This window comes from Hydra viridissima, unplaced genomic scaffold (genome assembly GCF_058129835.1).
Source record: "Hydra viridissima isolate aposymbiotic clone 2 unplaced genomic scaffold, HvirCarnegie_v1 scaffold_3, whole genome shotgun sequence".
Classification (NCBI taxonomy): Eukaryota; Metazoa; Cnidaria; class Hydrozoa; order Anthoathecata; family Hydridae; genus Hydra; species Hydra viridissima.
Genome location: NW_028324302.1, coordinates 15593886 through 15722434, shown reverse-complemented (window position 1 = coordinate 15722434; position 128549 = coordinate 15593886). Strand labels below are relative to the sequence as shown.

The 128549-nt window shown below is 30.0% G+C and overlaps 11 protein-coding genes, 1 long non-coding RNA gene and 1 pseudogene across 21 annotated transcripts; 5 read left to right on the top strand and 8 right to left on the bottom strand.

The window, feature by feature from the left end:
• Positions 1 to 10083: 10083 nt before the first annotated feature.
• LOC145200103 (uncharacterized) lies at positions 10084 to 22040 on the top strand. 5 transcript variants are annotated; one of them, XM_090080892.1, is made up of 12 exons: positions 10118 to 10162; positions 11451 to 11509; positions 12008 to 12766; positions 12939 to 13091; positions 13337 to 14644; positions 17977 to 18030; positions 18169 to 18315; positions 18531 to 18824; positions 18993 to 19121; positions 19327 to 19569; positions 20132 to 20428; positions 20543 to 22040. In XM_090080892.1, the coding sequence occupies exons 2-12, from the start codon at positions 11452 to 11454 to the stop codon at positions 21634 to 21636; spliced, it is 4536 nt and encodes a 1511-aa protein (XP_089937018.1). In that variant the 5' UTR covers positions 10118 to 10162; position 11451; the 3' UTR covers positions 21637 to 22040. The 5 variants fall into 5 exon arrangements, with proteins under 5 accessions (XP_089937021.1, XP_089937018.1, XP_089937020.1 ...); XM_090080891.1 differs by lacking the exon at positions 10118 to 10162 and adding an exon at positions 10980 to 11203; XM_090080895.1 differs by lacking the exon at positions 12008 to 12766 and having other exon boundaries at positions 10084 to 10162.
• Positions 21853 to 27228, bottom strand: LOC145200127 (catalase-like). Its single transcript, XM_090080896.1, has 11 exons — positions 26161 to 27228; positions 25639 to 25918; positions 25343 to 25524; positions 25065 to 25244; positions 24393 to 24503; positions 24233 to 24313; positions 23984 to 24136; positions 23683 to 23892; positions 22842 to 23003; positions 22404 to 22475; positions 21853 to 22294 (listed from the first exon to the last, which is right to left on the bottom strand). The coding sequence occupies exons 1-11, from the start codon at positions 26215 to 26217 to the stop codon at positions 22265 to 22267; spliced, it is 1518 nt and encodes a 505-aa protein (XP_089937022.1). The 5' UTR covers positions 26218 to 27228; the 3' UTR covers positions 21853 to 22264.
• A 6618-nt stretch (positions 27229 to 33846) lies between these two features.
• LOC149891179 (uncharacterized) lies at positions 33847 to 35521 on the bottom strand. The gene is made up of 2 exons (XM_090080890.1): positions 35333 to 35521; positions 33847 to 35207 (listed from the first exon to the last, which is right to left on the bottom strand). Exon 2 carries the CDS (start codon positions 35195 to 35197, stop codon positions 33893 to 33895), a length of 1305 nt encoding a protein of 434 aa, XP_089937016.1. The 5' UTR covers positions 35198 to 35207; positions 35333 to 35521; the 3' UTR covers positions 33847 to 33892.
• A 5306-nt stretch (positions 35522 to 40827) lies between these two features.
• On the bottom strand, positions 40828 to 43068 carry LOC145180350 (fibroblast growth factor 1-like). The gene is made up of 3 exons (XM_080055222.2): positions 42066 to 43068; positions 41835 to 41938; positions 40828 to 41383 (listed from the first exon to the last, which is right to left on the bottom strand). The coding sequence occupies exons 1-3, from the start codon at positions 42475 to 42477 to the stop codon at positions 41183 to 41185; spliced, it is 717 nt and encodes a 238-aa protein (XP_079911348.2). The 5' UTR covers positions 42478 to 43068; the 3' UTR covers positions 40828 to 41182.
• A 4045-nt stretch (positions 43069 to 47113) lies between these two features.
• LOC145202261 (focadhesin-like) lies at positions 47114 to 65798 on the bottom strand. 5 transcript variants are annotated; one of them, XR_016450632.1, is made up of 32 exons: positions 65628 to 65798; positions 65245 to 65315; positions 64700 to 64774; positions 64413 to 64570; positions 64284 to 64340; positions 64006 to 64140; positions 63693 to 63858; positions 63416 to 63500; positions 60804 to 60946; positions 60619 to 60715; positions 60333 to 60529; positions 60117 to 60211; positions 59815 to 59998; positions 59628 to 59732; positions 57837 to 57938; positions 57602 to 57729; positions 57375 to 57525; positions 55642 to 55767; positions 55489 to 55542; positions 54909 to 54992; positions 54308 to 54446; positions 54060 to 54233; positions 53732 to 53946; positions 53157 to 53504; positions 52398 to 52557; positions 51454 to 51894; positions 50268 to 51206; positions 50054 to 50137; positions 49770 to 49869; positions 49471 to 49577; positions 47942 to 48094; positions 47114 to 47833 (listed from the first exon to the last, which is right to left on the bottom strand). XR_016450632.1 is itself a non-coding variant. In XM_090081479.1 (32 exons), exons 2-31 carry the CDS (start codon positions 65302 to 65304, stop codon positions 47951 to 47953), a joined length of 5058 nt encoding a protein of 1685 aa, XP_089937605.1. In that variant the 5' UTR covers positions 65305 to 65315; positions 65628 to 65798; the 3' UTR covers positions 47114 to 47833; positions 47942 to 47950. The 5 variants fall into 5 exon arrangements, 3 of the variants coding, with proteins under 3 accessions (XP_089937605.1, XP_089937606.1, XP_089937607.1); XM_090081479.1 differs by having other exon boundaries at positions 51449 to 51894; XR_016450633.1 differs by lacking the exon at positions 53732 to 53946 and having other exon boundaries at positions 47230 to 47833; positions 51449 to 51894.
• A 1816-nt stretch (positions 65799 to 67614) lies between these two features.
• LOC145202196 (gamma-glutamyl hydrolase-like) lies at positions 67615 to 69142 on the bottom strand. The gene is made up of 2 exons (XM_090082395.1): positions 68284 to 69142; positions 67615 to 67975 (listed from the first exon to the last, which is right to left on the bottom strand). The coding sequence occupies exons 1-2, from the start codon at positions 68954 to 68956 to the stop codon at positions 67704 to 67706; spliced, it is 945 nt and encodes a 314-aa protein (XP_089938521.1). The 5' UTR covers positions 68957 to 69142; the 3' UTR covers positions 67615 to 67703.
• Positions 69143 to 70692: 1550 nt separating this feature from the next.
• LOC145180351 (rab-like protein 3) lies at positions 70693 to 75451 on the bottom strand. Its single transcript, XM_090082768.1, has 10 exons — positions 75316 to 75451; positions 75047 to 75138; positions 74562 to 74679; positions 74204 to 74302; positions 73144 to 73180; positions 72328 to 72394; positions 72091 to 72171; positions 71339 to 71410; positions 71094 to 71138; positions 70693 to 71005 (listed from the first exon to the last, which is right to left on the bottom strand). The coding sequence occupies exons 1-10, from the start codon at positions 75362 to 75364 to the stop codon at positions 70967 to 70969; spliced, it is 699 nt and encodes a 232-aa protein (XP_089938894.1). The 5' UTR covers positions 75365 to 75451; the 3' UTR covers positions 70693 to 70966.
• LOC145186793 (uncharacterized) lies at positions 74579 to 90481 on the top strand. The gene is made up of 3 exons (XM_090082769.1): positions 74579 to 74699; positions 89889 to 90113; positions 90254 to 90481. Exons 2-3 carry the CDS (start codon positions 89897 to 89899, stop codon positions 90409 to 90411), a joined length of 375 nt encoding a protein of 124 aa, XP_089938895.1. The 5' UTR covers positions 74579 to 74699; positions 89889 to 89896; the 3' UTR covers positions 90412 to 90481.
• On the bottom strand, positions 82484 to 95594 carry LOC149891176 (uncharacterized). Its single transcript, XM_090082767.1, has 2 exons — positions 94670 to 95594; positions 82484 to 83379 (listed from the first exon to the last, which is right to left on the bottom strand). Exon 2 carries the CDS (start codon positions 83367 to 83369, stop codon positions 82485 to 82487), a length of 885 nt encoding a protein of 294 aa, XP_089938893.1. The 5' UTR covers positions 83370 to 83379; positions 94670 to 95594; the 3' UTR covers position 82484.
• LOC149891178 (uncharacterized) lies at positions 87755 to 89025 on the top strand. The gene has a single exon (XM_090082045.1). The coding sequence runs from the start codon at positions 87766 to 87768 to the stop codon at positions 89023 to 89025; it is 1260 nt and encodes a 419-aa protein (XP_089938171.1). The 5' UTR covers positions 87755 to 87765.
• On the top strand, positions 90341 to 93916 carry LOC149891177 (uncharacterized; annotated as a pseudogene). Its single transcript, XR_016451031.1, has 8 exons — positions 90341 to 90497; positions 90954 to 91001; positions 91285 to 91356; positions 91945 to 92037; positions 92736 to 92929; positions 93133 to 93196; positions 93577 to 93674; positions 93758 to 93916. The product of XR_016451031.1 is annotated as an uncharacterized LOC149891177 (transcript).
• A 15982-nt stretch (positions 95595 to 111576) lies between the features above and the next one.
• LOC149891175 (uncharacterized) lies at positions 111577 to 113449 on the bottom strand. Its single transcript, XR_016450999.1, has 2 exons — positions 113373 to 113449; positions 111577 to 113212 (listed from the first exon to the last, which is right to left on the bottom strand). It is a non-coding gene; the product is annotated as an uncharacterized LOC149891175 (long non-coding RNA).
• Positions 113450 to 124601: 11152 nt separating this feature from the next.
• LOC149891174 (uncharacterized) lies at positions 124602 to 126853 on the top strand. Its single transcript, XM_090082642.1, has 2 exons — positions 124602 to 125692; positions 125775 to 126853. The coding sequence occupies exons 1-2, from the start codon at positions 125626 to 125628 to the stop codon at positions 126512 to 126514; spliced, it is 807 nt and encodes a 268-aa protein (XP_089938768.1). The 5' UTR covers positions 124602 to 125625; the 3' UTR covers positions 126515 to 126853.
• The last annotated feature ends 1696 nt before the right edge of the window (positions 126854 to 128549 follow it).

The window sequence follows — 128549 nt, the reverse complement described above, 5'->3', positions numbered from 1 at the left end:
ACATTTAAATCAATTGAAGTAAAGAAGTTTTGTTTGAATAATAAGATTAATCAAAGAAACATCCAAAATATGTTTCCAGCCTGTCCAAAAATTAATTCCTCTGGAGATCGATGTTGAACAAGAAAACAAAGATAAAGATGATAATTCGAAAAAAAATGTCTGTGCAGTTGAAACCAGGATTGAGCAGAATGATGCGGCGCTCAGGTTAACTGATAAACGTCTAACTCGACAAGCAGCCCTTGATGGACAATATCTAAGAAATTAGAAGACAAATATTGTTGACAAGTCAACAGGGGGAGTGTGTTAAAAGTGACAGTAATAATTTGATTATTGTAAAGGAGCATATTGAAAGTGACCTTTATTATTTAACTATTGTAACTTAATTATTGTTATTATTGTTAATGGTTAGTTTATTGGTGCGTGCTCTCCACAGACCTCTTTTTTATTATATATTCTGTTGGTGGAGTAGCTTAGACTCTTCTATTTTGCCCTTGTTTAAATACATAGTCTCTCCGAAGCAAAAGGAGCAGTTTTCAATGCTAGAGATTTTACAACCATAATGCAACTAATACACTTTTATTGCATTCATGGGTTTATCTAACTCTCCTCTTTTAGTGTTATGCGATAAACTCAATCGTATAAGATATCAAACTAAAAATACAATCACCTGTTAAATTTATTTTTACAGAGAAGCACGATTTACAATAATATCGATGTAAAAGCGTTTTACTTTTACACCGGAATCACACCGTTAAACCGAATTTTGCCATCACTGCTTTACTTATCAACTGCGGTTTTTCTCCAGTTTTTTCCTCAATAACGCAGTTTCACCGAGGTATAACATAACACCAAAGTAAATTCATCTAAAAGCTTAAGACTGTTCGACAAACTACTTCTCCTCAAACCAGAATAACAGATGTATGTTGATAAAACAAGCTGTAATTAGTTATGGTCAAACCAAATCTCATCGAAGTATATAAAAGCTTGCCTTTCTACATTCTTCTTTTAAATATTTCTATCGAAGCTCAGTGCGCGTATATAATTTTTCAAAATTTTCTTTAAATAAGAAGCTAATAAAATACCTAAAATGTTTTCACTGATGCTTGGGATATCTGTTATTACGTTGTTTTTTTTTTTTTTTCGGTTGTTTGTGAGAACTCAGCATTGAGATTGATTGAAATAAACTTGTTGCATCACTCAAAAATGTTGACAATTATTCAGAATTATCATTAAAACTTATATAGGACAACATCGAACAAACCAATTGTGAACAGAGGCTGTAGGGCCTATATCAAGCTAATTCCTGGAAAAAAACCAAGAGCTACCTACTTTGAAGCAGCAACAGCCTCTTCTCCAGTTCTTCAAACTCTACCAACTTTTTCAGATTTTGGCTTCAAACATTTTCCAATAGAATCTAAAATACTGCAACATGAAGATAAAATAAAACTTTTAAGTCGAAATAGTTCACTGAAAGTCCATAGTAATTGTGCTATATTGAAGTCTCCAAACACCGGGTTTCATAGATTGCGATTATTATAAATGTATTGCTCTTAAACATTCGAATGTAAAACTCTTAAAATAATTTTTTTTGAAATAATTTTGTAATTAATAACTTAATTATATATAACTGTAATAATTATGAAACTGAAAAATATTTTTTTGATAAACTTCAGCTTTCTCTATCAAATGCTCTTGATAACAGCCGGGTCGGATCAAAGGTTTTTTGGGTTTTGTGCTGTATCTATTGTGGGGCCTAACAGACAGCGAGCAAAAACGTAATTATACCAGGAAGGCTGAAAGCTCCACCTGCTTTTAGGAGATTTGTAAATAATCTTTTGTTGTACTTGTCCTAACCTAGAACACAATGTTGGTATGTTTTTCATAATTTTTATGTATTTCAATTAAAATTTTGTTTACCAAACCTGGTTGGAAAAGGGGCGAGTTTTCTCCATGTATCTTTTGGGTATGAATATTGCAACTTAATTGGAAATTTTGCAATTTTTTGTTTAGTTTACCATAAGAAATGCAGCATAGAATTATTCATGAAATTATTTGGATGCTCCTGATAAAAAAAATTAACAACAATATTCTTCCATCGTAATGTTTAATACAAACAAAACAAGCATTTTAAAAAAATCATTATCTTGTTGAAAATTTTATGAAGACCTGAGAAGTTTTCCTGAGAAGTCAATTGACGGCACGGGGGGCTTCCAAGGATATCGTTGTAGCATTATTGTTTGCGTACATTGCCAAAACTATTAAAACATTCGTTTAAGTTTTTGACACTAATTCGTGGACCCCCATTTGTCAAATGCTAAGAGTCCATGCTTATTAATTTACAAAATAAAATCAGCGGAAAACTACACCGATAGGTTTGTTTTTTTTTTTCATGTGGCATTATTTAAAAGCTTACACTTGCGCAATCATATATGATGTTTTGCGCAATCATATAATATATTTTATGGAATGAAAAACTTAGTTCGCACAACGCTGTTTGCTCGAGACAGATCTTAAGTTGAATCGATTGCACGTGATATCATTTTTAAAACATATTGAAAATACTTGGCTATAAGTTTCTAAACCACAAACAATTGCTTTTATGAAAGAGCTACTACATAAAAGTTTTCGCTAAAACCAAGAGAGTTAAAAGTTTTTCACCGGGTTTCCTAAAACTTTGAAATTTAACAAAATATTTCCGTGTCTTGACTTGAATACTGAATACAATGAGTAACCTCATAGTAATTTAAATGAAATACGATTGAAAATTAGCAAGAATGTAATGTATAACACAGAATTATATTTAAAAGAGAACTTTATATAACAAGATTTTAGTTAAATTAATGTTCAATCCATGACAGTTAGTTTGTACGCTTGCTACAATTTAAAAACGAAATTTCTTAACATCTTGTCTCCCATTCGAGCTTACATAATGCTGTCATATAAACTATCCACTATGACTAAAAACTTATTGAATTGGAACTGAGTGTGTGAAAAATCAATTGTCTCTCACACCATTTAATGGATCAGCCGGTAATTTGTAAGACGCCTAATGCAACCACGTAAGTTTTGGTTTTTGTTAAACGACATCACCGCGAATTCTTTTCGAAACAAACTTACACAGAGTATATGAGGTAATGCGTATTTTTAAATGAAACTCTTCAACTTTATTTGTCTGAATACATAGTTTAAATACATAGGTTATAAGTCCAATTTATTTCAACTGATTTGGAATGCTTGAATTTTATTCGCTGATGGAAAAACCAAATACCAATACAGAGGTTCCTTATTCTAAATCATTGTTTGTAAATTCTTTGATATATCTGCTGATATTTACAAGCGTACAAATATCAAAGATGTGAATTTGTAGATAAAAATATTTTTTCTGAAGCTTTTCTGTCTCTTTTAAAACTCTTGTCAACGGGGAATTTAATTAGCTATTTTGTTAAAGGATGTTCGGTCTTTTTTAAAGCCAAAAAGTCTGTCATTTTAAAAATCAATTGTTACATCAGATTTGATTTATATTACTGCAAAAGTTTGAATAAATATTCAATCATTTTGTTATAACATTTGAATTGTGTTTTTGATATTTGGTATGGCCATATTCCCAGTACATACGACGCTATTAGTTAAAGAAAAAAGTTCCTGAAAGTTGCAAGTGAGATATCGATTAATAAAATATTTCTGTTTAGGCGGGACAGGATAAAATTCTCATCCAATCAAAAATAAGTTTTTCTAAGGGCTTAAACATCATCCAGCAGACTTTCCTCATGTAATCGACCTCTTAACCTTTTATTTACTTCTTTGTGAAGAGTATAACATAGAGAAAGTCTTAATCATAACGAAAATAAAAATTGACCACATTTGGATTAAAACTTAATTTATAAAATTTTATTTTAAAAAGGGGTTTACTTTCATGTAAACTAAACTTTTTTTAAAATTCGCTTAACAGTTTTAGTCTCGGTAAAATTAATACTTAACTCAATTTCAATTCAATTTTTTAGGAAATTTTTTTCATCATAGAGGTTCTTTGTCCTAACTTTTGATACGTATTTCTATACATACGAATATACGGAAGCCGAAGATTGAAATAAGTAGGATTAATTGTAACTAAAGTTTTGCACTTCTTTAAGCACCTTTTTTTTTTTTTTTTGTTAAAAAAAGCTGCTTAAGGAAGCTTTATAATCTCGCGCCTGAAATTTTTTTGGCTTTAGTCTTAACGTCCTTGGCCTTGACCTCGGCGTTAAATGGCTTTGAGATTAGGCTTAGTTACAAAATCAAGGGTTGAAACTCAAAGGGTCTTTTGAAATTACTTGCACATAATTTGTAAAAGTAAGATTTTCCAATTTCGAAAAAAGTTGCTAAAAGTAAAGTATCTGAAAATTTTCTTTTTGGACACCACTTTCGCTTTTAGCACAGAACCTTCAACTACCTAAGACCAGACCAGACCTGATTCTTACTTGAAAATATATTCTATTAATAAAAATTTCATCAACCAAACGGCAGTTCAATATGAAAAGATGCAGCTGTTGAAGATTTAAAAAAAGGAAGCCATCAGCTAATACTTTTTGAGGTTTCGGAACAAAGTCTATGAAATAAATTATTATATATATATATATATATATATATATATATATATATATATATAAATGATAAGATATATTTATATATATATAAATGATAAGATATATTTATATATATATAAATGATAAGATATATATATATATATATATATATATATATATATATATATATATATATATATATATATATATATATATATATATATATATATATATATATATATATATATATATATATATAAAAGATAAGATATATATATATATATATATATATATATATATATATATATATATATATATATATAAAAGATAAGATAGCAGGTCTAATTTAAATAATGTTAAACTAAAAAAAGTTACATTTTATTTTATTTTATCAAATAAATAAAAAGTTGCAACTGTTTTGAATGTTTTTTTACTGAAAGCATCAAAAAAAAACTGTGAGCCACTGAATTTTATCATCAGAGCTTCAAGTTCCAATAATGTTATATCGAAATTTAAAAAATTTGATTTTTTTAAAAATGATGTACCGCTTGTTCACATGAAATTAATAACAATATAAAATGTAGTAGAAAAAACGAATTTGACAGTGAATGAAGGTGTTATGTTCAATGTTTATTGTTTTTTAGATGGTTACTTCTGACGATTATAGGGACAAAATAAAAAAAAATTTTTTTTACGAACTTCTGCACCACAAAATAGACTAGATAAATCACAAAATACCATGGCTAAATATAATTACATGACGATAAACGTTATATAGCCCCATTTTAAGTAGATGCGGTTTTTTATTCACATCAGAGAGGAAGCTTATGAACGTTATAATGCAACGGTGTAGAAAGTGGTTTTTTTTTACCCAATTTTTTTTAAAAAAAATAAAAAGAACATAAAAATTTTGGTCGTGCTTTTTTTTGTTTAAAAATGTTAGAAAGCAAAAAATGGTCGGCGGCCGGCGACATTTTTATGGTTGCGTGAAATGCAAGTTGGATTAATGTAAGATTGCAGTCGCTTGAAGAGCGAACAGTAATGAAATAGTGTCGCAACACCCAGGAAGTTACTTTAATTTGAGTAGGAAGTTGTTGTTTTTGAACTTTCTTTTTTTGGTCAAATTGGTGCTTCCTTTACGATTATTTACCATCGTAAGTCATCTTAGATAGTCAAATCTTGTTAAAATAATACCATTAGTAATATTGTAATTGTTAATAATATTATAACCTAAGAATCCTCAATATTTGTGTAAAGTTTTCTTAAGTAAGAAAAAGTTACGATTTTCGATAGATTTTTCTTTTTTTTTTAATAAGAATTTTGGAATTCACATATCCGCGTTTTCTTTATTAAATTCTCGTCCCTGAAGGAAGCAACTTTCTTGGTTTTTTAGAAATTTATTTTTTTAAATATTTTTTAAAAAAATAAATTTAAAACACACTTTCAGTCATTTTATGGCTATTTATTTACACGGTTTCAATTAACTGAAAACATAGGATATAAGAATTTAAAGGCAAAATAGGCACGAATATTTAAGGAAAACAGTTTGCAATCTAAGTTTTTTATTTTATATGCAACCATAATTGCATTACAAAAGAAATTCATGTCTTTTTAGACAAAATTGACCAAACATAAATTGGCCACAGTTAAAATTGCTGACTCAGTTGTACCTTTCTCACATAATTATGCTTGACGGAAAGTTTTCAAATAACATAAAATCAATAATGAAAAATGAAGAAACAGTAGCAATCGAGACAAGAATTGACCAAATTCAAACATTCAAAATTACAAAAAATCTACAGGATTGAAACTTTTCTGTACTCACCTCCAGCTGATTTGCTTTTTCAAACAATTACATAAATGTTTTCTCGCTCACCTTAAACACAAAAAGAGTTACCTCTTAAAATTAGACTCATATCCTCTTCCCTTAAGTGATCTAATAGAAATAAATGAGAGAATGTTTAAAGGTTATATTTCATTGGTTCCTAATAACACATTAAAAAACCTTTAAAATATTAAATGGTAAACTTTAAAAAACCTCTTAAAAATTAAATTACTGTTTGTTTCAAGCAGTTGCAAGATTTGTTTGTTTACATTACAATCCGCAACATTCTAAAACATAACTTTGAACCCTGTGGATGTTCATAAAAAAAGGAGTGTCAAAAAATTACGAAAAAGTTTCGATCACAGAATGACAGACTTACGCAAGAGTTTAGCAAAAGTTAAAAAGAAATTTTTGGGTACCAAATTTAGAGAACCCCTCTCGGCCTGAAAATGTCATACGAGTGTAATTGAATAATATGTGATATGTTTGTAATCTTAGAGCTAAAAAAAATACAAAAAAATTCTTAAAAACCTTTGAAAAAGCCATAAACCTTAAAGAACCTTTTTTTCCTTTTTTTCTTCATTCTGATACTTGTTCAATAAAATAACTGATATTTCCAGTTTTGTTCAAAATGGTTAAAAAAAACTAAAACTAAAAAAAAAAACATTTCAATACAATTTCGAATTAACACTCAAGGTTAACGCCTTAAAATCAAGCTTAAGGCCAGAGACTTTTAGTCCCAGACCAGCACCCGCTAAGTCAAGCCAAAAGCCTGCAAAAATTAACCTCGAACGCTCCATATCTGATTAAAACTAGATCGAAATTTTTTTTAAACATTTTTACGATGCACTAAGTAAACATTGTAATCCAAGGTCCACTATATCTGAATATATGAAAACTTCGCTAACTTTTATAGGGCCCAGCAATTAGCAGCAGGTGTAAAAGTATACTGCAAGTTACATCAGATAAAAGAAAAATAAAGCAGTGAGAGCTATTGAAAGAAATAGCAGCTGCTCCGATTAAGATTAGTCTGCAGAAACAAGACCAGAATTCACCGGAATAATGTGCACAATACTCAAAAGTATAATTTGCTCTCCGATTTAAAGTCACGAAAGTTTCATCCAAAATAAGCTGACTCATCAAAGAAGTAAAAAAACTTCAAATGGTGAATGCAAGAAAAAAATTTAAAAAATTTTTGATTTTGTGAACAACAAATTTATTTACTGAAATTCCTGTTTAATCATAAACTTATTATGCTTACTATAATGGACTTATATTTTGGATCATGTTTACATTAGATTTTGTTCTATAGTCTTTAATTTATTTAAGATATAACAACAAACAATATGAGATATGCTTGCAAAAATGAATGTAACTCTTGTAACCATATTGAAGGCATAAATGTTTCTAAAAATAGTTGCGGTAACGCCGGTAGAGAAAAAAATTTTCATTGGAAAACTTTCATATGAACAGATGCCGGTATTTTACTCTGCGAAATACGGATTATAATAAATACCGCTATTTCACAGCAAAAACAGGGCGATTGTGAATACTAAAAAAAAAATATCTTCCGTTGACCGGTAGCGGGACGTTGATAAAAAAAGTTCTTTGGTATATATTATGCGTGGTTCGAGAGAGCGGTTTGGAAAAGCGTTCGAGAAAGCGGCTCGCTAGTATGAGTTGATTGTGGAGTCAGAGTCCTTATCAAACTTAACTGTAAAAATTCTTAACATATATCTTTTAAAGTCTTCTTTTCAGACAAACCAAATTATAGAATATTTCTCTTGGTGTTTGGATTGAATAAAATACCAATTCTTGTAAAGATTTTATATCTTAAAAATTTAGCGAAAAAAAAAAAGGACCTTAAAAGGAGTTTAAAAATTTTTTTGTAATTTAAAAAAATTGACCGCTTGTTTAACGTTTATGATAAAAAGATAATTAAAATTTTTGAGATATCCTGGAACTAATATTTTTAAAACGAGTAATAGGAACTTGACTAAAAGTCCGTTGACATCAATCGAGCTTGCAATAGTAAAACGAAAGATTTTCAAACAAAACTGATTTTGTTCAAAACCAGCAAGACTTAAAAAAAAAAGCAAGACTTAAAAAAAAAAAAGATTTTAAATTGATTTAAGAACAAAAATAAGTTTTTGCTTCTTTTAAAAAGCTCAAATAATAAATGGGGACTCAATCATCATTTATTATTAGAAATTTTTGAAAGAGGTTATCATGGCAAACCCAATGCATTTTTTACATGTACGAAGTTGTCAGAAATAAAGGAAAAGAAAATAATATCCATTCAAAAACTAAAAATAACTTTTATTCCTGTATCTACAACATTCTCCTAACGGTGAATATTTCTATTAATAAATAATACATCTGTGGAATGTTACATCAATTTTTAAGCAATTGTGGTAAAATAGATTCCATCGTTGTGGATGTAAAAAACGAAATTATCCTTAAAATCATCATTAGAAACAAATTACGAAGAGAATAAATTTAAAAACGAATTTGTTAAAAACTTCTCGAAAATCCAACGTAATTCAACAAATTACAGCAATTTCCAAACATCGTTAGATTAAACGAGCCGGAAAGTACACGTTTGATGCTGTCACTTGTGAAAAATTCAAGAGTATATATGTTGATATGAAAAGCTTTGTTCGTAAATCTTAGTTTTCAGGGACATTTTTCGTTGGTTTATTTTTCGATATGACTTCTGAGCTCATCAAGTCTGAATCACAACTTTACTTTGACATGGATTGCATTGATGATGATATTTTGGAACTTTTCATCATTAAACTTGGTATGAGACAAAACCATTTAGTGACAGATCCTAAATGTTTTATTTGCCGTCACTATAACAACAGCAGATATGACAATCTTCTTTACCCAAACTCAAGGACAGCGCATACAATACATTATAAAGGTTCACAAGCACCGGAAAATTTGAGTTAACAAAGTCAAATTAAAGTTGCATTTGGCATAATTTTAAGTTATTTTTGAAATTAATTTGCGTACCCGAATTGTTTCTCCCAGTTTTCCAGAACTTTATTTTGGATTTTTCAAGGTACCAAGCACTAAAAGACTTTTTTTTTTTTTTTAGAGATTTTTTTTAGAGATTAGTAAGCTTCTCAGACTTTTGTTCTGATTATTTGTATATTAATATATATTCTTGTCTGTAATATTTATTTGTTGATGTGTTAAAAGATGTTTAAAGTTTTATTAATGTTTTTTAAAAAGATGTTTTCTGTTTTATGAGCCTTAAATCTTTTAAACCCACCCTTCCTGTCTTGCACCCTTTGAATAAAATGATTGACTCATTCAAAATAACTCAAAAACTCGAGTGACTAAAAATCTTCCAGAAATTGGTTATTTTTCTCTCACTTAAATTTGTTTGGTTGAAATGCAAAAAAAAATTGGTAACTATATAAACCTTTTAAAATGGTTTTGTTTTGTAATTTTATCAGATAGCAAAAATTAAATTTAATGTGATTTCCATAGATATCTTAGTTTTTTAAATTAAAACTAAATTTGTTTTTAACCTAAAGTCTGAAAAAAATGTGAAAAAATAAAATATGCATGTATGAGAAAATTCTCATTAACGAATGCATAAATTTATCTTGTGTGGTTTTACATGACGTCTTTCGTGACGGAAATTACAAATTTTGTTTGTCTATCAACGAAAGAAATATGCTTCAATTCTCTTGAAATTTTCATATCTTGAATATCGCTGAAGACCACACGGGAAAACGGCAGTCACTTTTTTAGTTTCGAGGTAATCAATTTTTAAAAAATGGGCAGTTTTTACTTTCAACGTATTTTTTTCTTAAAGCTTGGTTCACAACAAACTTTATTGGACCTTTGAAAAAAATTTCCCTGTGGTCGCATCTCACTTCATTGACTGAAAAAAAACCATTGTAAGGGTTTATTATTGACAGGTTTTCAAAAAAATGATTTATTTTCTTAGAAAAAAAAAGATTTCAAAAGAGAATTGCCGACCCTTAAGTGCTCAACCCGATTGATTTGCAATATTTCGTTACAACTTAGTTTTTAGAGACAAATTGATATATATATATAGAGTGTGTAAATCTTAACCATCTCAGTTATAACTTTTCCTTCCAATTTCTAAGCTAAACACTTTATAAAACTTTCATGATTATTTTTAGTAACAACTTGGTTTTAAATAATCGAAAATCTTTTTGAAAGTTGATTAAAACGGTGATGAATGAAATTTTAAAATTGTAAAGTACACGTTTAGAAAATCCAAATAAAAAACTCCTGCTTTACAATTTTCTCCAGGCTTTAATTCTGCGTCTCCTTCAACCTAATCGTCTGCTGACATTGTTGTAAAAGGCAATCGTTTAAGCGATTTTATTGGTCAGCAAACACTTCTGGACATCAGAAAATGTAACCTTTATTACACAATCTACCTAATATATTTGACAAAAATTCATTTTGAGACGTTTAAACTGTTTTTACCGCGTTAACAAAGATTTCTTAACTAATATTACGAGCGAAGAGTTTCGTTAAAAATCGCTCAAGCGAAACGCTTAACTAAAATCGGCATAGAAGTTTAAGCGAGCGTTTGGAACAAAAATCGGGACTCTGGTTTTCAAATGCAACCGAAGTTTGTGCTTCACCAACGCTTAACTTGGGTAAAATTAAAGAAATCTAAAACTATTGTTTTTAGCAATATCAGATTTTTGTGTGAAATTCCGTATAATTGTTAAAAGCTGGGTATCTTTGGGTAATGGATTCCAATAGTGAATCGGGACTTTGACGATGGTATTTACCCTATCGGTATTTCTCACCTAAAGTAAGTAAGACGCAGTCTAAACTGGTCTTAAGTAAAAAAAATCTACCATTTTTGTAAAAATATGAGAACATCAATATAAATTTTAGTTATTTTTAGTTACGTTTTATTACTTAGTGAGGTAAGGACTGGATGATTATGCGTTACAGTATGCCAGAGTGTTTTTTTTTTATGTCTTATGCCAATAAAAATTTTCAAAGTTGATGCGTAACAATGGTCAACTAAAGTTCACAAAAATGATCTTCTTTAGAATGGCAAGTTGCAAACTTTTGGTCGTATTTTCACTACTTTTAGTTGCTCAAGTTTCAGGTAAGATTGTTGTAACTTGTAAAATGTAACTGAGAGATGTAAACATTAAACAAAAACACTTTATAAATACACAAAAAAAAAACAATTCGAATTTGCATAAAGTTTGTTCGAATTTCAGAAGAGTTATCATCACAAATTGTAAATGTAAAAATCGACGCACAAAAAAAGACCTGTCAAACTGGTTAAACTGGCCCTAGAATGATCTACTCCTCAAACTTTATTCAATAGAAAATTAGGGTAGGGTCATCGCAACCCAACTTTGGAAAATGATGGGCGAATAAACTGCACACAAATGCATGGTCTTTTGTTTCAAAGTTTAATATTCGATAATGAACGTTTAAAAAACGATCCGCAAATAACTCGTTAAAGAAAAAAAAAATCTACAAAATAATTTGCATGAAAAATATCCTTCATTATCGTTAAGCATTAAAAATGTTAAAAAACGGTTTTTTAATTTTGCAAACGAATTTATGAAAAATACCTTTCTTTAAATTTTAGCGATTTCAGTAGAAACAAGACAAAAAGACAGGCAACAACAGTTGCTAGACGAGGTACAGAACAGACAAGCAATACCTTTGGCAGTCGTGCAAGTAAGCACTCTTAGGATATTCCCACCTCAAAATAAGCAAACAGAAAGCCAAAAAACCACTGCACCGATAACCAGTTTGGACAAACGTCTCCAAAACTATAGCCCGTTTATAAAGAACCAAGCAGAACAAGACATCAGGTTAAGAAAGATAGGTGGAAGGTTAAATATAACAGAATCAATATATAACGGATCAATAGCTTTCGCCATCGACAATAACAAAACAACTGCCATTCTCAATAACACAATACATCTATTACAAAACGCAACGCCGTCAGGTTATGACGTTTCAAATAGAAAAATGACGGTTTCGTTAAGCGAAGTGACCAATAAGACTCTTGAAAAGAGAAATAAAACAATAACTATTCCCATTATGGACTTTTCGATTCCTGATCATAAAAATGTTTATACTCAAATGAATTTACCTTTCTTTGGTCAACTGCCACAAAATAAATCAAGTGCCGTTATATTCGACCTAAAAAATAAAAAAGAATATGTTTTCAAGAACTCTTCTAATATAGAAAAAATAAATATGACGGAGAATATAGAAAACCTCCAAAAAACAGTTAAAGTACAGGAGAGTAAAGTACATACACAACACAGTTTGCCATCTCACGTCACTCATATTTATTACTTGAATAAATTTGCGTACAAGAATTCATCGAATAATAGTGAGATATTACTGTTTTTAAGTCAATATCCATAGCATCTTTTGAGTTGGCTCCGTTTTAAGGTTGTCACACACAAGACATATTTTCTGTCAATCAAAATCTTAAAATTATTTAAAAAATTTTATTGCTCAGACTCAAAAGTTTGACAAGAAATTTATTTTGCAATATTTAGGTAAAGTTCCAGAAGAAGCCAGAATTAAAGACTTAACAGAAGAACAAGGTGTACTAGTAGGTCCGCTTGACACCTTACCTAATCATCCTAATGGTAATGGACCTCAGGATAAAAAATTGAAAGATCTTGGGACACCAGGGAAAGTCGGCTCAGGTATTTACTGAACATTCCATTGATATAAAATGGCGTTCATATAGTTTTAAAAATTTCTAACTGAAAATAAAACTACATAATTATAATTAAAAATACATTTAGAAAAAGCATTTATAATAATATTTACAATAACGTTTGTAATAATGTTTATTAACATTTATACTAATATTTATAACAATGCTTGTAATAAAACTTATCTACAATATATATTTTTCTTAGGTAAAAAGAATATTTATTTTTCTTAGGTAAAAATAATTCACGAAAAGGAAAAAAAGTCATAAAAGAAGCAAAGCAACGAAGGAAAAGGCAGCTTTTCAGCTTTCGCGGGCCAGGGATGCGAATGCCTTGGGACTATGCAATTGACTCTGAACAGTTTGAACACAACGGCAATATAAACGAGCAGAACAGAAATTTTTTTATTCCTCAAAAGTCTAGTCAAAACTTGTTCTTAAAAAATCTGTATGAAACAAGCACGGATGCTAATACTAATTTAGCGCGCGAGAGCGTAGCAAGAGCCCGATTATGGTTACCCTCTATAAATAGCTTTACAAACCTCAATAGAAAATATGAAGATGAGCAGAAACAAAACTATAACAAATTTTTAGAACATGAAGCAAACGAGGCTGAGGTCTATTCGTCACCAATAATAGGAAGTAATTATAATATCGAAAGTCTGATGCATCATACAAATCAACCAACATTTCATTCGCCATTAATTGTTGATGAAGATGCAGAAGATCGAAATGAACTTCAAAGAGGCTATCAAAAAGCATATATACCAATTAATAAACTCAGTGCAAACTTTGACTCGAGTTTTATTTCCAACGAGTTTGATGCAAACACAAACGGTTTGCCTCCTACAGCCCGTGGTTTATCGTATTTTGAGAGGTACAATACCAGAAAAAACCCTCGAGATCAAATTATAGAAAACTTTTTAAACAACTACGACGAACAAACAAAAAAAATGTCTAGCTATTACAATCAGCAGAATACCAGAAGAAATTTGGATTTTGGGCTGATTAACCCAGAGCAACTAACGGATCCCGAATTTTCTTTAGATAGTTACCGTTCAAGAGAGTTTCATAATTCACATCTCAACAGTCCTGTAACTTATAATGGAAATTACTTCACTGCTCCAACCTATCAGGATCAGCGAAGAGATATACTACTACGGCATTCTGACGAACCTTTTGAGCTGGACATTCGCGCTAAAGTTCATCCGAGTTATATACCGCTAAATAATTTCCCTCATCACCATGCTCTTAACTCGATTGTTGAGGATTTTTTACAAAATCCTTACTCTTATAAAAGAACAATCGAGTCAAGCAGCCTACTTTCAAACTTAAACGATTTTTCACCTGTGAACTTGTTGACTCCTCAGCAAGCTGCGCAGTTGAATATGGGCATTCCTGAAAATTATGGTATGAATTTTTTTCCGGCTGGTGACCAGCAGCGCGACGATGTTACAAAACAGCAAGGTGTTGTTATGCTAATGGTAACGACACCACTGCAAGTGGACGAAGGAGATGAAAAAGTGCCTATCGAACACAGAGGTATTTTCGTACGTAATTTTTTTTCAGGTTTTTATGAAAGCATTTGTTCGACATTTACTTTTTGTGTTCTCATTCAAGAAATAATGAAGCATAGCAAGTGAGAAAAGGGAGAAATAATGAAGCATAGCAAGTGAGAAAAGGGAGAAATAATGAAGCATAGCAAGTGAGAAAAGGGAGAAATAATGAAGCATAGCAAGTGAGAAAAGGGAGAAATAATGAAGCATAGCAAGTGAGAAAACTCGAATTGCATTATCTCTTAATTAAATCAGAAAAAGGTTTTTTTTTTAACTGAATTTAAGTTAAAATCATTTTTAACTTCTTTTTGTTTGAAAATCTTTTTACATTTCTCAACAATTTTTTAAAATTTTTTCTTTACAAAAAACTTAGCTCTAATTTGCTCGAAAGATTTTATCGATTTTAAGAATGAAATTATATATATATATATATATATATATATATATATATATATATATATATATATATATATATATATATATATATATATATATATATATATATATCAGGGATGGCCAGACTTTTTGGCACGAGAGCCGCATTCAAATACTTACGTGAACCGAAGAGCCGCATTAAATAATTCGTTAAGAAGATTTTTCTGCATTCTTTTTTTAAAGACATTTTGCCTTACAAAAAAATTAGTAACTGGTGGCAAGAAAGTGCTGTAAAATACTCCATAAAGTTAAACTTAAATTTTTATGAAAAGAAATAAATCTTTGTAAAGAACTTTTTCTAAAAAACTTTTTGTGTACAAATTTTATGTTTACAACTAGTTTTTATGTTTAAATTAAAAAAAAAATTTTTCAAAGTCAAAAACTATACTTTAAATGTAAGCTTGTTTAGAATTTCAAATTATCTTGAGTGTTTTGAAAAACTCATTTCAATGAAGTTAAATAAAAATCTGATTCTCTTTTACTCTCACACAAGAAAAACTAGTTATAGAATTGTTTTAAGAAGCATATTCACGTCATAATTTTTTAAAAAAGTAACAAAATTACAAAGTTATGAATTTTCCAATCAGGCACTAAGATTCTGAACTTTACTGGTAAGTCTCTTAAAATCTGGCTTCAAGCTTGTAGTTGCTGTTCTAAGTAATTCTGACAAATGCTCAGTGGTTAGATTTGCACGATACTTTGATTTGACAAATTTCATAGTGGAAAATAAAGATTCACATGTGTATGTTGAACCAAAAATTGAAATAAATTTTATGCTAATCTTTTTCAGTAGGGGATACTTAACCTCAGGCACTATCTTCCAAAATTCCAATAAAGTTAGTGTTTTATGCAGCATCAGAAGATTTTGATCTTCTTGGAGATCTAATAGTTCTGTTTCAAATTGAGATACTTCTTCAATTATGTTTGATGGAATTGGACAACCATCACCAATAATATCAATTAAAAAAGGATTTATTACAAATCCTAAAGATGATTTAAGTGCATGCAAATCTATAAACATTTTTTGAAAGTCTTCTAGTAACTTCTGTAATTTTTCCCTGTATGATTCAATCTTATGGTCATCATACTGAATTAAAGGATTAGAAATAATCATCTTCTTCATTTGAGGAAAATGGTTAAAGGTTTTTAAAGTAAGATCTCTCTGAAAAAGGGTAATTTTTTTTTGAAAACTAAAAATAGTCTGAGCAAGATCAGATATAATTTTTTCTTTTCCCTGAAGAGATAAATTCAGACTTTGTAAATGTTGCATTATATCAGTCAAAAACAAAAGATCTTGCAAAAAGTTCATATCATCAAGAATTTCAAAAGTCTTTTTCTTTTCAATCAAAAAAGATTTAATTGGTTCTAATAATTCTACAAACTTATATAAAGCATCACTACTTGAAAGCCACCATACAGCACAGTAAAATGATAGGTCATTTGGTTTGTCAGCAAGGTCCAATTCATCAATAAAGTTTTTAAACTGTCTGTAATTTTTAGCATTTGATCGAATGTAATTTACAATTTCTGTCACTGATTTTAGAACGATTGAAAAATTAAAATGTTTTGCTACTAAATGTTCTCGATGAATCAAACAATGAACTGGAATGAACTCTGGATACTTAGGATCATTTTTTAACAAACCAATAAGTCCAACATGTTTGCCAACCATTGCTGGTGCTGTAGCAACACTAACAAGTTTATTGATAGGTGCATTGGCTTTAAGTAGAACTGTTTCAAGAGCTTCCTTTATATCAACTCCACGAGTTGTATCTTTTAGCTCAACCAAATCTAGTAATTCTTCTTTCACAATTACATCTGATGTTACATACCTAACAAATACTGCCATTTGAGATTTATCTTGAACATCTGTTGATTCATCCAGAGCTAAACTAAATGCTTTACAGTTTTTTAAGTCATTCAACAATTGCTGCTCAATATCAGCACTTATCTCAGATATTCTTCTTTCAATTGAATGTCGAGAAATAGGAATCTGTGAAATTAACCTTTGGATTTTGCTATTTTTAGGATCTAAAACTAAGAGGACATCTGAAATATTTTGCTTTACAAATTCTCCATCAGAGTAAGAATGTTTTACTCTTGCAATGTTCCATGCTATAACAAAACTTGCTTCTGTAGAAATAGTTGATTCTTTACTGAAAGATGAAGCATTCATTTGATTGTTAATTATTGTTTTGAGTAATTCAATATTATTTTTCCTGTAATCTGAATTTAATGGATATTCCTTGGAAAAATTTATGTTTAGTTTCATAGTAGCGTTTAATATTCTCTGACTTGCTGTGAGCAAGTTCTTTATTACAAATTAAACACATCGGTTTATTTTCTTTTTCAATAAATGCAAATTTTTCTGTCCAATCTTCATTAAATATTCTTTTCTCGTCATCAATTTTTCTTTTCTTACTGTTGTAGCGAAGTGGATTATTGTTAGTATTTACTTTGTCCATTTCAAAAAAATAAGTTTTGCGATTAAGTAAAGTTAATACGAAAAGAGTCGAAATTAAATTCCAAGAGCCGCATGCGGCTCGCGAGCCACGTTTTGGCCATCCCTGATATATATATATATCGAATTTTGATAAAAAATCTTTAATCGGGGAAAACAAAGAAACCTTCGAGAGTTTCACTTAGACAGTTTTGCTTTGCTTTTGATTTGCTTTGCTTTACTTTTGCTTTGCTTTCGGAAAAATCATCTCCTGTGCCATATTTCTAGTTCAGTGCCACAAAGGTTTTTTTAAATTTAAACCGCCAAAAAACTTTGCTAATTTGGTAAAATGTTTTTTTAACTTAATTTATCAAATAACTTTACTAAGTTGACAGCTATTAAGTTTTAGTATCATAGAAATTGTTATTTTATCTTAACTATAGAGTTAACTCACGATGGCATAACAAGAGTGAGTAGCAACGTGACAAACGATGACGGTGAATATATTTTTACATTCTACGTACAATTTGATATTTGTACACGCTGTAACTTGAAAAATTCAATTCAATTTTTTTAAACATCTATATAAAGTAGTTAACAATGTCCAGCTAGTTAAAGCAAAACTTTTACTTTAGGCGATTTTTCGATTAATTTGAAAAAAGCAGCTGATTTTGTATTAACGAACGCAGTATCACAAGGTAACATTACCGTGATGCAACGCGATGCTATTGAACAAAAGCTAAATACCATTCTTGAAAAACACTACAAAAACAAAACTAGAGGTATTTATTATAGGGCTATTCATATAATACCTTAATATAGAGGAACGAATGTAATATCTTAATATAGTGATAACTATTATGGAAATCAACTTCAAAGAATAGATCTTTCTTATCATTTCTATTGGGTCGATGATGACGTGCGCACGGAACTGACCTGACTACTTCTAAATTATTAAGTTCTGTGTGCACTGTAGATTGTATGGTTGTTCTTTTAGGTGAAATGGGTGTAATGACTCGTGAAAACATTCCACGTGTTTGTCAAGACACAATATCTGATTGCGAGCAACTTAAAACCGGGGGTGTGTGTCCCTTTATGACAACGTTTATGAAAGATACCTGCACCAAAACATGCAATGACTGCTCTAATAATCCGAATTTAGCAACTGAAAATGTCAAGAGCTTTATTCAACGACCAGAAAACCTCGCTTCTTTTCATTTTGCCAAGGGAAGCCAACGATCTTTAATAGAAACTACCTCGCCACGAAAATTCATCATGAAATCTCTGAAAAGTATGGCTCAATTTTTTTTTCACTTGTTGACTTTTATTTTTCTGTGTTTAAATCTTTAATCACGAAGAAACATTTGGATTGTTCATTTCTCTTACACAATCCTTCAGAACTTGATAACTTGATGTAGAAAGTGTGCATCTTTCCTTCAAAATATATTATTTCTTTAAGTACCTGACGATCCTGTTATGTACTTAACATTTGAATATGCCAATCAAGATGGTGTAGTTGAAGATAGCTCAACAAACAAAAATAATGCATTACTAGAAAAAGGGGCTGCTCTGTCACCGAGAGTTTTGGGTATGGTCTATTTTGTTTTACCTTTAAGAATAAAAAAATTACCAAAATATTTATTATTAATAGTAAAAATATTATCTGTTTTTTCAAATTTTTTTTGATTATGAATAATTCCTTTGAAACATTCTTGCGATAAAAATTAATTACAACAACTTAAATTTAACTTTATCATCGTAAGGAAATAACATAGTATTGGTAATTAATACAGGTACTTGTGGAAAAGCAGTTGAATTGAATGAGGGAAGTGTGACCTGGAGTGGAGAAGAGTTTAAACGAAAACCTGACGTTGCCATTTCAATTGCAATGTATGTCAAAGTAAAAAAAAGTGGAGTCATTAACTGGTTTGCAAATGGAAAGACGGGTGATAAAAAATTTTACGCAAAAACCAAAAAAACTGTTGTGCCGGCAAAAGTTTGGACACATGTAGCAGGGACGTACGATTCTGAATCAGGTAAAAAATCTCTAAATTATCAATTTGTACTATAAATTAAGTTTTTATTTTAGTGTTTCTTATTTGATCAATAACGAGTTATTTCAAATTTTGTCGGAAGGAAAAAACGGATAACAATCTGCAAATTTAGAATGCACCCAGTGTTTTTTCTGGGTTAATATTTTTTAAATTTAGAATTGAAAGATAGAGTGTCTATAAAATATCTTTTTAATTGCGCAGTGTATTAAAAATTTTTTATTCAAAAAAATAGAGCGTTCATGCTAAAACTTTCTTGCTTTCAAATGGAGCTAAAAGATCACTGTCTGTCGACCGTAAAAATCATAAACATTTACCTTCTCTTTACTTTTCAAACTTCAAATCTATTTCTGGTACAAAAAATGCATTGCAGCTTTCGTTTAAGCTTAGAAAACCGCCATTTAATAAATGTAGATTTTTGTTTTTGTAATAAAAAGCTATATGTTCATAAGATATACCCAAAATAGGGTAATATATCTTTCAGAGCATTTCTTTACAATGTTTTTATGAGCTTGGAAGCGTGATTGCTATTTACGTCACTATTTAGGTCTTGCAAGAATTTATATAAACGGCGAATTAGAACAAGAGCAGACTCAACGGAAAGGAGAAAAACTTTCAAAGGACTGGTTAGTAAATGGGATTGGAACAGGTTTTGGCGACGACAGTTTGCATTATGCAGATGAAGTTTTAATTTATGACAGAGCTTTGACGCAAAGTGAAATTAAAATGCTTTTCAATCGATGCATGTTCAATCGCATGATACTCCATTTTGGCTTCCAAAAGGGTAATAAAACCAGTATGTCAGATCAATCTGGGTTAGACAATGATGCTATTTTAGTAGGAGGTAAGAACATAATCGAAAAAAAGATTCAAATTTGAAAATGCTGAAATTTAAAACCACTGTTTTCTATAAGAATGCTATTCAAAGAAAGGTTGTTTTTTTTTTTTTTTTTAATAGGAGCACGACAAAAGGAAGAAGGTGAGAAATGCGGATACTGTCTTGATCTAACTAATGGGCCTGATCCCGCTATGAAAATAGAACAAATAGCTGTTAAAAAACTACCACGAACAAAGATCTCTATAGCTCTTTGGGTTAGCTTAAACAACACAAACGGTATACACAATATATTCACAACAGAAAGTAGTGAAGGTAATATTGGCTATCGTTTACAAGTTGTCAATGGTAGAGTGAGATGGGCGATAGGTACAGACACGGTTCCAGTGTTATTTGATCACATGACCGAGTCGCAGGTTGTTCCTGAAGCATTATGGACACATATAGTTACCACGTACAATAACGAAAATGGTGTCGTTAAAATTTATGTAAACAGTAAAGAAAAGCTTAAAGAAGTGGTGCCAGAAGAGAGGCGCGAATTTCTGCCGACAAATTGGGACAATGACGCAAGTATCGGTGATCGAACATTTAGAGGATATATTGATGAATTTATCATGTATAATTGGGATCTTGATAGCTCTGAAGCCCTCTATGTACGTAATTACTGTGCCGACCATCCAAAACTAGTAAGATTTACAGTAAGAGTTCCACTTACAAAAAAAAATATTGTTCCGCATGCCAACAAATTGCTCTTGAAACAAGGAAAAAACTCGAACCCATATCAGCATAAAAACCCAAATATTCGTTCATATCAAGAACAACCAAGAACCGGGATCGTAATAAACGACCCAAGTAAACAAAAAAGTGATACAAAGCAATTAAATTTTGTAAAAAAAGCTCAATCTTTAAAAAGTAAAAATTTGTTGGATCATACAAACACTAACAATAGACACATAAGTTGGTATAGCAAGCCAAACAGAAAGATGCTGAGATTTAGAAGAACGGTATTTTCAAAAAAAGAATTTCCTGTGCCAACAACAGTAAGCAGACCAAAAAAAAGTTTTCTTCAAAACGCAGCATCTTCAAATAGACCTTGGGATTATTCGACAAAATTCATGAATGAACGAAAAAACTTTAAGACGCAAATACCCAAATTATTTGCATTAGACGAAGCATTTGTTTTACTTCAACGTCACAAAAAAAGCGAAAATACGTAAGCCAGACTTTTAGTATCGCTTTAAATCTGGATCGAGCTGAAGCGAGCAGAGTAGTGTCAAAAGAAGATTTGACAGGAATTTAACGCTAAATAAAGTCATGATAAGCGCAGGAGTCTGAAGAAAACCTGTATGTATTTCTGACCTAAGTCAAAACATATCAAGTTAACAAAAATGTGCTAGACAAGAGAAAAAGGCAAGTCTACATAAAACAGAAAATCCAACGAAACATATAATTTATTTACGCTTAAAGCTTTACATGAAGAATAAAGGGAAAGAACTTCATAGTAAGAAATCCTCTTGACATTTATCACAAGGCAATCACACTTGCTAAACAATAACTTTAACAAGAATAAAATTAAAAAAAAAAATACTTGTTTGTACAAAAGAAAAATTATTTCTTAAAACGATCTTTTTCTTAAAACGATCAATTTTAGACCAGTTTGAAATCATTTTAAATATATCTTTTAAGAAGTCTCAATTTTTGTGCTGACAATTAATACCACTTTACAAATCTCAGTAAAGACATAAATCTGCTAACAAAAGAATAATTATGAAGAATCACCATTTTAATGTAAAGAAATAAGAAAAAAAGACGGTGTTCCATTTGGTATGTGATGACAAATTTTGTTCACAAATTAGCCTTTGCCGAAGACAAGCCCTAAGGAAAATTTTTTTAATTTTACTAATAAAAAATTAATATCAAGGAAAATATACAGCAAACTAAAATGAAAAAAAGCCACAGTTAATGGCGAGAAGTTACTCTTTACCTTAAGATGTTCATCAACTGCCACTTGTAGTCGCCGACCAAATTCTTCATGGACTTGAGAAAAATTCTTTATCTAAACATATATAAGAGTATATAAGGATGTATATGAATATGTATATATGTATATATATTTATGTTAATATATATACATACGCAAACATATATACATATATACACATACATGTGTATACAGACACATATATGTATACACATATATATGTGTATACAGACACATATATACACACATATATACACACATATACACATATATATATACACACATATATACACACACATATATACACACCTAATATCTACACACACACACACACATATACACATACATACACACACACACACACACACAAAAGCATATATACACACGCAAATATATGTATACACACACAACTTACAGATTAGCATGAAAGAATAAACTTACAGCTCTCTTCCGAATAAATTCTTGAGCATTTTTCAGGTGACCAGCCATATTAGATACCAGATCTGATTTTTCCTTTTCATCCAAAACATTTGTCCAAAACAACTTTGGCTGTGAAAAATTATCTTCGTCACTTGATTGATACCGTCTGCATTCACCACTATACTAAAAAGATTATTACATTCACGGTTCATATCTTTCATATTAAGAATATTGCAAATGTGTTAAATTTTAACCTGTCTATTTATAGATATACCTAGAAATTATTACAACTGCTAGAAGGTTAATCTATTTTCTGATGCTACAAGCCTAAAACAAATAACTATGCTAATTTGTTTATATGCACTGTATTTGGCTACACCAAACCTTATTGTTCAACTTTGCACTGAGTCACTGAGATGCAGACTTACTGTGTTAAAACATCTTTAAGTCATAAATTCAGTATAGGTATTATCCTACTTGGAAGTGGAGTTTCTTTCACCTCAATTGAATGATTATTTTTAAAACTCCCAATTTTCTTATCTATTTTAACTGGAAAATTTAGTTAGAATTACAAAATTTCAATTATTTTATAAAAAACTAGAAAAAGCATTTCTCTAATTTAAGGAATCAAATGAACATTTTTAACTTTTTTTCATTCAGAAAAATAACAAATAGAGATTTTTTAACAAATATTCTATTAACTTCATACATTTTTAAAAATCAAAAACAAACAAGCAAACACAAGTATACTCAATTTAATAAGTTTTTTAATAAACTTGAAGGCTCAGTTGCAAAATGTGACTGATTTTAATTTATTTTGCAAAATTATATCAAAATTTTAATCTTAGTTTAGAAAACTTACTGTATCAACATGACAGGCATGTTGCCTTTGTTCTTGAGGTCCATTAAAACTGTTAGGGAAATAGTTAGGAGCACCTCCTTGATTATAAAATGCCTGAGGTCCATCTCGTTGATAATTATGCTGGCCATTTAAAGAGCGATTTACAGGTAACTGCTGATAATTGCATCCTAAGCGATGTCGATGTGTATCTCCATAGGAAAATAACCGACCCTTTAAATGAGAAACCAAATACTTTTTAGGAAATGTTCCAACTAAAATGCATTTAAACCTCACATTGAATGCTTTAAATTATGGAACTAACCTGCAACATTTTATCCGGGGATGTTTCAACGCCTGGTGGCATGTGTGCAGGAGAGAAAGCTGACTGTTCAATATCAGCAAAATAATTTTCTGGATTACGATCCAATACCATTTTACCAACTTTTATCAAAGGGAAATCTTTGTGGCTCCACACCTAAGTACATAGCAATTAGTTTTATCTGAATTCATAAAACATCTAAACACAATATAGCTCAAATATATCACCTTTGAAAACAAATCAATATTTCACCTTTGTGATGTCAAATGGATTCACAGGATGGTTCTTTGCTTGTTCTAAACTCATCACTTGCAGGTACATTGTCCAAGATGGCTAAACAATCAATAAAATTATTTGCACTGAAATAATCAACAGCAAATGAACTAAGTTAATTTTAAGAATTATTTCTTACAAAATTTCCTTCTGCAATTGAATCATATAAATCTTGAATATAATAGTCAGGATTTTGACCAGCCAAAAGTCCAGCTTCCTTGTCAGTAAGATTCTTGATGCCTTGATCAGTCTTAAAAAACATATTACAAAATGCTATATACAGTAAACAAAATTTCCTCTTTTAAAAAAATATTGAAAAGAACATCACATAAAATCATTAAATATTAAATAAAAAAAAAGTATGATAATAAAAAAGAGTACTCAGTGATGGAAGTATGCTTCAGGATTTGTATTGGTTTACCAAGTGATATGTAATTACATCTAACCTAGCACTGCTCAAGGAAATTATTTTTGTAACAAACTATGTTAAATGTAAACAGGTGTTAAATTATCTGATTTTGTATTTGGTTTTTAATTTTTATTATTTATTGAAACTTTATTTCTTTAGAAATGTGTTTTTTTTTCCCAATAATTTATTATTAGAGTTTCTTTACTTAAGATGCAGCATGTAACTCATATGTTGTCATCTGTCTTTATCTGAAATTTAACATAAGTGTTTATTGATTTGTCCTCAATGAAATTACTCATGTGTGCAACAATAACGGTTATACCAAAGTCAGAATGTCATTACTTTGGTATAACAACTATTGTTATTATCTCTACAAAAATTTACAATAAAAAAAATAACAACCTTGAAATGGAATTTGCACCAGCATGCTTCTCCACTACTATTTACAAGTTTGAAGGTATGGCTACCATAACCATTCATATAACGATAACTTGCAGGTGTACCCCGATTTGAAAACAAAAACATTACTTGATGAGTGGTTTCTGGACGAAGTGAAATAAAATCCCAAAACATGTCTGGATCCTAAATGTTCAGAAAAAAAAAACAGTAATAAGATACTTAAAAAGTAATTGAAAAATACTTTTTACAAGGCAAGAGTATATAAATCTTACAACACATACCTTTAAATGTGTCTTTGGATTCCTCTTTTGAGTGTGGATAAAACTTGGAAATAGGATTGGATCACGAATAAAAAAAATTGGTGTGTTATTTCCAACTAAATCCCAATTACCTTCCTCAGTGTAAAACTTTAATGCAAAGCCACGAGGATCACGTGCAGTATCAGCGCTACCAGATTCTCCACCTAATTAAAAATAAAATTTATTTAAAATGTTTAAAAACAAAAAGAATCATATTCCTAATGAGCAACTAGTTTGTTATTACTCATATTTTTTTTGAAATTTTAAAATCATATTACCTACTGAGGAAAAACGAACAACCATTCTAGTCTTCTTCCCAATTCCATTTAGAGCAGCCAATTTGGTGTATTTAGATACATCATTTGTTACCTCAAAATAACCAAATGCCCCAGCACCTTTAGCATGAACTACACGCTCAGGTATTCTTTCACGATCAAAATGTGCCATATCCTCAATAAAGTTGTTGTCTTGAAGCAGCAATGGTCCATTAGGTCCAACAGTCATAGAGGCTGTTTTTGTCTCCATTGGTGAACCTGCTTCAGTGGTCAGAGTACCAGCCTTAAATTATTAATAAACTTATACTTATAAAAGGGGGAATTTCTCTTTTATCCAAAACAATAAGTTATGTAAGTATCCAATATTAATCTAACATATAGGCAATCATTCTTTTACAAACTTTAAACTGGTTGTTCCAAATTAATACTTATATTAGTATATAAATTTACTTGTAAATATAAAATTATATTGACAGGAATAATATTGATATCAAACAAACATGTATTGAACGAAGAAATACTTACTTGATTAGCATTTAGATACTCTTGAAGCTGATTTGCAGATTTTGGTCTGTTTGTCATTATGAGAGAAGATATAAAATATCTGTTTGTTTTTCCTTTTTTAAATCAAAAAATTATTAATTTCGATTATAAAATATGCTCACAATGTTGGTTATTTGAAATATAGTATATACACATTTGTTAATTAGTTGTAATACTGGGAACATGTATGTATAATAAGCTTAAATATTTCATTTTACTAGTAAAGACTGTGTTTGTAGAATATAAAAATGCTTTGTATTTAGGTTAGTAGTGAAATTCTTGAAAGTTGAGAAAAGGAAGTTTACTGTAGCTGGAAAAACTGTAATTTGAGTGAATCCTGGACAGATTATTTTGTAGCAGAATTTTGAATAAACTCTGATTAGGTCATGTATTTGATGAAAGATTAAATATTGTAGATGCATTTGATGAAATTCTGTAGAGCTTTTTTTTGATCTGAATGTTTGTATTTATGAATCAAACTTATTTAAAATAAGAGCTGATAATAGAGAAGTATCAACTGTATTGGATTTAAAAAAACTTAATTTTATTAGATAGAAACCATCTAACTGTTAGTCAGCTATGAAATGATTATTAAGAATTTTTCTAGAAATTTTACTTTATCTTTTTGCAAATAAATTTCCTTACAAGATATTTAATTTAGGCTCCTGGTACCATGCACCATTGGTTGGGCATCTTATTATTTAAAAGTATAGACAATTAAAAATTTAAACTAAAAAAGGGAAGAAGTAGTGCTGAAAATAAAATGTGGCTTTTTAGTGAACTCATATAAAATAAAATACTGAACTAGCTTTACTAAGAGCGTCAAAAAAATTTCTTTAAAAAGATTTCATCAGGTTCAATTTCAACAGCTTAAGCAGCTTAAGCTTCAAACAGCTTAATGTACTCATAAGATTAAAACACAAGATGAATATCTTTGATTGCCTTCAAATCTTAACTAAAATTTTAAAATATGACCTAGAGTCATGGGAAATTCAGAAAGATTAAAATGGTGTTTTTTAAAGCAGTAATCATTTCAGAATGGCTAAATATATTTTTTAAAAAGAAGTTGAATTAACAGAAGAATACAATTCTATTACAAAAAAAAGTTGCAGAAGTAATTTCTATTTCAAGTGTTTTAAGATCAACTTTATTCAAAGTTTCTATTTTTAAATATTTTTTGTGGATAAATATCTTAATATTTCTTTAGGCATATTCTTTAAATAATATCTAAATAATGTTCAAGCATGCACAAAAAGGTACTCTTACTGCAAACATCTAATAATTTGCAAGGTTTTGTCCTGTGAATTTAGCATATTTTACATAATGGTGCAAAAAATTTTCTTGTATGTTCTATTATTTTGACATTTTTTATTTTTTGAGAATATTTTGATTTTTATATCTGTTTTAAAAAAAAGCACTTAAAAAATTTATAATTAATTCCAACATGCCAACCCTTAAGTTGACAGAACTTTGTGTTAAATAAAACTTAACTCAAAAAACAGAAATCAAATAAAGTACTTAACAGCTAACAAATTACCTAATAAATAATAAAAAAATTTATAATAATATAAATAATAAAGCGTGAAATTTACCTAATAAAACAATGAATATAAAAATTCAATTTTAAGAGTATAAAGTTAAAAAGCTTGTGTTCTTGTACATTCATAAATAAGGAATTCTTTTACTCAAAGAATTCCTTAATTCATCAATGTATAAGAACACAAACTGATCATCTGCAGAAACTCTTCGATGCCTTGCTCACAATCTCACCAACATCAGTTGAAGCAGAACAAGCAGATACTTGTATGAGAAGAAAAAAAAAAGGTTAGTACTAATTTTGTACAAAAAAATTTACAAAATTTTACAAGTCTCTTATATTATTCTTTCATAATATAATAATAAAGATAACAATATAATACAAATGCAAGTAAATAAAACTAAAAAAACAGGAAATCTTTTATTTTGAAAAACTATTTAAACATTCAAACAAAATTTTTTCAAATACTTTTAAGCTCTAATGGCAATATTCAAAATGTTGATTAAAAAAGTTCCTTATTACTTAACATTAAAATTATTTTGTAAACCAGAACTGATAGTGTACATAACTGAAATAACACAACAGTAATTACATAATTACATAATTAAAATTACATAATTGAAATTACATAAATATCAATAATAAAAAATTAGATAATAAACACAATAGAAAAACATGGTAAAAAAATTTGCAAAAAACTGCAAATTTTTAAACCAATTTTAAAATACACAGTAAAAGCACAGCACAAAAATAAATAATAAAAACACATAAAATCAAAAAATCAAAATAATGTGATTTTTCACCATAGCCTTGTACATTTTATTGATGTAAATCAAATAACTAAGCAACAAGCAGAAGTTTTAGCAAAGTTGTGCATTGTACTGTGGTTGAACAATAGGCTGTCTGTTTAAGAATAGCCTCTTTTTGTGCTGAACACTGGCTTTCTACAAATCATTTGATACTTGATGGTAGTTTGTAAAGAAAGGTGATTGATGGTTTATACTGCACAAGCTAAAAATATTTAAAAAAAAGTTTAGATGAGAAACGTAGATCTAGCTAAAATACATATATTATAGCTTGTTTTTTATAAGCTTAATAATTTATAACAGCTATCCTAGTTTAAGTGATATAACTTGTTATACAGGGTAAGTACAAATGAACTAAAAAAGTAAGAATTAAAAACTTGAAATTACCTACCAGCATACCCACAATCTAACTTTATCAAAGATAACCAACTGAATAAACTGAATTTTAAGCCAGGTAAGCAGTTAGACTAGCGCAGCAATATAGTATATTATCATTCTACAGCAACAACATGGCTTCAGTCATTGTAATTAATGTATTTTCAGTAAAAAATACACATGTACAATGCATAACAGTACTAAACCAACTGTTATATGGTGATAAGAGCACATTTTGAGAGCATATCTTTTAAATATGACAAAGTCTTCATTACAAATCCACACACATTATCTTAGTCAACATTAAACTTTGCTATTATTTGATTAAATATTCTGACTTACAGCTGTAACATCTATAAGCTTTAAATAAAAAAAAATCGACTGTTACTGCAGACATAAATTTTATTATTGCTATTACTGGTACATCACTATTATTACTGGTAGAACAGATGCAAAACAAAGCAATTTTTACTAACATCACCAGCTGCAACAAGATGATGCAGGTCTTGCTTTCAATTCTTTGCAAATAAAATCAAATAATAGATAACAAGTTTGAAGCAAAGTTGAACACAACAAAATTATTCACTTTGTACTACAAGGTTACTTTAATTTAAGTTGATATAGTTTGTTCAATCTAATGTTTACTACACTAAATGTTTCAATCAGTATACATTACACAATATTTTTTGTATCTTTTGGTTATTCATCAAGACATTTCTATTTTTTGGCATAAATTGCTGTTTAAAAATATAATTTAACTACAGTTTTTATTATAGAGATCTTATTTTTTCCAGTTGCAGAGCAAATACAGGAAGAAAAATACATATATTCCAATTGCAGAAACAAGTATCCATATATTGAATGAATTCTTTCAAAAGTGCAAAAATAAATGTGTAAATTATAAAAATGAAAAGAAAATAGTGACTAGCTTTTACACTGATATTTATATTTTAAAACTATATGCATACATTGATAAATTAACAGATTTTCAAAACATAATACAATTAAGATGTAGGGAAAAAGTGTTCATGCACTTCAAATTTGTAGGATTTAATTTGGTAAGTAAAAAAGTAACGAAGTGTCACCACGGAATTACCACAACCTATAGTTTTAAACTAAACCATATATTCATCAGCAATTTATGATACAAAGTTAGTTCATTTAGGAAAATGATGATTTAAATATCTCTAAAACAAAGAAACGACTGTCAAAGAGCGAAAAACAATGACAATTCATAATGAAGGGAAATCAGTAAAACAACTTCTTATATTACTGAAAGACAAGGATGTACACTTCAATATATAGCAAAAAGATATAAGAATGAAAATCATTTTGTAAACAAGTATTGATCAGGAAGGCCATCTAAGTTAAAGTAACAGGACAATCATTTTACACTTAGACAAATTGACAAAAACCCACTTTAAATTTCTACAACAATTGCACCTCAATTTGTAAATGCAACAGGAATATCTGTAACCCCAAACACAATAAGAAACAAAATGAAAAATCCTGGATTTCAATCCTGTAATCTTTAAAAAAAAAACACATTTTATTAGTTGTGAGAATAAGCACAAATGACTAGAATTTGAAAAACCAACTAAATTTTGAAATGATATTCAATGATGAACATAAATGATGAGCATATGGACAAAAATTGGTTTGGAGAAAGACAAATAAAGTACTTAAACAAAAAGAATATCAAACTGACAGTGAAACATGCAATGGAGTGCAATGTGATGGTAAACTGACATGTGAAACATGTGATGGAGTGCAATGTGATGGTGTGAGAGTGTATGGCAACAAACAGTATTTGAAATTTAGTATTTATTGATCAAATTATGACCAAAAAAATGTTTGGACATTTTAAGGAAAAATTTATTTGAAAAAACTTGGATTGTAGAATCGATTTTACTTCCAGCAAGATAACAATCCAGAACATAAAGCATGAATGGTGAAGTAACGGCTGCTTTATAGCATCCCTCATATGGCCCATGCACTCCCAAAATAACCAGATTTAAATCCTATTGAGCATATTTGGGAAAGACTGAATTCTAAGAGCTGAAATTAAAAACAAAAATGAATTGAATGATTGTCTTTACCAAGAATGGCAAAAAATTGAAGAAACTGTAATAAGAAATTTAATTTTATCAATACCAAGTTGTCTCTGAGCAACACAGATTTTGTCTCTGGGCAACACACATTATATAATACGTACATATTATATACTGCATACATATTACATACTACACACATATTACCTTCACATATAAATGTTAATGTCATAACTAGACTTTATTTTCTTTCCATTTTTTTAATTTAAAAATTTACTTTTACAATCTGAATTTATTGAATGCATGAACACTTATTTTTATCACTGTGTATAAACTGCCAAAAATTAATCACATTTTATGAGTTAGAGTTTGAAAAAATAGCTTTTGTGTTTGTAGTGTTTTTTATATAGCAACTACAGAAACTGAATATTGTTTATTGGCTTAAAGGATTTTATCGGAAATATGTTATCATCAGGAAATATAAAACAAAACAAAAAAAAACAACTGACAGACAGCATGCCCTTGAAGCAGAATTCATGCAATTAGTGCTGATTATGTTTGACATAGTACATGCTGAGAGTGAAAAACTCATCCAGGTTCAGGAAGATTGTCATTTCCTTGCCAACCAACATGATGAAAAAAAGATGATTATGAACCAAGAGGATATAGCATTGACTTTGAAGGAACAGTAAAGAATGCAATGAAAACTGAATGATAATTGCAGGGCAGAGAAAGCAAAAAAGGAACTGAAACATGCTATGCCGGAGAATGCCACATTTATGACCGATGAAGAGAATGAGGTAAAAAGATCATCACCAATTAATGATGAATTAAATATCTGTAATTCTGAGCTCAGCAAACATTACTGCCAGCATTCTAACCAGTTACTGTTAAAAAAGTTACGGCTACAACTCTGTCTAATATGAATAGATGTTTTTTATTAACAACCCATTATTTTTTGCTAGATTAGACAGAATAAAAACTATGCCATAAGATAATTGTTATTGTTGCTCCAACTTTGGTAATGGTTACTGTTGCTCCAACTTTGAGGGCAGTAGGCGTTGATAATGATGAACAGACATTGTCCACTACATCACTAAAAAAAGCTTACCAAAAGAGCCTCTGCTCCATTTAACAATATTGAAATACTTTTTCTCCGCAGACTCCTTTCATAGCTGATTTTGATTGTAAACTGATGCCAGAAAATAGTTTAAATGTAGATCATATACAAACTGTGATCTTTGGTAAAGATATGGAGAAACTGTTGTTCCAAAATTACTGAGACCTGGAACTAGTAGTTTGATGAAAATTGCTGTCATCAATATTCTAAAGCAATAGACAGGAGTACCAGAATGGTTAACTAGCCTGTTCTTGCTGTAGAATATTCATACAGAATGGTCCATTTTTGGCCATTTGATGCATATTATCAAGCCAGGTGGATGGCTAATAGACTTTATTTTATGAAGATGTTATGTTTCAGAGAGCAGTTTGAAATGAAGGTTTATATACTGCTACCTATCAAACGGATCTGCCTCTTCACAATCACATTGTATGTGAATGTATGGATTACAGCACCAATGATGTGCGCTGCTCCTTACAACAATTTGTCTAGTGAAAACAGTTTAAAGTTGTTGATAAGCAGATGGTAAAGTTGTTACTAATTTTGAAAAACTCTTATACAAGCAGTTTAAAGTTGTTGATAAGCAGATTTCCCAGATTGCACTTCAGAAAATGACAGGATAATTTAGTACATCAGCAAAGAGTTGGCAACATTTTCATATTCTCAGATATGGTGCAAATGAGAAGAGGATGATTGTAACAGCACTATCAACACCTAAAAGCAAGCTTTATTTATGGGGCTGCATCTAAAGTCAATTAAATATTTCAGAGTAAATGCAGTCAATTTATCACCAAAAGATTGATTAACTTTTTTACAATTCTGAAGCTTCACCACAGTTTTTTATTGACTGATCCAGATGATTAGAAGGGAGAATTTCAAGATTGCCAGGGGAAACTGTTGTTGCAGTAAATGTTGTGAACAATTGAATGAATACACTGTCAAGCTTGCTAGGGATTTCAACACAGTACTTACACCTGATGACAATCAACAGTAGCTGATTTTTTAGGCTATTGAATACAGCCAGAAACAATAACAGTTGCTGATGCTATGAACACAAGATTAAGCATCAAACTTAGTATATAGTGATAAACCAAATTTTGTATGAGAAAATCCAAATTATCATGATATTTAAAAATTTTAAAATAATGAACTGTTTGTAGAAAATCAAAGTTTTTTTCAACCAATACATATCCTGAACACCTTACTATCTATAATTATTTTAAAAGTTTTTTAAAAAAAACACAATGTTAATAGAAATTAATTAATAAATATAAACTAGCCATTTTACTGAAATTCACCTCTAAAATTTAATAAGCCATAATGAAATATTAGTCACACTATTTCTATAGGAAAACAATTGTGAAGGTTTATGAAAAACAAAATCTTTTTGTTTTTCGTGAACTTAATTGAACTTAAATAGGACACAAGAAATATCTCATATTTTACAAATTTTTATTTTTTTGTGTATCAAAAAAGTCAACTCATAGTTTAACTATTCAGCTTGTTTCAAGTTTCCATTTTTTTCCCAAAAAAACTTGAAATAAACCAAATATTTAAACTACGAACTCCATTCTTTAATATGATAATAAATTACAAGAAACAAAATCATGTTTTATTTAGAAAATAATTCAAAATTAATTCAAAATTTGTATAAACTATATCTTAAATGAAGCAATATACTTGTAGTGTGTGTGTGTGTTATATATATATATATATATATATATATATATATATATATATATATATATATATATATATATATATATATATATATATATATGTATATATATATATATATCTGTGTGTGTGTTACTATTTTTATAGACTAAATCTTTGATAATCTTTCCATTATACCTATTCCATCTAGTTCTTCTAACTCTTGAAGATTGCTTAGATAGAAACTGATCATGTCCCAAAATGCTTTTGAGGTTTGAACTAATAGAAACTCAATAATTTCGTCATTACTATTCAACTTTTCAAGGTAAATGTAGAAGTCTGGAGGAACAAATCTTCTTAAATTAAACAAAAACCCAAAAATAAAGCCCCAAGGGGAAGTTGACTTATACTCTTCAAGAAGAGCACTTTCAGTATAAAATCTATCTTGTTTGATACCATATTGTTGACAAACCTCCTGAAATGCTTCAATATATGTATGCATTAAATTAGGTAAGTGACTTTGTCTAAAGCTTGCAGAGCTTACTTGAGAAAGATATTGGTGAAAATCAGTCATGCATGGAGCGTATCTAATAAGTTGAAAGTCAAAAAATTTTACTTTCTCTGAACTTTTAGAAAAAGCAATATTCCACATGTGAAAGTCACCATGACACAATAAATTGGATTCTTCATTACCAAATTGAATATTTTGCAATATTAGAACAATTTTAGAAGATAAATTTTCTAGCCTTGAGATAATTGAATGATCAAAATTTATCAACAAGCCATGATTAACTAAAGCATTTTTATATTTAGAATCTTCAACAACTGCCTTTAATAATTTAATGTTATTTCTGTATAACTGATCTGTTAATTTAAAAAAAACATCATTTGAATTAAAATCAAACAAATATTCTTTCAATATAGGAAACTTTACTCTAAAATTTACTTGACTTTTGCACTTCATTGCATATGATGAAGCATGGAATACAGCAAGTGACTTCAGCACACGCTGAATCTCTTCTTTTGAACGTAAAAAATCATCCCTTGGAAACACAATATAATCATCAGAGAGTCTTTCTAATATGATAACGATATCATTCTCTACATGTCCAGCACCATAGAAATTTACAAACAAATCTTGAAACAAATTTTTTGAAAAAAAATTTCTTTCAAATTTGCAAATATAAGGCACTATGTCACTATAAAAACTGATTTCCTTGTCAAAAATATGCAATGATTCATTTATTACAGCTAATGGAGATGCTTCATCACATACTTTTAAAACCAGTAGTAAACTTGATTTCTTGTTAGAAAAAACTACTCTAACATTTTGCATACCACCTTGACAAGTTGTAGAGTCCACACCATTGTCATTTTCATAGCATAAATCAGAGATTTCTGAAATATCTACAAGCTGTTCTTGCTTTGAAGTTTTCATTAATGATGTAATTTGGGATAAACTATATTTTCCCATGTCTAAAAATCTAAATAAAAAAACTGTTCATCAACAAAGACTCCTTGTTAAAATGCTTTAAGATGACATAGGTTCATAGGTCAAATTACTCTCTTCTAAAATTAAACTTTTAAATTTAAGCTTAAAATAACATACATATGTATAAACGGAAGTTATTAATCCCAAAAACAAATATAGTAAATAACTCTCTAATATAGAATAAGTGCCTAAATAATTTAGCACATATATAAATATGCGCTTAAGCAACTTTCTTGAATACAAAAACCATGGATGTCAAAGAAATGGTTTTGTTCGTCACAGGCAGATGACTTAATTTGAACACCGCTCCTCACTCCTATCAAATTACAGAATGGAGCAAAATTACGAGCCTGTTTATTAAAAAAGAATTTCTCCTAATTTAATTCAGTTTTCACTACATCAAAATGTTCAATCAAAGATTTATATAATCTCAACTTGGTATTTTTTCTTATCAGAAAATAGCCCGACGATAGGGATTTGAAATTAACTCGCTTGTTAGGTGGTTGCTTTTTTTGAATACAACAGGTAAATTGGTTGTTGCCGCGAGTCATTATTTCCATAAATTGAAACTAGAGAAACTGGAAGGGGAATTCATGATTTTGTGAACTGCGGTTCTGCGCAAGCAGGATCATACAAAATGAAATGATTAAAAATTGTGCTTAGGAATCCAAAGACTGTAGTGAAAATAGTTTTTTTGATCAAGTCAATATAATAATTCTTATGAGTTTTTATTGTGATATCGACTACAACTCACTCTTAAACCTGTTCAGAAGTATTTACAACAAAAACTTTAAATTTCAAATAAAAGTGGTAAATCATTTAAAAATCATTGCTTAAAATTTTTACTTTAAGTGCATTAATTTTGTTTGCATGCACCGGAGGAAATTCTTGAATTAGTCGATTGTCTGATAATTATGGCTTTTTAAAATATAATTTTTCTGTATGAACCTTTTTACTTTTATTTTCTAAAAGAGAAGACAACCAAGAGGAGATCGCCAAGAGGAATTCATTGAGTTTAATGTAGAATTAAAAGGTCGTCATTTTTTTTTTTAGTTTAATACGGTTCAAGACTCCTCTTATTTGAATTTCAACATTTTCTAGCTACTCAAAAAATTTCCATTTCTTTAAAAAATGAAAAATTGCCAATAAGTAAAACAATCTTCTTTCGAAATAAGTGAATCAGCAGGAACAAATTTTAGTTAAATAACATTTTAACAAATGATGGTTGACTCTCAGTCAGCTTTATTTTGCTTTCTACTTTGACTTTAAAAACTCAATAATTTTTTTTATGCCAAAGTTAGGAGTGCCTCCTCAACATTTAAATTTTTGTTTTGAAGGTCGGTGAAACTTTTTGTGGATTTTAATAGGAATTTCTATAAATACCTTTTTTTTCCTCAAGATTCCGCTTACGCAAAAAGAAAAAGGAAAAGTTTAAGATTTTGGCAGTAAAAAAAAGTCAAGCGGTAATCACCTTAAAAATTGAGTTTTAAATCTTCAAAAAAATTAAAATCCCGCAAAATGTAATTAAATTTAAATTGAATTATTTTAGCGGTTGGCAAGAAATCGCAAAAATATTCATAAAACGGATTTCTTTTCAAGGATTAAAACATAACGTTTTAGGTTTTAATGCCACAGATTAAGGTAAAGCGTTATGGTAATTTATGTTACCAGATGCCACACATGTTTATTATGCCGGTTCAATTCACATTCTGACGCTTGGTATTACCAATAAAAAACATCAGAATGTTAAGCCTCGCATCAGTGTTTAGATTTTCCGCCAATAGACAAACGATAGTAAATAAAGCACAAACTCCTAAATCAATCATTTGAAAAAAGCGAGACCTACAAAGATTCGAGAAAAAAAAATTACGATGCATTATTATATTTTATTTCAACCTTTCAAGTCATTGTGCAGAATCGAAATTAGATTAAATCCAAAACTTATTTTTAAAAATATCAAACTTTGTATGAAGATAAACTTGTCACACCATAAACTTTTGCTGCTTCAAACGCATAAAGAGTTCTATTTTAACAAACTAAAAAAAATTTGATTTATTTTAAAAAGGCTGTAAAAATTTGAATAAATTACTTTTTAATGGATACTTGTAGTTATTAGAAGGCAAACAGCAAGATGTAGTTAATCTATACAGTTTTTTTATCGACAATTTTACTGGTGCTATAATTTAGTTATTGGAGCTTTAATAGGTAAATGATGTTCATTTACCTATTATAGCTCTAACAACTAAAATCTAATCAACATGGATCCATCGGTTGAGAATAATTGTTATGAAAAAGAGAAAGAACTCGAAGCATGGCAATCTGATGAACCTCACTGACCCCCAACTAACAGGAACTTGATAATCTATTTAGAGATTTGACTCCTCAAAAAGTTGGTGTAGAGCTTTTTTCATTCAGATTTAAGGAACCAAGTGTTAGGATTTCCAAATACCGAACAAGACATACATCCTATGTTGAGTACTTTACAGCAGAAAATTCACTCTGCTTTTGTTCAGATATGATGGTTTCACATATCAAACTGACACATATCAAACTGACAATCTATTATTACAGTTTGATAATCACATATCAAACTGACAATCTATTTATTGACACTTCAAAGAAGAATATAAAAATCTAAAGTCTACTAGAATTGATCAACTACAATTCCTACAAGTGAAGATTTCGAGGCGCTTGGTTTTCTTCTTAGACTGCAAGAAAGATTTATCAATTATCCTTTTTTGTGTGTTTTTGTCACGCTTTACTACTTTTGGGATTGTATAGAGTAGACCGGGGCACGTTGGCCCGCTTTTTTTTATTTGATTCCTAACTTTTACGCATTTCGTGTTTTATTTTGTTTCTTTATGGGAGAAGGTTGCTAAAACTATATAAAATAAAAAAATCTTTTATTAAAAGCTTAAATAAACTTGTGAAAATTTTTAAAATGCTTTATTTAAGGTAATGCTGCTTGGGCCAATGTGCCCCTTACTTGGGGTAAGTTGGCCCATGGGTTGGGGCAGATCGGCCCTCAAAATTTACTTACTGTTATCACATTCTTACATAAATTTGCATATTCCTACATAGTATGAGATTCTAACAAAATTATTAAATACCTAATTGATTTATTAGGCTTAAGTCTTATCTATTGTTTTGAGACTGGCTAAAAAGTCTCAATTAGATTAGCGTTTTAATAAAAACATTCTATCACTGGGATTTTGTTCCATCACAAACAATTTAATATGAATTAAAAAATGTGCAAGCGCAAACGGGGTACGTTAGCCCACATGGCCCACGTGCTCGTTTGTACTGGGTCAACCTGCCCCATTGCCATGCTTAGAGTAAAAATTAGTTTTTTCTTAACCCATCAACAGATACTGTGTAACATTGTATATTAAAATAATCCTCAGACTTTAAACTTCAAACAAGATACTTACCTAGAGCACTGTTCACTGTCGAAGACTAGTGAACACAAACACATCAAGCAAACTGTTCAAAATCTACTTCAGCTTATCAAAAATCGATAAAAAGATACAACACTGGCAACTGTGCTCAGATATCAGTGATACTTCTGAGGAATGAGGGGAGGAGTGCTGTCGACCTTCCCCTTGATTCCTAGCGCGCCGAAGCGCATAGTCATAGAACTAACTCAAAAGGGCCATCCTGCCCTTAGGGCCAACGTGCCCCGGTCTACCCTAAAACTGCTGGTCTAGGGGGCGTCGAACAGTAGAACTTTCCATTGGTTTCATCTTCCAATATAATGCCTTTTTGATCTCCTTGAAGCTTTTCTCATAATAGTTTTTGACCGCGTCTTTTGCATTCGCTGAATTAAGTTGGGATTTTGTGCTTCCTGCATGTCTTGTAGCTATATATCTTTTTTTTAGATTTCTTAGATTGTCAACTTGGAAACACCAGTTTTTTTTTATAACCCGAGTGGAGTTCACTGGATTTGTATCTGGATCTGTATCCCTCTGATCACTCTTTGACTAAGTTTTTAACTTGAAATTGAAAAATATTTTTTTAAAAACATTTTTTGTGCAATCAAGGTCAGTGAATTTAAGAAGCCTATATATTTACCTATTAACGAAAATAGAAGTCTATACACTTGGTCAGCAAACAAGAGTGCAAAAGATAAAAAAAATTTAGAGGGTTTCTAGATATACGCATAGTATACTTTTGTATTTTCTTCAAATAGTATGCTTTTGTATTAAGTGCGAAGCGTAAAACAAAAACATTTAGTTGAAAGGAGTGATAAAAAATAAGCTCTACTGGTTTAAAAATCGAGGTTGTGATTTGTGCTGTTACACAAAAATCAAAAAAAGCTAAAATACATTTTCAGCGTTTTTACAACGATACTATGAACAGCGTTTTTACAACGATACTATGAACAGCGTTTTTACAACGATACTATGAACAGCGTTTTTTGAAAAACCCTGACCAAGCTGTAATCTGCTTAGCAAAAAAATTTTAAAATTGATTCTAAGTTTTTTTCCAAATATCCAAAGCTAACACTCCCTGTTTTACCGTCGCACCCCCTCACATTATGTTTGACTATCTGAATTTAAACTGTTTTTTTGCACAAACGTAACGTCAACGTCAGCCGGCGTCCTAAAATCCTCAATAATCTTTTGCAAATCGTTTGTCAACAAATACTTAGTTGTTGACTTAATTAATTTTTGGATTTTAAATCTCGCATTTACATTTACAAAAAAAATACTTCATACATTCAAGTTTTTCCTATTTAACAAAAATTTATTTTTTATGACTTTCACATTGCTTCTTTTTATCTTTTTATGGTTATTTGAGTTTGTGTCCGTCATTTCGATGCAGTGAAACACATGAAACAATTTGCAGCTTACAAAATACCAAGTACTTGAAGGGTGTCTTATTAAAAGCATCACTAAGATGTTTTTAATATAACACATGCCAGGTTCTCAACTAGATTCGTTGGGAACTCTACTTAACATTAAAGATGACAAGGAGAAAAAACTCAAATCTCTCTCTTTGAAAACAAACTCCACGTGATATTTTATTTATGTTACCGCAACATGATAAAATCTTGACTTTCTACTGGTTCAACTGTTGCAACTTTATTTATAGATTTTACGTTTATCAGTTAACCATTAAATCGTTTCTCAATTGTTTATTAAACATCGAATAAATACATTCATAATTTTCCGACAAATAACGTCACAGCCGTCAGTTGAATTAGTGTGTAGAACACTTATGAGACTTCCTAAATACATAAGACATCCTAAATATATAAAATATCTACGTTAGATCTCGGATGTAGTTGTTTTTATTGTTGTTGTTTTGCTATTATTATTCTCATTAGAGTTTTTTTTTTTTTTTTTTTTGCATTAATCATTAAAGTTATTTGAAAAAAAAATTTTGTGTAAAATTATTAGGCTAAATGAAAATTTAAAAAGATAAAAAACAATGACTAAAAAGCATTTCTTTCAAGTTTTCATTAATTTAGAACAACTTTTAATGAAATTGTAGAACGATTTTGAATGAAATTGAAGAACGATTTTGAATGAAATTAAAGAACGACTTTGTAAGATAACTTTAAAATTACAAAAAACAGCAACAATTGCAAAAAAAAAAAAATTCCATGATTTCAATAAATTTATTATATTTTATTTTCACAACACTATTGTCTTCATACATTAAGGTTGTTTTTAAATATTAAATACTTCCCCGTGTTAAAAAGGAATTTATAATTTATTTACATCACCCAAGTTGCTCCCTCTTCATAAGAAGTTTGCATACTTTTTAAAGAATTGATCTTCTTTTGTAGATGATAGTCAATTAAATTTCGGTTACGAACTTTCTTTTTCAAACTAAAATGCAGCATTTTTTTAGCCGTCAATTTGCCAAAGTTGCGGAACAGTTTTGTCGTCAGTTGCGCTGTTATATTTGTACTATGGCATAATAACAGAGCAGACATTTCCACAGACTTTGCAACTTTGTTTATTCGCAAGGTATAGACAAGAATTGAGTCGCATATTGTCCCGGAGACGCCTTCTGAGGATTTTTTAATGATCCTTCTTTCGTGATCCCAATGAGCATATCGTATTTATCTTCAAAGAAAAATTTAAAAGAAGCGAAAGTATCCCACGCATTCTCTTCATGCGTAAGTCGAAACAAACTGTCATACAGAGGGGGTGAATACTATAATAAATAAAATCATCTGCTAAATAGATTCTAGTCATGCATGGAATATGTGCAAGGATTATCAAGCATATATTTTACTTATAGTAAAAACAAAGACTAAAATTTATACTAATTCAATTAAATGTCTGTCATATATGCCGTAGGTCTTTTATGTGATTAGACAGAAAAAGGGTGCCGTAAATCAAAAAAAAAAGAAAAAAGAGAGAGGAGGCAGGAGGGGGAAATGTTTATCAATTCCAGAATATGTAACTACAAAATAGATCGAAATTTCAATTCGTCTAAAATAAAGCATTTTTCTAGTAAATATTTTGTTTATTTATTAAAATCATCAACACATGGGAATTTCATTTTTACTTGTAAAGCTACCTTAAGTTTTAAAAGTAAACACAAAGGTTTTAGAGATTCTATTGTGCTATGGTATATTTTTTCATTTTTTAATGTAATTTACCTCGGCTGTTGGCATTCCGTATTTGTTCATCCTTAAATAGCGATCAGATATCACTCCTTTAATTCGAATAATACTCGGACCGTGTGATTCAAAAGCTAGAAGAGCTAAACAAATGGCAATCAACTAAAATGTTAAACTTCAATAATAAAGCTACGATGACTATATAACACAGAACGATGACTATATATAACACTGAACAAAATGTTGCACACGTTCTAAATAAACACTAACCCGCTTGATCGTTTGGATTTGACGTTCCGTCAATTTCCCCATTTTCTTTTAATCGAAGAAAAAAACCAAGTTTATTTACCAACTTATACAGTCTCTTATTTGTTGGAAAGTCTGAGATGGGAGTCGGGTCATCATTGATTTTTGCTCTCTTCTTCGATCTTCTTCGATTTATCTTTTTGTGTTTCATAATGTTCGTGCGGTAAAATCTTGCAGGCCAATCTTGCTGTGGGACATCAAAAAGTTTATTTTTTTGGTTCGTTTTATTGATTAAGTCTTTTTCAAGAAAATCTTTTACTGGTGCTAACACTTGAACAAACAGCTTTGCAGAACTTCTTTTCGGATTTTCAGTTTTTGCGTGCAATTGGCTCAATGCGACAACGATGATCGCCAATATCAATTTCTCCGCAGGCATGGAAAATATGATTTATCTCGAGGGTTTCCAAATAAATGTATCAAACAAATGGATAAATAAATTGTTGTACATAAGCAAATAAAGAAAGTCTATTGTTATGTTTTAATAATCTTCGTACAAAAATCCTCGGAAAGAAACGTTTAATGTTTAACGCGAAAATAGTACTTGAGCCAATTTAATTCAGTCTCAGATTTAAATATAGACTAGGAAAGTGTAGAATGAATGAATCAGTTTGACACTTCGCCCTTGTTTAAAATGACTTCCTTAAAACTGTCTTTAGTCTGACGTTACGTTGAGCTCTTTCGACTTTTCCTTTGTGAATAGGCCGACTGTAACGTGCCAAGATTTCTTATTGAACACTTGTTAACAAACGACAAAGCGCAAACAATGTTGTTGTTTTTATGATGTATGTGGAATCCAGGTCGTGTTGAGGTAGTTGTCTTTTTTGCGTCCTTCGTGGAATATAGGTATGACGAAATAAGTTATTTTATTACAAAACAAGTGATAATTTTTGCAATAAAAACCCTATTATATGTCAACGCTAAAATTGGTCTCGTTCGGACTCTAGTCATATGAAAATCTGTTTTCCACAAAACCCAGTAATATAATTTACTGAGAGAACACATAATCTGATAAATGTATTCATAATATTAGGAACTTAATGCGAACTTTAAATCGGAAGTAGAAAAATATTAAAAATATTAATTTTCTAAATAAACGTTCGTTTATTTAATCATTAGGCGTATTCATTTTTTTTTTCTTCTGAGAGCTTTTAAATTAAATTTTTGAGACATTATTCTCAAGTATTCAATAAAATGTATTATAGAATATATAAATACTGGAAAAGAAGAAAATAATAATAAATAAATAAACTGGAAACGAAGAAGAAAATAACAAATAAATAAACTGGAAAGTAATAGAAAAAATGTAACAATAAGTAAATAAAACTAGAGTAAGAAAAAAAATTTTTTTTTTTTTACTAATCCCTTTTTTAAACAACTAAATAACAAAATAAAGTTGTTTTTTTTTCCTTTCTTTTTTTTTCTTTTGAACTTTAAATTAAAAAGTATATAAACGAATGGCTACTAAAAATGAATGGCTACTAATTCATTAGGATGAATATAAATTACCAAACAATTGGTGTTTTTATTGCACGAACCTTTTTGACCCTCTTCAAGTTTTTTTGATTGAAGAAATTTTCGCGGGAGTTGCTTTTATAAAACATTTCCTCTCACGATAAAAATCTGATCTAATTCAAAGAACAATTAACATCTTTTAGTAATATAAGTCGTGAGCTCTCGTGACTGCTAGTTGTGACAGACGACTGTTTCTTACATCTAGCAGTAATGTGATATTCAGATCACTATTTTTATTTGGTATTTGGCTGCATGTTTCTTCGATAAAGTTTTTTTTTTTTTTTTGTACATTTTCCATAAATACATTAAAAGTTTTTCCACTTTCCTTTTCCGTTAAAATTTAAAATATAATCTCGATTATTTTTTTTCCGTTTAAGCTCTTAACTATGATCTCGATTTTTTTTTTTTTCTTTTTTTTTTTTCATTTAAATCTTAATTACAAACTCCATTATCTTTTTTCCGCTTAAATTTTAACCATCATTTTTACGGCCCTGAAGTATATCAACTTTGAGAATAATACGTGTCAGTAATAGAAAAACAACCTCTCTTTTAAATATTTCCAAATGTTTATACCTAAATAAACTTTATCTATTTTAAACGTATCTAAATGTTTGTATCTAAATAAACTTTATGTTTCTCTTCGAGTTTTACACCGTAACATGTCTGGCTGTCACAAAAACTGAGATTATAGCTTCAGACACATAGAGAGTCTGCTAATGAACTTTACGTATTGGTTTATCTTCTCAAAAGTCGTTAATTAAGAAAAAAGCCATTGAGATCGAATAAGAAAAATGGGTCCGCCATGTTAAGAACTCAAAAAAAAAACAAAAAAAAAAAACAAAACAACAACAACAACAAAAATAATTCTGAGAAATCAAAACGATGTTTAATAAATAGATCTTTGTTAATGTCTATATTTATCAAATTATTCACATGTGCCATCTAGTTTAAAAACTTTTAATTGACTATAGATAAAATTAGTTTTATTTATGATTTATGCTCGACGAATTATTTTAATTAGTATTTTTCAGCTTTTAAAACGGGCTTTCTCATGGATATGGTAAATTTATATGACGTAGATGGAAAGACTATTTATCACGTCAGTTATACTCGGGGATGTTTGAAGCATAGAAACAGTTTGTATACGGAGGAGTGATTTAAATTCAAAGAGGTTTTTAAAATTGCATTAATTTCCAATCTCTAATCAATTGAGGCTGATACATTTGTTTCATACAAGAGATACTAATAAATATATACAGCAGGATATTTTTTGCCTTGCTCTTTTCACACGATTTCACACGACAACTGTCATTTTTAACTCCAATTCCAGGTGAGTTTAACTCCTCCGTAAATTTGATCAAAAACTGCTTCATCGATGCATTTTCTCAGAGTGTACAAATTCTTGATGCAGCATTATCATTCAAATCATATTGCATTGATCAATCTTTTTTTTTTTGAATTCTCTTTTCATTATCTTTATTGGAATTAATGGATTAAACTAAATAATTGTAAAACAACATCCTATAAAATTTTCCAGTTACAAATGATCAACTATTATTGACTATGCACGAGCAATTATATGAGTAATTTTCATATTACCTTAAAAGAAAAATAAAGAAATCGTTTGTTTACAGAAAGAAAGACAGCACGTTTTTGCAGATAAATTTTGACATGGCATACCTATTTAAGATAGCTAAAAATGATGAGGGAAGCCCGCTGAAGACTTTCCTCTTTTTTTCTAGTTGGAATTAAAAGAAAAAAAAGAAAAATTTGCAGAAGCGCATTAAAAAATCATTTTTTAGAGGAACTTTGCATAGTTTATTGGTAATTGGTGTTATAGTGTTATAAGAAATGCATTTATACCTTTTTTATATTTAACAGCGTGCAACTTTTAAAAATATCTAAGTATAAACTAACAAATTTCTTGTCTTATTAGGAAACCAAAATTATTACACTTTATGGATGTTAGAACATATTTGACCATATGGATGTTCAAACATATTTGATTGAAGTTAAAGTTTCTGACCAATGACTTAATAATCTAAACGAAAAGTGTCATCAAAAGTTGAGAAAATGTTTAATCCAATGGAATAATTGCAGTACAAATAGAACTTCTTGTTTTTAAACTCACAAAAAATCAAATACTTCTTTTAGATAAGTAACTAAAGGTGAGTGATAATAAATGATATAACTGAAAATTGCGCATTTAAAATGACTAAAGATTGCTCATAACTATTTTTGCACCATAATTTGTATCAGTGACGATACTTTCTGAGATAAAATTTGGTGCAACGAAAATCTTTTTGCATTACAACTTAGAAATATTTGACCGAAAGTGAGGTCCGAAAGTAAGATTTATGGATTTTCTGCTGAAGTATCTCAAATATTTTTGGTTTTTAACATTTCCGGAGAGGAAAGGAAAGGGGGAATTGCAGCTATTCACCTTAGATTTGCCACTAATACTTCTGTTATTATGGTAGTTATTTAAGTTCCAATTTAACTTTAAGCAAAATATTGTTTTAGTTTTTCATTATCTGCAGTTAATATTTATATTTCTTCATTTTAGTTATTTTTCAAGTTGTTTCATAGACCGTCCTGATGAAAATAAACCACTATTGATTATCTCGGAAATACATGTCGCTGTTTTAATATTAATAAAGAAACTTAAATGTTACTTTTTGTAAGGAGTTAAAACATTGTCAAGAAGAAGATCCTGTAAAAACAACTGGTCAACATAATAAAAAACAAATGTTATGCTTTGTGTTCTATTGTTTACAAAAAGAAATGCCTCAAGACTTTTAAGATGTATACTTGAATATTAACTCCGTTCAACAAAGACATTTCGTGTAAATAACGTTGGTAAAAAGTACTATAATCCATCGTTTAAATGCTTTTAAAAATTTTTTGTATTTACAAATGTGCTTGTTAAATGACAGGTAAAGTCATTTATGCATAAATTCTTTTTTTTTTTTTTTTTTAAAAAAAAAAGTAGGCTTCTTTTTCTAATCTTGTTTTACTGATTTGCTAGTTACACGTCTGAAGTTATGTAGACTAGAAATACCCTCGTGATGATTAAAGAAAACTCATATGGGCTTCATTTTTTAATTTCAGTTACGTTACTAGAATGTTGGCAATATTATGTTTAGCGTTCGTGCAAAAGGGAGTGGAGGGGGGACTGGCCCACCCTAACTTCTAGAGGAGCTTTTATTTTATAGCCTTAATTCCACTAACATTTTCCTCTAAAAACCTTTCCCCCCAGAAATGAAGTTATCAAGGAAAATATTTCTCATTGAGATATTTGAGTCTATGTTTCTATTACTGTATTATGTTACATCTCTTCTATTACTTCTATTCTACATCTATATATTCATAAGTTTTTTCCGCTTTAAACTTGACAAAGTGCTGAGCCTATTGACCTTACAGTTTATTTATTGTAACAATTTTTTAATCGTAGTTCCGACATTTAGAGTTAACAATCATAATATTAGATTTAATCATTATATATATATTAACTTTTTTCTTCTTCAATTAAATTAACATAGAGTCTAACAAAGTATCATTTAAGCGAAAATTATTTTTAGCGTAATGGAGCGCCAAAATAATTAAAACACTGGTATAACTGCATTAAAAGTTAATGTTTTAGGTTTAATGTCGAAATTTGAATCCTTATCAATGGAAGCTGAACTTACAAAACTTTGATTTTAAAGAAGTAGCGTGCCAATAACAAGCAGATAAAGAATGTTTGCAGCAAAATTAATATCCATAGCAACTGATTTCTATTTTCCATAAGTATATAATATATTTTTTACCCGTTTAAATCATTTTAGAGACAGTTGAAATTTCAGGGTTGAACAGCTAAAATACGCCAGTAGATTTCCATTTTTTTGTCCATTTAAAGATTCAGAGTGAAACCAAACAAAAAATGTCAATCAAAGATAATTTACAGATCGTCTATAAATTTTCTTAAGAACTTTTAGAGCTTTGTATAATATTTATTAGACTTCGATGACGTATAGAAATGTATGATGTATGCTCAATATATGACGTACGCTCAATCTTCAGAAACTATTTAGGCCACCAAGGTGGTCCAAAATAGTTGCTAAACAATTATATCATGCTAATATCCATAGTGGATACTATGGATATCAAGATTCACGATGTCAAGATTACGCACAGAACATGATGCAAACCACTTTAGCTGGGTGATAATTATCGATTATCTAAAGAACAATAGTTTACCGAGTCCACACCTTAAAACACCAAGAACCTCACAACATTAATAAATATATTTAATAAACAAAAAAATACAACAAAAAAAATTAACTAACATAATCGTGCTACCATGATGTTGAAGTGATATATTTGATAAAGTGAGTCATATATGGACCGTTAGTAATCAACTGCTCAATTGGAAAAACAAAACTGCCAGCACTTTGAATAGCTGAGCACGCATTACATACAATGCTCATGAAAACGCTCTTCTAAAAAATAAAAAATCAGAAACTGAAGCAAAAATAAATCAAAAGAATAACCTAACTTACAGAAGACTAAAAAAACTACAACAATACCAACAACAAAAACAACAAGAAAAAAATACCAAAAAGGCACGAGAGAAAACTCCATAAAAGATTCGAAGAATTTCAAGTTCTTTCCGAAGAATTCGAAGAACTTCAAGTTCTTTTTTACATTCCGTCCACGCCATCGAGAATGGACAGAATGTCAAAAACTATTTAACAGTAAACCACAAACAAGTACGATGAAATTTTTATCTATTTGTTCACCAAATTGCTTTGAATGGGCAATTGCAAATTAAAAGCAAAACCTTTTTATTCAATTTCAAGTCATGTTAAAAACATAATCCTTTATGCGTTTTGTGAAAAAAAAAACGCGTATTGTGATGTCAAAACCTGTAAACTAAATTTCATCTTTTCTTGTTTGTTTTTAAGATGATTATTTGATGATTGTTATGCAATTGTAGATGTCAAAAAACTTTTACTTGGGGCAACGAATAATTTCTGATAATAGAATCTAATTCGACGACCGTCAGTACAAAGGTTTAATCCAAAATATCAGCCAGCAGTAAAACATAGAGGGAAAGATCTGATGGAGAGGGAGATCTGATGGTGCGGGAATGTTTTAACCGATATTTTTTTTATCGATCTAATAGATCGATAATTAAAGCTAGATCGTATCGTATCGTATAGAAGGCATTACATATTGAGTAGCATAAAGAATATAATCAAGAAAACCATAACGCCTCATACAAGAAAGAGAAAATGCCAAGGAAATAGATATTACAACAGGATTATGAAAAACAGACAGGATAGTGATGCATAAAATAAAAAGCATTTTTAATGTATTTATAAAGCCTTATCGACTCGATGCGACGTGGCATGCGATAGTCAAGCTATGATTGTTATTAATCGAATTGCTAGAACATAACTTATGTTTAAGAAACAGTTTGTTGTAATTTTTTACATTTAATATTTTTTGATTTTATGTAAAAAAAAATAATTTTTTTTTCTGTTCATAAACGTTTCTTCTTTTAACTAAAAAAAAACATTTTTTTTCAAAGATTTTTATATTAAAACTGTGTCTTGATAAAAACAACTAACGATTTATAAACGATATCGTTCTCCGAATTTTACTGTTCATCATCCAATGTTCGCTATTGCATTTAACAACAACAAATAGTTATGACCAAACCCTTACGACGTAACAACGCTCTTACAATGTAACTACTATACGAATCAGTTTTAGCCGCTTTTACCACTATTAAAGGAGCAAAGTCTTAACACAGGGTTAAAGTACAATATAAGACTAAGCACAGTTCTAGCTGTTACGCAAAGCAACAAACCTTATCTTCTTGTTTGTGAGAGAGCAATCTTTTAACTAAATATTCCAGCAACTTTTCATCGTTCAACATAAATATCATCCGCAACAACTCGAAAATATCTTTCATAGCTAAAAAGATATAGAGATTGAAATTTCAAAGTTTCACATTATAGTAAATTATTTCTGGATAGAAATAAGTTTGCATTTATGCAACTGCATGATAATTGCTAAAAAGAAATCCCACTTTATCTCCCATGAATTATGTTCAATTGTGTCCTGTTCTAAATAAATAAAGAAATGCAATTTATAAGTTAACTATACCAATATCATCGCCATAAATTATTCCCAAAATGTCGTCATATGATGGAGATAATTGAGTTAGAACTTCAATGTATATTTTGTATCGAAGTTCATTCGGAAGCTATAAAATTGTATTTTATTCAAATAAATAATTTTTCTCGGCAAATGTTACTGTGAAATTTAGTAAAAGATTTAAAAAAAAAAAAAAAAAAAAAAAAAAAAAAAAAAAAAAAAAAAAAAAACTTAAAGAGTTATATACAAGGAAATCAAACAAAAACAAAATCAGACACAATACGAAAATATACTTGGGGAAAAATATTTCTCCATGTCTCTCCTAGCAACGTGTGCAAAAGTTTTGCTAGAAGTTTTATGTCATGGTTTGATAAGGTCTAAAGATAAAAGGTCTAAAGATAAGCAAATTAAAAAGTAAAACCTTAAAATAACACAAAAAAACATCAGACGAATTATGTCCGTAAAAAAAAAACTAAAAGTTTTCTAACAAAAACTAAAGGAAATTACCGCTTGAAAATCTGTAATTTTATCCAAAAACTTTTTAAATGCTGATAGTACGTAAGCTATCGTAGACTGAAGAGGAGTCGACATATTTATTACTGTAAGCCACTGTTCCAAAATACAAGAGACAATTGGAGACTTATCTTCACATAAAAATAAACAAAAAGGAATTTCTTCCAGCAGAACTCTTTGCTTGCTGGTGGTCAAATAAGGAAGTAAACTCTCTGTAGACATCAAAATATTCTTTTGCGTCGTTGTATCAAGCTTTATGAATAAAGTAGAATTTATAAAGTTAGAGATCCATAATGCCAAAGAGCTTGAAGAGCCAACATAAAAAACAGCAAATTGAATGCACAATTGTTTAACGGAATCAGAATAACCAACCCTGACCAAAGGACTAAGAATAGATGCCCAGTTTACAGGTGGCAGTGGTAGCCCTTTCAAAGCAACTAATGCTTGGAGAAGGCTGATAACCTTGCATTCATCAAATTCACTAAAATTGCTGTTTAAGGAAGCCTTCATTAACAAATCAAAAACGTTCATTAACAAAGATGTTTCTTTTAAATAGCTATAGTTTTGTGGAACACTGACAAGGCTCACAGATTTTCCTTCTTCTAAAAGACATATTTGACCAAACTGTTCAGCAACCAATAAACAGATAGAATCTTCCAAAGACTTTTCGAAGAGATTACAAAGTATTTTTAATGAGCTATTGATAGATTGACTGAAATGATCGAGATCATATTCAAGCTTAAGAAATGTGGAATGTATGCCATATGATGCAAAGATACCTTTAACAGCTCCAAGTTTTTGTAATAAGTTAGTCTCCTGTTTTAAAAGTACATTGTGCCATTTTTCAAGCATATCATTGGCAAGCTTTCCATTTGTTTTTGAACGAAGTATTGTGTGATTTAGTATACCGAGTGCTGAATGAAGTCCGACCGACTGTAATAAACAGTTATAAAACAACTTTTTGAAACTAAACATATTTTGTATGCATTTAGAAGTTCTTGTCGCTCAAAAAAATATTGTTTTTCTTGATGCTTACACGATAATTTATATTTATGAAATTGTATTTATTTAGAAAGTTTTGAAAGGAATATTATTAATAAACAGAAAAAACAAATAAGCAAAATGATTTACATTTTTTAACAAAGTAAATAGTTAAAAAAAAAAAAGATTCAAACCGAACTGTGTTCAGCTTTTTCCTGCATGAGCTTTATGCAGTCTATAACTTCATCAACTGTTAGAAAATCCACAACAAACATAGCCATAGTCAAATATGCTAATCCAAAGTATAATTCCTGCCCAACAATTGTTACCAAGTCTCCAAATGGTAAACTTTCGCACTTTTTCATTATCCTGTGTCGAATTTGAACTGCTTGATATTTAGAATCTTTGTTAAAACCATGAACTACTGCTGATGCAACTGCCAGACTATACCCAACACAAGCCCCTTCTTTCTTATCCAACTCATCATTAAAAACAATATTTTCAAGAGCATTAACGGAAGATAAAACATGAGCATAGGAGTTATTTGTAATCATTTCAATAAACTGCTGTTGCTGGTATAAACTTGAAATCAAAATGCCAAGACTTATAGAGCAATAAAATTGCAATTGATTTGATGAGCCTGATAAAGTAAAAAGTATATATATATATATATAAGGCAATAAATATGTTTATGGATAGACCAACTTAATGTTGCAAAAATGGTGAGAGTTACTAATAAAGTTGATGCTAAAACCCTTAGATGCAATCCAAAAAAATGAACAGGGTAAGATTTTTTTTAAATGTTTTTTGTGTTGATTTATTGAGTTTTAGGTGCATATTGTGTCTTGAGGATTGAACAGGGCAGATACTAATTAAACACAAATTGTTTTTAAAATGTTTAATTATTAATTTGTCATAGTGTCAATAAATTTCTATTAAAAAAAAAGAGAAACCTGGTTATTTAGCCAATGCTTTTTAAAATCAAAAAAAAAAAGAAGCCTTTTTTTTAAGAAAAAATAAAGATTTGTCTAGTTTTTGGGATCACAACTCTTGAAAGATTACAAAAAACAATTTAGATTGCAAGACTGTAAAATTTGATAAAATTACAAACTCAAACTTTATTTGTTTGATGAAAAAATTTACCTGCTTTGGATTGATATGGACATCTTTCTAAAAGCATGTTTACCAAAGATTGAACTCTTTCTGAATCAATTGGCAGTAGATATGAAGCTATCTGACCCATGGAAAGTGCAGCAAAACATCTTGCTACTAATGAACTGGCTGTTGATTTTCCTGATGAAATCTAAACTTATAATTAAAATCCTTAAGGGGCCCAAGTTATTTTTATCTAAAGTTAGTTTTTTTGGGTCACCTTGAAATAGAATAAAAATTAGCAACAGCAACACCTTTTGTTTTCCTTTATAACCCTATATTTTTGTTGTGATGTATGCATCACAATAAATCACATATATTGTGCAACATATTATGCATAACATTAAAAATAATTTATTTTAACAGTGTAACAATTAACCGAAAATTAAAAAATTCTAACTAATCAATTGATTGAAACAACAAAAAAAACAACAACTTAAAGATGGTAAGTCAATAATTCAATTTTGGAACAAAAATTTCAAGATGATCAAGTATGGTTGTGTATATTGATATAAATAACCAACACTTATATGAGGTAAGGTGTGATTAATTTTTAATTATTGCAATTGTATAAATACTTTGTTCTATTGTATCTTGTTTTTTTTTTATAAAAGATTGATTCATTTAATACTCTTAGGAAGTGTTGTTAAAGAAAAAGTGTTCTGCTATTAAAAAAATGTTTTTTTTTTAACTATGCTTTTATTGCTACCATAACTGGTTTAACTTGTAATGGCTCATTTCTTAACATACCTGTTGACACCATTGAAAAGGAATAGATTTGGCTTTAAAGTTTCCATCAAATACTACCATAACAGTATCAGCCACCTTAAGCAACCAAGTACGCATAGTCAAATACTGATCTGCTTTAACTTCACTCTTACAAATATTCTCCTCATAGTAAGAAACAGCATTAGCTAATCCAACTAATGCCATAACTGAATTTCCTTGTGAGCGGGGGCTTTGTTTTGATGCTTTTTTAAGTTGATTTGTGATTTGATCTCGAACCCAAAAAGACACAGACTTTAAATCATCTTGAAAATCCTCTTCACCTGAAACTAAACCTTTTTCTTTTGAAATCTCTAAGCTTGCTCGTCTACCCTATCAAATAAAAAACACAAAAAGATCAGCAATCTTAAACATTGTGGGAAAACTTTTTTTTTAAAAAAAAAACATTGTTTGAACTCTTTCATACTTAAAATTTTCCATATCTTTATTTCCAGTTTGAAAACAATTACATTTAATTTTATCTAAAGCTACATTACAATTGATATTTAAATTTCTTTTTAAAGTTATCAATAAAAAGAGAGAATAATTTCTTATGCCACCTCAATACAAACTTGATACATTTTTTTCATAAAATGAGACCAACTTTGAGGAGCAAGTATTGAATGATCCCAGTCATTTTGTTGTATTGTGAAGTCTTGAAGAAGATTTTCCAACATTTGCTTGTACCTTTCAGCTCGAATTTCTAAGTGAACCTTTGAAGGGTTTTCAACCTCCATACCATGAATATATGGTTCATAACAGCACAGTAACCCAGCTATGAAATGCAAGCTTATGAACTAATTAAACTGGAGACTATTAACTTTGAAAAGTATTTCAAAAAGTTAGAATGTTGTATTTGTCCTGGCATATATATTACACAGTTATTACCTGCAATACCAGGCAACAATCCTGGTCTTTTTGATTGCTCATACTTTTCAGATAAAAGTTTAACAACTGGCGAAGTTATTGATCTTGTAATTGAGAGATGGCCTTTTTTTCCGATACCTCGAGGTAGATTAGCTACTTCTTGTTGCAGCATAGATGACAAGAAAACGTTAAAACCTAAAAAATTTTTTTGTTTTTTAAAAAAAACCTGTTTAAAAATTTATTGGTAATAACACAAAAACACTTCATACCAGGTAGAATTTGTTTTTCTGTTTCATACAAAAGTAGTGTAAATGCAAACCCAGGACAGACTTCTTCCAGTGGAAAATATTCTTCATCAATATCTTGATTTCGTAATGATTTCAATCGCTCACAAACCATTTCTCGTATCTTAAATAAAATGTTTTCTATGCAATTATTTAAAACCATTTTACTAGGGCACAGACTACAAACTATCTACTGATGCTAAAAATCCTTGGGCAATAATAATGTAATAATATTGTAAAATAACTAAATAGTGACCTTTATTGGTGGCTTCAACTTAAAGACATAAGTTTCCTTTTCATCTTTTACTTTTTAAAAAAATAATAAAAATTTTGTTTGTTGAAAGTACAAGTACTTTCTATTTTCAATCAAGAATTCGCTATTATAAATAGTATCCCATTTTTTAACTTTTAATATTTGTTATTCATTTGATTGGTAATATATTACATTTTTAAACTCTTAATGAATAACTTATCTCAAACTTTGTTTATCAATAATATAAAGTTTTTTTAATTCCATAAGAAATCATCAATACTTTTTCCTAACTTTTAATTACAAACTTTCTGAGGCTAGTATTTAATTACAAACCTTCTCAGGCAGGTATTTAACCTTCATTTCTTGTAAAGAAAATTCTGCAAGTGAAATGTATGCTGCTGATTTAACTGCTTCCAACTATTTCAAAAGAAAAATATTTTTCATTATAAGTATGCAATCACAAGCTCAAGCTATTACTTGTAATATAAAGATACAAGTTATAAGATTATTTTGAAAATGATATTTTAAATGCAATTTCAATACATTTTTCAGGCAAATGGTGTAGTACAAGTTTAAGTGTATTATAAGTTTTATAGAATTTTTAAAAACAAATATTTTCAGAACAATTTAAATTCTTTTAAAAAGAGTTTTTTTAAAAAAAGTTTGACAGTAGCTGTCACCAACAAAATACTTTCAATGAGAAAGATGAAAAAATTGTTTGGATATTAAAAATATACTCATTTGCAAAAAAGAAACCTTCTATATGTCCTTTTAAAGATTGAACCACGATATTTATTCGCAAAAAAGCTTTCATGTGAGAAGCTTTGTTAATAGTGAAACAATCCTTTTTATATCTTAATGATGGGTTGATAAAACACAAGTTTATGGTGAATATTACAAAATATTTTGATACCTTGCTGGATTGTATAAGGAACCAAAGATATGTTATAACTTCATCATGCAAAACCTGTAAAGATAAAAAAATGTAGAAATTAAATTTGTAATGTAATTTCTTTTGGCTAGTGAAAATGTTCACTTTTTTTTTTTAAATAAAAATAAAACATACCATACTCTTACTATTCACTGTGGGTACACAGGCTAGTAGTGAACATATGCTACACAACACTGGTCCAAATTTATTTGATTGAACTTTCATACATACAATTTTCCAAATAGACTCAATTGCAATTACCTCAAGAATACAAATAGAAAAATTAAATTATTTTGCTACTTTTGAAATCTTCACCTTCCCTTCCAGAATGTTCTAGGTAAAAACTAATTTCAGTTAAAAATTTCCATAATCTATCAATATTTGGGGTAAGCTAATTAAATAATAGAGTAAGAAATATTAAGCTAAGGTATATATACAAGTAGTTAACAAAATATTTTTAAAAAATGTAGTTTCATAAAAAGTAACTACATCTACTTTTATCCATACATAGAGTAATCTTCTTTCATAACTAACAGAATGAGTTGCATTTGTTCTTCACCTTTTTTATTAATATTGTATTTTTGTACAAGGGATTTATGATATCTTGGTCTGAGCAATAGAGAACAATAGAGAAGCTACTTTATGGAAATTTGATCCAGTTATGATTTGAAACATCTAAACTTGCTTTTTTCTCAAAAAAAAAAAGGGCACCACTTCATTATTCAAACAATGTTACCTGCAAAATTTTTTCAAGGTCTTTTAAGATAAAGGCTTTTAAATTGCTGCAAATAATTAACTAAAAGTGACAAAAAAACCATGAGAGACAGAAATCTCTTAGACCTTTATCTCTTATGTAGTCAGTTTGAAGCTAAATCTTAAAAAGATTTTCAAATCATAAGTAAACTAAGACACAAACACTGCTTGATCCAATGGTAATCATAGAATAATACTGATTATGCATTACTTAAATATTTCTAAGATTTTTTTTTTTCTTTTTTATATAAATTGTTGATTAAATATATTTTGATTTGAAGAGGTATTTTTGTTTATATTTTATGAGCTACTTACATTAAAAAACAAGACATTAGGACTACATTAAGATTACTTATAGTGATGTGCATGTTATTAGTTAATGGCTGTTGAGGTCAAGATATTTTTATATTTAGAATGTTAGTGTTTTCATGACAGCAAGCATTCATCACAAGTAAAATGCAATTTTTTGTTGAAATCTCTTCCAACTACTGCTCTTAAGTGTAACTTGAGGTGGTATCAAAACTTAGAACTTTGATGTAATTTTTGATAAAATAAAATGATTTCAGCTTGGCTGTTTGTTTAGCATAATATTAATGGTGTAGGTATACACCATTAATTAGTTTGATAATTTGCTCTGTTGCTTGGATGGTTAGCGCTTTTTTCTAGACTGCACAGCAGGAACTTTTCTTCAACTGATGAAAACTGAGAAGAGGACAAATGGTTTAAAAATGAAACAAGCACCTTGTCTCTTTGATTTACTGTTCTAATTGTTTTATTCTTTTTAAAGCCTTCATATATTTAGATAATTCTTTCAGTTTGGTAGCACAGTCAGTTGACAAGTATTCTCACATTGACTATGTTTTTTTTTTTATTTACATATATGCTCATAGTATAATTCTTTGCAGATATTTTGATTATATTTTCAAACTTCAACTGTATGGAGCTCTAAAAATGATCCAAATACAAATTTTAATCACAAAATTTCTTTGTGGATGCAAAGTCAATGTTTTAACCTAAAACTTTTTTTTTAAGACTTTTTTTAAAGGCAGAAAAGAGAGCAACAAAACAAAAAAAAGGACAAAAAATATTTGAAATTTGCAAAAATTGCTACATACTTCTTTTAAGCATAACAATTTTAGGCACTCTATAAGTAAAGAAAGACATGAATTATAGTATTCACTGAATTGGACTTCCACTTCTCGACTTGCAGTGAGAATATCCAATAAAGGACTTAAAATAACCACCATATCTTTGCCATGAGTTGAACTAAAACAAAAATAACATTAAATTTACTTGTGATTTAAGCAAAAACTGTTTTGCTTCAAATTTAAAAAATGTTTACCTTAAATTGGATATTTCATACACAGCACTAATTTTTGCAAGTGAACACTCGTACCAAACTTTAGAAGGAGTGGATGATTTCTCAAATTTTGCACTGAGTAATTCTAAAACATGTGGAAATACACGAGGCTGAAAAAAACAAATAAAAAATACAAAAACATTTGAATAACTGAGTCTCAAAATTTACACTCTATTTAATGTGAATTTTTGTTAAAGAAAGAATAAAATTTTATTACTTGCTTCTTCCAAATTTCTATACCAAGTTTTACAGCCAATGGGAATAATTCATTGCTAATCAATAGGGATTTAATAAGTTTTAATGCAATACCTACAAGCATCTAAATATAGAGAACATATAACATGTTAAATATAGAAATAATTGTCTAAATATAAATGCACACTATAAAATATTTTTAGAAACAAATCAAATAAATATAAATGTATGTCAATTAAAAATACACATATCAAAAATTTATATAATTATTAACAAGAATAAAAGTAAATCAAGGGCAAAAGTTGTCTAGAAAAAGTAATAATAATGCAGCCCCAGTTTAGTAATTTTATATTACATTTATTAAACAACATACCATAAATTTCTGGCATGCATAACTTTATATGATATCTGATTGGTCTTTAGTGTTTTAGGGGATATGTTATTCAGCAGACATTTAACTGTCAAGATTCCAGAGTGCTTCTAGAATCCTTTTTAGGAGGAGAACAAATGCAACATACTGGCTTGACATTTTGTTAAACAGTATTGTATTCATAATAATAATAATACTCAGTTTGCTAACTGCATGGTTACATACATATTTTAATGTTTGCTAAAATATGTGACACTTTGTCTTTTTGCATTTTCAGAACTCAATATTCTTTCAACTTCAAAAAAACAGATGCTGAGAAAAACACTTAACCTTGTTGAACTTTTTTACTGATTGTTAATTAAAATAAAAAAATTCATTTTTCATATGTGATGAGATAATTGGAATAATAAAAAAATTTCTTAATATGGTAGCAGCAATATGTGATAAAAGAAATTTATTTGATTTATTTGAGGTTAGCCTATTCTATTAAGTAGAAAAAAAACCAATGTGAATTCTTTTGAACAAACAACTGCTTTCATATTTAATTTTTAAAGTATGAATAATTTAGGGTTAAAAAGAGGTAACACTTTTGAACCATTATAAAGTATAAACGTTAAAATTATGTAAAATTTGCACTTTATCATGAATCAAAAAATTGAACCCAAATGTCTTTGTTTAAAATTAATTTAAGATAGTGTCATTTTGGGTTCTCTATACCCAAAACTCAACAACTAATAAAATAATCAAATTAAAATCTTTTTGCCTAAAAAATGATTTACTAATTTGAGTACTTATCAAAGTTTGTAGCCATGCAGATCCTAATCTTTTGCAATAGTTTGCTGCAAATAGCTTTTTGAAATATTAACAAACTGATGTCCCAGGAGCTTTGTAAATGCCACTACATTAATAAATGAGTGATTTGTTCTCCAGAATCAAACCAATTTCTTCAAATTTTCAAATTATTCTTTAAATTGATGTCCTGTTTAGATAAATATTTTAACTGAAAATTCCATGAAGTTTACTGTTTCAGGTTTAATGAGTTTTTATGAATTTAATAAATATAATTAATTTAGTTAATAATAAAATAAAAAACCCTAAAAGTTAGGTAAGTGAGATATCAGGGTAACTAGGATTGTAAAATGATGGTAGATTACAAGTTTAAACTATGATTGTTAAAAAATCACAGAAGAAAATTTTTCAAAAAATTTTAATCATAAAAAAAAGCTTTTAGAAAGAGCCTGATGTCCTCATCTTGCTTAGAACCTCAGCGTATTGATTCTATCAAAAAGTGTTTAATTTTTACTTGTATAGATTAATCGATGTGAAATTTTCCTTTCTGAAAAGAGCATTTCAACTTAAAAAAACATTTTCATTTTAAAACTTTCATTACAAACTCATCTGTAAAAGTTAACCAAATTACTTATGAAAAACTTTAACGCTTACTTTATGAAGCACTAAATTTGGTATCACCAACAAAATATCAAGCTTGACCTCTTTAAATCTATCACTTCTCAGACAATAGAGTAGAACAGGGAAAAAATTCATCACCTAAATTGAAGAAGTCAAAAAAATCTAAGGTAAAGAAGAAGGGGGAAAAAAAAAAAAAAAAAAAAAAAGAAGGATTCCTTACTGTGCTTATATCTTGTTGACATACTACTATGATAGTTTGAAGTACTTCTCTAAACAACTCTCCACTGGTATATGTAATTAAAACAGATGATAGAATTAAAATAACAGTTTCTTTAGGCAAAGAGTTCCTTCTTGTCACCATAAAATTAAGGTCAGATAACCACGAGCTTACCACTGCTGGATTGCTGAAAAAAAATTAAATACACAACAAATACTTTAGAAAACATACTTGTACTAAATTAAGAAGTTTCTTTTACAAAAAATGAAATTTAAAGAGCAAAAAATTAACCATAAAACATACACCTGTGTAATACTGATAACATTGATAAAGTGGAATGGCAAAGATTGAAAATTTCACTATACTGGCTTGAAGTGTTTAAACTTCTCAATGGTAAGTTCTAAAACATTAAACACATTTAACACAGAGGTTTATCTTACATACAATTAATATGTATCTTGTTCCATAAGAAATACAATCTCCATCAAGTACAAATTTAATCATAATTTAGAAATGCTTACATCAATTTCAGAATTGCAGCGGAGAACATTCTCAATATTTTCAAAAATCTTCAAAGTCAGGATATGAATTTCTGAACTTTTAGAACATGAAGATTGGTCACTGAGTAACTTTAACATTGGGAAAACAAGAAGGGAAAATAAGGACTTAGATTCTTTAACTGAAAGGTCATTGAGACACTCAGGAGCAAGGATAAAAACTGAAAGAAATGAAAACATATCAAAATCATATTTTTAGGATACAAAGAACAAACTAATATTTTTTAAATAGTAAGAAATTCCTAGTTACCTAACAGAAGTATTTCTTTAAAAACTTCATCTTCATTTGTTTTTGTCAAGATTAAAGCACAAAACAGAAGGAGCTCATCCTTGGATTGTAAACATTTCTATAAGTTTAAAGAGTGTATTTAAAAAACAAAAAAAAATTAAGTCAACCATTAACTTTGTAAATTATTCAACATGTAAATTATTTACCGTTTCCTTATCTAACAAACTTATAGCCAGTAACTGTCGTAATAAGTATAAAGCTTGAAGCATTTGGTAGCTTGGTAAACCTTTGTAGTTCTCCCAGATTCCAGTTGTCAGCATCCATATTAAATCATTTATTAGAACTTTATCTTAATAAAAAAATATATATAAACTATAAAAACACAGAAAATATTAAGGTTTAAAAATACAAAAAAAAAGCATCTAGTATAAGATGTGTAAATTTTAAACTAGTCAACTGCTAATGCATGGTCAATTAAAAATGCATAACCCCTATCTAGCTCTTACTAATATTAGAACAAAAATTTTAAAATGAATCAGAAAATAATATTATTAAAACGATAAAAAAAAAAATTACAGTACTAGATATCAAAGTTTTTAAAAGATATTACATAAAAAAACTTTAAATGAAATTATTGCTGCAACATTTAAACTCAACCATATAGAAAAGAAAATTGAACTTCGAAATAATTTATCTATGAATATAATTTATGAAACATTTAGAACATTTTTATTCCTGGAAAATTTATTTGTACAGAATTTTCTAAAAATAGAACTTGGAAGGGATCATAAGAAAAACATAGCAGTTGAAAATAAAGTAGACATTTGAGTTTTTGTTTTTTTTACCACAAACTGAAAGAAAAAACATAAATCATTAGATATGGCATTTTATTGACATGCCATACTTGCAGTCAGTGTTCTCCTGACATACTGAGATGAAACAACATACTCTGACCTGTATGTTGCTTTACATTAACATACATACAATATATGTTGACAAAACTGTTAAGACTATTTCAGTCAATAACAACGTTGCCAGATTTTGAACGGGACAATTGCTATATAACTACAGCAATTTATCCAGATGTATCTTTGTACCAATATCTCTTCCAGTATAGTGAAGCAATCTTTCAAAAGGGTGCAAACTTTAGCTAGACTTAAGTATTCAGAGAAAAAAAAAGTTCAAAAGTGGGAAAAAAATGTAATGTGTTTGCCATTATTACCTCTAGACGAAATTCTGTAATCAACAAGACTGCACATCTGTTTTTGTCAGATGAAAAATGATTGCTTTAAGATCTAAAAAAATATTTTTAGCTTATCTGGCCTAATTAAATCTCTATTGTAAAGCTATCAGTATTTAATTTTGATGAAATATCAACAAATAATGCTGCGAAGGCCCAATTCTCATAAACTTCTAAAAAAGAGTGAAAGTTTTCTATATGATTATCCTATAAGTCTATATGAATATTCTACATGAACATTCTATATAAACATACTATATGACCATTTTGACACTTATGAGATGCCAGAAACAGTTAATAACTGATTACACCACACAATCCTACTATTAAAAGTGTTAACATCCCATATAAAATGAGAAGCCTCAGAAGAAAATTGTTGCTTCTCAAAAATGACAAAAACATGCACTCCTCCACATTTCCCCCACAGTTACTGGTAACAATTTTCACTGGTAACAATTTTCACTGAGCCAGATGTGAGAAGTTAGAATAAAAGAATTAAGATGAAAGAAGTAAGAAAGAAAGGTAACTAAATAGTTGAAATTAAATATGAAAATGAACCTTTGTGTAGCATTTGTCTTGGACCTTGAAATAACATTAGTTTTCATGTGATGATGACTTTTAATATGTGATGACTGTTCTGCATTTATAGAAGCTCATTCTTCATTGTTTTAGTTGCCAATTATTTCCAAGTTCACATGTAAAACAGGTATAAAGATGTATGAACCATTTTGCAAAATATCATTTTCAACTAAATTATATTAGACTGATCTTAAAAAATTTAGTTTTACTGAACTTTTAAATTTTATAATATATTTCCAGCATTAGATTGACATCTAAAAATATTTGTTTCTGCATTATGCTGACCTTTGAAACAAACTAATTTATTGTTGGTGTTTTAATTTTGTTGTTGTTGTTGTTTTTTATTTTGGCCGAACAATTTTTTGATATTAGGCTCATCATAGTTTTTGACATTAGGGCTCCCACACAAAATGTATGAATACTGAACAACAAAAAATCTATTATTATAAAAAGTTAAAAAAAGTTATAAAAAGTGGCATCAAACTGAAAATTCACTATTTGAGATAATAGTCTCATGTAGCCAAGCACACAAATTTGTGTATATCAGCATTGAGTTTCAACAGACCCTATTCACTCAACATACACTGACACATTGCAGGGACATGCAGATTAAAGTACATGTAAGCAAGTTGTTTTTCTCTGACTAACTAAAGAAAGTGTTGTGCCTTTTTTTAAAAGAAAAGACTTTTTAATACACCCTACTGTATATAAATAATTATACAAAAAAATTTACAGTATTGTGGGTCATATACAATCTATTAAACTTTATAACTTGTATCTGAAATATTGATACTTTTTAACTAAAATAATTTAATTGATGTTGATAAATTAACATAAATACTAAAATGTAAACTGCATAATTAAAATAAAACAAAATGCATAAATTTGCAAAAAATCAGACTTTGAGTGTTGCACTGTTATGTTTAGCTAAAGTATGGTAAACTATATACTTGTACATTTTGTGCTATCAATTCTAAATCTGCAATATATAGTACATACCTGTAAAATTTATATGATTTAAATACCACGTTGCAAGTAGAATGCTTATTGATAAAAAGACTTCAGAAGAATTAACAACCATCTTCTACAAGCAAAGATCAACATAAAAATTTATTAAAGTTTAGATAAAATTTTAAAAAAAAACCATTTTCAAAAGCAAGTTTTGAATTTAAATGTCTGTAATCTTTTTATAGGATAAATTTATTTTAATATGACATTTAAAAATATATATAAAAAGAAAATTTTTTTGTAATATTTTAAATAAATGACAACATACCTTTTTTTTACAAAGAAGCATTATGTTTTTGAAAAATGGAAGATTTTCACTTGAATGTTGAAACAATGTTAGCTGAAAAATCATCTCAATTAACTCCACCCCAAATGAAGTCTCATACAAAACAAACTTGAAAAATGGCTCAATAGAGCTAACTGCTCGAAATAAGCTTAATATAAACAAAACAAAAAACAAACAAAAAAACATTCAAATTCAATAGAAAAGTAATAATAAAAATTCAACAAAATTTAGATAGAAAAATTTAATTTAAAAATAAATAGAATAAATAAATAATATAAAAATAAACTTTCAATACTTTGTGTTCGTTGGAAAATCTTGCTGAAGTGCAGGGATCAAAAATGACTGAACAGACATAAACAATTGTTTAGATAGCTCAGTGTTGTTCAGTAAAACTTGTGACAAAGGATGCATTGAGTACGTTTGTAGAGAACTTTATAAAAATATAATACTTTTAAAAACAATATAAATAAATTTAAGAAAAATAACGGTAATAAAAAATTCAAAACAATAAAAAAAAAATAATACAAGTAACAAATCAACTACTAAATAAGTTAAAATTTCAAAACAAGTTACCAATCTTCTTTAAGATAGACAATGTTCAAGATAAGCCAACATATATTTTTTATTGGACTAAAAATAAAGAAAACAAAGTTAATATTCCAAAAGTTTTCCTTCTTGTGATTTATTACTAAAATGCTTTACCTCTTAAGAGCACTTGTGGTTACACAAGATTTCAGAACCATATTATGACAAATAAGACCTTCAACCACTGCACGCAATAATTGCTCACAACATTGGCGACCAATAAACAAATTTGTATGGCCTACATTTGCCAACAAAAAACCAATAGCTGGACAATCCTTAAAAGAGCATGACACATAATGAAATACACAAGCAATTATAATATAACATTTCATTGTAACATTTTATGAAAATTCTTAAATGTAAGATTCAAAAAATCTTCAATATAAGATTAAAAAAAAACTTACAACAGAGTTAACAGAAGTAATTTTTCCATTCTTTTTTGAATAACCTACTAACTTAGTGTAGAGTTGTAATATGGCCTAAAAAGGTATAAACTTGCATCTAACTTGATTATAGAGTTATTCTTTGCAAGCAGATAAAAAAAATTACAATAATAAAACAAAAAAACTCTATATTTAATGGCAGGTAAACAACAAAATTTAATATAGACAAAATTTAATGAAACTACTACAGAATATTTATATATATATATTCTTCTATATTATGAAGAATATATATATAAATATTCTGTAGTAGTTTCATTAAATTTTGTATTGTATTTTTCAGAAGGAAGATATTGTAATATAATTAAAGACATCTAAGATATATTTTAAAAACTTTAACCTCAAAAGCTTTTTAAGCAATAAGAAAAATATTTTTACAAATAGTGCTCAAAAGCTTTGTAAGCTCCAGAATTCACAACGAGAGCACTAGAAATCTTCTAACTTTTTATCATCTGACTTAAACCAATGCAATTAACAGAACTTTAAAAAAATGATTACAAATTTACCTGTTTTTGAATGGCTTCGTGAGGGAATTTTATCTTTTGTTCAGTATCTTCAACCGACATGTTAAAATAATCTTAAAATCATAAAATATGCAATTAACTTTGAGGTTCCTGGATAACTAAACTGCTATTTGGAGCGTGTTTATCTATGCTTTTTTGTGAAATTATTAAAAAATAAAGTAGAGTCATGTTAAGCCATATGATGTATAAATCTTTGGTCCCGGGTAGAAAGGGCTTAAGTCAAAACTAGTGAAATGAAAAGGGCATAACTACAGTTATCTCGTTAAATATTCATAGTATCAAGAATTTTAATGATTATATGTATTAGGAATGTAATATATACAATATAAAAATACCTTAAATATGTAAGGATATAATGAACTTACACGTAGAGATTTTCAAACATTGATACTGCTGTCTCGAAAAGTTGGTCAAATTGACTTATGCCCTTTCTACCCGGGACCAATCAAATATATACCATCTTATGGCTTAATATAACTTTACATTTTTATTTATGAAGTCATGACGCTAATAATTTTGACGAGGAATTTTATAAGAATTTTAATTTTAGTGAGTTTTAATAGTTGTTTTGGAAATCTTTTAGGCACGTGGACAATGGAGTGCTCTAGATAGATAGAGTGCTCTCGTTTAATGCGTATTTCAAAATTGTCTATAACGTCTCTCAGCTAACATAATTCTAAGGGTCTGTAACGGAGAAAACTGTCCGCTGGAGTAAACTGTCCGATCGGACATTTTACTCCGGAGTAGAATGTCCTTGTTTGGAGTAATTTGTCCGACCTAGAGCATAGTGTAATTTTATGAATTTGCGGCTGATTTCGTACCATCATTTTGAAAGTAATTTTAAAAATGGATGAACACAATAATAATGCTGAAGAAAGAATGCTTGCTGATATTAGTAATTATCTGCGTATCATTTCATTTCCATATCGTTACCGATTATTTATTATATACATAAGGGATCGCCGGTTACAGTATACGGTATACTAACTTTACGGTATACTTTACGGTATACTAGGTATACTAAAAGTTTGTATATAGATTAGTATACCTGTTTACTTTTATTTGTGAAATATTTTTGGACTGGCTTGATAATTTAATGATTATATTTTCTTAATGAATTAAATTACTGGACCATGTCTATTATTTGACTTATCATGATTAAAGTGTTGTTTTTTTTTAATTCAATTTTTGTTATTTAGATTTACTTAATAAAAACTTTAATTTGTTAAATTGTTATATTTTTATACCAGGCTGTTCGTGCTACTCTTCACCGTTTTAAGATTTAAGTTTATTCTACAGATTTCTGTGATCTGAAATAAATTGTAATAATAGTAATCAAAAAAATCAATAAGTAAAAAGTTTAGTTTACGTTATACTTTACGGTATACTATACCCCAGCAAGCACACAACGTTGAAACAACGTTGAAACAACGTTGAAACAACGTTGTAACAACGTTAATCAACGTCGATCAACGTTATTTCAACGTTTTTTCAACGCTGTGTGCTAGCAGGGACGGTATACTGTACACTAAATTTTTAGTACACCGTACACTGGCGATTCCTAATATACAAATACCCCGATTTATCTATTTTATATATATATATATATATAAAATTAAAAAAAAGAGCGCCGGAAAGTTGCTTATTGTTGCACGTTAACGAGCCACCTAACAAAACTGTAGTTGTTCGTGAATTTTTGACAAAAAAAAAAAAAAAACAAGTCTGTGTGCTGCAACATCTAATGTATTTCCCTGATTAATCTCTGTGTGGCTATTTCCTGTTCCAGAAACTCTAACTGAAAGTCAAAGGAAAGTTTGAAAATATTACAAAAATCCACTCTGTATTATCAGAAAGTTTAAGCAAAAAGCTTAAGCTATTTTTCGTAATTAGAGTTTGGAAGTGCTTTCCATCTTCAATGAGTATACTTCTTAATTTTGTAAAGTATTTTCAGTTTTTACCCCCCCCCCCTCCCAATTCCTACCCTCTATTACAACTTCTAGTATTATAAACACCTTTAATTTATTACACCTGTTCATTTAGTATTTAATTTATTACACCTGTTCATTTAGTATTACAACCTTTTCGTGCTTTGGTTTAAATCTCTTTTTATTGAAACTTTTACCAGGTAAAAACCTTTTTGTGTTTTGATTTGAATATTTTAAATATCTATCCAGAAATATCCACAACTTAAGTTTATGTGATCAATTATAAACTTTACATTCTATAAAGTCGCAATGTTCGATAAAATCGCAGTACTTGATATAATCGAAATATTTGATGTTTCGGCACATTTTAGAAACAAAAACAAATAACAATTGCAAAAAAAAAAAAAAAAAAGAATAGAAAGGAAACTTTCAAAGTTAAACAATAAATATTTTTGATATGTCATAAAATATTATTAAAGGTATATTTATAAAACAATGACTAAATGCCAGCTTTTGTTAAGGGAATATGTATGTTTGTACGAAAGGACTATGATTGTCAGTTAAGTTACCAGTGTATATTGGGTTTTGTTTAGATAGAGTATATTTTAATTCCTCTTCAAAACTCTTAAAACTGTTATTATTCTTTCGGGCTTCATCTAAGAATCCATTGGCAATGCTCTGAGAGAACCTTACGGCTTTTGAATCGTGAGGTATATTTATCCCAGGAGCCCACTCAAACAAAACTTTCTCAGGGTGGAACTGTACTCCGTAAAACGGAAACTTACGATCTAAGAAAATAAAAATTAATAAACTAATAAATAATAGATAAACAACAATTAATTAATGAATGAAGATGCTTTAGTGATACTAAAGATATTTTATATAACACCGAATGTTGCCTTTTAAAATAAAATTACCGAAAGATAAATTTGATAACAATGACAAAAATAATTATTGCTATCATGCTCTCGTTTCGGTAATTGTACTTTAGCTCCGTACCTGCACTCAATTATAACAATCTATTTTATGTCTTAGTTCATACTTGGAAAAATACTTAACTACTTCACGGAAAATATCTATAAAAACTAATACTTGCCCTGGGTAATTGACGCAAACTCTTTCCCATTTCTATCTTTACTTGTAGCAACTATATCAATTGTTGTTGATTTACTTATTGATGGCAAAAAACTAAAATTGTGAAAGTGCGAAGTGATGTTATACTGCTCAGTATCATTCCACATCGAGTCGAGTACATTTACAAATAATGGACTTTTTTTAAGCCATTTTAAACTGGTAGTGTAATTTTGAGAATCGGTTGGTACCATTTGATTTTGAACTCCTCTTGAATGTACAACTAACGCTTGCATTCCTCGACATATTCCGAGAATAGGAAAATGAATTCCTCTCGCGTTTTCTTTTGATGCCATGCTTATAAGTTTCTTTGTTAAATGGTAATATTTAGAGTCTTTTAAGTTAACATTACCTCCAGGAAATAATAAACCGTTTAAGGATTTAAGTAAAGTTTTTAGCTCATTGTCTGTTAGGTTAGGTGTTATTGCAACAACCCTTGATCCTGCAAACTCAATGAACTTTACATAGGAAGCGGCGATATAACTTTTGCCTTGAAGTTCTGGTTTTCTTTTCATTAAGAGCTCATCAGTAATTTTCATCACAGGAATTCCGATAAAAAGTCTTTGCCCATCACTGTCGCCTTTACTAAAATTTATAAATTTGAGCAGCCAAGAAATTAAACAAAAAGATACCTTCATTGTTGACCAAAACAAACAAACATGCCCAAAATCAGTCTGGCTCACTTTGAGAAATAATCCTTTCACGCGATTGAACGATTTTGAATTACGACTGATAGTTGTACTTAGAACTTTCTCAGCATAATTTTTACTCAAAACAAAAAGAAAGAGGAAAAATATTTTAATTTGAAAAACGGAGGCCGTCCGTTGCGCCTACGTTTTTCAAATAAAAAAGTTTTGGAAAGTTAATACCTTTTACTTTTCGCTTATATTTTATAGAATACAATCAAGTAGCGTGAGATCAATATTTTGTAAAGGCCACGCTAGGCTGTGCATCCATATGCACTTTCTCTAAATATTTTCTGGGATCTCATAAATGATATAATCTATCACTAATTAAACTCTGATCAAAAGCACATAATGCACTTCTATTTTATGTGATGAATGCAGTTGCATCATATTCATAATATGATATTTATGAAATCAGAAATTATTCTAAACTATTACTGAACTTCACTGAAAAGAAAATTTTCGTTTCATTTGAGAAAAATCTTTAAAGCTCAAAAAAGAAAGCTTAAAATACAAAATTTTCCTTTTGAAGGACCCACTTGGTTATCAATAATTCGTTATTACAGAAGTGCAATTGTGAGGCGAGACTTTTTCAGGGCGATTCGTGTATTTCTGCTTACTTAGTTTTAGGGTGGTGGGATGGAGCGTTAGTGTTTCGTAGTTTATGAGAATTGGGTGTTGGGATACCTCTTGGTTCTGTGTAATGGTAGCACTTTGACTATTCGTGTTAATGCGCATACACGTATATATGCGCATTCTTTACGCGCGATATTTCTTTTTCAAATTCTAATAATAAAAATTATTTTTCCTTTAAGTATCGTTATTGTCTATGAAAATTTCTCTGCATTAAATCATATAAGAACTATTTCTTATGCTCTGTTCCCAGTGGGCATGCATCGTCCGCACGACGTTTTATAGACGTCGTTCGGGCGATGTATGCCCACTGGGAACAATTCATGTGCACAAGGACTCAAGTAATAAAATTAAAAACAATAGAAGCAAAAATAAAATTAAAAATGATACAGGCAAAGCAAGGCATTGCATTATAATAACTAGAAAAGAATTTACATTAACGGAACAAAACAGTGTTGTTGTATACTTTTATGTGCAATGTCAATGCGGGTTTTTACACAATGTAAAGCAACTCTAAGATTACTTAAGTTCAATGCTCTATGATCTGGAAGAGTAATTTACAGCAATCAAAAATCCCTTATGGTAGGACTGTGCGAAGAAACTTACTAGACGTTAGCACCTACATTCACAAAATTTCTCCGCAGATCCAGCATAAAGAACAAATCTGATAGCGGGGAAAAAAAGAGCCAGGGACCCGCCGAGCATTCAAATGACTTTTACGACTTGATATTAAAAAAAAAAAAAAGAGAAAGTGAATCAGCGAAATTTCGTAAAACGTTTGTTTAGACAGAATAAAAAAATGAAAGCCATACTTTTTACTATTTTACATTCTGTGCGTTGCTTATAATCACAACAGCTATAATCAAAAGTAAAAATTGTCTGTGTTGAAGTTTTTCCGCCAAATGAATTTTTTAGAAGAAAATTGAAGAAATACAGCTTCACACACTCTTCTTTTTCCACAACTTTTCATTCGAGAAAAATGTTACAGCAATATGATACTCTAACGCAGCCTTAGTAACTTAAACAGAAATTTTTTAAAAAAGCAAAAACTTTAAACGAGACATTAATTTTAACCATGTTTTCAAAGTACGTCGAACGTACTAATAATTCATTATATACAAAGAAATATTTAAAAAATATTTTTTAAGTCGCTTTTTACAGAGAAAATTTCTACAACAAACTTTAGACATTACGACAGCGCTGGATCATTCATTGGGTATTAATTTTTTTTTCTCCTTTTGTCAAAATGAATTTTGAATCAAACTTTTGTGGAGGAGCAAATATTTTTTCTTTATACAAACTTCATCCAAAGTTTCCTCAACCTTTTCATCAAAAGACCTTTTTCTTGCCTCGCCAATATTCGTTTTCCTATATTAAAAAAAAAAACAACAACTTTTTTTCAAAAACCAAGTTGCCACGCATTTGAACATTTTTAACAAAATCAGTAAATATTTACCTGAATAAAGTTCTTCCCACTTGGATAGAATCTGTTTTCAATTACCTAAGCGTAGAAGAATTAAATTTGAAAGACGATAAAGGGATAATAATAAATTTCTCGACAAACCCTTGTAGAATAAATAATCTAGCAGCATAAGTCTATATATGAGTAACCTATCTAATACCGTACAAATTTCCTCTCCTTACAAGTTCACAAAGCTATTTTTAGACAGTGTGCTCACATCCATAAGAGCATAAACATACCTTGTCAAAAAAAGTACTGAGAGAATTCCATTTATTGCTTGTTATAAGGAGTTGGCTTTGCTGAAGACAGTTCTAAATAAGGTTTTTATGTTGCTTTAATAACATTACTTTTTAAGGGAAAAAAAAACATAAGTGGTGATTCTTATAGCATTTTTGATTTCGATAAAAAAAAAGTAAATGCAAAAAGTTCTATGACGCAATGTTTTTTTTAGACTTTTCAAGAAATTTGAGAGATGTTATGAAACATGAAAGAAATAGGTTTCAAGAATGTTAATTAGAACTTTCATGATAACATTTTGGATGCAACATGAACATTAAAGTTCATGTTATTTAAGATGGCATAAGAATAATAAAAAAAGGTATGAAGAAAATTGAAAAAAATATCATGAAAACTTATGATGAACTTTGTAAAACTTTAAGCTTTAACTTTTTACATTTTGCAATTTTTTTTTAAACTTAGTAGTGATATCGTATTAAAAATAAGTACCATAGTAGTGATATCATATTAAAAATAAGTACCATAGTAGTGATATCATATTAAAAATAAGTACCATAGTAGTGATATCATATTAAAAATAAGTACCATAGTAGTGATATCATATTAAAAATAAGTACCATAAGTTCCTATAGAAATCAGTAAACAAAAAAAAAACAAAAAAAAAAGCAAACAAAAAAGACAAAAAAATTTTTTTGGAACTTTTTATTTAATTCTAGTTTTTTTTTTTAAACAAAAAGAAGAAAAAAAGAACTACCATATCTATAAAAGAAACTTCTGCATCATCTGTTAAGCCAATATGGTGAGCTGCTTTGTAGCTTTGATCAACTGTTTGACCCTAGAAAAAGTTATAGTTCAATTGCAACAAATGAAATTACCATTTATTTTGCTATACAAAAAATTTTATGTAAAGTTTAGAGAGTAGGATAAACACTAAACTTTATTGATGAATATTGTACAGATAAACATCAACAACAAAAAATTAGTTCCAAACCTCTTTTGTTCCAAGTACCAATATAGGAAAGCGCCCAGTATTTGTCAATGCATTTTGCTCAAAAAAACTAGATTAAATATCATTTAATGAGAAACCATGTAAAAATATTCAAAAAAAAAAAAAATAAAAATAATAAAAATTATCAAAATAAAAAAAAATTAATTTGTAGATTTTCTACTTCTAGAATTTGTTATTAAAAAAAATTACTTTCTAAAAAATAACAAATTGAATTCATTTTTTTTTTAATTCATTCAAAAGAAATTGAATCTAAAATCTATTTACTAAGATCAGAATTTCATGTCTATATTATGTGTATTATTATTATTATCATTATTATTATTACTATTATTATTATTATTATTATTATTATTATTATTATTATTATTATTATTATTATTATTATTATTATTATTATTATTACTATTATTATTATTATTATTATTATTATTATTATTATTATTATTATTATTATTATTATTATTATTATTATTATTATTATTATTATTATTATTATTATTATTATTATTATTATTATTATTATTATTATTATTATTATTATTATTATTATTATTATTATTATTATTATTATTATTATTATTATTATTATTATTATTATTATTATTATTATTATTATTATTATTATTCATGTTTCGATTTCATGTCAATAAAATCAATCTTTGGATTGCATTACTTTATTTTGAATATGATTTTATGTCTTAAAAATTTTCTTTTAAAAAATAAAAAAAATAAAATTCATCTAAGATCTTTATGTCAAAAACAGTATTTTTATTTGAATAAAATCAAAAGTGGTCTTACTTTATATTCTTTTCTTTTGTTCCACTTACACTTACACCTATGCAAAAATAGACGCTGAATAATGTGGTTAGAAATAATTATGAATTGGAAATTCCTTTCATGAAAAAAAGAGTGATTATAACTTTGATAAATGGATACAACAGATATTCAATGAAAAAATGATTTACTAACCATTTTAAAGGTAATTTATCTCATAATTATTTAATATTTAAGTTGTTTTTAAAAAGCACCAATTGCTCAGAAAAGAATTTTCAATGTATGAAATATTTTGTGCAGACTGAGGACTGTTGAAAGTAGGGTATTAGTAACACAATTGGTCATAAAATATACTTAAGTTAGAAGGGAATAAAAAAAAAATGCAACAAATGAAATTGATTAAAAATGTAAATATGTTTTCAGAAAATTCCTTTTAAACTAATAAAAACTTAAAAATGTTTAAATCTCATAATATTTTAATTGAGAAATAATTTGCTTATATGACTTTAGTTTCTTATTCAACTTTCAAAATGAAACTTTTTGAATCATGGTTTCAAATCATTTTGTGATTATGCAGGTTTATTTATTAAGCTTCTAAAATAGGTTTGTAGCCTTTTTAATACAAAATTATTTTTTTTGCATCAAATAATATTCCAAAGACTAGCATAAATCCAAACACTAAGGTGATTCATCTTTATGGATTACTTGTAATGAAGAAATCTTAGAAAGTTATGAAATATGGATTAAATACATATCAGAAAAATGAAAATAGAAGGATAAAGAAATTTCCACTATATTTATTAATTATTTATTTAAAAAGATATACCACAAATAACAATTTAAAAAAACTTTTTAACTTGACTGCCAAAAAAAATTCAACTACCTACTATTTATATTAATATGAATACCACTGGACATAATGAATAAGCAGTTGTCTTTGTATTTATAGTTTTGGATAAAAACTGTAGTTAAAATGCTGTGCAATGAAAGCTGGATTTATATTGTTTATACTGGTAATTTTATTAACATTTTCATTATACATCAATACTTACTAATAAGAAATAATCAAGCAAAAAGAATATACCAGTCAGTTCTTGCCTTCCTGCATTAACAACTTCTCTTAACCAAAATTGAAGGTTTGAAAATGATTTACGGTTTGAAAGATCATGTACAAGAATCAAACCTAAAAAATCAAACCTCTTATCAAACCTCTTAGCATTTTGAAAAAAACTTATACAAAAAAAAATTACCAATGTTTTACTAGTTTAGATATATTTTTTAAAAGACATAATGGTTTTGTATTAAATATTCAGCTTTTATCTAATATAGTTGCTATCCAAAACACTCCAGGAAAAGCTTTTATTAAGTCTTGAAAATTCAAAAAGGTTTTTTCATCTTTTTTATTTGTTTTTTTGCCATAACAATTGATTTATAATTTATACCGTTGATGTTCACATAGAATATTCCACGGCTGTGTTTATTCCCAGATGAACCACCAATATCCCAAAACTCTAGAAAAACATCACGAGGATGTCCTTGTTGTCCAGAATATGTGTATGGCTAAAATAATATTATCAAAGGTATAGCTTTTTAATTTCAAATATTATCAATTCACAAAATAATCATGATTTGAAAAAATTTGATAAGTAAAATTAATATTTTATTAATTAGTAAAATAATCTCTTTTCAGCTTACCATACCACAAAAAAAATTTTATAATTGAAAATCTCAAATATTTTTTTTTTCACAAATTTATACATCTTCATAGAGTCAAGTTTCATAAAGTTTGGGGAATTTAACATACTAACTTAAATATTTTCATATAGTCTTGATATCTACATATTGAACTATGTTTTTAAAATAATTGAAATTGTTTTAATGTTAAAAAAAGAATATATATTAAGATACTGAAAAAACAGATTCTTACTAATACTTCAACATTTGCACCAATTGTTGAGGAGCAATTATAACATGGAGTTTGTGTAACCAAGCTACTAACAAATGTGGACTTGCCTACACCTGGACAAACAAAATGGTTTTAATCATATTCTTTTTCATTCTAAAAAGTTACATTAACGTATTATAGCCAAATAACAAAGTTTTGCAGATGCAGGAGAAACTGTTGTTAACAATAACTCAATTTTATCCTATCATAATTAACTAAATGTTTTGTAAAATAAATTTAAAAAACCTTACCAGAATCTCCTAAAACCAGCAATTTAATGCGATCCATATGAGCTGCCATATTCGATGTTTACAAACGTTGTTTAGAATAATAGAAATTTACGTTCTCCTTTTGGTCCGGTTTTAACCTCTAAGTTAAAACCGGACCAAAAGGAGAAAAAGAATATTTTGGGGTCTTCCATAAATTACGTCACGTGCTGAGGGAAGAGTTCGTGCTTTTGTGATAATTTGTTACGGGTTGGAAGGAAGCGGGATCAAATTTTGTGATGAAACAATTTTTAAATAAAACTTAAACTATTTATAAATATTATTTTATAAATAATTTGAGCTTTTATACTAATGGTTGTTTCATCTCTGATTTTACTTTTAAAAACAATTGAATTAGCAATTTATCTGACTAAATCAAAATCACCAACTTTAAATCTTGAAAGGTCAAAGTTTTTTTTTTGTGCTCTTGATAATGATTTTTATCGTTCAAGACAAAGTTTACAATAGAAACCTTGCTTTAACTGTAAAATTCTATGAAAAAAAAAAACAAAAACAAAAAACGAACGAGTAACAGCTTTTATGCTATTTCGAAAAATTGAAGCCTGTAAGAAAAATTAAAAAAAAAAATTTTAAAAAAGAACTAAGCAAATATGTCAACCAGAGATGAATTCTATCTTGTTTCTTTTTTTTCGGTCTGCTCACGTTTTTGTTCTTCTAATAACAGCATCTCTTCTTTTTTCAAGAGTTTTTGAAGCTGAATGTCAGTAGTGAAGTAAACTCTTTCCGTTTCCGAAAATCAGCGACAGCAACTGTTATGCACATCATGTGCAAACAAGTTAGTATTGTCTTTAAATCTTAAAAGAACTCTTCTGTCCATCTGTATAATCTCTTTAGTGTCGTCTTGTGCTTTAAATCCATCGCAGCGCTCGATAAGGTAAAGGCACATCGTTATTTTAAGTTTCAATGGCAATTACATGGTCTGAATTTATGGCAATCAGTTTAATTCAAGAAAATTGGGGGCAAATTGGAATAAGAAAGATGAACAAGATTTGTCAAGCATTCAATTCATTCGTAACAAAACTTAGAGACGACCTTCCTGTGCCAAATAATACACCGGATGAACAGTTATGCACTTCTTGAAGGGATTCCAAGTAATAGAAAAAAGCTAAACATTGTCAATATTTAACGCAGAACTGTACTTTATGTTTTTATATAACAAAACGCAACTTGAGTGAAATTAATACATTAAATATATGTTTTAAAGGAGTTTCTTATGTTTGAAATGATTTTAAAATTTGTGACGTATTTTGGGAGAGAGGAGTTGGTAAAAACGTTACAATTTATTACAAGGGAATGGGAAAAGTCAAGGATTGCGTGACATAATATACAGACAACCTGTTCTTTGTGTATGTTTTTTCTTCTATAATGATTATAAAGCTGGGGATTGATGATGGTAAAGGCTTTTTAAAGGTTTGTCTTGGCGTTGATGAGAAGTCATTATTCGAAGATCAGGCTTTTGATACAGAAAATTGCCAAAGATACAATTGTTAAATGCCAACTGATAATTGCTATTTCTGAAGATCTTCTTAAGGCGTATGCCAATGTCAAATAGATTTAGCCATTTATTGATGCTGATGCTGTAAAGTTTTATGTTTCCTATGACCTGAAAATCTCTGTGCTCATCCTTGCTGTTGATGGGACATCAAATCCAAAAACCCGGAAAACTTAGGAAACTTTAGTATATTAGGCTCTCATAAGGCAAGTCTACAATCCTTTAGGAATTCTGAATGCACAACACCGTTTACATCATTCCTCCCTCTGAACTGCAACATCTGCTGGGTGTTGTCAACTACTTTTTTAAAACACTCCAGAAAAACGTCATGAACAACCAGGACTTGACCACGTCTGGAGTGTTTTAAACAAATCTAAACATCATACAGACTCCATACCACGGAGGTCATTTCAACGGAAATGAATGTCGGAAACTACTCAAAAATGTTAATCGTCTTCAACAACTAGGAGAATCCAGATCAGTTTTTCAAGTTCTTAGAACCCATTGATGCTCTGTAAAAATTTGATTTGGTTCTGAAAACCTGTTTTAGTTCAGCGCTGGAAGCAGATTATTATGAAAAAAGTTACCAGTTCAAAGTATCCTACCTTCCAAATGCCACTATCACTCCCAAGATCTATAAGATATGATCATATTACAGACTTTATTGACCGTCATATGCCACCAAAATAAAGAAGCAAAAAAGGGAAAATCTCAGTAATAATTTAGTTTTGTAAAAAATGCTTTTTTTCTGTTTTTTTTTTTTTGCTTTCAGTCATTTCTCTGCTTGAAATTAACTTACTGGTACAACTTGGACAACTTTTTAACATAAACTTACCCAATTTATTTAAGAGTGCGTTACCCCCTGTTTTGAACATGTTTAGTGGTTTTAAATGGTTTTCTCATAATAGATTTGTGTAAATCATGTAATTAAGAAATAAAATTAATAAAAGCTTTTGTCCAGTACCTATAGAGCTTACTATTAATATTGGCTGGTTAAGAAACTCTTTTCTTGTCACAGAAAATGATTTGAAGCAAAAGTGTCTTGACCTTTTTGAACTCTTAAAACTCAGCGACCGTTTAAAAAGCTAATTATTTTAGCAACTTTATAGCAATTTTTCTCTTTTACACAAAAAGGTCTTAAAACTGTGAGCCAAAAATTCAAAGTCTATTCATTTCCGTGGACATGATAGATAGATTTAAAAATTGCCACTATAGGATGTGGGAGCCTGTCTACTATCACCATATATATAGGCTACTTGGGCACTATCCCCCCCCCCCCCTCAAAAAAACAAACAAACAAAAAAAAACAGTGCAATATATAGTAAAACAGGGTAGAATGAAATAGTTATGACTATGCTTATTCTTTTGTTCTTAATTAATTATTGAATAAACTTTTTGCAAATATTTTTTGATCATGTTGTAGAGGATTTTTTTCTGAATAAGATGATATCAAATTTTAATTTAAAAAAAAAAGTTTTTTTTGATAATTTGTTAAGTTTTCGAATGCATGATGATACTTTTTTTCTTTTTTTGAAAAATGGACATAAAACTCTTGGAAATTAAATTTGATATTAATGAACTTAATAAGTATACTGGTAGAACTTTTTACGCTGGTCAAGAATCTTTTTTCAAAATTGAATTTGCTATTCAGGGAAAAAAGTTATGACATAAAAACGAAAACGGAGACATGTCGGGTTGAATGAAATATGCTAATTGCTCACTTGTTAAATGCGGCTTTTATTAATTAAATCTCAAGTGACCAATAAATCTCTGTAAACTTTGTGGATAAATTTTAAATCGATTATCATTAAATCTATTCTAATATAAAATAGCCCTCGAAACAACTTGCTCTTAAAGAAAAAAGAAAAACAATACACCGAAGAGCAAGTTGCGCTTGCAGTGGCCAAAGTACAAAGCGGTGAATTTTCACTTAACAAAACTGCTCAATCATTCAGAAAACCAGTAGCAACTCTTCACAGGCGTATCCACGGCATAGGTGAAACAATTGGGAGTGGTTCAAACACGAGATTGTCGCAACAACTTGAATCAACTTTAGTAGATATCCTAATCAAATTATCCGATTGGGGCTTTGGTAGAACTTACAATGACGTTATCACACTAGTTACCGACTATTTGCAACACTAAGGTCAATCTCGTTTGTTTTCTAATGGTACACCAGGGAGAGATTGGTATAAGCTTTTTATAAACCGGTGGAGTCATAAGTTAAGCATCAGAGCCATTGGCAATATTTCATCACTCAGAGCCGCTTCTTGCACACAAGAAATAGTTGCAAAGTATTTCAACACACTGCAAAAAGAATTCAACGAAGCAGGAATCAATGAAAGTACTTCATGCCATTTGTGGAATTTTGATGAAATTGGATTTTCTGGTGATCAAGGCAAGCAACATATAGTTTGCCGGCGTGGTGCAAAACGACCATTGAAATTGATTGGCAACAATGAAAAAATTATTATACAGTTGGAAATTGCATCAATGCTGCTGGTAATCGTCTTGCTCCATATATTATTTTTAGATAAAAAAAAAAACGCCTATACAGAAATTGGTGCTTAAGTGGTCCAGACGATGCCGTTTACGCCATATCTCCATCCGGATGGAACTACACCATCTCAGCCACTGCTATCTGAATCTATATCAACAACATCTAGCATTAGCATGTGTTGCATAGCATCAGCTTCAAAGTCACCTCCAAAGCCAACTCGCCTGCAAACAATCTTCAATAGTCTAGTAACTACGGCTATTCAAAAGGAAATTCAAAAAGAGGTTGAAAAACAATTGCAATAGGTCCAATCACTTGCAGCAGCTTTGCAACAAATGTTTCGCATCCAACACGTTGACGCAAAAAAACGAAAAAATGTAGATGTACCAAGGTTCGATGGGGAGTGTCTCAGTAAACCTTAAATACTCGAAAGATTGAAAGATGCTGAGTGCAAAAAAGTAGCAAAGCAAGCTAAAAAACAACGTAAGCTAAGCTTTAATGATGAGCAGCAAATAAATCAAGCAACAACAGCAACTCCAACAGCAATAACAGCTGTAAACCAAGTCAAGTGTAAAAAGTGCCGTAAAGTTTTAGGCGAAGCTTCAACAAGTCAATACATGGAATGGTATCAGTGTGAAAATTCGAAATGCAAGGCTTGGCTTTGTCAAACATGCATACCAAAGCGATATGTAAAAGGCGCTGAGTTTTATTGCACCAAAAAGTGCCGTTAGGGCCGCACAAGTGACAATTCAGCTCAACCTCTAGTACCTCTCTACGACTCAACATGATCAAAAAAATAAAGTTTTTTTTATTTGGTTGTTTTTAATTGTTATTATTGGTTGTTTTTTAAATTGTTATTATTGGTTGCTTTTTTTTTTTTTTTAGTTAAGTGTTGTTTTAATTACACATAGATTTGCATATTTCATTCTCCCCGAATGTGAGGGTAGAATGAAATAGCTTTTTTTTTCAATTAAATAAAGTTTCGTAAAAAACATAAAACTTTTTTTACTTGATTTGTATATATTTAAATACAGCTCAAATTTCTCTACAACTTTAAAAAAAAAAAAAAATTAAAAATCTTTTTCCCTTAAAAAAAAATTACATTTTTTAACTATTTCATTTGACCCCATTTTACTCTATAATGAATATAAAATTAATCGTTTATTTACGTAAAGAGAAATAAAATCTTTTTAAAATTGTTTTAGTTAATGTTAATTAAACAAAAAGGATATATATGATTGAGTTTGTAAATTTTTTTTAAAGTCGCGAGGAATTTGAAAATTCATTTCTTGTTCCCACAAAAGTTGCCACTCGGATAGTTCGCCATTAAATTTCAGGCAATCATAGGGCATCAGCAATTCTCGATTTTCAGCAAATGAAAATGTTTGTTTTTTATCCTTAACATGTTCAAAAATATCTACTAGCTGTCTAACAAGCAAAATAGTTGCATGATAGTTTTCCACGGTATCAGAAATTAGGTTCAACAGAAAATCATATTCTTCATCTTTCGGAAGACTTTGTTCTGATGTTTTCAAAAGCTGTATTTCAGCTACTAACTCTTGATTATAGATATAAAAGTTGTTAAGTGATTGAATTAATGATTCTTTGCACCTCGTTTCCCAAGGAATCGGCTGAGTTGCAAAACTATCATCTTTTTGAGCTGATTTAAACCAACTTGTTAATATCTGAGCAAATTCTTTAATAGAGTTGTGCATTTGAAATCCTTTGGAATAATTATTTACAAATCGAAACATTTCATACTCTTGAGATAAGTGATTATTTATCCACTTAGTTGGTTCCATTCCATGTCCACCAAAATCAGGCTCTATAACAATTAGTTCCACCAAACAACGCGAACGAGCTAGGTTCCTTATTGTAGCTGTAACAAACTGATCAAGAACTGTGATGACAACTGGCCATTCATGAGAAAAAGTTTTTAACGCTGTGTCAATAGTATAATTGCTCGGTATTAAATAGCGATTAGCGCAAGTGGTACCTTGGACTTCTTCTGTTTCCAAAGAACAGGCTTTCGCTTCTTGATTGTTATATTCAGTTAATTTAGGTAATGAAAACGTCATTAATTTGTTGGCATTGCCATATAATTCTAAATGATTTGTCTCTATAAGAATTGCAATATCTTCGCTTTTCCAACCAACATTTCGTAAAGTAACTATTGTATCTTTAATCATGTTATAAATATTATTAAAAGTGTATTCACTTAATGGAATGAATTTATGCGTAATACCGTCGCCAAGAACATTGTGTCCAGAAAAAAGACATATGCTGTTTGAATATTCTCGCCATTGTTCAAAAATTCTAACAGTCGATCGAAGCGAAGATGTTAGAAAGTTAAAGGTACTTAGAGCGCTAAACGTGTCGCATAATTCATTTTTATAGTGACTTCAAAATTATCCCTAGTATTTAAGTTTTGTGAATAGTCTTCAGTTTTCCAAAAAAAGTATTTGTCATCATTGTACTCTAAGGCATCAATCAGTAAATGTAAAACTCGTACTAGTTCCTCTGGTGGGCAATTTGCAAGTTCCAAAGCATTACGTAATTCATCAAGAAATATGTGATGACCACGAAAGGTTTTTAATTGCATTTTGATTAATTCTGAAAAATCTATAACAAGCAATCTGTTTTTTTTATAAGATTATCAAAATCCTCTAAATTACTTTCGAAGAATTTGTTGTACATTGATATCAATGTTTTGGGTAAAAGAACAATTGCTTTATCTTCATTCTTCGCGCTATTAAAGAATATTTCCACAACTTTGTTTTGCACTAACACTGTTGTTCCTGTACCAGCATACCCAAAAATTGTCTGGCTTCGACACACATCTTCCATACATATTAACTGCTCGGGTGTGAGAAACATTAGAAGATTTAAAAGACCCTCTTCGACATCTCTAATCTCACCTCTCTTTTAGATCTTGTTTCTTTTTTGTTGTTTTACTTCTTCACGAAATTCGAATGTCGCTGGAGCATTATTCCTTTCGTTTGAATTCATTTTTGAACTTCCATCTAAAGAGGGTTTCGGTTGTTTTTTCTTTTTCTCTTTTTCTTGTTTGGCGAACTCGCCTTCTTGCATATCGTATGCACCTTCTAAAAAACTTTGAGTTGTGATAGTGTTTAAGGTTTTTTTTTATGAACGAATGCGAGAGAGTTGCTGCTCAGCCACATGAAGCGAAGATACAGTTGCTTTTACTATTACTTTTGATAAAAGTAACACTTTGCATATTGAATGATAATTTTCATCTGTAAGATATGGCGTTTCACTTTCGTTTTCAAACTTGTCTAAAAAATTTGACTTTGAAATAATATCGTCCTTAAGCAAATAATGAAATTCAACATTTTCATGGTTTGAAGATGCGGAGATTTGAAATATACTTTTTGACATGTTTGGTAACGCGCAAATTTTTATAATTGGGCAGTTGAGTTTAAGCCCTTCGTCACAAAGCTGTTTAACCCATTGCTCTGCTTCTCTAAGCTGTTTTATTGCGTCTTTAACCTGACTTGATCGTCCATTTTTATCACTTTTTTCTGCTGCTTTAATTTCAAATAGTAAAATGCCAAATTTAGGTGACACGCATAACACGTCCGTGAACTCCATCGGCTGTTTTTGTGCTTTTAGACAACCAGTTTTTAGATCTAGTATCTGATTAATAACTTTAACGCTAAGCTCAGTTATTGTAAAAGAATTAAGTATGATGGCAGGACAGTTCTTTTTACTTAGTGAAAAGTGTATGTAGTTAATAATATCAGATTCAGCACGGCTGCCTCTTGCTAAACCAGTTTTCATGTTTTCCTGCGAAAGTGCTTTTTCAGCAGATGAGAAGCAGGATAAAGTTGAAGGTGCACCAGACGCCTCTCCTGTAGGGGATTCCCACTGACTTATCAAAGTTACCGGCAATCGTATTATTCCTTTGTGCTTCCAATCGGGATAATATTTGTCTAAATATTCACCAGCCGCCTTACTCAAATCTGTTGTTTCTCCCGAACTATTAGGCAAGCGTACTGAGTAAACCATTTCTATATACCTATAAGCAAATTTCATAAAACTTTGTTAGCACTTTTTTATACCAATTTCTTTATTTATGCATTAATTGTCGGTATATATTAGTTATAACTTCTAAAAATTAATTCTAAAGTTGATTGTTGCTATGAGTAACAACAAAACAGAAAGCGAAACAAATCACCTGAGAGTTTTTATAATAAAATTAAAACAAAAATTTCAATAACAATAATAAAATAAGTATGAGTCTAGAAAAAACTTATGCATATATGGTTGCCGTTTTTAGATTAGAAAGCTGATTAAAATCTGAAAAAGCTATATAGCTGTTTAATTAAATTTACATCTTTTGAAATCTATGTAATTTTTAAAACCTTTGTTTTCTTGAAAAAAAATAAACATTTAGCATATTTAGTTTATATAAACGATACTTTAAAAAAACTTGTACTTTATAAGTTTATTGTACATTTTGGTGAAATGTTAATTAGCAAAACCAATTTTAAAATGAAACGTGCTCCCACCCAACATAAGACAACTTTAAGACGTGTGTAACTTGTCTTTAAATCGTCTAGACGTCTACAACTAGTTAAAGACGTGTTTAAGACGACTTTTCAACACCTCATTAAGACATCTTCCAACAACCAGTTTAAGATGTCCTTAAGACATCTTAACAAGACGTCTTTCAGAATAACCAGTTTAAGACATCCGTTAGACATCTTGACAAGACGTCTGTCGGAACAACAAGTTTAAGACGTTCGCAAGCCTTCTTAACATGACGTCTGTCGGAACAACCAGTTTAAGATGTCCTTAAGACATCTTAATAAGACGTCTTTTGGAGTAAGCAGCTTAAGATGTCTTCAATCGTGGAAGTATTAGAGATGGACGTGCAACATTTTTGTTTTTTTGCAAACCATGCTAGTTGTGCATTCTTAAAAATCTATTGTTTTAAACAATAGAAATTAAATTCTCTTAAAGTCTGTCGGATTCGTCGAAAATTTGTGGGCTCGCCCAACCAGTCATATCAACTTGCTTTTACTTATTAAAAATAACAGCAATAGAACCAAGTTTTAAGCTTAACTTTATATAGCAAGGCATTCTTAATATTTTAAGAAATAACGCGGATGATGAAAAGAAATTGAGATCATTTACTTGAATACTTTAGTACATGCAGTGGCGACGTTAGGGTAGGGCCTGGTTGGGCGATGGTCCAGGACGCCAAATATAAAGGGGCGAAATTTAGCCTTTTTTTGTATGGGGTTCAATTGAGCTAGGGGCGCCGTAGAAATCTCGCCCAGGGCGCTGGTAGTGCTAAAACCGGCACTGAGTACATGTATAACTTGAGAGGTAATAAATAATACGAAATATCAAGAAGTTTTGTAGCTACCTAGAGCACAATGGTTCCATGTTTAGTGAACTACTCCATTCAAAATTTTAAAAATTTAAACAGCAGTGAAAACCAGGTTTAATTTCTAAATAATTTTCATTTTCTAAATACGTCATCCAGTTGAAAAAATAGCGAATATTAACGTTTGCGTATTTTAATTTTTTCAGATCTAGTTTAGAGTACATTGAGTTGGTCTAAAAGTATTGTTTACTATACATTTTCTAACTTTTAGATGATGATCTTTTATAACATGCAATAAAAATAGGAGGTGTGAAAGGAAAATAGCGCTATATATATATATATATATATATATATATATATATATATATTTGGTTAAATCAGAAATATATACAGTTAAGGAATACAGAAATATATACAGTTAATATATATAATATATATATTTGGTTAAATCAGAAATATATACAGTTAAGGATAAATAACTTATACATAAAATGATTATAAATACAATTAAGAAAAAATAATTTGTCACAGTTTTAAAGAATTTAGCAAAGCCAATTTATGGCATACCGCAAGAATTACTTAGTATTTAATATTTACATAACACATAACATCCCAGTGGGCATCGACGTTATTCTCACGTCGGTTCGATGTTAGTTTTAGGTTAGCGACGTCGCCAACGTAAAGTCAACATCGCACCAACGTGAGAATGACGTCGAAAATTAACATCGAGTTGCGATGTTAAATCAACGTTAAAACGACGTAAAACATCGAGATTACATCACGATTACATCGCGATGATATCGCGATAACATCGCGATAACATCGCATATTAACGTCGATCCAACTTTCCATTTCCAACGTTAATGCGATGTCGCACTCGACGTCGCCTAAACGTTAAACCAACATCGCCGTGCCCACTGGGATGATTTACCAGCTATATATAAGCTAAATTTTATTTGAAAAAAACTAATGGGTTATTATGTGCTTTTTATGATAAATGAAATAATATATGAAATATGATAAACGAAAACATGAAATATCTGGCCGCATTTTGCAAGGTAATTATAAATTTAAGTAACTTTTTAAAAGGTTTTGCATTAGCAAATAAGTTTAAAAAAAGCCAGTTAGAAAATCCACCTACTTACTACTGTGATCAAAAAGTAAGGTGAATTTTTTTATAAAATGAAAAATCTTTATTTATTCTTCCAAATCTGTACCGTCCCCCTCAAAATAATCCCCCCCGGCCCCAATGCACTTTTGCCAACGTTTTTTCCAGTCTTCGAAGCATGCCGAAAAGTCCTCGGTAGGGATAGCCTTCAATGCGCGTGCCGATTCACGTTGGATCTCTTCAATGGACTCAAAACGATTTCCCCGGAGTGGTCTCTTGAGCTTTGGGAACAGCCAGAAGTCACACGGTGCTAAGTCGGGCGAATACGGTGGTTGTGGAGCAACATGGGTAGAGTTTATGGCGAAAAACTCACGAAGAACCAGTGCTGTGTGCGAAGGCGCATTATCGTGGTGCAAAATCCAAGAGTTATTGGCCCATAATTCCGGTCTCTTTTTGCGAATAGCTTCACGCAAACGTCGCATAACGCTTAAATAATATTCTTTGTTGACAGTTTGGCCAGTTGGAAGGAATTCGTAATGCACGACACCACAATAATCAAAGAAAACAGTCAACATGACCTTGATTTTTGAGCGACTTTGACGTGGTTGCTTCGGTCTAGGCTCGCCTTTTTCACGGTATTCACTCGATTGGTCGGTTGTTTCAGGGTCGTATGGGTAGACCCAAGTCTCATCGCCAGTAATAATTTGTTTGTAGACGTCTTGATAGTCAGAAAGCATTGCTTCACACGTTTTAACGCGACGCTCTTTTTCAAAGAAATTGAGAAATTTCGGCACCAAACGTGATTTGAGTCTTCTGAGGCCCAAATGATCCTTCAAAATCGCTTGCACCGACCCAAATGATATTCCAACCATGTCAACAAGGTCTCGAATGGTTAACCGACGATTTGCAAGCACCAATTCTTTGATTTTGTTGATGTGGCGATCATCAATCGAAGTCGATGGTTGTCCGGAGCGTTCCAAGTCATCAACACGTTCTCGGCCTTCTTTGAAGTCTTTGTACCACTTGTAAACATTTTTTTGAGACATAGTCTCTTCACCGAAGGCCTTTTGCAACATTCGATACGTTTCAGCAGCAGAAATATCATTCCGCAAACAAAATTTAATAGCACTTCTTTGCTCAACAAAATTAGACATCGTGAAAATCGCCGAATGCACTTTTGGTACTTCAGAAACAAGCGTAAACAAAAAAAAATAATTATGAGTTTGACATGTAATTTGGCGAAAATGTTAATGACATTCCTACCAACTTAAAAATAAAAAAGATTGGACGATTCGAATAAGGCGGGAAGTTTAAATTAAAAATTCACCTTACTTTTTGATCACAGTAGTATAACAATTCACAATGGAATATATATTGTGGAGCTTATAGTGTTGTCGACGCAAAAAATATGGGAATATGGGAAAAAATACTAAAAAAATACATAAATTTAAGGCTGGTGAATGAAGGACCAAGGAATTGAATGAAAACAGATCTTGACAAAAAATTATATATCGCTATACTTTTTTTTAGTCATTTTAAAATTGTTCTCACAGGTCTATTTTATCATAGACAGACTTGTTTAGATGAAAAAATGTTCCCAAATTTACAATTGTTCATCTTGAAAAATGATAAAATCTGTTCGTGCCGACAACTAATTTCCTTTACCTTGGTGTAATTTGTTTAGTAATTTGTCAACACGTTAAGTAATTATTTTATCCTGAACAGTCTTATTAAACAAATTCTATAAAAGTTTAAACTAATACTAAAGTTTTAAACAACGATAATAAATTTCACGTCCATCTCTTATAACATCCATGCTTTAATTCCTTCCTTAATTGAGTCTCTAATGACGTCTTTAATTCCAATTGCGGAAGATGATTACTTACCATTTTCTTTGCTTTTCAGAAATTTTTATTTTTTAATAAAGTTATAATTTTCTTTAAAAAGTAGTGGGTAAAAATATGTCTGCATCAAGAAAAGATTATTTAAGGATTTGGAGAAAATTAAATAAATCAGTTTTAGAAGAAGCTCGAGATGAAAGTGCAGATGAACATCAACAAAACTGTGCACAACAACAAGAAGAAGCAGTTAGAGATTCTTTTTATAGCAGTCAGAGTTGTAGTTATTTACCTGTGGAAGAAAATATGGAAGTAGAGTCGAACAATTCCGCTGAGTATTGGTCCGACAGTTCTAGTGACAATGAATCTTTTAATCCATCCACCAGTAAAGAAAACCTCTCAGGAGAGCTGGCATCCTGGTGTCTAAAGTTTAACTGTTCCCAAGCAGCCATGAATAGTTTAATCGATATACTTCGAAGACATGGTAATAAGCTGCCCAAAGATGCAAAAACACTTTTAAAAGTACCTCAAGCCCAGTGTATTCGAAAATGTGGTGGTACATACTACTATTTTGGATTAGAATTGGGCATTAAGAAAAATTTTACAGGGTCTGAAAGAGAAATATCACTTAATTTCAGTATTGATGGGTTACCCTTATTTAAATCATCCAATACTCAAATGTGGCCAATTCTTTGTGAAATTAGTGGCGGAAAGATTTTTATTGTGGCATTATACACAGGGGAAAGTAAACCATCAAGTTTGGATGTGTTTTTAAACGATTTTTTACTAGAATTGTATGGTTTAAAGTTATCCGGTCTGACAATAAAATCAGTTGTACACACTATTAAAGTTAGAGCTTTTCTTTGTGATGCCCCAGCAAGATCATTTTTAAAAGGGACTGTTGGTCATACTGGATATTATTCTTGTGAAAGGTGCATTATCAAAGGTTTTTGGGAAGGAAGGGTAGTGTTTAATGAAGGACAAGAATTTTGCAAGCAGACAGATTACGATTTTAGCTGCCAGTCGTATAAGCAACATCAAATATCTAAGTCTCATCTTATTGCTGCTGGTATTAAATGTGTTTCCGGATTCTGCCTTGACTATATGCATTTGATATGTCTTGGGGTTGTTAAAAGAATCTTGAATTATTTCCGTAAAGGTCCTATGGCTAGGTTATCACAATCACATATTTTACAGATTTCTGAGAAACTAATCAATTTTAGAAATTACATTCCCAGTGATTTTGCTAGAAGGCCGCGATCATTGCTCGAAGTTGATAGGTGGAAAGCAACTGAATTCAGACAATTTCTTTTATACACTGGACCAGTTTCTTTGAAAGGAATTGTTTCTGAATCTATCTATGAACACTTTCTTTCACTGTAAAAGCCTTTTACCTTACTGTAAGGAATTGCTAAAGTATTTTGTGAACAATTGTAAAGACATTTTTGGTAAAACATTTACTGTGTATAACATTCATAATTTATTGCATATATGTGATGACGTAGAAAATTTCAATTGCTCCTTGAACGAAATATCTTGCTTCCCATTTGAAAATTATTTGCACAAGCTAAAAAAGGTTGTAAAGAATGCCAACAATCCAAGTGCACAAATAGTAAAGCGAGTCATCAGTGAAGAAATTAATTATGAGAGCAATATAAAAACCAATACAGAGAAAGTTACTTTAAGCAGCAGAGATAATTGCTTTTTTAATAAAGATGGGAAAATTGTTTTTATTAGATTTTTAAATTATAATAATAACACTTACGATTGTGATGTTTATAAAAAGAGCTGCTTAAAGTCATTTTTTGATCGTCCAATTGACTCTAAATTGTTAGGAATTTACTTCCTAGAAAAAAATCAAGATTTTTCTAAACTCACTTTTCATAAAAATGAACTACGAAAATGTGTTTGTTTACCGTTCAGGAGTGGCTTTGTAATATATCCTGTTATTCATCTAGTTTAAATTAAATAAATACATGTAAATTTGTAAATTGGTGCTTTTTCAAATAAATTTACGCTTTTTTTAAATATTTTTTCTTCTGGTCACACTGCTATAAGTTCTATTTTCCATGTGTATCCAGCTGGTTTTTGTTGTGTCAGTATCATCTAACATTTGATGTTTTTGAAATGTTTCCTATAGTGTATTTGTAGATGCATTTCTTACGTGTCACTAATTCTATATGGTTCCAGCTACATTTTTAAAGTTCGGTATCAACATTTATTTTATCGTAAAATTTTTTTTTTAGAGTATAAAATGAATGAAGATCTTAGTTATACTCGAGCTATTTGGAAACGACAAAATGGGGATGGGGTATTAATAGAAGAAGAAGGCGTGGTTCCACTTTGTTGGCTTGAGGGTAAAGATATTGTCAGGTATCCACCAAAGGCGAAAAAAGAGCCTGCTTTAAGAAAGAAGCAGATTCCTCAGCAAGATTGGATGTATGGGAAACTTGTACACAGGAAGGTCACAGGTACATTGATTTATATTTCTTCTAACACCATGAAGTATGTTTTATGTTTAGCCGGGATTATTATATAGAATCACAGAAGGTTATTCAGACTTTGCTGCAAAATGAAATATTCAAATCATTTTTGTTAGAATTGCTTTTAGGTAGTTTAGAAACTTGTGAAAATTGGGCATACTCAACATGTGCTGCTAGTTCAGATTCTGATGAAAATCTGGTAGAAGAGGGTAAGTTTTTTGGTAGATTAAAAATGATATTGATCTGTAAATACTTGTTACTTTGTTGTCATTTTTATCAATTTTAAAGATAATTATTCTATATATTTTTTTAATCTTATAATGGATGATAATGAGATTGTGCCAATTACAAAAACAGGAAGGGACAAAGTTGGTAAGAGACAATTATTATTTATGGAAAAAACGAAGTTAAACTAAAACGTTAACAAACTTGTTAAATTCATTTATGCGGAGTGAGTATTTTAAATCCTTTTCTTTACATAATAAAAGTAGAATTATGTTTTCCCAACGGAGAGAAAGTGTTTTACATAAAGGACACCCAGACTTGTTTTTGATTTAGCTTGTCAGTCTGTAAAAAAAATTCTTATCTTTTCTATCTTTTATTCCTATACCTCATATTATGGAAGAAATGTAAATAGAGGAAAAAAGAAACAGTTTCCCTCCATAGGGAACAACAAACCTTATTTTTGAATTATCCTGATCTGCAAAACAGGTTAATTTCAGGAAGGGCATCTGCTCGTAACTATTCTTTCATAATATCATATTTAAATAAGTTACTTGGTTCTATTACATGGGGCTATTTCTAATGTTACTAGTTTTTATACAATAGAATACCTAGAAATGCAAAGTATTGCAGCATCTCCTCCACCTAAAAAACGTAAGTTAAATTATTGTCTTTTATGATATTCATTTTCTGTTTATCATTATCTGTTACTCATAAAAAAGCCGTATTTTGTCAGTTTGGATAATGATGGACTCTTTTGCAATAAGCATTGCATAATCTTCTGCAAGAGGGCTTAATCCTCAGTCTATGTGGTCTCATTGAAAATGAAATGGTCAAATTGAATCTTGTAAATCCTTCTGCGACTGCTATAACGGTGTCTACTTTTTTAAGGTGTTAGGTATATATAAATTGTCACATTTTTTTGTTTGCTTTATAGGTGTGTTGTGTGCCACTCAACAATTGAAGCAAGCCGCAACATTTGAAAACATCAATGATTCATTCCCTGGAGGTATATGATATATATAATTTACCATGCTTTTTGTTTCTAGCACTATATAGAAAGTCAAATAACAATTAAATATTTTAAAAGAAAATTCATTTGGGAAAAAATTATTTGAATTTACAAAAGTCAGAAAGTCTTGCAAAAGTGAATGAGCAAGAAAAAACAATGCCATTTAGTCATGTTTTTTTTATTTAGCACCTCAGTTTCCATGCATGTCTGAGAATTCTCTTCAACAGAATACAGGTATTCACTTCAATCAATTTATCCTAATACTTCGTCACAGCATTTTCTTGTATTAGATTGTTTTGCAAAAGATAATTATATATTCTAGTAAAAATAAAAATATATGATAAATTATATTTGATATATATTAAGATATATACTGTTTCTTATACTGTCAGCCTATGTATTGATGGATGATTTTTTTTATCTTTTGGCTACTCTATCATAGTTCCCGCTTAATGAAAACCAGTATAGATCTTTATATGTGAAAATAATAATATTATCTGCACACTGTCTGACTTTGTTTTAACATTAACAAGTATTATTTAAATACTGAAGTCTTATATAAAAAGTTAACACAACTTATTTTAGACATTCCATATTCGGCTTGCTTGAATGGAACACCCGCTGCAAGTACTACCACTGCTCCTCAGAGGAATGTTGTTTTTCCGATAGATCAAGAAAGTAAGTATTTTTGCTTCATTTAATCACTTCAATAAAGAATATGATAAAAAATATCCATGAAGTTCTTTGTAAAGATGATCAATTTATCTCTTCTTTAGTGCTGTCTATAATAAAGAGACTGAATTTTAGTGAATAGGTTGCAAATATAAATATAGTACGCCCAGGTGTTTAATACAAGGTGGGGGATGTTTATTAATTCTTGGAAGATTTTCCCTCCCACCCCATCCCCGTTTATCAATTTTTACTGGTTATCTACGAAGAAAGTTTATCTTAAAACTGTAAAAAAAAACTTTCAATGTAAACCAGCCTTTTAAAATTGTCAAACTTTAAAAAAAACTCGATTTTTAACCAAATGCATAATATTCCTCACCATAGTATAAATCTCATATTAACATGTTAAATCCTATTGAAATTATTATAAAAGTGGCATTGCTCATATAAGTATATGCATAAAGTTAATGAAACCTGTTGTGAACAAGTTTGTTCATTTTCTTTGGGATATCAGAGAAATTCATCCCCCCCCCCTGCTTATTTCATCTGGATTCAAATTCCCACCCAACATTTACAAAGCCTCGAGGCCTTATAAAATGGGGAAAGGGGATCCCCCTTCCCCATCTATAAGATTTAAGAAATGATTCCCACTCTACCTTACATTAAGCACCTGAGATATACTAATTGACTTGTAATTTATACTTTAGAGTTCCAAAGGAAAGTGTTATTCAAACTCGAGCAGCTATCAGAAGCAGTTAAGTCTTTAAACGACCGTCTTGACACCAGACTTGATAGAGTAATTGATGCAGACGTGTTTTTGTTAAAAGAAAACATTAATAACATGGACGATTTTAATTAAAATGAAAATCAGTTGGCTGAGGAGCCTATGAATAGGAAATTGGTAAAATATCTGGTATTAAACAAAAGCACTTCTAATTAAGATCCAAAGATAAAACTAAACTAAAAAGTTCATTTACAGACTGTTTCATAAATCATTTACATTACTGCTACGTAACGGTTTTACTTTTCGTCAAAACTAAAACATATACATTGTTGAATTAAAATTAGTGTAACCAAATAAATTGTAATCAACTTTGTTTTTAGATTGAAAGACTGAGTAAAATTGGAGGCACTAATATTGGTGACTGTACACGTAGATTATGCGGCGGTAAGAAAGATTTTTTCATTGATTTTCCTTTACTTTTTTTAAATAAAAAATAAAAAATCAGAGCAGCATTATCTAAAAAAGCAAAAAAAAAAAAAAAAAGCTTTTTAAGTATGGAAATTTGCTCTTGCGGCCTTATTTTTCGAGGTATTGCTAATTATATCCGATCGGAAAACCCAATCTATATAAGAGAGCAAGGGTTTAGTAAGTCAGCTTTAAAATATTTTTTTATACTTTTATAGATAAATAGATTTTTGCTCATCACAATTCATATGGGACTTGAAGTTAAGGGCTATATAATGCTGATAAGAAAACAAGTTCTCCTTAGTAACTTTAGTAATGATCAGTTTTCTGAATTATGTATGTACCTCCTGATTTTTCAGTATGTTGGATTGTTCACTAATGATAAATTTCAACATGGATGGACAGAGGGGCGGAAAGAGAAGTTTTAAAGAAACTCACCTTTATAAGTGTGTAATTGGTAAGTTGGTCTTCTAACGCTGCTTTCCAAAAAAACAATGATTTTCTTGACCTATTATTGTTTTATTAGTTTTCTCTTTTTAGCGGCTGTCCGAGAGACATATCCAAAAGAATCGGAGAAGACAGTCCATAAATTTATTCAGGGTGTATTAAAAAATGCACCAGCATCACGAAAATCTTAACAAAATTTTATAATCATGCACTCTTTTTTGTTGATGCTGTGAAGTATATTTCTATAGTAAATCATGTCTCTTTTTTTCAGTTATTGCATTTGGATAGTTCATATTTTCACACCTTTCTATTTTCTGTCACCACCTTCCAGTCTCCTTCTAATCTAATATAAATATATTTATGTTCTATTGGCAGGAGACTGAAAGTTTATATATATATATATATATATATATATATATATATATATATATATATATATATATATATATATATATATATATATATATATATATATATATATATATATATACATATACATATATATATATACACACGTCTTTTTAAGCCGTCATTAATACGTGTTAAATAAGGCAACTTTAAGACGTCTTAGATAAGACGACTTACTGTGTTTCATTTGAGACCAGTTTAAGACAACTTTAAGATGTCTTAAATAAGGCAACTTTAAGACGTCTTAGATAAGACGACTTAGTGTGTTTCATTTGAGACCAGTTTAAGACAACTTTAAGATGTCTTAAATAAGGCAACTTTAAGACGTCTTAGATAAGACGACTTACTGTGTTTCATTTGAGACCAGCTTAAGACATCTTTAAGACCATTTTCAAGACGTCTTCAATTTGTCTTTAAGACGACTTGTTGTTGGGTGGGCTTGAACTTAAAAGTTTTAGACTGAATTTTTCTCATCAATCCTAGCATAACAGTAAAGTGTGGGTAATTCATTTTCAATTTCTTGAGTAACAATTAAAAAGTTGTCATATTGGTGAGTTGTCATATTTTCTTTTATATATGTTCTTATTAAATCTCTACCTGGTTCTTCGGGAGGTTCACATCTCACATCGATCCCTAGTCTCTTATTTGACAATCAAAATACAAATAAGCAAATCGCGGTTGTAATTCTTCTTTTTGTGATGCACAGTAATATCGCCAAAAATATAGCAGAATTTAATTGCTTTATTTATGCAGATCCGACCATAACTATCTATACTGGTATAAAAAGTCTATCTTGCTAAGTAGCAAGTACTTTCACTTTTACACAATGTGATGATGCAATATTAGCTAGCATCTTGGTTGTGCGTAGTGGTTTTCTATTGGTCACCAATACTGCTTATCTAATCATTTGCGTAAGTTATATTTGATTGAACATTTTATTAAAATCCTTACTATTAGAGGTGACTGTTTATATTATCGAAACTAGAGCCAATATACATTTTTTTTTTTTTTGTAAATTTCTTTTTCAGCATCCCATCACTATTTGAAACTTTTGCATCCCAAAATGGTTTACATAGTTAAAAGTATTTACCCGTTGAATTGTGTTGTTATTAAAATTATTTAACTTAACATTCTTGTCCTTATTGTTCTTGTACCATGTTCGTGTTCGTGTTCGTGTTCGTGTTCGTGTTCGTGTTCGTGTTCGTGTTCGTGTTCGTGTACACTGAAAGTGGTCGAACCAAATAAAAAGATTCTCAAAAGCACAGCATGTTACATTAATTGTATCTTCAGTCATAAACCGTGAAATTGGATATTTGCCTTGCTATCTACTTCACCCAAAATATTAATAAGTTGCCGAAAATATTTAGTTGATGCTTAGATTTACTGAACCAGTAGTCAGTCGAACCAAATTTGATAGTTTAGCGATATTCAGACAGAATTCTCAGCAAAGCTTTTATTCGGTCCTTACTCTTATTGCAACGAAAGTAATAAATACTTACTTTATGAAATAACAAATTTTAGATGTTGATAACTGCAATTCAATAGTTATTTAATCAGCGATACTGTTCAAATATTTACTTACGCTAATTCTATATTTACGCCTAAAGAACAAAGATGTTTTCGTATCCTAATTTCACAGATTGTGCATAAGTTTGCAAATACGAACTTATTGATTTCTAAATATGCCTCGATGAAAGCGCCCGAACAACATACAAAATAATTTTCAGAACTAACTTTAAAATATTAATTTCTTTTAATTGTTAAATTTCTTTTTTACTAGAGACCGCCGATCCGTTACTGTTTATCGGATTGTCGGATTGTGTTCCAAACTATCTTTGCAGATATCAAATCATTTACGGATCAAATTATTTACGGATTGATTTGACCCGAAAATAATGTATACATAAGGAAAATAATATATACATAAGGAAAATAATGTATACATAAGGAAAATAATATATACATAAGGAAAATAATGTATACATAAGGAAAATAATGTATACATAAGGAAAATAATGTATACATAAGGAAAATAATGTATACATAAGGAAAATAATGTATACATAAGGAAAATAATGTATACATAAGGAAAATAGGAAAATAACTTGTTAAAACTTTTTTGGATAATAATTTAGTCCAAATTCATTTCCTAACCACACAATATCTTGAATTTTGCTTAGTTATTTAGTATTTTCTTTCATTTGTAACAGGTTGGTTCTTCTGAAATTGTATATGTTTCCCGCTGTTAAGAAAACTCTTTCAGATGTTGGTGATGCAGCAGATTTACAGAGGTTTTTTTTGGTTAGCCTTGATATTATTGGGTAAATATAATGGTTTTGTTTCCAGAATTCCATTACATTTGTATTTCCAAATCTGGTTTTGCATTCAAATACCCCCTCAATTTCAGGTGAAATGGCTTTCTCGGTGCTTGTTTTACATCCAGGATAAATGCAAACTGCACCAAACATTTTCTTCTTCAGCCGTTCAGTGAAATCAAAGTTGTCATCATCCTCATTATCCAATATCGAAGGGAAAGGAGTGCTTTGGCTATCTAAAATTTCTTTTTCCGTTTCTTTCTTTACTACAGTTTTGACTACTTCAAATTTTTCCACCTCATCCACAAACTACATGCCCTTGCTGTTAGGGTCTAAAAAATGACCAATAGAGAATTCAATATTCATCAGTTCCCCTTGAATCTTTTGTCTAAATCATCATTGAAGTAGTGAGCAAGCTCTGATGACACCTCAATTTTTAGCTTGATGATCTCCTTTGCCAATCTTCCACTAATGTTGTATAGACAATTAATAACAGAATAGATGCTAATATTCTTTTCGCTTCTGCATTTTTCATAGAATTCTGAGAAGCCTTTCAGAGGCCGGATGACAGATTGAATAGATTCTACTTCATCTTCTGTTGGTAAAAAATCTGTCAATTTACAATCTCCAGAAACAGTGAGGTTCGGATTCTTTAAAGAATGCATCGCCGGAAAAAGATCCACCACAGGCTCCATTTGATAGATCACAGATCGAATTACATTTTCGGTTTTATGGACTTTTTTATTGAAATAAGTCCCTCGATTTTACCTTAATATTTGCCTTAATAAAAAATGATATTTTTGAGGCATGCATAAAGTTTTCAATAAAAGAACTAATTATTTAAGGTTGTTTGCCTTAAATGTTGAAATGAAAACAAACAACTTTTCAAACTAGTTTTTATTTCTGTTTGTAATCATATTTAAATAGAAGAAGTAAAAATATTATAAACTTTGTCGGACCAATCCGCTAATTATAGCAATCCGCTAATTGCAGCAATCCGCTATGCTAATTAATTCTCAAAGGAATTCGATTCGCAAAAATTCAGTTCGAAAAACTCAACTTTTAAATCAAACTAAAATAATGGCTCACCGTAATTGTTGTAAGTGACTTGTTGATTTGTTGAACGAAATTGTTGTAGGCTAAGATTTCCAAATAGAACTGATTGATAATAATAATAAAAAAAAAACACTATCTCTATGACCCCCACTTAATTAAAATGTAATTTTTCGGACCGAACCATTAAATTAACGGACCGCGATTGATATAATTCTCAGAATTATATATTTCGAAACTATTTCTCGGATTAATAATCCGAACAGCAAAGAGAATCCACAAAATAAAAGTTCCCTTGTAGTTTTTAAATTAATTTTCAGACTATGGTATTGAAAATATTAAACGATTATGATATGTAAAAAATTTAACTGTTATAATCAGAAAAATAAGTCGGATTGACTTTGTAGCGTAATTTACGAACCAAATCGTCAGTGCCTAGTTTTTACAAATTAAGAAGTAGTTTTTCAATATTGTATAAAAAATGTGTAAAGCAAACCGAGGGTCTAGGTAACTTTGCGCAACATTAAAAAAGCTAGAATAGCTTTATGATAGGTATGGGATTGGTGCAAAGTGATCTCTTTTTTCTTACTTTTTGAAAGACTAATAATTCTAAGGCCAGTTTAATTAAAAACAAAAGATTAATTTTAGTACTATTTTGCTTAACAAAGAATATAACACGTCATGATAAAAGAATACTGAACACAACCTCATTAAAAACACAAAACACACAAAAAAATTTCCTCCGTATGTGGGTAAACTTGAGCAAAAGGAATTAAAGGCTTTCTTTGTTTAAATAAAAAATCAATACTCAAAAACCCGAGTAAAAGTCTAATTCGGGCACTATTTCATTTTTTTCATAGCTTTCAATAACGTTTGGAGAGATGTGAGAGAATAAGTTATCGAGTAACAGAAATTTAAGTCCAAACTTCTTTTTTAAAGGAGGTAAAACTAAACAAAAAAAACTACTTTTCAAAAGCTACTCTATCAAATTAAATAGGTATCTGGCTCCTTTAGGACCTCCTTCACATCAAGTTCACCACAGATTAGTACCCTTGCAAAGAACAAAAGTGGTAAAAAATCACATTGCTGAATTACTTGATATCATTATCAAAATACTTGTCCTGTCTTACTTCTTTTATTTGTAAGGGTATTTACTGCTTCATTTTACCAAGCATTTTTTGGTACATGGTCAAGTAATCAGTTAGATTTGTCTCATCAAAGTTGTATATGTAACTTGGTGGAACTTTTTGCATGGTTTTGGTAAGATGTTGAATATGTTCTTTTAAAAATTCTTTATTAAAATTTGTTCGTGATTTTTTTATGTGTGGCACAAATTTATTTGTTAGCTCTTGGTTTCTTTGTAAAAATGACCTGATTAAATCAAGCCCAAGAAAGTCTTTACAATCTTTTACTTTTCTACCAGAATTATGGAGATAATTGTCCATCATATGACGTAAATCTTTTTTACCGATAGGAAATCCAAAATGGTTTAACTGAATGGTACAATTGAAAGAGCCAGCCTCCTCTAATTTGGAAAAATAATACAGTTTACCGAGTTTTAAATCATGTTTTCCATTAAATTTGTAACAAATTGTTAATAACTTTTTAGATTTTACATCTTTACATTTGGATAGGTTGTCCTCTGTATAACCTTTGTATTTTCTGGTCTTAACCTGCTTTTTGTAATGAGTTTAGATCTGAAAAAAAAACATTAATATTTAATTTGACCCTGAATACCCAAGAAATTAATTAAAGCTATAAAAATGTATGAAAAAACTCTGCTAACATAAAATATTAACATGAAGTTTTAGAAAGAATCGCTTTTGGATGACTGACGACATTTGTGGTAACTTTATACATTGTGCAAATACACCCTGATTTCTACCAATAAAGTGCTTTATTAACATGATAGTTAAACTTTAATTTTTTTTTTACAGACAATGAGTTTAACACTTAGCATACTTCAAACCAATGCCATAATAAACACTTTAAGCAGTTTATTCACTTTTGAGTTCTGATCTGCTGCACAGATAAAAGTTGCAAGAAACAATTATTGTTTTCTATTTCTATGTTTAGAAAAAATGACTCGTGTTGCCAATAATAGCGTTAATAAAACTATTTTACATAAGTTTCGTATTGACACTAGAAAAAACCGTCGGATTCTAAAGTGATTTGCATTTGTAGTTCAAATTTTTGTTTGCTAGAGAGTAAAACATCTTTGACATATTGTTGTGCCAGCGGTCGTGCAAAGTTAGGCACTTTTACGATACATTTAAAGAAAAAAACGTTTTATAAAAGTCACCGTTATGTGCATTTTTCATCAGTTCTATTTGAAATCAGGTGTACTGAATTCGAAATCCGTTTCTGTGTACTTTCAATATTTCGCATACAATTGTAAGAAAAGTACATTATAAACTATTCACTCGCTAAATAGCATGTTGCCATTAATTATCTAAATAATGAAGGGTTGAGCGTAACTTTCTCTTATGCTGACTTGAGTAAAAACAAACCAAACCTCAAACGTAATCACCCATCATAGCTTCATCCTATCGCTTTTGGTAACGCTTCTCCATGATCTGAATATTTATGTGAAGCCTTTCACCATCCTTTTCAATTTTTGCTCCGAAATTTTGTCTGGTGAAATCCAAATAGGAGTGCAGAAGGTGTAGCTTGATTGACATTCAACATCCAAGACCATGTTACTGTATTATCAAATTTTCCACAAGTTCTTTGTTGTCTTCAATTCTGTTATTTTCAAAAAATCCATTCACACATGTTTAAATCCATGCCATGCATCTTCTTCTAAACTAGATATTATCGTTTCGAAGTCCTCAGACTCCAACAGACAACTTACCTGCGGTCCAGTGAAAATGGAGCATATGCACTGGAAAGCTAGTGGCTGCGAATCCAGTGCTTTAAGAAGTTGCTTGGCTATTCCAAGTTTGATATGCAAGGGTAGTAGCAGAGCTCTTTCTGCCAAAATCAAGCTATCAAAAATTATATGGTGTTTACAAGCTGTTAGTTCCGTGCATATGGGGCAGTCTCAGGTAACTTGTTTTTGATTCGACGCTCTGCTATCCCAAAAGCATAGGAAGGATGAATATTTGGTGAACCCACTTTGTAAGCCAAGAAGAAAACCATTCACTTTCAAGTCCCCAGATCCTAGGATTTCGGAAACGGAAGTATGGAACCGGAAAAAACCGGGCAAAACCAGGAAATTCATAATAAAATCCCGTCCCGCTTTTGGTTTTTTTTATTGGAAGAAAAAACGGGAAATTTATCCAAAAAAATGTCACCTTATAAGCAAAGATGGTTTTCTTAAATCTTGGTAATCGACCATACAGAAGTTTGTAATGTCGTTCGTTAGTTTTCTCTAAACGCAAGGAATAGAAAATGGGATGCTTTTCCAATCTTCCAGTAGCCCGCCCTCCAAATCTGATCCGCAAGTACCACGTATCATACATTTTAGTAAAACATTTTTATGAAAAAATGATTTCATCAAAAATTAAAATAGAACAAAAACGCATATTAAAAATGAGAAATAGAAAAAAGGAGAATAACTAATAATATTACTATTTGTGACAATTCTGTTTTTTCACCTGTTGTTTAAACTCTGGTAGCATGAATCTTCCTTGCACCTACTTTTTGCGCCATTTTTTTTGCTAAATTTACCACATTTAAATTTTTATTCAACAGTATTTGGTGTTCATAGAGTATTTTTTAAATTAAATCAAAAACAAATTTTGATGGAAAATTATAAAAATATAAATGTATTAAAAAATATAAAAATATAAAAATATAAATGTATTACAAAATATAAAAATATAAATGTATTAAAAAATGTAAAAATATAAAAATATAAATGTATTACAAAATATAAAAATATAAAAATATAAATGTATTAAAAAATATAAAAATACAAATGTATTAAAAAATATAAAAATATAAAAATATAAATGTATTAAAAAATATAAAAATATAAATGTATTAAAAAATATAAAAATATAAATGTATTAAAAAATATAAAAATATAAATGTATTAAAAAATATAAAAATATAAATGTATTAAAAAATATAAAAATATAAATGTATTAAAAAATATAAAAATATAAAAATATAAATGTATTAAAAAATATAAAAATATAAATGTATTAAAAAATATAAAAATATAAATGTATTAAAAATATAAAAATATAAATGTATTAAAAAATATAAAAATATAAATGTATTAAAAAATATAAAAATATAAATGTATTAAAAAATATAAAAATATAAATGTATTAAAAAATATAAAAATATAAATGTATTAAAAAATATAAAAATATAAATGTATTAAAAAATATAAAAATATAAAAATATAAATGTATTAAAAAATATAAAAATATAAATGTATTAAAAAATATAAAAATATAAAAATATAAATGTATTAAAAAATATAAAAATATAAATGTATTAAAAAATATAAAAATATAAAAATATAAATGTATTAAAAAATATAAAAATATAAATGTATTAAAAAATATAAAAATATAAAAATATAAATGTATTAAAAAATATAAAAATATAAATGTATTAAAAAATATAAAAATATAAAAATATAAATGTATTAAAAAATATAAAAATATAAATGTATTAAAAAATATAAAAATATAAAAATATAAATGTATTAAAAAATATAAAAATATAAAAATATAAATGTATTAAAAAATGTAAAAATATAAAAATATAAATGTATTAAAAAATATAAAAATATAAAAATATAAATGTATTAAAAAATGTAAAAATATAAAAATATAAATGTATTAAAAAATATAAAAATATAAAAATATAAATGTATTAAAAAATATAAAAATATAAATGTATTAAAAAATGTAAAAATATAAAAATATAAATGTATTACAAAATATAAAAATATAAATGTATTAAAAAATATAAAAATATAAATGTATTAAAAAATATAAAAATATAAATGTATTAAAAAATATAAAAATATAAAAATATAAATGTATTAAAAAATATAAAAATATAAATGTATTAAAAAATATAAAAATATAAAAATATAAATGTATTAAAAAATATAAAAATATAAATGTATTAAAAAATATAAAAATATAAAAATATAAATGTATTAAAAAATATAAAAATATAAAAATATAAATGTATTAAAAAATATAAAAATATAAATGTATTAAAAAATATAAAAATATAAATGTATTAAAAAGAGTTCTTAAACATCCAATAGGGAAAAAAAGTTGTTGCTCCGCATGTAAGTTTGTTTTTAAAGCAAAATTAAAAGAATTAAAATAAAAAGTTTAACGAGTTTTAATAACCATTAATAAAATTCAATGACATCCAACAAAAATTAAGAAAGGCTTTCGGCTGCCCACAAAAGAACATCCAACGAAAATTAAGAAAGGCCAGGGGCGGGTTTAGGGTTAGCCTTGTTAGGCGCGTCGACTAACATCTTTTTTGCTAAACACTTTTTAATTAAAAAGCTTTCTAGTTTTAAAAAAAATACATTCTTCTAATTTTGCTATCGGTAGCATAATTTCGGACCATATTAGGCGCGCCTAACCTGGCCCGTTTATTTGGCTGACGAGATTTCGAAATCGTAGAAATTCTTATTAAATTGTTTCCTTTTTATCGTCCGGTAACGTAACTTCAGGTTAAGTTAGGCAAAACATTTTTGCGCCTAACTTAGCCCGTTTATTCGGCAAACGAGAGTCCAAAAAATTATTAAGTTCATTTAACTAAAGGTTTTTTTCATCGTTCGGTAGCGTAACTTTAGGCCAAGTTAGCCTCCCTCCCCCGCCCCTCAATATACCTAGAAGCGTTAACATTTCTTGACTAACTTCTTTAAAAAGCTAAACCCGCGCCTGAAGGCTTTCGGCTGTCCAAAAAATAACATCGAACGAAAATTAAGAAAGGCTTTCGGCTGTCCAAAAAATGACATCCAACAAAAATTAAGAAAGGCTTTCGGTTCTCCAAAAAAATTCATAATATGCACCATCCAATGGATCCATTCGGAACTCCGTCTCGTCGGATTTTTCTCGGTTTTTCGGAGTTTCGGAGTTCGAGAGAAATCGAGAAACCTCGACGGAACTTCGACGAGGTTTTTAGAAAATATCATTTTTACTCGTAAAATAACTTAATTCTTATTTTATTTCTACGCTGCTTTTACAATAGTTCATGTTGTTTTCAAAATATAAGTGTTCTCTTTGTTCAATATCAACACAAATTTACATCGCAAAGCAATTAGTAATGCACAGTGGGACAGGTGGTGGTGGTGGAAAAAACCTCAAAAAAAAATCTTATTCTATTCCAAACCATATAATAGAACATACTCGTACTTTTCCATTTCAAAAACTCTTTTGATTATAATAGTATCTTTTTAATAATAGAAGTTTTTAAATCCAAAAAATCAGTTGCGGTATAATAAAATGTAATGCATAATAAAATATCTTTTTTTGTCAAAAAGTAAGAATTTTTTAGTTTTTAAGCAAAGATATTGTAAACAGTAACTTTTAAAATATGATGAGTGTGTGATATTAGTTAATGTATTTTAACTATTTAGTAGTTTACCTTTACAAAAAAAAGTCAAAATCTTCACCGATCAGTTAAAAGAATACGAAGTAATTGGTGTGAAATCAGAAGCAGTTTTGAAATTTGAACTAGCCATCCACAGAATTCAAGCAACTTCCTCGGAAGCAGAAAGAGTTTTCTCCTCGTCTTCCAGATTTGTCACAAAGTTTCGTAGTTCACTTTCTGATGAAATGATAAATGTTTTCATCTTTTTAAAATATTATTTTAAAAGATCTCTCAGAATAAATACTTTTTTAATATTCTTTTTTTAGTTTTTACTATAGGTACCCCAAGAAGTCTTTATTACAGAGCACCGCGGAAGGGCATTTAACTGAAAGTTCACGCCTTCTTCCTAACCGATGCTGGTTAGAAAGCCATTCATTAGATAAAACTTGTTCGTTTAAAGATTGCGATAAGAAAAATATTTAAGTACTAAGGAATATAAAAATATAATTTTTTTAAAAATTTATTATAAATTATAAATCGAAATATATAAAAATAAAAAAATTAAATATAAGAACAATGTTTAATTATCAACTAGTTTATTTTTTTAATTTATAACAAAGTTTTATCGAAGCTCCGATTTTTTCTCGACTCCGACGGAGTTTTTTCTCGATTTTTCTCGACTCCGGTTTTTCTCGATTTTGGATCCTCTGGCACCATCTACTGTCACAATGACATTATGTTGCCTACTGCTATAGGAGCACTCATAAATGGCGAAACCATCTTATTATTATAGATAAATATAATTTTATTACTTGTTGTATTTATGTAGGGTCCTTACGGGCATTTGCTGATTTAAAATGGATTTAGATCGCGTTTAAATGACATTTAAATCAATCTGAACGTTTAGGAATCAATTCTAAACGGATTCGGAATATTTAGAAAGCGTTCAAGCGTTTGATCAAGACCTCATATGAGGTCTTGATTAATCATGATGGATCGGGCATTATGATTAATCAAGCAATACGATGAAAAAAATTGATGATGTTTTTATGAGAAACCAAGATGAGGCAGTAAAATTTAGACCTCAGCTCCAAATCCTTGGTGGTAGTAATGGCAATAACAAAAAATAACTATAATAATACTGTATATTTATATATTTTTAAGTAAAACAATTATTTATAATAGTTTTTCATATCTAATGTAGTTGCAATTTATTTAAAATATAGTAAAACTGTCTGGATTTCCACCTCCACCTGCAAAATGGAACAAAACATTGCAACCAAGCAATTTATTGTACAGAAAAAGCGTTAATGTGGTACCAAAAGATTCTGAAGTTGATCAGTTGTGTCAGTCTTTATATCTTTGAATACTGTTAATATTGATACTTAAAAATAATAATGCAAGTGCTGATGGAAACCAGGTCTGTTTATTGCAATGATATATTATATATACAAGATGTTTAACTTCGATCCAAAAAGTGAAGCCGTGGAAGCCATTTTTAATTCGGGCAAAAAAATGCATTTTTAACTTTTATTTCGCACGTCGGATATAGCTTTTGCCCTTATTACAAATGGCGGATTTAATTTCTAAACAAAAAAGCGGCTTCACTTTTCGTCTAATAAAATCCCGCAAGTTACACATCTAGTATATATAATATATCATTGGTTTATTGCGCATTGTAACGGTAATTAATTTTCGTTAAAAATGAAAGCGTTTTGAAAAAAATGGCGAATATTAGGGTTTTTAGTGGGATTTTTTACAACTTTGACTTCGAATTAGAGCACTTTCCGTTGATTTTCAGGTCCATGTTTTTATATTTTTCTGAATCAGCATAAAATTCTCTATCATAATCAATCATAAAAAAAAAAAAAAAGGGGGGGGGGGGGGGAGAAACTGCAGTAGCGCCCATATAACATATAAAATTTTTCGCAGATGCAGCTTGGTTTCTTCAAAGGTTTTGTAAAATATTTCATTTTTAACTAAATAATGTAACTGACTAAAAGACAAAATTAAACATGCAAAATATTTTTTATAAAAACGAACTCTAACTTGGTCTATAATAGCCATTCCAGACGATTTTTTTATAATTCAAATAAACATATATAATTTATATCATTGTATAGAGCATGACTTGACTTAAAAAATGAGGGGTCATTCGGCCTTTGAAGTTAAGCGGATCTAAAGTTATTGAATTTTTTGTAGTGCAAAAATTGATGATTTTTCGACGAAAAGTATAGGGCTTAAGTATGGAAAATTTGCAATGTTATGGGACCGAAAAAGAGAGTATTTTTGGATCATATTGACTTTTGAATAACTTTTAAACCGTTATTACATTTGACTTGATATTTTCCATATTCATTCAACAACTATAAAACAACAAAATACCAACAAAAATAATTTTTAATTCTGTTGGGATTGCCCAGAATCGTCTATTTTACAGAATGAGGGTTTTTAATTATTTACTTAGTTTTGGTGTCATATTGACTCTTGAATAACTCTTGAACCGTTATTACATTTGACTTGAAATTTTCCATATTGATTTACCAACTATAAAAAAAAAAATTGCCAAAATATTTTTATTTAATTCTGTCGGGATTGCCCAGAATCGTCTATTTTAAAGACTGTGGGTTTTAACTTATTTACTTAGTTTTGGTGTCATATTAGGCCGGGTGAATAAAAATGAGCAATTGCTTTTACTCAGTAATTGGTCAGCTTTACGTGAATAGAAACTTCAACAACTTTTCTTAAGTTTTTATTCACGTAAAATTGAGCAATTACTGAGTAAATTGCTTACCTTTACGTGAATAAAAATATGAGGAAAACTGCTGAAGTTTTAATTCACGTAAAGCTGACCAATTACTGAGTAAAAGCAATTGCTCGTTTTTATTCACCCGGCCTATTGACTCTTGAATAACTTTTGAACCATAATTACATTTGACTTTAAATTTTTTATAGTGACCCAACAACTATAAGCAAATAAAATACCACAATTTTTATTTTAATTTGTGCGGACTGCCCAAGTTAATCTATTTTAAGCAAAACGCGAGGTAAGAATTATTTTCTTCTTTCTCCCATTTTAAAAGTTGGGAGAAAATGAGTTATTAATTTTAGTTAGTAATAATAACTTTAAAAATACGCATTATTTTATAGATTTTTTTCAAATAATTTGCTTAAACATAAATTATTTAAAGCAAAAGTTATTATTTCTTTAAAAATTAAAGCTAAAACTTTAAACAATTTTTACTTTTAGAAAAAATCAAAAACTTTCTCCCAACGTTAAAACTTGGAGATATAACAAAATGATTCTTACGTCGCGAAAATCAAAACAAAAAACGTCATAAAATATGCGAAGGAAAATAGATATATATATACATAATTTCTATTTACAAATCCTTTTGAATCTATTCTTCAAGAAAACATAAATAAATACTTGTTATAAAAAGAGGAAAGACTAAACTTGCAATTTCCACCTAGACACTTTTAAAAAAAACTTTTTTTTAAAAAAAATTAACCTTGAAGTTTTAAAACGCTAAGAACTAAAAATTTATGTATAAAAGTTAAAAAGTGTCCATATTTTATTAGATTCCTCATCCCTTTTTTAATATATACGGAAAGTTTTATAAAAATTGGATGTGTTTTGGTACTAAGGAATCCTAACCTCCAAAAGCTTCGTTTTAAAAAAACGTTCCCGCTTCAAGCTTTTTTCTTAAAAGTGGTCTTAAGATATGGATAAAATTTAAATGAAGCTATATAACCCATAGTACTTTCTATATTTGGCTGGAAAGAGGTTGACTAACACTAATTGATTAAAAAAACCTCAAGGCGTTTGCTTAAGCATACAAAAAGATATAAGAGAGTAAAGTTCATGAAAATTTCGTGTTTTTTGTCAAACGTCAAATGTTTTTCGTTGAGCCGTGGAATCGCTACCTATAAGAAGAGCATACTAATGAAAACAAGACATTACGACCGTCACAAAAAAAAAGTCGAAAAATTTTTTCTATGCTTCGCATCAAACTTTTTAAAACTACAACCATGGTAAAAGTAAAGATACTCATACATATTTTATCATAGTTTCAAAAAAAAACATTAAAGTGCTTTAGATCACCATTTCAACATGTTACTAAGTACATTACGACCATCGCGATAGTTTGTTTTCCCTTCACGGGTTCTTGACTTAAAAAAAAAAAGTTTAAGCGCGAACGATTTAATTCATTTCAAACGATTTACATCATTTAAGGCGGATTTCCACGGAGCGAATTATTTCGCGCAAAGCGATTTTTTTCGCCACGAATGTTTCTGAGCATGCATACAAGTATATTTTTTATCGCCGGGCGATTTTTTTCGTTTCGCAAAAAACTTGGATAGATTTTAACTTAATTTGTGGCGAATTTATTCACTTAAATAAGGAACCAATCAGATCCTTTAAAATATGCAAACTCAGCAATCGTGTTGAAAAACAAACACATCGAAATAGTTGAAAATAAAAAAAATTTTTAAATGGCCGACAACAACCCTTTAATGATGTGGTTGAGAGACAGAGATGTCTCTCAGACGGGCTATGATAAAGATAAAAACACTTCTTTTCAATATGAAATACGGTGAACAAGAAGAAATTTAGGTTAATAAATTCATATGTATATATATGAATATATGTTAAAACTTTTAGGTTTATATGCTGCATGAAATACTTCTTTAGATGAACTGATCTTTTTAGATTGACATGAAAATTATTATTTTTAAATTCAAAATTTAAAGCTACTGTTGAAGTGTGATACAGTAGTTTATATATGATTAAAAGCATAAGTGCCAACTATTAAAAGTTAACCTTGCAAATGAATTCCACCATTTCAATTGTTACTTATCAATCAACTGTATAATATTCGTCTTTAAATAATATTAGCTTTAAAAGTGTCATAATATTTTGCTTTAAAGTTGTTAGACATTACCCTGAAACTATATGGTTTATTTTTATGTTTTTTTTTGTCACCTTTAATTATAAGTTTTTAAGTTTATTTACATAAATTTATGATGATGCTTTTTATCTCATGACTTCTTCTTTATTTTCTCATGCTTTATTTTTATGTGTAAAGTTATGCAAATATAAATGCATTACACAAATAAACATTTGAATCACAATGTAAACGACCTTTGTTTTTTACTAAGAGTAACAATATTTTTACTTTAGAAACTTTAAAGAAGTAATAATTTACAGCTTTTGCTCACTTTTTAATTGAGAAAGGAACTGATTGGTTGACATTTTCTTAAATTTATGAGTTTCTATTTACTAAGTCTAATTGCCATCCCAGTTCTCCTTCTGGTGTATTAAAGTATTATTTAAAGTCGTTCTAACCTGTTTTGCATCTTTTGAGTAGTTGTTAGAACCTGATTGTGTCAGTGGTTGAAATGCAGCGGAACATAAATTACCTTTCCTCTAATCACCTGGTCTAATCCCAGCAGGACCGTCAATATCAGTGGAACAGTAGTGATAACTATTTGCTGATCTTTTTTTCATAAGAAAGTTATGCAAAGCTACAATCGCTTGTGTAATTAAAACAACTTTATCGAGATAAGCAATAATTGGCCTGCGAAATATACAAAAGCGTGTTGTTGCAATACCAAATCGTCAGGTTAGAATTTTTTGTTCTATCTCCTATTTTAAACGTTGAAAGAAAGTTTTTGAATTTTTCTATAAGTAAAAATTACTTAAAATTTTACTATTACTTTTTTAAGAAATAATAACTTATTCTTCAAATAATTTATATCTAAAGAAACTATTTAGAAAAAAAAATTTAAAAATAAAATGTATTTTAAAAGTAATCATTTCTTAGTAAAATCAACAATTCATTTTCTCCCAATCTTTAAAATCGGAGATAGAACAAAATAATTCTAACCTGACGAAATGTATTTTCTATAACCCTTCCCAGCAAACATTTACTCTAAAAAAGACGTCTTAAATGTGTCTTTTAGACGTATTAGACGTTTTTTATACATCTAAAAGACGTCTTTTTTAGACTCGATGTTTGCTGGGTTCTGGCTCTTGAAAGTCTGTAATTAAATGTTCTTTTATCTAAAGGAATATTTTTATTACGATAATGTTTCATCATGTGTTTTTTTTAAACCAAAAGCATCATCAGCAACTAAAACACAGTGTAGTATTTTTTCAGAATTACCAATATTTTTGGGATCAGGAAAATTTGATTTATTATTTTCAATTGCATAACCAAGACTGCAGTTAAAAACAATATCATCGCTCTGTCTTTCCGAGTCACCAATGTCCACCATAGCGAATTCGTATTTAGCATTACAAACTGCTAGAAGGACAATGCTATGCGTTTTTTTAAAGTTAAAATATTTTGACCCTCCATTATGGGGAGCTTGCATAATAATGTACTTGCCATCTATTGCACCTATAGCATGGGAAAAATCCCAAATATTTTCAAACTCTTTTGCAATTGACTTCCGTTCATGTTTTTCTGATTGGACGTGTAGAAAATTTCTCTCTTTCAATGAATTCCAAATGGCTGCACACGTTTCACTAATAATTTTACTGATAGTGGAAGCACTGGTTCTGTAACTTGCAGCAATAGTACACTGAGCATCTCCTGTTACAAGGAATCTAAGTGTTACGGCCAACCTCTCACTTGGATCGACAGGATCTCTCATTATAGTTCTTTGTTTCACTGATAGGCGCTACAAACGCAAGCAACTCTTCGAAAGTTGTTGGGGACATACGAAAATACTTAATAAAGTATTCCTGGTCGTGCAAACGTAAATCTTGTACTAACAAATGAAACTCTCCTTTCTGTAGGCGTTCGGCATAAATTTTCCTTACCCAAAATCGTTTCTTTAATTTTTCTCGTTTCATTTACAGTATATTTAAAATAATTATCTTTCTACTAATCAATAACAACCTTTTTCTTATTAATGACATGTTTTCTAGCAAAATAAAGCGTGCCAACTTGATGGTGGAAATAAAAGTTCTGACTCGGCGAAAAACGAGCCGTGAAAAAATTCGCCTTGCACGAAATAATTCGCTCCGTGGAAATCCCCCTTTAAACCAAGTTATAATATAAATCAGTTTTGTCTATTGTTTAATTTGAAGTTTGTTTATTCATCTTATTACTAAACTTGTTAAAGTTTTTTTTGAAACTTTGAGTAACTAATGAAACTATGATAGTAAACTATTGAAAGTTTCTTTGCCCGAAAACGGAGACATGAATACCTTAATCACCCATAGTTGATGGATTAAAGAAGATCATCGCTGTGTACTCAGTAAACATAAAAAAAAACATAAAAGGTATTTTTAAACATCTCCGCGACAATTTACTAGAGTTTACTGAGCATCATCTTACTAAGAAGCAGCAGTCTTAGCAATATTGCAGTCAAAAAGAAAATCTCGAACCAGACCAAATTTTGATACACTTTGATTGTTCAAAAAACTATACATGTGGTTATCAGGATGCGGTTCAAGCTGCTTATTAGTCGCAGCCAACTATTACCTGGTTTACAGTTGTAATCCAGGGTTGCCAGGTTTTTTTTCGGCAATAAGCCAAAAATGAATAAAAAATAAACCAGAAATAAACCAGAACAAAAAAAAAAAAAAAGAAGTAAAGTAGAACTATTTTATTCAAAAATTTATTTGGTTAAGTATTAATCTCTAAAACATTTAATAAAGTTCCGTCAGTACTTGGAGGTCGTCTTCATTTTCGCATGCATCTGTTGCGTAAATTTCATTTCCGACCATTGAAATCATTTGATTCGGGAATGTTAAAGTCTTTACAACAAATCTTTCGGCTTATTAAATAAGATTTTATGCGAATAACTGCATCCAAGCCCTCTGAAGAAAATCATGACAGTGAATTTTTACATTTTTGACTGATTCTTCGGCATTCAGTTTTGCATTTGGAGGTTGCCCTTGAATATAAATTTCGCACTCTGAGGAAAATTTGGCTCCAAAATCAACACACTGAAGAGGAAGTACAAAGCCCTTAGTATCAAAAACACGCTGCTTTAAGCTTTTGAAGTGCATATTTAGCTCATTCATTAGATTTTCTGGATCAACATTTTACCCTAGAAAGAGAGAATTTAGACGCTCAAACTCTTGAATGACTGGAGTGAGAAAAACAACATAGAGGTAAAGGGTGTTGTCTTGGAACATTTTGCTTATTGAAGAGATTTTGTAACAAACCTCAGAGTTTGCATTTATTTCAGCACAAATAAAGAATGCTTTTAGTTCTTGCCAATTCACGAGCAAGTTATAAAAACACTTCTGAAAAGGGGACGGGGTTCCCACGCGGTCATTGTTTCGATTCATGAGTTCAAATAGCTTTTCATACTCGTTTCGACGAAGAATGCTCTTGTTAAAAAACCGGGGAACCTCGCTCAGAAGAAAGCCGACTGGAGATGGAATTGCATTAAAAGCATTTTGCGCCACAAGATTTAGAGAGTGACAAATGCACCTCATCATAATACAGTTAGGCGATTTAGTTAGTACACGAGACCAGACTGAGTTATGTATGCCAATAACATTTGAAGCACCATCTGAACTGTATCCGATGCAGTTTTCAAGATTTAATCCAATAGAGTGGAGTTTGTAATTCAAAACATTAAAGAGATTTTCGCCAGTTGTTGAGATCACTTGAATGAGGCCAAGAAAGTCCTCATCAATCTGTTTCTCTTTTTCTGAAAAATATCTCACGCATATTGCAAGGTGCTTGATTGAACTCACATCCGTTGATTCATCAATGAGGATGGAAAACGGCTTTGATTTGATTTCTTTAGAAATTTCTTCTTCTAGAGTTGATGAGATAACATTCTAAATTACTTTAGTGCACTTAGTGCGGTGGAGTTTTAGATGTTCCAGGGGACTGCCTACACCAAACTTAGAAATAATTTCACAAAAGTTGTCAGCAGTTGAAATTGCTGAGTGACAGCATATACACATAGTAAGCTGAATGTCTGCTTTTTTGTTTACATCTGAAATTTTTACTTGACCTGGAAAATTAATCTTCTTTTGAAACGGATTCAAGGTTTTTTCTCTTTTAATGTGTGAAGCTGCTTTTTGATGTTGCTCTAAGCTACCTTTGTGTGGACGTAGATTAGTGCGGCAGAGGCGACAAAAAGCTTGTTCAGATGCATCAGAGCTTTTTTTTACCCAGGTAAATTCTTTTTCCCATTCACTTCGATAACTACGGGAGTTTTCATATGATTTTTTGTTTGGCATTGTCTATTTAAAGATGTTAATCTAAAACAAAAAATCAAGCTACAGATTATTAAACTTAATAATCAATAGGTATGATCAATTTTTAAATTAGATATTTTAAGAAGAAAGCAAAGATTAATTAGTTGTTATTTAAATAGTAACAGTTTCTAAATTTCAATATCCGAAGAAACATTCGTTTTACCTTTTTTATGTAAAGTATTTCACTTTAAATTGTCTTTTTAAATGCCAGAATTTTTTAATATTTTCCGCAAATGCAATAATTTATTGAAAAAAACTTTTTAAAGAAAAAAACCGAATTTTAAATGAATGGGCAGAATCCAAATAAATTGTTTGAACTTATTGAAACTGATGACTGAGAGTTAATTCATTCTTTGAATTTCTTTGAATTTCTTTAATAAGCCGTAATAAACAAATAAAAAAATTTTTTTACTCATTTTCGTTCTTTTTTTCTTTTCGTTTTTTCGTATTTTCATTCATTTTCGATTATTTCGCTCTATTTCACTTTCGTATGAAACAAAAAAGCTTGATTAAATTGGTTTAACAAAAAAAAACAACCAGAATTAAACCAGATTTAATAAAATAATCCAAAAAGAAAAAAAAAACCAAACGCTTTTAAATAAAACCAGATTTAAACCAGATTTTCTAAAAGAAACCAGAAAAAAATTTCAAGCAAAACCTAAAAAAAACAAACCAAATTTGAGAAATCTGGCTTGAAAAAAAACCAGATGGCAACCCTGTTGTAATCTATCGTTACCAATTAGAGCCAAAATCAGTTGTGATAATATCCGACGATAATGATAAAACAAAACGCGCCACTACTACATGTTTAAGTAAAATATTTGACCTCTATTGCATTGATTATATAAAAAAAGTTATATTATGGAGTGATAGTCCATGCACTCAATTCAAAAATAGATACATGGCATATATAGTCAAAAGGCGGTTCCAGGACATCGACCCCTTCCCATACTTAAGGATGCATAAAAAATGGTGAACACTTCATATCATGACAAAACCAATACTTAAGAGTCGTCTTTAAAAATCAAAAAGAAGTATAAAAATAATCATGTTATTTCTATACCAGTTCTTCAAGATGCCTGTTCTTCTTTATTGCCTTGTTTTGTAATGTCCGATAGCCAAGGTGTGAATTCCGTCTTCTAAGATGAATCTTTTGTCGTCGTTAGCGCTGAGTGCGACTTTGTTGATTTCTTCGGTGTAGACATCGTGATGACGTGATCGGAAGACGTTCATGGTGGTGAGTTTTTCTTGTTTAGTCATTAAGCAGTCGTAGTAGTCTTGATGAGTGATGTGATTTTTAACAATGCACTTCTTAACACCTTTGCATTTTTTATGTTCTTGATCATCTATTTCTTCAGGGATGTAGTAAGAGTAGAGTTTGGGTCGAAGACCAACAAACTGCGTGATTTGCTTTCCACCGGTTTCATCTTTGAACTTGCCAATGATCTTTTTATTTTCGCCTACTTTGAATCCAGCGTTTTGAATGGCGGGATGATCTTTAGGAAAGTCGCTCGTGTCAAATTTTTCAAGTACATCGCCAGCAATGTCTTCGTAAAAATCATCTGTTTTGATTTCGTAAATGAGCGAGTCAGTGTCGGTCATGAGTAGTTTTGCGCGATCGTCATATTTAGGTTTGATGTAGTCATAGTGGTGTTCAAACATGAGAGTTTTGCTGATGTCTAGGATGCTCATTCCCAAGTAAACGGGTTTGTCGTAAGTGACTTGTGTTTTCTTCATATGAATTGCGATGAGTTTTTCATCAAAAATGGTGTACCGATTATATCGAGGTTTTTTGGATAATTTTAAGGCTTCTTTTCTTGTGGTGACCAGTTTAATATCGACATGCTTTAGAATATTCTCCATTGTTTTTCCAAAGACAGAGTTGTTCATGAGTTTAAAGAATTCTTTTTCAAAGTCGTTTTTAGCGACTTTTCTTTTATTGGTGTTGAGGTCAATATACTTTTTCATGAAGGGTTCTTCTTCAAAGGTGATACCACGATGAATTTTGGTAATAACTAAACCCAATCGTTCATAGAGTTTTAGGTTTTCGTGATGAACGACGTATTTTTCTTTGTTGTTTAAATTGGGAACGAGCTTATTCACTTTTCCAATGGTTAGTCTTTCAGGAGCCAAAGGATAGTCGTTGTGTAAATCGTGAAGCTCTTCAGGATAATCTAAATCAACTTCAAGGATGCACGGCATGCTACGCCAATTTTCAACATCAGTCATCCATCTAAATCCTCTAACGGGAAGAGGTTTGCTCATGGCCCACCCATAAAGATTATTGGCGTCTAAGTACTGAATGAATTTCGATGGTTGTGAAGGATCATAGTTTTTCATGTATTTGTTATTAGCAGTTCCATATCTATTGGAGATCATGCATATTCAGCCGCGTATTCCTTTTTGGATCATGTTGAGCATATCAATATCGGTTATTAAGTCCAATTTAATTTTAGTTTCCTTTAACATGGCGTCCCAAGCCAAACCAGGAGAGGTGTAATACCAAAGAGGGTCTAGACCGTAATTTTCTATGCAAGTGTCTCTGAAATTTTCAAAGACATCAGCTAAAATGAGCACGTCTGAGATGTTGTACAGCTCGTGATAATCTTTAAACGTTTCACATCCAAATACCTTCCAAACGTTTTGAGCATGTGCATAGTCTTCATCGCTGATGTGTTTATCGTCTAGTTTAGAGTAAAAGGCTTCTTTGGGTGGCAATTGTGTTTCAGAGAATTTTTTAATGGAGTCCACCCATTCGTAAGGGTAAACACCTTTTCTTAATAGCAAATCTCGTTTTGCTCCGCTGTGGAATGAATTTAAGTTTTTGCACATGATGTCTCCTTTTTTAGATCTTCTATGAGCGCAATCTTCACAATTGTCTTTACATTTGCATTTTTTACCTTTCTTAACCATACAGTCCTTTTTGCATGTTTTTGGATCTAATTTTGAGCACTCCTCACACAAATCTTTAACAAGGTTGTCAGTTAAATCTTTTAAAGGGCTTGACATGAACCTGTAGCTGTCAACGAACCGTAAATCTCTATACACTATTTTTGGTTTACCTTTCTTATCAATAGAATCTCTCACTTTGATGCTTTTTGTGAAGCTGATATATTTTTCTTCATTGTTGAGTATACAAGTGATCTTTCCTTTTTTTCCACCTAATCTCTTGATGAACAAATGGCTGTCATAGCTAGACAAGTTATGAAAGACAACGGGAATAAATTTTTAGTTTATAATCCAAGTTGCATTTCTTATGAGCAGCACCACGGTACTTTCCAGTCAAATGGCAGTGATCCCATACTTTGTCACCGTTAAGATCTTTTTTGCAAATATGGCATTTGGTAGCAGCCTCAAAATTCTTTTTATCCTCATTAGTCTCTATTCTCTTATTTTTCCATTGTTCTTGCCGTGAATAACTATCGTCACAAATCTTTATAAAGTTAGCTTCAAGCATGGTAACAAATTTTTGAGCCACGTTGTCATCATCACTTTCTGCTGTATACGTTTCAAGCTTTCCCTTGTAAATGGTTTCGTCGTAGCATTTGATATAATAGACGATGGAGCTTGGAACATGCTTTTGACATTTTTTGGTATATGACTCTTTATTATTATACTCAGCGTTGTCATCGATAGGCTTGACGAAACTTTCAAAGTCGGCATAGACGCAGTACGGAACTCTCATACTATTGTTGTAGTTTTTAAACTCAAGGGTCGACCCTTCTTTTGGAAGATCGATTCTCATAGGCGCGTTATCATAGCAGTATTTTCGATGAATTTGAAGCTTTTCTTCTTGGTCATAGCCGTGCATGCACCTTCTGCAAAAATATCTTTTATGTTGATGTTTTGATGCTGAAGAACGAGCAAACCGACTGAAATTTTTAATGAGGCAATAATGGCTGTTTTCTTCGTTTGAAATATACAACAAATCAACACAGTGTTTTCGATCATGAAATTTGGATATTTGCATAGGTTGAGGTTTATTCATTTCGTAGTGAAAGACGTTCACGCTGATGTCAGGATTATTTTTCTCAAACTTTTTGACTTGAGTCACCTTTAAAGGAAACTCCATTCCTTCCCAATTCAACTCTTCTGATTTTAGAATCAATTCATCATCAATTCGTTCGTTATGCGTATTTTTCATGTTAAGCGCTCTGGTGACGCACCACTTGAAACATTGATCGTCATCGTTTTTCATGTTGATGATCGCCTTTTTGTCTTTTAGCTCTTTAGACAGCTCCATGTAGGAAGAGCCCTTAAAAGGTTCATAATCGATAAATCCGATATCCATTTTTAAAATCTTAGACAAGACGCAATTGGATCCCATCTTGTTGTAATTAGCGCTTCGCTCCAAGATTTTTTCTTCCATTTGACTCACAACCGCTCTTACATCTGTACCCTCCAATATAATTTTCAAGTTGGATGAAAAGTGAGCCATCTGAGTAGTCTCTTCACCTGTTAAGATGCTTACGCGAGTCATTTCACAGATTAAAACAATTCTTACCTTTGTGTTTCTTTCTCCTTCTATGGTTTGAATGACCGACTCTCTCACCAAGTTTAAAAAAGGAACAATGTCTTGGTATTGAGAAGAAGGTGTGTAAGAAAATAGTCTAGCAGTACGCTCTGCAGAATGTTCAGTCATATTAAACTTTACTGTAAAAGGTTTTGACACTGGCTGTTTATACACTGTTCTTAATACAAGTGATTTGATAGACTTTACCTTTTCATCGATTTGTTCCATTGATTCGCTTACCTTCTTCTTGACTACTTCAGGAACGTAAGGATCTATCCATTCTTTAATATCATTAAACTTATTTGCAACATAGGACGTCACACTTTTTGCAACTGCTTTCAGACTTGAAAATAAAGGTCTTGGTGCTGGAACCGGTCTAGGTGTAATGACGTTTGTTGAATCGATAACCGGTGTGTTAAGAATAGAAGGTTCATCTCTTGTCATCCTATTTTGCAAGAGAGCAGAAGGTTCGAATGAAATCAAGTCGTTAGTCCTTAACCTTGGAGCAGGCACAGGTCTTCGAATATTAGGATTTTGCAAATGAATTGGTTTCGGAGCAATAGGAGGTTTTACCACAGGTCTTGGTGGAATGAACAATGGTTTAGGAGCAATGACAGGTTTCGGAGCGATGGGTGGTTTTATCGCTGTGGAAGGTTTGACAACAAACCTTACTTTTGTCGGCTTTATTGAAACTTTTGTCGGTTTTACAGAAACTTTTGTCGGTTTTACAGAAACTTTTACAGCTGGTCGAACAAACCTAAACACGGTAGGTCTTTCATTAACAGGCAAAGGTCTCGCCTCAGTCGTTCGTCTACGAGGAGCAGACCCATAACCAATGACAGGTCCTATAGCTTCAATGAGCTCGGCTTTTTTCATTTTATAGATACCTTTGATATCACCACGGTCTTTAGCCATCTCTCTTAATTCTTTCACAGTCATTTTATTTCGATCATTAACAGGCTCTTTGACAGCAATGACAGGTATTGTTGTTTTAATAGCCTCAACAAGCTCTTCCCTGGTCATTCTGGTATAGCCTTTTATAGCTCTTTCTTTAGCATCCCTTCTTAATGATGCCATTGATACTTTTCGATCTTTAACAGTTTTACTTTCCATTTTTATTACGGAAAGATTTTTCTTTATGTCACTTTCAATTTTTCGCTCTTTGGCGGTAGTTTTTGCTTTTTGCTTTTTAGCATCAGTTTTATCACCCATTTTATTAATGGAAAGAAAATTTTTTTCGATGCATTCAAGTTTTCGCTCTTTAGCAATTAATTTTTTTGAAGAATGGAGACTCATTTTATCTCTGCCGTGATTTTCTTTAAGTCAATTCAATTTTTTTTTAAATCTTGGCACACTTTCAGCATATTTTCTTCTTCGAAAAGTTTTTACCGTTTTTTTAATTCTCCCGTGAAAAGAATTAAAAAATTATTTGGAAAGACGTGAATACATATTTTTAATCTCTCTAATATGTTCAGTGATTTTACGACAATTATTACGTCCGCTAGCATTTAGTTTCCAATTTGTTCCTATCAGGAATTTATTACGCAGATCAATGTCTTCTTTTATATTTCTGATCACTTCTTCAAAAGGTGCTACTTCAACCATTTCTTTGAAAATGATTCGATGTTCCTTTGGAAGTTTTCTTATGTTTTTTAGAAATTTTAGCAAACTTTTTGATTTAGTCGTATCAGAAGTTGACTCAAAGCTATCATCAAGAGCATTTAAAAGATCATCCTTTTGCATGCTTTCCATCTTTTTATTTATGCCAAGAATTTTATTTAAGTCAATTTTTTAACATGTTAAAAGTTAAAAAATCAATTTTGCTGCTTTTTACGTTTTTCAAGCTTTTCAGAATTTAAAAATTCAATCTTGATTCCATCATCCACCTTTCCATCTCGACGCTCTAAATATCTCCATCCACGTCCAGTCCCTGCCATCGCTTTGTAAAGAGACTTGTATTCAGTCACCTCACCCGTTTCAATGTTGGTTATTCTCACAGTGATGGGTTTTTTCTTAACTAAACTAAGCCATTCCCATTTTGGATCAACAGGTTTTTTTTCTTTTGGAGGAGGCTTTACTTTTTTTTCTTTTGCTCTTTCTAAAATCTCATCTTTACTGATCAAATTATTTTCAACCGCAAGCATCATCAACGTTATTAAATCATCTGCTGTTTTACTAACTCCGTTTTCATTCAACAAATTTTTCAAATACGATGTTGTATATCTCATTTTATTATAACAAGATTTTTTTTAAGTCAATTCAATTTTTCCTGAAAAGACATCTTAATAAACTTAATAAACAGCAGTCATGTTGGTTCCGTCTGAAACAAATTTAAGCAGTTTGTCAGAGATCACCACTGCAAAAATAACGGTATTTGCAATAGTTGAAGTTCGAAATTTAAGGTTTACCACTAATTCAGCTGTTTCCGACGCCACTCTTTCTTTTTGCTTGCTGATATCCACAAAGAACAACGGATATAATTTTATATATTCAAGCAAGCTTAACCCAGATTGACAAACAAGTTCATTTGTGCCGTAATATTTTTCATCAAAAGAGAACGCATCTGAATAAGCCATGACCACTCTCTTTTCTCCAAAATTCAAGTCGTAATTGTAATTTGGATACTTTATTCCATTAACAGTCACGTAAAAATTGCTAACATCACAATGGTCGAATAGTGATGGATTAACTGTTTGACTGGAATTTCTGTTTGTCTGAAGTCCGAACAAGATAAATCTTGGAATGCTTTTGTCAGTAACTCTTCCAAGCGACCAGGTAAATTCTGTTTGACCGGCTGGAATAAGCTGTCTTTCACATTTGTTTGATTTATAAGCCACTTGAATGGGGATTTTTTGAGCTATTAAATTCATGAAATCAGTCTTTTTCGAAATATCCAATTCAACGCGAGGCATATAAAGTCTGAATTTTTTAAGGTTGATCATTCCTGCACTAACGCTCTCCGCTCTATAAATCGCATCATCACATTCTTTCTTTGTAAAGGTGATGGTATGCCTAAACCCATAAACAACTTTGTCATAGGTTTCGCAAAATCCAAAAATGTGTTTCAACGGAATTTTAAACGAAAAAGCTCCAACGGATGTAGTGTCTGCAAACAAGTGGTCTCGTCTAACATTGAATCCTGAATTTCCAACAAGATTTGACGTATCCATATACCACATCTGTTTTAATCCATCAGCAAACTGAAATCCATAAGGATATTTCATCAATCCAAGTATGGTGGTGGCTGGACCTGGATACATCACTCTTTCCACTTGCTCTCCCGACAAGTCATAAGTCACATCATTAAACAAATACGTCAAAGCGTTGTTCACCAGTGCAATGTTGTCTTTAGCATCATAAAAGGTTCCATCGCTCTTTTTCAACACTCCTTCAATAAGAATGTAAGCCTCTGATGGTACTGTTTGAATCGATTGACAGTCTATCTCAAAAGTAATCGTGCCTGAAGAATTTAAATCGAGATTGGTTGGAAGGTACTCAAAAAAATCAACTTTTTCAATACCAATATCATACTCTGGGTTCTCAGTAACTCTTAATCGCTCAGTACTTATCATTTTTTACATAATAAAAAAAAATTATTTAATTCATTTAAATGTCTCTCATTGTCATCTCAATTTTAAGCAAATTCACTGTTGCTTTTGATACACTTGACGCAGCTGCTCTTTTTATGAAATTTTTAATCATGTCCACAATACCACCTCCTCCAACAACGTTCTTTTTCACATATCTTCTTTTGTTCACAATGAGCATTTTTTAAATAAAAACAATTTTTTAAATAATTTTATCAATAGTCCTCATTAACGATTTATATTCCTCTTTATTAATCTCTCCTTGTCTCAACAGCTCATCGCAAATAGCAACAGCCACATTTCTTGACTCTTTATTCCCAGCATGCCATGCAGCAATACTCAATTCAAGCTTTTCCACCAACGCATTAGGATCGCTCGGAAGAATAATGACACCGCGACCTTTTTTACCTTTTTCAATACGCATCATTTTTTCCCAAATAGGAGCAATAAGTTGCTGATACTTTGGTCTTCTTGATGATTTCGGTTTATGCGGTTGCGAATCAGATCTTATAGCATCACTATCCATTAAAATTTTTTCATAATTTTGCAAATCTTCATCGGTATAGCTCTTTGGTATTGTTAATTCAGTCATCAGCTCCCAAAGACCTTGTGTCCCTTCATACCTTTCACCACCGACAATGATATCATCTCCATCTATTTCAACATCCATTTTTCCAATATACATTTTATCTCCAACTTTGTTCACTTCGAAAGGCCTTTTCTTTTTTTGATCGACTGACAGGCTCTTGATCATCTTTTCATTGCTCTCTATGATCGGCTTGAACAGCTTGCTCAAATCAGCTTGAAAATTAACATCTGAAATGTTGTCGTTGATGCTGTTCTGATAAATTCTCTTTCTTCTGTCATTAATTTGTTTCACAATTTCATCCCTTTTATTCGGATCGTGTATTTTAAAGAAAAACATCTTTTTAAAATACGTGGAAAAAAACATAAATTGGTTTTACGATTATGTTGATCCTTTTTAAAATACGTGGAAAAAAAACATAAATTGGTTTTTACGACTACGTTGATCCTTTTTTAAACAAATTGTTAAACGTTTGAATCGCGTCTTCTCGACCTTTTTGGATCAAGTTTTCTTTAGTAACTTCATCTATTCCCTTTTTGGTTTTGGTTCGTATTTCCACCGTCAAGGATTTAAATTTTTGAAGCTCCCCAAGAATCAATTGAAACTCTGAATCGCTTATTTTTCCGTCTATCAACGCTTTGGAAATGTGCTCGCTGATGGTGTTCAATTTCGACTCAGCCAACACTTTGATCTTCTCATGCTTTTCCGCTTTTAATACCATCTTTTTATTCACTTGACCTCCAACAATCGATAAAAATCCCATGCCAATAGCCACACCTTCACACGCAATCGCTACTGGACTGGCAATAATCGTAGACAAAAGCCCTATTCCAGTCGCACCCAATGCTATACATAATCCTTGCATCACATTGTCCACATTCGAAATGATCCTAAACACACGATGGTACTTTTTGCTTAGATGAACTCGCTTTGCTTTTTCACTCTCTATCTCTTTCTGAATCTCGCTTATTTTATGAAGACGGTAAACATGCCCTCCTTCTTCTATAGGAGCTGATGGAAGAACTGGATAAAGTTTTTCATTCAATATTTTCATTTTTATTAAGCGAAAAAAAATATTTTAAATCAATGTAACTAATCTTACAAAGTTTTTCTCCTTTTTTAACAATCACGTCCTGTTTGCTGTTACTATTCACGTCCATAATAACATCATCTACAGACTCTGAAATAATAACTTCGTTTTTTCTATAATTCAATTGATCAGTAATTTTATTCATTAATGTTATCACTGCAACACCTTTCTCCAAATTCAGCCCAATGGATAAAGCTATCATTGTATGTGAGAGAGCAGCAAATTTAATGTCTTTCTGGGCAAAAATCTCATATTGTTCGTTAACGTTGAAATAAGGTGGATGATCTAACGTTTTCGTAGACACAATAATGTTACTCGGTCTTCTTTCCTCCAACTCTCTAACTCTCTCTTCCAAAATTTTTAATTGCAAATCCAAACTGTGAACTTCTGCTGATACAACATTTCTAAAAAACTTGTGAGGAGCATGCATTTTACATATTAAAAATAAATTTTTAGATCATTTTTGCAAACTTAACAATTCATTATTATCTACCCATGAATTAAACGAGTCTGGATATCCCAACCATTTGACTAACGACTTGCTCTTGGTTTTGCGAATGACTTTTTCAATTCTGAATATGTCTTGATGCGTCTTTTGCATCTCCTGCTCGTAAAAGGTGCCTTGAATTTCTTCACCGTTAGCGTCAGCGATTTTATACGTGGGTGGATTCGTATGCTGAACATTTGACACTGTAAAAACCTCTTCAGTCCATCTCGGCGTATACCCTTTTTCAAAATAAGACTTCTTTTTTACGATCCTCACTTGATCACCTATGAGAAATTTTGGTTTTACTGGTAATGTTTGATCCTTTCCATACAGATTCCACCATACCCTACCTTTATTCTTTTCATCGCTAGCTTCCACTAGTGTCATTTTGATAGAAGAGTGCTTTGTGTTGTTGTAATTTTTTACCATCTCATCTAATACGTCAATATATTTATTGGTATTGTTGGCTGAAAAATATTTAAACATTCTCTCTTTCATCGTTCTGTTCCATCGCTCGACAACACAACTTTTTTCCTCGTTTTCAGTGGAGTATAATTGCACACCCAACGCTCTCACGTGCTTGTTGTAAAACTCTTTTCCTTTATCTACCCACAATTTGACGCATTTTCTTTCACCAAAAATCTTTTTCAACGATTCTGCCACTTCAAGACCCGTTTTGCTTTTTAACGGAACGATCCATCCATACTTTGAAAACACGTCGATCACCATGAGTAAATATTTTACGCCCTTGTTGAATTTTGAAAACGATTGCATGTCCACCAAATCTGCGGCCCATATTTCATCAATGTCGTTTACAATCACCCTTCTTCTTTTAAAATGATGAATCACCGGTTTATGAAGCTCCTCTGCAAGCTGATCCGTCCATTTCAAATCACTCACACCCAATCCAAATTAAGCTTTGGCTTTGATGATGGGAACGATGATTTTTCGCTCGCTTATTTCTTTTTGAGTGGGATTGGGAATCGAATCCATTTCTTCAAGCATCATTTGATCAGCCAAATTTCTGCTTTGAACGTCGTTTAAATATTTATATGCCAAATCATGGTGATACGCTGCATTGTCCACTCTGTCTACCGGTTTGCTCCAATCTTGAAACATGTCCGTGGAAGTGAGTCTTTTATCTAAATTGGTTCCAGGTCCTGCAAAGTTCATACCTGGAACGTGCATTTCTCCTGGAAACTTTGCCCATGGAAGCTTTATTTTTTTTGAAAAATTGTTGATCGATTCCACCAAGTCTCCTCCATTGACCGCATGCGAAGATGATCCTTTGGGCGTATGAGAAGAAACAAACTTGCATTTTGTTATCCCACAAGAGTTGCAAGTCCCTTTCAACATAGGTCTGTTGTTTTTTGTGATCTCGTTTTTCAAGTGAATGGTTTCAGTCTCTCTTCTACACTTAACGCAGTACATTTTAACATATATAAAAACTTTTTAAATATAAAAAATGGAAGTGATGAAATTGTCGTGTAAAATTGGGAAAACCAAAAGAAACAACAGCAAGCTTTTACCGAGAAGCATTCGAGGAATCATCGTTGGAAAGTCTGGATATGGAAAAACAACGTTGCTGCTCAATCTACTTCTCAGACCGGGATGGCTAGATTACAACCGATTGTATGTCTTTGGAAAATCCCTTTTTCAACCTGAATACAAAATACTCAAAAGATCCTTCGAAAATAAACTTCCTAAAAAGGATATTGTTGATTTGTTAACGGATGATGTACAAGACGAAATGGAAAAATTGAATTTAAACCCTGAAGATGTTATTAACAACCTTTCAAAAAAATATTCCAACAATGATGATATGGAGTGTCAATTTTTTGAAACAGCGGACGATGTGCCTGAACCTGAATCCTTAGACTCGACCAAAAACAATTTAATGATCTTTGACGATTTGCAATTAACTAATCAAAACAAGTGCGAAAAATATTACATCCGAGGAAGACACTCTAACGTCGACTGCTTTTACCTCGCTCAAAACTATTTCGAGATTCCAAGACATACCATCAGAGAAAATGCTAACTTTATTTGTCTCTTTAAACAAGACCAAAAAAGTGTTAATCACATTTATCAAGACCACGTTTCGTGCGATATGAAAATAGAAGAATTTAAAGCCTTTTGCAATCATTGCTGGAATGAACCTCACGGATTTGCCGTTATTGATCTCTCTTCTAAAAAGAACGAGGGAAAGTACCGAAGCGGGTTTGACAATTTTTTATTTTTCTAAAACAATTTAAAAAATAATTCTTATTTAAAAAAATGACAGGTATAATAATCGATGTAGATGGAAAATCAAGTGTTATCACCACTGATTTTTTGGATAAAATCGTTTTTGACGAAGGAAAAAGTTATGAAATGGCTTTTCTCGGTCTTGAGACTTACAACAGCATTCCAAATGTAAACAGTAAAAACAATTCTTTCAAATACAGCATGAACAATGGAGCTAATTGGGAGAACATTATCATTCCATCAGGAAGCTATGACATTAAAGACATCAATGAGTATTTGCAAAAGTCTATTTTAAACACAATAAAATCAGCTCAACGTGGAAGTTATATTATTGCAAATAAAATTAATTACTCTCCAAACAACCTTCAAATTGGAATCAATCTTAATACTTTAAAATCAACCATTAAACTTGGCTTGAATTATTTGATTGACTTTAATGTGGAGAATAGCATCTCTTCAGTTTTAGGATTTACTAAAAGAAAATTAAATTCCAATTCCGAATACGAGTCGGATCATATCGTTAGAATTTCAAGCATTAACACCATCAGAATCGTTAACAACGTTATCGGATCATCCTATATTAATGGAACCCAACTCAATTGCATTTACTCCTTTTATCCAAATGTTAGTCCTGGCTATAAAATCATCGAGAGACCAATGCATTTGATTTATCTTCCTGTTAAACTGTTTGAAATTTCAACAATGGTTACTCGCATCATTGATCAGAATGGAGATTTGGTTGATTTTCGTGGAGAGGATATTACAATACGATATCATATTCGAGAAGTGAAATAAATAATTTTTAATACATAAAAAAATGAGCAATTATCAAAATATCAAAATTAATATCTCGCAGAGCCAATCTGATAAAATTAAAAAAGCCATTCAAGACAAAACCGATACTAGCATTAAGCTTTCTCATCAAGACTTGAACGGTAAACATGTTCTCGCTATCACTAATACGCAATTGAACAAAATTAGAAAAGCGTATGAAGCTGGAAAAGGGATCACTCTTAAATTGAGCAGAAAACAATTATCATACAACTCGAAAATAGAAGGAGGTTTCATCGGAGCTCTTTTACCGTTATTAGGTATGTTAGGCAGCACTCTTGCAACAAGAGTAGTTCCTGCTCTAGCCACAGGATTGTTAGCAGGTGTAGGATCTTCTGCTGGTTCTGCTATGGTTGATAAAACTGCTGGGCGAGGTCTTTTTTACATGAGCAAAAATGGAAAAGGAATGAAGATAAAAACTTTAGGTGGAGAAGGATTGTTTATTACCCCATGGACTAAAAATGTTCACCACCATGAACGTCTTCCGATCTCTTCATCACGATGTCTACACCGAAGAAATCAACAAAGTAGCACTCAGCGCTAACGACGACAAAAGACACATCTTGGAAGACGGCATTCACACACTTGCCATCGGACATTACAAAACAAGGCAATAAAGAAGAACAGGCATCTTGAAGAACTGGTATAGAAATAACATGATTATTTTTATACTTCTTCTTGATTTTTAAAGACGACTCTTAAGTATTGGTTTTGTCATGATATGAAGTGTTCACCATTTTTTATGCATCCTTAAGTATGGGAAGGGGTCGATGTCCTGGAACCGCCTTTTGACTATATATCATGGCCAAATTCATACAATATTGCTCTGTGAAACATTATTTTCAAAGTATAGAATAGAACTTTTTTGCTACCTCTCACGGTAAAGAAGCAGTTGATGGAGTAGGAGGGTCATTAAAGGAATTTGTTTGGAACAGCGTAAAATCTCATGAAGTGGTCGTCTTAAACGCTAAAGACTTTCTTTAAGCATCAAATGGGTGCAAAACTTATGTTAGACTTATCAACACAGATGATATTAATCTAAGGTGGGCCTTAACAGCTGATAAAATAGAAGAAACGAAAGCCGTTAAAAATATTACCAAAATGCATTTCTGGCAAGTAAAAAATGGAAAACTTTTTGGTTTCAAAATTCTCTAATATTTTATAATGGGTTAACGGAACAATTTTAAAATTTATATTTTAGTAAAAAAAATTTACTATTCTAAGATATTTTTTTCCTATATTGGATTTCCGGCTCTTCAAAACATTTGCGAGGCATATGAAAGTACATACTCCTAGATGTTGAGTTGTATTAAATAGAGTTAATAAAACAAAAAAAAACAGGGAGCATAAATAGCATGAAGCGTTTGTTGCCTACTCCAAATAAAACGATCCCAGTATTGAAGAAACAACATGGATAACCTTGATAATGTTATAAAATTCATATTTTTTAACATAATTTAATTGGTTTGTTGTTTTTCATTTTTGGCTTTTTCGTTACGACCGTCACGACATAAAACTTAATAAAATTCTCGGAAAACCTCAAGCAAAAGCTATGAAACTCACCATATAGTAAGTTCAATGTGTAGTTAAAGAACGCAGCAAAGGATTTTTTTTTTCACTGTGTAGATGGGTGCATAAAGATTGACAAAGTTTATTTGTTTAGATTTGTCAAAAAGTAAGCGTCACGATCGTCACGCTACGTTAAGTTGATTTTTCAAAAAAGTTGAACACTTGAATGATTTAACTTTTGCATTCTAAATTATATAATAGTATTTAACATTTCTGGAAATTTTCATGTAAATACCATTCTTGGTTAATTTTTAATGGCTAAAAAAGCATCAATGTTACGACCGTCACTTGCGTGGAATTGCCCATATATATATATATATATATATATATATATATATATATATATATATATATATATATATATATAAAATGTTTTATATATATATATATATATATATATATATATATAAAACATTTTAGCGAGTGTTGA

What these genes read in the sequence shown, in the direction of transcription:
- LOC145180351 (XM_090082768.1), bottom strand. Translation starts at nt 75,364, where the DNA reads ATGGCAGCTCATATGGATCGCATTAAATTGCTGGTTTTAGGAGATTCT. An exon ending in ATTCTATGTGAACATCAACG is followed by an intron (nt 74,303 to 74,561) that starts GTATAAATTATA and finishes TTGATTTTTTAG; the next exon opens with GTTTGATTCTTGTACATGAT. An exon ending in TCAGTACTTTTTTTGACAAG is followed by an intron (nt 71,139 to 71,338) that starts GTATGTTTATGC and finishes TTCTACGCTTAG; the next exon opens with GTAATTGAAAACAGATTCTA.
- LOC145202196 (XM_090082395.1), bottom strand. Translation starts at nt 68,956, where the DNA reads ATGAAGGTATCTTTTTGTTTAATTTCTTGGCTGCTCAAATTTATAAAT. An exon ending in GTTTGCGTCAATTACCCAGG is followed by an intron (nt 67,976 to 68,283) that starts GCAAGTATTAGT and finishes TTATTTTCTTAG; the next exon opens with ATCGTAAGTTTCCGTTTTAC.
- LOC145200127 (XM_090080896.1), bottom strand. Translation starts at nt 26,217, where the DNA reads ATGACAAACAGACCAAAATCTGCAAATCAGCTTCAAGAGTATCTAAAT. An exon ending in ATCCATTTGACATCACAAAG is followed by an intron (nt 24,137 to 24,232) that starts GTGAAATATTGA and finishes CTATGTACTTAG; the next exon opens with GTGTGGAGCCACAAAGATTT. An exon ending in ATGCCTGTCATGTTGATACA is followed by an intron (nt 23,004 to 23,682) that starts GTAAGTTTTCTA and finishes TAATCTTTTTAG; the next exon opens with TATAGTGGTGAATGCAGACG.
- LOC149891178 (XM_090082045.1), top strand. Translation starts at nt 87,766, where the DNA reads ATGTCTGCATCAAGAAAAGATTATTTAAGGATTTGGAGAAAATTAAAT.
- LOC149891176 (XM_090082767.1), bottom strand. Translation starts at nt 83,369, where the DNA reads ATGGTTTACTCAGTACGCTTGCCTAATAGTTCGGGAGAAACAACAGAT.
- LOC149891179 (XM_090080890.1), bottom strand. Translation starts at nt 35,197, where the DNA reads ATGGGAAAATATAGTTTATCCCAAATTACATCATTAATGAAAACTTCA.
- LOC145200103 (XM_090080892.1), top strand. Translation starts at nt 11,452, where the DNA reads ATGGCAAGTTGCAAACTTTTGGTCGTATTTTCACTACTTTTAGTTGCT. An exon ending in TTTAGTTGCTCAAGTTTCAG is followed by an intron (nt 11,510 to 12,007) that starts GTAAGATTGTTG and finishes TTTAAATTTTAG; the next exon opens with CGATTTCAGTAGAAACAAGA. An exon ending in ACCAGGGAAAGTCGGCTCAG is followed by an intron (nt 13,092 to 13,336) that starts GTATTTACTGAA and finishes TATTTTTCTTAG; the next exon opens with GTAAAAATAATTCACGAAAA.
- LOC145202261 (XM_090081479.1), bottom strand. Translation starts at nt 65,304, where the DNA reads ATGTCGGTTGAAGATACTGAACAAAAGATAAAATTCCCTCACGAAGCC. An exon ending in GTCTATCTTAAAGAAGATTG is followed by an intron (nt 64,141 to 64,283) that starts GTAACTTGTTTT and finishes ATTTTTATAAAG; the next exon opens with TTCTCTACAAACGTACTCAA. An exon ending in AGAAAAACAAATTCTACCTG is followed by an intron (nt 54,234 to 54,307) that starts GTATGAAGTGTT and finishes AAAATTTTTTAG; the next exon opens with GTTTTAACGTTTTCTTGTCA.
- LOC145186793 (XM_090082769.1), top strand. Translation starts at nt 89,897, where the DNA reads ATGAATGAAGATCTTAGTTATACTCGAGCTATTTGGAAACGACAAAAT. An exon ending in TGTACACAGGAAGGTCACAG is followed by an intron (nt 90,114 to 90,253) that starts GTACATTGATTT and finishes AATTGCTTTTAG; the next exon opens with GTAGTTTAGAAACTTGTGAA.
- LOC149891174 (XM_090082642.1), top strand. Translation starts at nt 125,626, where the DNA reads ATGAACCTCACGGATTTGCCGTTATTGATCTCTCTTCTAAAAAGAACG. An exon ending in GAGGGAAAGTACCGAAGCGG is followed by an intron (nt 125,693 to 125,774) that starts GTTTGACAATTT and finishes TAATCGATGTAG; the next exon opens with ATGGAAAATCAAGTGTTATC.
- LOC145180350 (XM_080055222.2), bottom strand. Translation starts at nt 42,477, where the DNA reads ATGCCTGCGGAGAAATTGATATTGGCGATCATCGTTGTCGCATTGAGC. An exon ending in AAATCCAAACGATCAAGCGG is followed by an intron (nt 41,939 to 42,065) that starts GTTAGTGTTTAT and finishes CCATTTGTTTAG; the next exon opens with CTCTTCTAGCTTTTGAATCA. An exon ending in ACGGAATGCCAACAGCCGAG is followed by an intron (nt 41,384 to 41,834) that starts GTAAATTACATT and finishes TATTTATTATAG; the next exon opens with TATTCACCCCCTCTGTATGA.